Raw genomic sequence first — 144,179 nt, forward strand, 5'->3', positions numbered from 1 at the left:
TTTCAGAAGTCTATAAGTGTGGTGGTGATGTGCTTAGATGCAATAGCCATAGCTATCAAACAAATGATCACTGTGATAAGGTTATATTGTCCCTGCTTAAAAAAAATACATACTGTGCACATTGAGATGTAAAAAGTTAAAGAACCCAAATTCACTGCTCAATAACAGAAACCTCATGACTCCAGTGACTGAGGGCAAAAGAGTGTGACACTGCCACAAAGGTGAGATGATAGGCACATACACACATATACAAGGCAAGATTAAACTTCTCCATGTGATGTTTGATTTTCATAATGTTTATGTGATGTACTGTACTGTATCTGCCTGCATGCATTATTTGCACTGACAAATCAAAGATGGCCATAGTCTAAAAATATAGACAATTAGGAATATATATTGCACATTTTTGTGGATTATTTTTATCCATCAAAGGAGTACATTTTTGTTGGTTTTGTGATGATGAACGCTAAGCCTTCTGAAGCATCTCTGCTCTCTGAACTCAGATTGATTGAATTTTGGACTTCCTTATTTAGTTGGACATTAAGACTTTTGGTTGGGATTGTATTTGTGATAATAACTTTTATTTTATTTGAAACTATGATTTTGTGACACTATGCTTATTTTGCTCACTTCATAACAGTTTGTCTGTTTTGTTTTTGTTGCGCTCTTATTAACAAAGTATTTCCTTGAACTTTAAATCTTTGTTAGTTTGAGATCCAAGCTGATTGTTACAAGAGGTAAGACTTGGGGAAAATATTCATCTGAGCCGGGGTTCGACTCCCCATATGAATTGAAAACCGTCAACTTTGAAATAGCTCATGAAGACATCAGTCCAAGTTCTTAAATAAATAGCACAAACACAATAACAAGATGGTTTTTGATTTTTAAAGCATCCTGCAAGCTTCAGGCTTAGCATAATCAGTTTAACTGACTGGCTGTCAGGCAGGAAAGACAGTGTGGGAAGCTAATCTGCTTTGATACGTTCTGTCTCTGTCTGGTAGGCTACTGGAACACTGAATGGGTGCGTGCATTGGCTGTCAGTCCAGGCAGTCTGTGCCAACTATCCCGTTTGTAATTCAATTAGTATGGTTGAGTCATGTCCTCGTTGATTCTCCAGCACATCTATGTACTGATCAAGACCTCACTGCGCAAATGGTCACATATGACTGCTACAATTAAACAGACACTGTTATGGTTCAAAGGTTTGGACACACCTACTCATTCCAGGGTTTTGCTTTATTTTTACTATATTCTACATTGTAGAATAATAGTGAAGACATCAAAACTATGAAATCACTCATATCTAATCATGTAGTAGCCAAAAAAGTGTTTAACAAATCAAAATCTATTTTATATTTGAGATTCGTCATTGCCACTCTTTGCCTTGATGACAGCTTTGCACACGCTTAGCATTCTCTCAACCATCTTCACCTGGAATGCTTTTCCAACAGTCTTGAAAGAGTTCCCACATATGCTGAGCACTTGTTGGCTGCTTTTCCTTCACTCTGCGGTCCAACTCATCCCAAACCATCTCAATTGTGTTGAGGTCAGATGATTGTGGAGGCCAGGTCATCTGATGCAGCACTCCATTACTCTCCTTTTTGGTCAAATAGCGCTTACACAGCCTGGAGGTGTGTTGGGTCACATTGCCCTGTTGAAAAACAAATGATAGTCCCACTAAGCGCAAACCAGATGGGATGGCAGATAGCTGCAGAATGCTGTGGTAGCCATGCTTGCTAAGTGTGCCTTGAATTCCAAATAAATCATCGACAGTGTCACCAGCAAAGCACTCCCACACCATCACACCTCCTCCTCCATGCTTCACGGTCGGGACCACACATGCGGAGATCATCCGTTCACCTCCCCTGCCCTCACAAAGACATGGTGGTTGGAACCAAAAATCTCAAATTTAGACTCATAAGACCAAAGGACAGATTTCCAGCAGTCTAATGTCTATTGCTCGTGTTTCTTGGCCCAAGCAAATCTCTTCCTATTATTGGTGTCCTTTAGTAGTGGTTTCTTTGCAGCCATTCAACCATGGCCTGATTCACACAGTCTCCTCTGAACAGTTGATTTTGAGATGTGTCTGTTACTTGAACTCTGTGAAGCATTTATTTGGGCTGCAATTTCTGAGGCTGGTAACTCTAATGAAGTTATCCTCTGCAACAGAGGTAACTCTGGGTCTTCCTTTCCTGTGGCAGTCCTCATGAGAGCCAGTTTCATCATGGCGCTTGATGGTTTATGCGAATACACTTGAAGAAACTTTCAAAGTTCTTGAAATTCGGTATTTTACCAATTAGGGCTATCTTCTGCATACCACCCTACCTTGTCACAACACAACTGATTGTCGTAAGCGCATTAAGAAGGAAAGAAATTCCACAAATGAACTTTTAATAAGACAGACCTGTTAATTGAAATGCATTCCAAGTCACTATCTCATGAAGCTGGTTGAGAGAATGACAAGAGTGTGCAAAGCTGTCATCAAGGAAAAGGGTGGCAACTTTGAAGAATCTCAAATATAAAATATATTTTGATTTGTTTAACGCTTTTTTGGTTACTACAGTACATAATTCCTTATGTGTTGTTTCATAGTGTTGATGTCTTCACTATTATTCTACAACATAGAAAATAGTAAAAAATAACGACCCTTGAATGAGTAGGTGTGTCCAAACTTTGACTGGGACTGTATATATTTAAAGTCACATGACAAACCAATTGAAAGTGAAAATGTTTAATGTTACATACTATTAACATATTGGAGTCATTTAGGTATTTGGAGTCATCTATTCAGTCACTTAAGAATATTATTGGAACGTTAGTAAACTACAGTATGTGTGATATTTTCGCTGCATATTGCCTTTTATCAATAGGTGGAATATAATTGTACCTTCTTGCTGCTTGATGATTTAATTAAGACACTAGATGGAGGTACATACCTATATGTAAACTCTACCTCATAAGAAGACGCATGATACTCTCTGTATATTAATAAATTTCCAAATTGCAATCTTGTTTTTCATTTTTACATTAGGAGTAACAAGATGCATTGGGTAACATATTTTTTTAAAATGTGTGACTATATGATAAATGCAATTGGTAGACTTCCTATTGAGTTTAAACTAGATACTTTTCTAATCAACCTGGCTAACTATGTGGTTTAGGTAGAACAGTGCATTCCATATTGTAACCTAATAAGCTGCATTTGTTACAAACTAACGGTGCAGTCATTACCTGTCTCTCATACCATAAAGATCTTTCTTTAATTTGATTGACGTTGTCCTCCACAAGCCACGAAAAGGGCTCCGGTTTACAATAGAAAGGAAAGGCAAGGAGGGCGAGCAGGAGCAGTTATCCAATGGGATCACAGGTGGGAGGGAGTTTGTCTAACTCGAGTTTTGTTCTAAGTTAGTAGGGACCTAAACGTGTATGATGTCTGAAACTTCTGCACCGTTATTCCACGGGACATTGTATTGGTACCACTGAGAGTATTTGTGCCTGGCTTTCCGTATTCTATATTCCGTATTCTATATTCTATTATTTAACCACTTTTAAGTTTTGGATACACTTTTGACAACGGAGAGGAATTAATATTGGCATGTATTTTTCACTTTTGTAGTTCCTATTCATCAGTAACTGTATTGCGCATATAAACCATAATGCATTGCCGCTCTCATACGATGCGTTTTGCTACAGGGGAGTAGTGGCGAAACTTAATTGACAAGCAAGGGACGTCTTAGCACCACGGATTCATTGCATCCCAAGGATTCAATTACTACATCTAGATACTGGAGAAAATACTTCAGGGTACTCAAACAGTGGAAATATCCGTATAATTTCTGGAATTGCCACGGTGAGTCGCGCACTTTTGGAATACAATGCTTTAGTGTTGGCCAAACTCGAATAAAGTTGATGCATCTTCGGCATGGACTTTTTCTAATAAAAGTGGACTTGGATTTTGACCATGGCGCTCACAGGTAGGGACTTAGGCCGGTTCCATTTGATTTTATTGATGCTATGGACTCTGTCGCAATATTCTTCATCCAGCCAAGTCCGTCAAGAGTTTCAGGTATTGGAGGAGCAACCGATTGGTACCTATGTGGGGACGATAGAGACGAGACCCAGCTTCACTTATCGCTTCAGTGAAAACCACAAACTTTTTGCAATTAATGGCACCACTGGAGCCATTTACACCTCCTCTGTGATTGACAGGGAGATTTTGCAAAGTAATGTCATCAATGTGGTGGTCCTCTCCAGCCAACCTACCTATCCTACCGAAGTTAGGATTGTTGTACTGGATATAAATGATAATTCGCCAGTGTTTCCCGACGCATCAATTGTAGTTTCGTTTAAAGAAGACGCCAGCAGTGGCAGACAAGTGATTCTGGACACCGCTACAGATTCTGACATTGGGAGTAATGGAGTGGATCACACCACCTACAGAATAGTGAATGGCAACGAGCAAAGGAAATTCCGTTTGGATATTACAGTCAATCCTAGTGGAGAGGGGGCATTCTTGCACCTCGTTTCAACTGGAGGCTTGGACAGGGAAATAACTCCCTTCTACCAACTCTTGATTGAAGTGGAGGACAAAGGAGACCCTAAAAAGTTTGGGTACCTGCAAGTAAATGTAACTATTCAAGATATCAATGACAACCCCCCTATGTTTGATCATGACCAATATCAAACTAATGTTTTTGAAGATGCAGCAGTGGGTTCTAGTGTTCTGCAAATAACAGCATCAGACCAAGACGAGGGAGCTAATGCAGACATCAGGTACTTTTTAGATGAGGGAACACCTTTTCAAATCGATCCTAAAGCAGGTACCATCATTATAAAAGAACGTTTGGATTATGAGAGTAAGAAAGAATACTCTATGACTATTCATGCTATGGACAACGGGGTACCTTCTCTGTCAGGTAGGTCAGAGGCCACTATCAAACTACTGGATGTAAATGATAATGACCCAGTTGTGAAGTTTAGATATTTCCCCACCACATCTAAGTTTGCCTCTGTTGATGAAAATGCTCAGATTGGTACAGTGGTAGCCTTATTGACAGTCTCCGATTCAGACTCACCCACAGCTAATGGTAATATATCTGTCTCAATATTGGGGGGCAATGAGCAGAGACACTTTGAAGTGCACACTTCCCCAGTTCCCAACCTAAGCTTGATCAAAGTGGCTAGTGTTCTAGATAGAGAGCGCATTTCCTCCTACAACCTGACTGTGTCGGTATCAGACAATGGCAAACCCATGGCCAGGTCCTCTTTTGCCAGCCTGGTTATTTTCGTGAATGATATCAATGACCACCCACCCATATTCCAGGAAGCCATGTACAGAGTAGATATCAGTGAAGACATTCCAAAAGGCAGCTACATTAAAGGGGTCTCTGCAACAGATGGCGACTCCGGGCAAAATGCCAACCTTCGCTACTCCCTGGTGTCTGGAAACGGTTTGGGCTGGTTTGCCATCAGTGAAAACAGTGGTCTGGTTACCAGCGCTGCTTTGTTGGATAGGGAGGTAGCATCTGAAATAGTGCTCAACATCAGTGCCAAAGACCAGGGGTTGCAACCCAAAATCTCCTACACTAAATTGATAGTCAACATAACTGACGTGAATGACCAAGTGCCCACATTTACACAGAGCATGTATCATGTGTCCCTGGTGGAGCACTCTCCGGCTGGTAGTGAGCTCCTAGTGCTGTCAGCCTCAGATGATGACCTTGGGGCCAATGGAACTATCCGGTTCTCTTTTGACCCGGAGACCCCGTCTAGTGTACAAGAGTTGTTCCGCCTGGAAGTTGTATCAGGCAGGTTAAGCACAGCCACAGAACTGGACAGGGAGGACCGAGGGAGTTATTTACTGTACATCCAGGCTACAGACTCCGGCTGCCCCCCTCTCCACTCCATTGGTAAAGTAAACGTAACTCTGAGTGATATCAATGACAATAGGCCAGTCTTCTACCCAGTCCAGTACTTTGCCAATGTCAAAGAGAATGAACCTTCTGGCTCGTTCATAACCACTGCATTGGCCACGGACCCTGACCTGGGGAGAAATGGCACAGTGAAGTATATCATAACTGCTGGAGACACATCTAAATTTCACATTAATAGTAACTCGGGCAAAATCACCACCCTGGTGCCACTGGATAGAGAGGAGAAGACCGCCTACCAGCTGCAGGTGACAGCAGCAGATGGTAGTGGGCTCCGTTCACACACCCAGGCCATCGTCACCATTAATGTCATAGACACACAGGACAACCCCCCTACCTTTAGTCAGAACGCCTACAGTTTTGTCATGTTTGAAAATGTGGGCATTGGCACAGTTATTGGTACTGTATCTGCCACCACTGTTGATTTGAATACAAATATCACATATTTAATCACCTCAGGGGACCAAAGGGGGCTATTTACTGTCAGTAGTGCAACAGGTCAAATCAAAGCATCCAGTCAGATAGACAGAGAGGAGCAGTCTTTCTATCAACTCAAAGTCATAGCCAGAGGTGGTGAGGTAACAGGCGAGGCCCTCGTCAACATCACAGTGAAGGATTTAAATGATAACGCGCCCCATTTTATTCACTCCACCGAGCATGTCAGTGCAGTGGAGAACTGGCGCACAGGGCATCTGATATTCCAAGCTAAAGCTGCCGACCCTGACGAGGGCACCAATGGCATGGTGGTCTATAGCCTCAAGCAGAACCCCAAAGGCCTGTTCCACATCCATGAGAAACATGGGCTTATCACGCTGACCGGGCCACTGGAGCTCACCACCAGCTCCTACCAGGTGGAGGTCCTGGCCTCTGATATGGGGGTCCCCCTGCTCACATCCACTCTAATGTTAACAGTCAGCGTGTACGACGTCAATGACAACTCTCCCATGTTTGATCAGCTCTCATACGAGGTCATTATTTTAGAGTCTGAACCTGTCAACAGTCGCTTTTTTAAGGTGGAAGCCATCGACAAAGACTCAGGCCTGAATGGGGAGGTTATGTATGACATAGTTGACGGGAACACAGCCGACGTATTTGGGATCTTTCCAGACGGGCAGTTGTATATTAAGGCTGAGCTAGACAGAGAAGTCCAGGACAGATATAACTTAGTGCTGGTGGCCACAGACAGGGCAGTGGAGCCACTAAGTGCCAGTGTCAATGTCAGTGTAATTCTGGACGACGTGAACGACAATCGCCCCCTCTTTAACAGCACTAATTATGTGTTCCACTTTGAGGAAGAGCAGAAGAGAGGGTCGCTGGTAGGGCGAGTGTTTGCAGTGGATAAGGACTTTGGCCCCAATAGTGAGGTCAGGTACGCGTTTGAGACTCAGCAGCCCAACTTTGAGCTGAACGCCATCACGGGGGAGTTGACCAGTACTCTGCAGTTGGACCGTGAGTCACTAATGAGACAGAGAGGCGCCGCGGTGTTCAGCTTTACAGTAGTTTCCTCAGACCAGGGGCTCCCCAAGCCTCTAAGAGACCAGGCTAAAGTGCAGGTATACATCCAAGACATCAATGACAACCCGCCCAAGTTCACCAAAGACATTTACCAGGCCTCCATCTCCGAGTCGGCCCAGAACATGACGCAGCTGCTGAGGGTGTCTGCCGTCGATGTGGATGAGAGCAAAAACGGACTGGTCCGCTATCACATAAAGGAGGGCAATGAGGAGAGCCAGTTCACCATCGACGGCAGCTCTGGACAGGTCACACTAGTGGGAAAGCTAGACTATGAGGCGACATCCTCCTACTCGTTAAAAATGATTGCTGTTGATTCTGGAACCGTGCCCCTCTCCTCCTCCTGTATGCTCAGCATTAGCATCCAGGATGAGAATGATAACTCTCCCTCCTTCCCCAAATCTGCCATATCTGTGGATGTTCTGGAGAACATGAGGATTGGAGAGCTGGTGGCCTCAGTGACAGCCACAGACTCCGATTCGGGTCATAACACAGACATAACATACAGCATCACAGCCACAAACAACCACGGGACATTTAGCATTAGCCCCAACACAGGTAGCATCTTCCTAGTAAAAAAGCTGGATTTTGAAACTCAGTCTTTTTACAAACTGAATATCACTGCAAAGGACAATGGGAGACCACCAAGGTCCTCAACAATTCCTGTGGTCATTCATGTCAGAGATTTCAATGACAATCCTCCTATATTTACCCCTGGTGACATTTTTAAATCCATTCCTGAAAATATGCCCCTCTCTGCATCAGTAATGACAATCACTGCTCATGACACAGATGCAGACATCAACGGACAGCTGGAATACTCCATAGTTCAACAGACACCCAGGGGAGGTCACTTCAGCATTGACTCCAGCAGTGGGCTCATATTCACAAACAAGGAGATTGACAGAGAGTTCTCCAATCTCTTTGAGTTGACAGTTAAAGCCACTGACCAGGCAGTTCCAGTGGAATTCCGGCGCTTTGCCTTGAAAAATGTCACAATATGGGTGACGGATCTGAATGACAATGTCCCCACGTTTGTTTCCCAGAATGCTCTGGTCGCAGAGTCCACCATAGTCATTGGCTCCATCCTCACGACGGTGGTGGCGTTCGATCCCGACGAGGGCTCCAACGGCGAGGTGGAGTACGAGTTGGTGAAGGGGGACTCGGACACGTTCATCATGGACCGCTACAGCGGGGATATCCGCTTGGCCTCACAGCTGGTGCCGTCTCGCCTCATCTACAGCCTGACCGTGTCGGCCACCGACCATGGCTCGGACAGGAAGACCTCCAGGACCGAGCTCGCCATAATCCTCCAGGGCGCCGATGGGCCTGTCTTCTCCCAGCCCAAATACATCACCATCCTGAAGGAGGGCCAACCACCGGGCACCAACGTCATCTCCCTGGATGCCTCCAGCCCCAGAGGCTCAGCCACCAAGGTGGAATTTTTCATCGTGTCAGTCCGCAGCGGCAGCAAGGCCATGGGACGCCTGTTCACCATAGGCCGCCATACTGGAGTGATCCAGACCGCAGCCGAGCTGGACCGGGAACAGGGCTCTGACCTCTACCTGGTGGATGTGTACGCCATCGAGACGGACGCCAGTCATCCCAGGACACAGAGAGCTGAGGTTAGTAGTGCGTTTATTTCTCTTCTCTTTTTGGAGGGCAATGGCTTCTTCACATTGTGGTCGATGGCTTCCAGACAGCATAATTGGAACCCGTACAGCCGTTGAAGTCGTTTAGTGGGATTAAATGAAATGAGATCAAGGTTTCGACTGGAAAACCTGGGAGTGAAAGGAAAATATCCAAGTCGCACATAAAACAGGTATACCTAGTGCATTCGTATGCACATTAATTACATTCCTTTTTTAAAATATATTGCTAAAAGTTCTGTGTTACATAAAATCTAAATTGCCTTGGACATGAGTAAGTAGGCCTTGGTTTTTGGCAAGATAATTGTATTGTTCCAGTTCCCAAAAAGGACTGGCCATAACAATCCTTCTAGCATTTGTCTGTGTTTTCTGGGAAGGGGAAATGAGTGCCTCGTATCCTGTGTTTCTGCTGTGCTCATGCTGTTATGAACTTGGATATTCTTATCAGTGAATAAGAACTACACAAATCAAAACTTAGCACTTTTTCTCTTTGCAGGCATTAATCATCATGGGTTGCTTCATATGATAAAGATCCATGATGAATTGTTCTAGGTTTCTATAGGTAGTAATGGAACACACAATGAAAATATCATGATGAGTTAGTGCAGGTAGACTATATCAGGCCAATATCACAGAGTTTTAAGCCTGAGGCTGTTTTGGTTTAAGGGTATTCCTGTGGTACTCTCCTCCACCACTGGGCCGGGCTCTGCAGGCAATATGTGACCATTAAAATTGCATGACCTCCTAAGACTGTGAAAAGATTTTTGGGGAGAGGAGAAGGGGAAGAAATCTCGGAAGACTGAAACCTAAGCTCTCTATTCAGTTTGCATTATGTGATGCACCTCTTCCCTTGGGGGTGGAGTTAAATCCTCTGAAGTTGAGTGCTGAAACTGTAAACCCAGCTTTGGGTGGTTAAGCCCTAGCCACTCCTCAAATTTGAAACATGTGATTCTATATGCTATATATGTGTTTTGGAAATTTCAACTGGAACCTAGAATTTCATGTTATTACAGGCTTGATGATACGCATTTATAAATTGGAGTTTTCTGAGCGCAACCAGAAAAGATTTTACTGCTGCTTCCTTCAAGAAAATGTGTTTTTTATTATTGGAAGTTGCTTGCAAAGGGCCTATCCTGAAACGCTCTAACAGTATGACAGTAATCGGATGCTTTGACAGTTTTTGTGGATAACACTTCAACCATTACAAATATTGAAATTGAAATCCAATACAATAATCGGTTATTTGGAGGCAAACTCAAATATGATTAAAATCACAGATTTGGCAAAATGGCGTTAAGTCATTTAACTTAATGTTAGTATGGTCAAATAGGGATATCAAATGCTCTCCCGTTTTGCCTGCACCACCACAGATACTAATCTCTTCGTTTGAAAACTCTGCAGTCGATCAGAGAAATAATGCTTAACATATTTCTTAGGTTTTCCATGTACAAACCCTGTTCTCAAAGTCCAGTGACGTTTTATACTTTTTCTGTCCTCTGAGAGATGACTTAAACATACCCCGTGAATGTATAGACACTCTCTTTATTGTTAGTTCTGAAGTGTAATAGCTCTTTGATGGTTTTAAACGACCTTTCCTGTGGGTGATAATGGCCTTTTAGATATGCCCTACTTTACAGTAGTCTCAGGTACTGTACTGCTCAGCGGTGGGACATGCGACAGGCTAAGGTTTTGGGCTTAGACTGATACATTTCAAATAAAAACGTCACTTTTAAGGTCCCTAAAGAGGGAAACGGTTTCACTTTCTCAGCTTAAATCCATTAGCCTTTTATAAGTAGTCATATTGATTATTGAAAAAACTTTGACAGCTGCTTTTCTTGTGCTTTGCACTGTGCACAATGTTTTGGATAGACTAGAAGAAAGAATTCAGTTGAGTATGCCGTATCAATGATTGGTATCATAAACAACCTGACATAGCGCTGAGCTTGCTATGAAACAGAAGTTGCTGCTGACTTGTTTTGAAAATGCCTCTTGGTATCAGATTAAGTGAGTATAATTGCCATTGATTGTTGATTAGTTTTTTTTCCCGTCTTTTGGCATTCAGAGTTTGCTTTGATAGCAGAACATGTTGTAACAACCTGCTTAAGAACATGTTGTAACAACCTGCTTAAGAACATGTTGTAACAACCTGCTTAAGAACATGTTGTAACAACCTGCTTTAGAACATGTTGTAACAACCTGCTTAAGAACATGTTGTAACAACCTGCTTTAGAACATGTTGTAACAACCTGCTTAAGAACATGTTGTAACAACCTGCTTAAGAACATGTTGTAACAACCTGCTTAAGAACATGTTGTAACAACCTGCTTTAGAACATGTTGTAACAACCTGCTTAAGAACATGTTGTAACAACCTGCTTAAGAACATGTTGTAACAACCTGCTTTAGAACATGTTGTAACAACCTGCTTTAGAACATGTTGTAACAACCTGCTTTAGAACATGTTGTAACAACCTGCTTTAGAACATGCTGTAACAACCTGCTTTAGAACATGCTGTAACAACCTGCTTTAGAACATGTTGTAACAACCTGCTTAAGAACATGTTGTAACAACCTGCTTTAGAACATGTTGTAACAACCTGCTTTAGAACATGTTGTAACAACCTGCTTTAGAACATGTTGTAACAACCTGCTTTAGAACATGTTGTAACAACCTGCTTTAGAACATGTTGTAACAACCTGCTTAAGAACATGTTGTAACAACCTGCTTTAGAACATGCTGTAACAACCTGCTTTAGAACATGTTGTAACAACCTGCTTTAGAACATGTTGTAACAACCTGCTTTAGAACATGTTGTAACAACCTGCTTTAGAACATGTTGTAACAACCTGCTTTAGAACATGTTGTAACAACCTGCTTTAGAACATGTTGTCACAACCTGCTTTAGAACATGTTGTAACAACCTGCTTTAGAACATGCTGTAACAACCTGCTTTAGAACATGTTGTAACAACCTGCTTTAGAACATGTTGTAACAAACTGCTTAAGAACATGTTGTAACAACCTGCTTAAGAACATGTTGTATAACCTGCTTTAGAACATGCTGTAACAACCTGCATTAGAACATGCTGTAACAACCTGCTTTAGAACATGCTGTAACAACCTGCTTTAGAACATGCTGTAACAACCTGCTTTAGAACATGCTGTAACAACCTGCTTAAGAACATGTTGTAACAACCTGCTTAAGAACATGCTGTAACAATCTGCTTTAGAACATGCTGTCACAACCTGCTTTAGAACATGTTGTCACAACCTGCTTTAGAACATGTTGTAACAACCTGCTTTAGAACATGCTGTAACAACCTGCTTTAGAACATGCTGTAACAACCTGCTTTAGAACATGCTGTAACAATCTGCTTTAGAACATGTTGTAACAACCTGCTTTAGAACATGTTGTAACAACCTGCTTTAGAACATGTTGTAACAACCTGCTTTAGAACATGTTGTAACAACCTGCTTTAGAACATGTTGTAACAACCTGCTTTAGAACATGTTGTAACAACCTGCTTTAGAACATGTTGTAACAACCTGCTTTAGAACATGTTGTAACAACCTGCTTTATAGAACATGTTGTAACAACCTTGCTTTAGAACATGTTGTAACAACCTTGCTTTAGAACATGTTGTAACAACCTGCTTTAGAACATGTTGTAACAATCTGTTTCAGAACACGTTGTAACAACCTGGTTTATCGCTTGACCTTTCAGTCAATATTGGTCAGGGTGTCTGGCCGTCTCTCTGTCTCTCTGTCTCTCTCTGTCTCTCTCTGTCTCTCTGTCTCTCTGTCTGTCTCTGTCTCTGTCTTTCTGTTATTTTCATTCTCTGCCCTTCTCGCTCTCTCTCCACTCTCACACTCTCAAGCCCACTCCCTTCAGCTCCAGCCTTAATTGTTTTCTTTTGCTCATTGTGAAAATGAATAAAGGATCTTTTAGGAGAGAGCTTGAAGTGCTACATCACTTCTTGCCCCGCCGAAAGCATTGTTCCTTCTGGAAATAAACACTGCCGACCGCAACAGTCCTTCCTTTGTTTTGCCTTCACAGATATAGTGTTGCTCCGCTCTGGCACTGGTTCAGTGGGCTTTGTTATTTTTTGTCTGTGCCAGCGTCATTCACTGACAGATTTAGGGTTGTGTATGGGACCCCCTCCTCCCTGACGGAGGAATAGGGAAGTGGGAGTTGGAGTGGAGAAAAAAAAGACTTGGGATACGTTTCGGATCATCTCACAAACTGTGGAGGGGGGCATCAGCATTCTGCCTGGTGGCCTGGTGCTCCGGTGGCCTGGTGTTCCGGTGGCCTGGTGCTCCGGTGGCCTGGTGTTCCGGTGGCCTGGTGCTCCGGTGGCCTGGTGCTCCGGTGGCCTGGTGCTCCGGTGGCCTGGTGCTCCGGTGGCCTGGTGCTCCGGTGGCCTGGTGCTCCGGTGGCCTGGTGCTCCGGTGGCCTGGTGTTCTGGACATCGCAACAGGGGAATGCAGATGGCTAGGCTAGATAGACAGCTCTTATTAGTGTTTATTTTACTCAGGACAGTGGAGTTGACCCCCTTTCTTCATTATCTCTCTCCCATCTTTCTCTTCCTCACACATTCTTTTTCTTTATTCCCCCTCTCCTCTGCAAGGAACATTTTGTCCAGACAATAACCCTCTACCGTCTTGTATACTTCGAAACAGTTGGAAAAACAGACTGTTTATTAATGTAACCCCGCAGTTAGAAGCATGCTTACTGGACATGAATAGACTGCGAATCAACCTTGAATGTCTTGACATGCATGGTGTCAGTGCAGCACACTTAAACCAGACCTGGGTTCTAATAGTCTTTATTTCATTTGAAATACTGTAGCTGTGCTTGATGAAATGCTCGAAGTATTTGAAAGAAAACAACTACTGTTTGAACCCAGGTCCGATAAACTCCTCAGACTTGAACCGTGAGGAAATGTGATTAGGGCATTAGTAGCGGGTGGAGTGCTTAATGTAGTGTAGATAGAAAAGCACTATGAAACGTAAAACCTCTACAGGCAGGTCAACAAGGTAGAGCAAAGGGCTGCGCTGCCCTGGTACCATATGATATGATATAGAGCAAGGGCTGCGCTGCCCTGGTACCATATGATATGATATAGAGCAAGGGCTGCGCTGCCCTGGTACCATATGATATGATATAGAGCAAGGGCTGCGCTGCCCTGGTACCATATGATATGATATAGAGCAAGGGCTGCGCTGCCCTGGTACCATATGATATGATATAGAGTAAGGGCTGCGCTGCCCTGGTACCATATGATATGATATAGAGCAAGGGCTGCGCTGCCCTGGTACCATATGATATGATATAGAGCAAGGGCTGCGCTGCCCTGGTACCATATGATATGATATAGAGTAAGGGCTGCGCTGCCCTGGTACCATATGATATGGTTGTTGGTATGGGGGATGAAGCGTTTCTGAGGCAAGCGAGACAGTAAATTCACCGGGTAAATTGGCTGGATATGTGTTTTGTTACGGTCATCGCCAGGGTTGTCACAGCCTTCATGGAGTTGATGCGTATGCTGGTCCTCCCATGTAGGTGGTCCTCTCTGAGGTCAAAGTTGAGACAAACAGGAGGCTGTCTCTAAGTGCCTGTCTTTTACGAGACACAAACTATAAACCCCTCCTCACAGGCATGCAGGGAGAAACACACACACACACACACACACACACACACACACACACACACACACACACACACACACACACACACACACACACACACACACACACACACACACACACACACACACATATATACACACACACACACAGCTGCCCTATTCTTTTGTTTTCAGTGTTTTATTTAATAGGTGGATTACAGGGCTAGAGGTCAAGTAGCGTGTTCAAGTTCATACATATTATCTTCCATGCCAAGAAATCAACACTCCAGTTGTCATGCTACCACTTTAAAGCATTCCCCCTGGAAGAATTACTGTAACTATTCCAATAGCAATGCTGTTCCAGTGATAGCATTGTGGGGCATGTCCCCACAACACAGAAGCCACACTAAGCCGTCTCTGTTTACTTGTTAAACTTTCTCTTTATCTCCCCTGGTTTCAAAGCTAGGGGCAATCGTCCCTCACAATGAGCGTTTGTTTAGCAACGATGATACACTCAGGGCTCATGTTGAAAACAAGGCTGTAGGTCCTTATCCAGGCCATGTGTTGCTAAGTCTCTCTCTCCCCCCCGTACTGTATATACACCATAAAATGTGCTGACAAAATAGCAGATGAAACGTATATTTAGCACACATCAATTCAGTAGTTTTATTCATAGAATAGAAATGTCACTGAACATACATGCTATAAGCACTACATTAGGGCAACTAATGTCAACAAAGGGTCAACCTCAGACCACAGACTGACCATATGTTTTAAAACGGTCTTTAAACTCTCTGTCTGCTGCCTCATTCTCCTCCTCCGTTTGACTCGGTCGTCTTCCAAAGAGAGCACAGGTTTTCAGTTAGAATAATAAATGAATGTGGCGAGAGATGTGCACGCTCCAAAGAGCTTGCATGGACTTTATTTTGACTTCTGTGAATTTGGTTGTTTCGCCTCATTTGCAGGTCATTCCTCGTCTTTTCAGCACACATGGTCCGAGCACAGAGGCTGATCTAGTATCAGGTCCACTGGGAATGTCCTGCTGTGTTGGTCTATGGAACAAATGATCAAACAACAACAGGGCCATAGGCTTACTGGGTAACTTTGAATAGGATTGTCTTGATTGTCTAACTGGTGTAGGTGTAAGCTGTTGTTAGCATCCAGCCGATATAGAAACTGGTTCAAGCTGATAAACTGTGTCTTCAGGTGTTGTTTACGTTCTGTTATTAACATTACACTCACATTATTATTGTGTAGTAACAGGATAGTAATGTAGTCACCTACAATGTGGTTATTGTAATAGCTATGCTGCTCAAGTCCACTAAGCTTGACTGGTCTGTAAAGGAACTGTTACTGTAAATCTTGTCCAATTCCAGCAAAAAAGATTCCACTACTTGGACTAGTAAAAATTTAGTAGTCCGAGAAAGAGAGTGTGCAAGGGAGATTGGGGAGAGGTGGTGGGGCGGTGGGAGGGGTGGATTTTGGCTAATTTTCAATGCAGTAATAATTGATCCCAGCTACGGAATGATTTGTTCTACACGTGACTGACACTGCAACACACACACACACACACACACACACACACACACACACACACACACACACACACACACACACACACACACACACACACACACACACACACACACACACACACACCTCCCCCTAGGCCTCCATTGTTTTCTCTGGACAAAACTACACTGCATCTCCATTTCATATTGAAAGAAAAACGCTCCTGTACTTTTAGAGATCTCGATTCCCAGACCCAGTATCATCAGCACCTTCCAGGTGCCATTAAGTCACGCCACCACCCCTGTGACATCAAACGAGTTGGGGGAAAGAGGATGTGAGTTTTTTTCAAAGTCTAAACCCCCTCCTCTTTTCTTTCAGCCTGCAGTTGATAGCCTTCCTGTCCCAGGAAGGCTATCTCCCGCAGGCAGACAGATAATTTAGGAGCGGAGAGAGAGATGGAAAGGAGGGAGGTAGAGAGGAGGGGGGGGGATTGAGGTTTGAGCTGTGGGAGAGGGCCAGAGTGAGCTTCAGCAGCGTCAGGCCTGGAGACAAGGAGAGAGAGACTGGTTCCAGAGAAGAAAGTTCATGTTATTGTTGTCTTCCCTCTTATTTTAGGAGTTTTCCATCAAGAGGGGAAAAAGGTGCAGAGCAGTCTACTGTATCCTGGCTGTGTCAGAAGGTTTTGACGGTGAAGGGTGATTTAAGCTTTACCTGTTTTTACAGTGTTGGCAGGTGTTTATTTAAAAATTATGTATGGAGTAGTGTGTGTGTGTGTGTGGGGGGGTGCATGTGTGCTTTGAAGCATCTCTCTAAATTCACTTTTTATTACCTTTCATTATACATGCACACCAGCGTGTAACTGAATAGTTATGGCATGTTTGGCAATTGATAAAAGAGGAACTACTCTTGAAAATATGTTGGCCTTTTCATATGACAGAAGTAATGCTCACTAAAGATAGAACATATTATGCTATATTAAAAGTGAGCTGAATCAAGCAGACAACTTTGGCTCATGAGATATTTTTCAAAAGCTATTCTCCCAAAACAAGTTTGTAGTCTCCCAAGAGTTTCTAAAGAAGATTTTAGAGGATGGCCAAATGATTTACATTGAAAAATGGAGTTAAGACTATTTAAGACTCAAAACAAATGGATTGAATTCGCACGGCAACAAATAAACCTTGCCTTAATAACAAAACAACACTTTTGTTTACACAATTCTAACTGACATCTCCAGTTTGAGTGAGAAACAGAGCTCTCCTCTCGGCCATTTTGGTGAGTGCAGCCTTTTTCTCCCCCCTCTGGTAAGGCTGCCTAATTGAAAACATCTGGGTGAAGCACTTTTTTCGGGGCAGCAATGTTGGGGCCAGCCAACGTGACTCAGGCTCTCATTCCTGATTGGGTACCTAAGCAGCTCTCTCTGAGCTTTGTTGTCAGGCAAAAGTTATGCTTTTATTAAACCAGACGATATCACAAGGAGCAAAGGGAAACTTTTTACTGTTTGTGCTCCGTATGTTAGGACACAGAAACAGTTCCTCTGTTTTCGATTACACACGTTGACATTGTGCTATTTCTTTTTCCTCTTCAACTTTTCCTATTGCTGGAGTGGCCTAGTTAGACCAGCTGTATTGTATCTGATTCCTGTGCGTGTGTGCGTGTGTGTGTGCGAAAGCGTGCGAATGCAGGTATGTTTATCACACTTAACAGAGGTTGTTAACTCAAGAATGCCTTATTTTTTGGCCAAAGGAGCATGCAATGTCCAACAGACGAAATATGCTGGCTGAAGCATTGTGTTCTGATATCGCCCCTGTTGATATGAACTTCCTAATGAAGTTTGCTCTTAATGGAATTAGTTTCCCTGGACATCATGCACTGTAATCATACATTGGGAGTAGTTTCCCTGGACATTATGCACTGTAATCATACATTGGGAGTAGTTTCCCTGGACATTATGCACTGTAATCATACATTGGGAGAAGTTTCCCTGGACATTATGCTCTGTAATCATACATTGGGAGAAGTTTCCCTGAATATCACTGTAATCATACATTGGGAGTAGTTTCCCTGGACATCATGCACTGTAATCATACATTGGGAGTAGTTTCCCTGGACATTATGCACTGTAATCATACATTGGGAGTAGTTTCCCTGGACATTATGCTCTGTAATCATACATTGGGAGAAGTTTCCCTGAATATCACTGTAATCATACATTGGGAGTAGTTTCCCTGGACATCATGCACTGTAATCATACATTGGGAGTAGTTTCCCTGGACATTATGCACTGTAATCATACATTGGGAGTAGTTTCCCTGGACATTATGCTCTGTAATCATACATTGGGAGTAGTTTCCCTGAATATCACTGTAATCATACATTGGGAGTAGTTTCCCTGGACATTATGCACTGTAATCATACATTGGGAGTAGTTTCCCTGGACATTATGCTCTGTAATCATACATTGGGAGTAGTTTCCCTGAATATCACTGTAATCATACATTGGGAGTAGTTTCCCTGGACATCATGCACTGTAATCATACATTAGGAGTAGTTTCCTTGGACATTACTGTAATCATACATTTGGAGTAGTTTCCCTGGACATCATGCACTGTAATCATACATTGAAAGTGACCACATACTACTTATATATCTCTATCTAGGGGTCTGTGCTGTTGGTCCTAACTTTCTGGACTTGCTCTGTGGTAGAACACACAGCAGAAACCTACAAGTGGGGGATACAAGTCCCAGTGCATTCAGTCTGTGTTATCATTCTGTTGCTGCCCCTCCATTGGAGCCAGGTGGTTGATGAAATCAGGCAGAACTCCTTTCTAAAGGATGGGATGTCCTTTACTTTATAAACAGACACATACTCCCATTGCAGTCTAGTTTCCATTCTGAGTATTGGCATGAAATGGATTACATAATTTTAAAAAATGAATATGATTCTAGCAACACATAAATGAGATAAAGGCCTTTGTCGCCTCACTCTTGGCTTGATAACGAGTTAAATCCCGTGAGGGAAGGTGATGAACATTCACACTGCAAAGGGTCAGGTTGCCAGTGAATGTAGCAACATTTGGCTTGCCTTGGCAGAGCCTGCAGCATTAGCGGAAGCAATGTTCCTTGGCAGCTGAACCACTGTGCCAGCTGTGTGTGTGTGACAGGGCCCTACAGTGCTGGAGACTGGCAGACCAGAGCCTGATCTCCCCATGGCATCTTTATGCGTCTGACGTGTGACAAGGCTGACACGCTGTTAATAATGATGTGGTTATTACTTCCCATCATGCCTCACTGCAGGCCAGCCCATAAAACAGCTCTGTGTGCTCCTTTTGTTTCTGATTGGTTGCCCATAGAGCAAGTAATATTGTCATACGTACATCACATTATGGTTCTACTCAGGCCCAGGTGCTGGGTTCAACATTATTTATTTTAAGTTCCATTTTGATTTCGTAAAGTTACAGGCAATGCACCTTTATAAACTCAGCAAAAAAAGAAACGTCCCTTTTTCAGGACCCTGTCTTTGAAAGATAATTCATAAGATCAAAATAACTTCACAGATCTTCATTGTAAAGGGTTTAAATACTGTTTCCCATGCTTGTTCAATGAACCATAAACAATTAATGAACATGCACCTGTGGAACGGTCGTTTAGACACTAACAGCTTACAGACGGTAGTTATGAAAACCTAGGACACTAAAGAGCCTTTCTACTGACTCTGAAAAACACCAAAAGAAAGATGTCCAGGGTCCCTGCTCATCTGCGTGAACGTGCCTTAGGCATGCTGCAAGGAGGCATGAGGACTGCAGATGTGGCCAGGGCAATAAATTGCAATGTCCGTACTGTGAGACGCCTAAGACAGCGCTACAGGGAGACAGGACGGACAGCTGATCGTCCTCGCAGTGGCAGACCACATGTAACAGCACCAGCACAGGAGCGGTACATCCAAACATCACACCTGCGGGACAGGTACAGGATGGCAACAACAACTGCCCGAGTTACACCAGGAATGCACAATCCTTCCATCAGTGCTCAGACTGTCCGCAATAGGCTGAGAGAGGCTGGACTGAGGGCTTGTAGGCCTGTTGTAAGGCAGGTCCTCACCAGACATCCCCGGCAACAACGTTGTCTATGGGCACAAACCCACCGTCGCTGGACCAGACAGGACTGGCAAAAAGTGCTCTTTACTGACGAGTCGCGGTTTTGTCTCACCAGGGGTGATGGTCGGATTCGCATTTATCGTCGAAGGAATGAGCGTTGCACCGTGGCCTGTACTCTGGAGCGGGATCGATTTGGAGGTGGAGGGTCCGTCATGGTCTGGGGTGGTGTGTCACAGCATCATCGGACTGAGCTTGTTGTCATTGCAGGCAATCACAACGCTGTGTGTTACAGGGAAGACATCCTCCTCCCTCATGTGGTACACTTCCTTCAGGCTCATCCTGACATGACCCTCCAGCATGACAATGCCACCAGCCATACTGCTCGTTCTGTGCGTGATTTCCTGCAAGACAGGAATGTCAGTGTTCTGCCATGGCCAGCGAAGAGCCCAGATCTCAATCCCATTGAGCACGTCTGGGACCTGTTGGATCGGAGGGTGGCGGCTAGGGCCATTCCCCCCAGAAATGTCCGGGAACTTGCAGCTACCTTGGTGGAAGAGTGGGGTAACATCTCACAGCAAGAACTGGCAAATTCGGTGCAGTCCATGAGGAGGAGATGCACTAAAATACTTAATGCAGCTGGTGGCCACACCAGATACTGACTGTTACATTTGATTTTGACCCCCCTTTGTTTAGGGACACATTATTTAATTTCTGTTCCACATGTCTGTGGAACCTGTTCAGTTTATGTCTCAGTTGTTGAATCTTGTTATGTTCATACAAATATTTACACATGAAAATAAATGCAGTTGACAGTGAGAGGACATTTCTTTTTTTGCTGAGTTTAAGTCTTCACACCTATAACAATCATATTCTGAAAATCCGACAACTTAAAGTATTACAATTATTTGTACATTCTGTAGATTAAAGGTGCAATATGCAGAAATCGCTCCGCCATTTCCTGGTTGCAAAATCTCTAATAGTTCGCCTAATTTCAGTTTATGTGACAAAACAAGCAAGTATTGTGTAGAGAATCATTGTACTATCAAAACCGCTGTGAAATATACACTGCTCAAAAAATAAAGGGAACACTTAAACAACACAATGTAACTCCAAGTCAATCACACTTCTCTGAAATCAAACTGTCCACGTAGGAAGCAACACTGATTGACAATAAATTTCACATGCTGTTGTGCAAATGGAATCGACAACAGGTGGAAATTATAGGCAATAAGCAAGACACCCCCAATAAAGGAGTGGCTGATGTTTTGGTCACTTTTGAATGCTGGCGGTGCTTTCACTCTAGTGGTAGCATGAGACGGAGTCTACAACCCACACAAGTGGCTCAGGTAGTGCAGCTCATCCAGGATGGCACATCAATGCGAGCTGTGGCAAGAAGGTTTGCTGTGTCTGTCAGCGTAGTGTCCAGAGCATGGAGGCGCTACCAGGAGACAGGCCAGTACATCAGGAGACGTGGAGGAGGCCGTAGGAGGGCAACAACCCAGCAGCAGGACCGCTACCTCCGCCTTTGTGCAAGGAAGAGCAGGAGAAGCACTGCCAGAGCCCTGCAAAATGACCTTCAGCAAGCCACAAATGTGCATGTGTCTGCTCAAACGGTCAGAAACAGACTCCATGAGGGTGGTATGAGGGCCCGACGTCCACAGGTGGGGGTTGTGCTTACAGCCCAACACCGTGCAGGACGTTCGGCATTTGCCAGAGAACACCAAGATTGGCAGATTCGCCACTGGCGCCCTGTGCTCTTCACAGATGAAAGCAGGTTCACACTGAGCACATGTGACAGACGTGACAGAGTCTGGAGATGCCGTGGAGAACGTTCTGCTGCCTGCAACATCCTCCAGCATGACCGGTTTGGCGGTGGGTCAGTCATGGTGTGGGGTGGCCTTTCTTTGGGGGGCCGCACAGCCCTCCATGTGCTCGCCAGAGGTAGCCTGACTGCCATTAGGTACCGAGATGAGATCCTCAGACCCCTTGTGAGACCATATGCTGGTGCGGTTGGCCCTGGGTTCCTCCTAATGCAAGACAATGCTAGACCTCATGTGGCTGGAGTGTGTCAGCAGTTCCTGCAAGAGGAAGCATTGATGCTATGGACTGGCCCGCCCGTTCCCCAGACCTGAATCCAATTGAGCACATCTGGGACATCATGTCTCGCTCCATCCACCAACGCCACGTTGCACCACAGACTGTCCAGGAGTTGGCGGATGCTTTAGTCCAGGTCTGGGAGGAGATCCCTCAGGAGACCATCCGCCACCTCATCAGGAGCATTCCCAGGCGTTGTAGGGAGGTCATACAGGCACGTGGAGGCCACACACACTACTGAGCCTCATTTTGACTTGTTTTAAGGACATTACATCAAAGTTGGATCAGCCTGTAGTGTGGTTTTCCACTTTAATTTTGAGTGTGACTCCAAATCCAGACCTCCATGGGTTGATAAATTGGATTTCCATTGATTATTTTTGCGTGAAAAAAGTATTTAATAAGATTATTTCTTTCATTCAGATCTAGGATGTGTTGTTTAAGTGTTCCCTTTATTTTTTTGAGCAGTGTATTTTTCATAACCAAAGATATTGTATTTTCAGCTGTTTGAAGCTGGTGAACAAAGCCAAAAGTATAAGACGAAAAAAATTCTACTTAAGAACGGAAAGCATAGAAATAACATGCACAGAACAGATCTACCACTTCTTAGACCTCCTTTCAAAAAGCATGACAGATCTATAACTCACATTTCTATGTGAATTTGGTTGGGTCGCCCAAAAAGTTACATAATGCTTCTTTAATAATAGGAAAATGTGTGTTAGTGCTAGGTCAAATAGCACAGACGTGGTGAAAGGCAAGTTATCCAAAAAATAGCCCCAGACCTTCCTCGGTGCAGAGATCACACTGTTCCATATATCATTCATATTCATTGGCTGTCTTCATTGGCTGAGTATGAGGCCTGGCCATAATAGTAAACAGATTCAGATTTGTCTTTGAAACCTAATCTCTATTCACCAAGATCATATACCATCCTACTGTCAAGATACTAGTAAGTAAACCAAAAAGTGGTTGCCCTTGCTTGATGTCTTGACATTATTGGTCATATGGAGTCAATCAGAGAAGGCCATTTCTTTCTTCTGACAGTCAAATGCCCTGTCTGACCACTGCATTAGGTTTCATAGCAGCTTTGCAGACACTGTACTGTTTGGCATTAGGGACATGGTGACTCTGGTGCTTCTTAAAATCTGGATTTGTAGAAACTTGTTTGCCTCTAACATTTGCAAAATTAAGAAGGAAATGTTTATTAGTCTTAATCTTGGACATATGGTTTTGACTATGCTGTTGTCTTGATCTTTTCCCCCAATTCACTTACGCTACTGAATATAACATTGAAAGGAATTATGACATGGAAAGCATTCTGTTCGCAACTCTGTTGTGATGTAGGCTACTACAATGCTTGGCTAAGTATAAATTATGCACAAATTATGTAAAGAACAAGCAGTGGATAGAACCCTTCCACCCCATTTAAGATCCTCTAGTCTTCAAAAAGCCCTATTTTCCCTGCTCATTAAGCGTGCCAGTCATCTGATGTCCCATTCATATCATTATGACATAAATTAGCCTCTCTGATCATTATCCCGTCGTTGTTGTTGTTTTTCCACTCTGCATACATCAATTCGAGTACCACTTTAATTAATTTCTTACCTAAATCAGCGCTAATAAAAATACTCCCAGGATGATTCATTTAGGGTGGTATGATTAGCACAAGCAGTGAAGATCAGAAGCTCTTGTTGATCCTTCGCACCAACTTGGATTCATCCTCCCCCTCAACCCCCGCCCTCTCTCTCCATATCTTCATAATAGTCTATTCCGCAGTCTGGTTTCATTCTTTGCGATTACTAGACCTCCATCAGAGTTGGATGGAAATGAGGCTGGCTCTCCGTCGCTGGGGATTTGCTGGTCGGATGGATGGATGGAAAGATGGAAGGATAGAGCCTCGTCTGGAGGTCTCCTCTCCGGGTCTGTGGCTCGTTGGCCATTGAGAGGAGATTACATAACCCCGCCGGTGGTTGTAAAATGCCGGCCGTCCTGGCAGACACCAAACGGGACTCACAGGAGTCCTTTCAAACATCACTATTGTTAGCCAGGGATTATGCTTTGAGTTTTATCCCATTAAACACTGTAATGGTAGACATTTTCTGCTTAGGATCCAGAGATTTCTTTGGGCAAAGAATGCCAGAATGTTTTAGAATCAGTTATCGACAATCTGTAAATTAGTAGCAGGATTAGGTATTGATATGTCATTCATTTTTTTCTTCCAGTTATAGAAATCAGTATTCCTGCTTGTTTTCCACCAAATTCAATGACGTGTTTTATTTACAATATGTGATAATATCGACCGGAAAGAAAACATTGTTGTAGAATTAGCTTTAAGCCTCTCTAAAGTTGTTAGGAAATGACAGAAGTAATTTAGTATTGAATGAAGAAGTAATTTAGTATTGTTCTTAAAGCAGTGGGAAAGGATGATTTTCTTAACTCCAGACTGAAAATTTAATTTTACATTTAGGTCAAATTCTTCACATTTTCAGGAAATACATTTTTTCTTAAAGTGAGCAAAAGGAGTCTCTTTTTTTTTATTTTTTATTAAACTCTGCCGTTGACATGGCTTTTCAAAGTAATGCTCTTAGCAGGTCATTAAGCTTTTTCAGAGTTTTTCTGTAAGTTTGCCCAAACACTAAAACCCTGTGTCTTTCACTTCTGATTAGTTACACTTTATTAAAGTTGTTTAAAGTTTAGTGGACTGAATTTTCCATCTTTTCTAATGTTTCTATGGTCACAGTGAAATAACCTGCATTCAGGCCTCTAGGCCATCTTTTAAATGCAAATCCTTTAAAAGTAACTGTGTAATTCTGTGTATTGGGACTCTCCCGACTTGGCTGCGAGAGATAGTGTTTATTATATAAGGCAACCGCGGCTGTTTTTCTTTCTGTCTTCTTGATCTGACAGCAATTGACTAAACCAGCCCTTAAAGCGTGACAAAAACTTGGCAAAATCTTTACATTTATTTTCCTTTTTTCTTTCACTGTTGCACTTTCCTTGGATGGGCATAGGTAGACAAAAGCTGTCTCTTCCACTTGATTGGGTCATAAGGCTGAAGTTAATGTGTGGTTGAAAATTGTCTTAACATTCCCTGCATTTTGTTTTCCTCTTCTGGGGAAGCCAGGAAAACTATGTCGAATCAGCCACAATCAAATAATTTACGGTGAACTCACAGAGAAGGAATTAATGCATTTTATATTGGGCTGCAGGGCTGGGCGAACTGCCCCCAAACACGTGAGAGAACCCCTCAGTCACCCACTTCACAAGGGGAGTGGGGAAGCAGGTCATTGACTTGATTTTCATGGGAAGGCTGGTTCGGCCATTCAGATCCTGATAGGTCCAGTATTGACAGCCTAGGAGAGGGGAGTGGAGCATGCCACCTTCATTGTACCATGGTTTGCTGAGGAAAAACAAGAGAGGCCCAGAGACAAAGCACTCAATGGGAACAGTAGACCCTGTGTCCCCGCTTCTGACTGCTGCTGGGGCTTGTGTCTCCCATTCGGCTGAAGTGCTACTCTCCTCCTCCTCCCTTCCACTCCCCTAACCTTCTCCCCCCTTTTCACTCTGTCAAGTGTCTGCAAAGGTGTTGCAGTCTCTCTCCCTGACACCGAATGCAGAGGTTGTTTGCCGCCCACATTTATAGGGGACTTCTTTAATGAACCTGTATGGTTCTCAGGCTGGTCATGCAGTATGTGTAGCTGTACTCCTTTCTCTCAAATATCAGCAGTAGTTTCCAGTGACTTACTGTTACAGAGAAACAGTTGGGCCCCCCACTCACCATCGCTGTAGTTCAGTAGTCTGGGTGAGGGATATCAGTTCAGGCTTATCAGTCTTTGAAGTTAAGTGTTAGCTCTGTTTTCCCTGGATGAAAACGTTGGTTGGCTATGGGATGTGGGCCAGGACTTCTGAGGGATGGAATATTATCTAGTTGATGTTTTGATGTTTTCAAAACACCATTGAATTATGAAGTATCTTTATCTGATAAAAAATACAAGAGTTAGATATATTCTATAATATACACTCAGTTGCCGGTTTATTAGGTACACCCATTTAGTTCCGGGTCGGACCCTCCTTTGCCTCCAGAACAGCCTGAATTCTGAGATGATGGGATTCTACAAGGTGTGGCATTCAAACGTTGCTCAATTGGGATCAAGGGACCTAACGTGTGCCAGGAAAACATTCCCCACAACATTACACCACCGCCACCAGCCTGTACCGATGACACCAGGCAGGATGGAGCCATGGACTCATGCTGCTTCCGCCAAATCCTGACTCTGCCATCAGCATGACCCAACAGGAACCGGGATTCGTCGGACCAGGCGATGTTTTTAGCTGGTAGGAGTGTAACCTAGTGTGATCGTCTGCTGCAATAGCCCATCCGTGACAAGGAAAAGGAAAGGAAAGGAGGATATCTAGTCAGTTGTACAACTGAATGCATTCAATTGAAGTGTGTCTTCCGCATTTAACCCAACCCCTCTGTAAGGATAAGTTGTGTGTTCCGAGATGCTGTTCTGCAAACCACTGTTGTACAGTGCTGCTATTTGTCGTTTTCTGGCCCATCTTGTTAGCTTGCACGATTTTTGCCGTTCTCCTTCGACCTCCTTCGACCTCTCACATCAAGAAGCTGTTTTAACCCACAGGACTGCCACTGACTGGATGTTTTTGTTTGTCGCACCATTCGGTAAACCCTAGACACTGTCGTGCGTGAAAAGCCCAGGAGGCCGGCCGTTTCTGAGATACTGGAACTGGTGCGCCTTGCACCGGCGATCATACCGTGCTCAAAGTCGCTCAGGTCACTCGTTTTGCCCATTCTCTAATGTTCAATCGAACGATAACTTAATGCCTCGATTCTTGTCTGCCTGCTTTATATAGCAAGCCACGGCCACGTGACTCACAGTCTGTAGGATCAAACCATTTTCGTGAACCAGGTGGTGTACCTAATAAACTGGCCAACACCAGAAATACTTTGTTATTGAAAAATAGCTTTATAATGGTGTAGAAACTCGATACAATTGTAAGAAGTTGCTCAGTAACTTAATAGTTTTGTACTCAATAACGACATTATCCTGTGATGTGTTTGGCTTCTAATCTCACATGCTGCGTATGTGTTCTGGTCAAACAAGGATTAGAAGAATGGCGGGACAGTAAACAAACAGGGAGAGTTATGAGATTATAAGAGATGATAAGGGATGAGGAGAAATCACATGATAACATTTATTTGGAGGTGGGGTTTTCTTAGGGTGGGGGGAAAGAACCACCACAGTGTGGGTTGAACTCTGACCCATCCTGACTGGGCTTCCGACCTCTCGGTACACCCTTTGACCTTTTTTAGTGCACGGGCCAACCCAGGAAACTGCTCTTCCCCCTGACAACTAATCAACACAGACCCTATTCCCTTGCATTCCTTTCACTCATTTGGTTAAAGTTATTACGAGCCAACTGATAGTAATTAGAGGCCATTGAAAAAGTCAAATGTTTAAAGAGCAATAATGTTTGGAGAGAACACACCACATGCTATTTCAACATCTTGGGTCCCCGTAGTCACGCACACACACATCACCCCCCTACTTCCACCCCTCACTCCCACTCTGTCTAAGACAGGGGTTCTTTTGAAGTGTGGATTTTCTGGAGAAGTTTTTTGCACCCCCCCATTGATGTATCAGTCCTGGCTTTCATATGGGGATATAGTTCTCTTTATTTGGTCGTGAGCTCTTTATCCTAATATACTGTATCAGGGAGTGCTTCCCTCTGCTATGTAAGGATTGAGAGGGCTGGTCATGTGCTGGGCTGATTAAGAAGTTGGTGGTGACCTAAGGTTAAACCCTCCAAGGAGGGGGGGACAAAAGCAGAATGAATCAAGCAGTCTGAGGGAGACGCTAAAAATGGGTCAGACCCAAACTTCCATGGAAGAAGTGAAACTTTCCAGGACACGAGGGAGTCATCTTACCTGCCACCTTTGTTCTGCTCACTCTGTCCATTACTTGGAAAAAATAAACTCTCTTTTGGATAATACCATTAACGCTAAACCTCAAACCCCTTTTGAGTTATCATTGAGGCCAGTTTTGGTAAACATTCTTACTCTCTCCTTATCATATTCCATTAATCGAAGATCACCTTTCTTTCTCCCCATCCTCTCTGGGTATGAAGTCACTGCTGGGTTGTTTTTGTAGCTGTTTTATCTCCGTGGACAATTTGGACGTCCTGAATGGTGACAGGTTTGCCAGCCAGGCCGTGAGTCTGTGAGTCTAGCCTGCTTTTTTTTTCTCCTTTCCCAGTGTCTGATGGGAGTCAGACGAGCCGGAGCTGCTTGAGTAAGTACAGAGGCCAGCTCTGTGCTCAGACGCTGCCTGCACTAGTGGCATAGCCTGGGACGGCCCAGATGATGTGTTAGCAGGTATTTTCTTGGTAGCCTTCAAAGGGAAACTTGGCCATTCTTTTCCACTATTCATTATCATCATCATCATGAGTCAAACGGACAATGAGGCCAGAGAGAGAGAATTGAGTCATGGAAGTGCAACACATCTGTGTAACTGCAGTTGAAATTCGAATGATTTTTTTTCTAGATTTTTTTTACTGCCCATAGACAAGGGCTCAACTGTGTGTTGTGTTTTGCAGGATTTCCGCTTTCCTTTTTGACAATTACTGAGTGCTGCTGTCATTGCTGGCAAAGCATTGGCATTAAAAGTCATTGAACTATTTTGATGGTTAACTCGACCCAGCTGAGCGACGCTTGCGATCAGATGTAACGGTATGTTGCATTTCATTTGGAAAAACTGTGTTAAGGGCTCCTTTCTTTTCACTTAAATCATTGTCGTCAGGACTGGGTCATAAAAACTCCTCCCTGCCAATTTGTAGCTATAGTGTAATTTTTTTTTACTGCGTCTACAACATCATGTTTACAATACTTTAAGCTTATTGTGTAGCGAAGACGAAGATGTCTTAACACTGTCATCATGGGCCTCTTCTGTCATTCAATAAGCACTGAAAACCAGACAAAATTGAGCTAAGTGGAATTAATTAGCGACTTTTCTCTGGAGGCACCTCCCTAGCCTCTCTCTTTTTGTCTGTTAAAGTGAACGTTTTTCACCACGGCCCCTGTGCCCTGGCATGGGCTCGCCAAGATCTCTCGGGTCCAACAGGTAATTCCCAGGCATTTCCCCTTGTTTGGCTAAGGAAAAAATGCTCAGCTTCATCCCTGTGTGTTTAAATCATCAGCCGAAGGGGGAAAAAGGAGAAGGAGGCTGTGGTTGCTGTGCGGCAGTCTAACCTTAATGCTCATTACTTCATTCAGAAAGGATGTATCCATCCTGGGAAATGTTTCAAACTGAGACATGGCGAAGAAGAGAAGCCCAAGATCTAAATGGCGTAGACTTTTTGATGTATGTGACGGTGCACTTAGCTCTTGGGAATTGGGAGAAGGTTTACTCAGAGGGGAAAATGTATGTATTAATCTCCAGCGTTTCCATTTCAATTCTGTGTATATTTCAGAATAAACAGTACTTTTGATACACTCATCTCTAAAGGATGGAGATGGATGATCGCTCTTGAACGAAATTGCATCATTATTTCGACCAAAGACACATTAAAGTTTTGTTTACACTGTCCTTTGATGGTCCAGCCGTTTTCCGAGAACGCGTATGGCGATTTATCCTCTGGACTAAACATCCCCAACCCATCGCAGACACACTTTCACCACAAAGATAGAGGGACAGTGCTCTTCCTTCAGTCTCCTGATCATACAGATACTATAGGTACTTACACAACCACATTCTTGGACCCTCCCTCTGTGGCGGCCATTGTGTACTTTATGATAGTATACTGTACCAGTCAAAAGTTGTAGAATAGTAGTGAAGACATCAAAACTATGAAATAACACATATGGAATCATGTAGTAACCAAATAAGTGTTAAACAAATCAAAATATATTTTAGATTTTAGATTCTTTATAGTAACCACCCTTTTCCTTGACAGCTTTGCACACTCAACCAGCTTCACCTGTAATGCTTTTCCAACAGTCTTGAAGGACTTCCCACATATTCTTGTTGGCTGCTTTTCCTTCACTCTGCGATCCAAATCATCCCAAACCATCTCAATTGGGTTGAGGTTGGGTGATTGTTGAGGCCAAGTCATCTGATGCAGCACTTCATCACTCTCCTTCTTGGTCAAATAGCCCTTACACAGTGTGAAGGTGTGTTGGGTCATTTTTCTGTTGAAAACAAATGATCGTCCCACTAAGCGCAAACCAGATCGGATGGCGTATCGCTGCAGAATGCTGTGGTACACATGCTGGTTATGTGTTATTTCATAGTTTTGATGTAGTCACTATTATTTTACAATGTAGAAAATAGTTTTAAAAAATGATGAAAAACCCTTGAATGAGTAGGTGTGCCTGAACTTTTGACTCGTACTGTATGTGTGATGCGTATGTTTGTATGATGCAAGTGCATGCGAAACATGGATGTATGTGTATGTGTTTGTATGATGTGTGTAGGATGTGTGTGTGAATGATGTGTGTTTGTGTGTATGATGTGTGTGTGCGTGTGTAGGATGTGTGTGTGAATGATGTGTGTTTGTGTGTATGATGTGTGTGTGTATGGTGTGCTTGTAAGACGGGGGGTCCAATGGGGTATGGGTGGGATCCCCCCGGGGGCCCGCTGGTGCAAAGATGATAAAAACCCCTACTGACACTGAGCCACCGCCTTAGAGGATTTCCACGGCCTTGAAAGGCAACTGTGATAATGCAGGGATGATCCTGCCCCGGTGGTCCCCCATTGGCACCCCTTAATAACTATATTAGTAATTAAAGGACAGACCCCTCTGCTCCTCTCCTCTCGCCCCCGGGAGACGAATGGCATTTGAGTTAATGAGCTGTGAGAAGACTTTATTCATGTTCCTCTCACTCCTTTTCTCCCCATAACAGATAACCCAAGCACAATAGATTATGTCCATTCACTATGATAATAGATATATGCTCTGTTTCCTTTCAGTCACCTTAGTCATAGATTGTGGAGTGTTATGTATGAAGGGGGGTTGTGGAATAAGATATTGAAATCAAGTGTGAGGGTTCATATCTTAAACCCCCCCTTTTTCAACACTTGGAGTCACCATGAGCGATATGCTCTTAGGCCCTAGGGATATTTCCTGGAGTTGTGGGTAACATTCTTTCAAGATAGTAATTAGATTTGTAAAAATGTTAACTGAATGTGCAAGAGGATCAGTTGCAGGTGTAATGCATGCTCAGGGTATTTGTGTAAGTGTACGGCATTGAGCTCAAACCCCTGGTAAACCTGACGTACAACAGCCATGTGAAGTGTCCTTCTAACATTACGCTCATGGTGATCCCTTGATTCAGTCTCTGGGGAGTAACTCTCCGACCAGTCTTTCCCCCCATGTCTCTGTCTACGTTGGCTAAGCGTTTTCATTAAACCAGGGGTCTCCAACCTTTTGTAGCATGAGAACCGCTTTTTAAAATAGGAAACATGTCGCCAGCTGCTCTTTCCTTTCTATCTTTCAAATAGGTACATGCTTTTCTTCTCCTCTCCCCTGCAACTCTTCCCCAGGTCCTTAGTGCACTACTTTCTCTTGTAAACTATGTTTTCTGTCAATATACCTGTCAAAATAATGGTTCATACGCAACTCTAAGGGGGGCCCTATAAAATCTGCAATTTTCTTTGTTTTATTTTTCCTGGTTTAGATTTTGGGGGTTTTCTCTCTCAAAATGACAATTGTTCATAGAGAAACAATGAAATTGGATGTTCTGAGTTGATGTCAATGCTTAAATCACATCAAAAGACACATTTTTTATGGCTGGAAGAAAACTAACATATTAAGATTTTTGAGTGTAATTCTCCTTTAATTGTGCATATTGTGTGCCGTCTAATGTTCCGGTCTAGTGATGATTCTGTACTGCTGCTGCTCATTTCATGGCAAAGTTTGCAAATAACAAATAATAGATACAAATTATATACTTACTCATGGTATACTTCTGCCAGGTAAGCCTACTTTACAGTTAACATTTGATTGAGAAGGTTTTGTGGAAAGTATTTCTGTCAACCCACAAGACGGTTATCACATCAACTGGCTACTAGTGATGGGCATTTTGGGAGGCTTTTCTGTGAGCCAGATCATTTGTTCGCTTCACCTATAACAGCCTGTAAGTCCCAAACAGCTCTTAGGTCAGTAATGCTTAGAAATGGGACCTAAAACCTTAATTTAAAGAAAATAATAACATTAAATCCTAAAACGTTGCCTACCATTATGTCAGATTGTGAAATGTAAGTAAAAAAAACATTTCCTGACCAAATGTTTAGATGACCTCCCCCCAAAAATGAAGACTGAATGAGGCTCACTATATTGTTCCTGCACTGAGGAATTACCATCTTCAGAGAATGTTTTTATAATTTATCTGCAGATAATCATTGTCTGGAGCTCAAAAAGAAATAGTCAAAGTATGCAAATCAGGGAGCCAAATGAACGGCTTTTTCACATATGCGATTCGGTTCCTGACGGTCATCAAAAAGTGCTGTTAAAAAAAGCAGTTAGTTCACAAACGACCCATCTCTACTGGCTACACATGGAGTAATAGACAAACGCCCACACCACACAGACCGAAAGGGGCAATATTGCTGGAAATTAATTGGCAGATATTGTTAGGTTTGGCTTTTTAAGCCAATAGCGGCTAACCAGGGGTTGCTTAATGTCAATGTTGCGTGTATTAGCTGGGAGCTTTATGTTTATGACAGTTTTTGATGGATCACATGTAAATTGCATGTACTTTCAGAATTGTTTGGCGAGCTACTCATAGGTGTTCTGCGAGCTCCTGGTAGTTCCTGGTAGCTGGTGATTGACCTGTTGGAGACCCCTGACCTAAACACACGTTTGCAGTCGTTCATGTTTTGGTTGGTTGTCAGGAAAGGCTTAGAGGATGTGTGATACATTTTTGGTACATTTTCTGACAAAAAACAATGACTTTAAATGATATGTCTTTAGTGAAAGGGGGATATTGTCATTTTTCCTCTCTCTTGCTCTGACACTTCTCGTCTGCCTCCCAGACACTCCCATGCACTACGCCCATCCCTTCCCACCACCTCTCTCGTCAGCAAGAGTGTTAGAAGTTATGGATGAGCATACTGATTCTGCTGACAAGCACCCCTAATAGAAAACAGAGGATTCTATCCTCCTCCCCGGGGCCCGTGATTGGGTAGGGGAACAGGGATGACAAATAATGGCTGAACTCTTGAATGCAAAGGTTCTGCTTCCCGGGGCTGTGTTTGCAGCATGGACCCCAGAGGCCATAGCTACGCCGCCCAGGGGGTTGTCAGTTACTGATGGCACTGTTGTTGGTTCCAGTGTGAAGGGGGCCGAAGAAGCCCCCTCAATCCTGCTTGTTAAATAGCATGAATTAATGAAGTGGCGGATCTGGGAACTTCCTACCCCCGAGCAACAAAAAAGGGCCACTTCCTTAGGATTTCTATGGGCCCCCAACTTCTTTTCATCCTATCTGATTTTTTTTCCAACCCAAAACTGTTTTTTTTTTTTTAAAAGTCCTTTAATCCTCAGGATTTATGCTGGGTCGGGAACTGCAACTGATAAGCGGTTCTCAATAAGCAAAAATAAACGGGGGCGGAGTCAAATCTAAATGCTAATGCAAACAGTGGTCATGGCTAACGGCATGGTGAGCCAAGATGAAACAAGTCGCAGATGTGAGAATGTGTTTCTATTTTTCAGCCGTTCACAGCCCCCTTCACACAACTTATTTTGCAGTTCACCAAGTGTTCATGCTCAAACTTTGTTTTACGTTTCTAGATTGTTTTGTGTGTGTATGGTTTTGTGGTACACTGGACCACAATCCGAGCATCTTATGGTCCTAGTCAAAACAACTGCAAACCTTATGCCCATGACTCTCAATGATACATTTAAGATGCTGTTGCGAGGCTAGGAGACTGAAAACTAGCCAGGCCTTGTAGGAGATATTCCCATGGCACATTATTCTCTTTTTATGGCCATCTTGCTTTCTTCATTTACTTCATTTTTTGTTACTTATGAGCTGGAGTCCTAGACACCTGATTTACAGACGGGCAAAGACAGAGGGACACTTTTATAGAACTGTAAACGGGTCCAATGATGCTGATGGATTACACTAGCAGTGTAGAGTCTGCCACAGACCTGGATGATGTAGTGTGGCCATCAATACCCATACCTGGGATCCTATGTATCAAGGCCTTAATAGAGTATTTTATTAAACTATTAGAGGAGAAAAACTTGTTAGGAATACTGCCACAACTTGTTTATGTTATAGGTTCATATTTTGCTGATTTAATGCAGTCTGTGTCGAGCACACAAACTAAAAAGCATCAATGTGCTATTTGAAAGAACACATGGCTCAAAGCATTCTGCCACCCCATTTTTTTTATTTTGGTGAAATGTCATTTTTATGAAGATGGATTAGCCTGAGATTCTGAGAGTACGGCTGATGATGGCCTGCCTCAAGGCAAGGCATAACAGAACAGAAGTCCTGCAGTGAATCAGTCCAGTGTAGATCCAGGCGCTGGACTGATAACACAGATCCCTTTGAGGTAATCCTGGTTGGCCGCCAGAGCCTAATGGGAGCCTGTTTATACTTTGGGTTTATCTCCCGTTTTCGACTGTGACGGCCCTCCAACGTACAAAGGCTGGAATTCGCCTCGTAAAGCAGATACCGTGCAAGCAAAATAAATAAATAAATAATCACAAGGTTGAGGGAGGGAAAACAACGTTACAGCTGCCGCACGGGACGAAACGCTCGATTGGTATCTCGCTCTGGACCAGACACACGCATGTACAGTCCACTCTGCCATGGCGAGGTGTGGAAACATTGTTTGAGGCTCACAGCGGTTCAGCTCTAGTAAGGGAAAACACTTAGGCAAGTTTCAGACGCTGATCGCAAGCCGTGATAAGGTTTCAATTATGCTTCCTTTATGAGAGTGCCACGTATCGTGGCAGCGTCTCTTAGCAGGGTGAAGTAACCGATGTAGACGTGCGGCTGTCTAACTGCACCAATTTCTAAGGCGCACAAGCAATTATATATCGCAGAAGGATTGCCTTCCTGCTACACTGTACAGCCATGGTTTGTTAATCATGGGTTATTTCAAGAATATTAACTTTTACTTCCAGTACCCATATGGAAGGAATAGCTTGCTTGATCTGATACCAAGCAAAAATTCAGACTCTAATATAACTGGAAATGATACCAAGCAAAGGCTATGCACTCAAAAAAATACCAAAACAACTGTACTTTTCCATGCAGAGTCATATCTATCCATCCAACCCACTCCCTGGAGCCCACGGTGCCACCTCAGGCTGAAATGACATGTAAGGCAATGGGGTCTTGCCCCTGGACAAAGCACTGGAAGTGACCAGCTCAGACTCTTCCCCATCTGGCCTGTGAAACTAAACTCTGGCTATTATATCCTCTCTGTTTCTCTCCAGGCTCCCCCGTGGTCTCTGTCTGACTCCCCCCGCTCCGACAAAGACCCAAGGAACTGCAGGTTGCAATGCTTCCCCTTCCCTCAAAACCCTCGCCAAAGCAGGGCCTTTTTACAAAGAGAGTTTATGAAATTAGCCAATTAGGATCTGCATGGGGAAGATGGAGAGAGGGAGGGAGAGAGAGAGGGATAGAGAAAGGCCTCTCTCACTCTCCCAAAGTCCCAGCATGGATTAATCACCCTGTCTGGAGAATGAATGGCCGTTCACATCCCTGGGCCTGTTATTTACAATGAAGTAGTTAGACAATAAAACTCACGCCACAGAGTCTGCTCTGGCCCTGCCTGCTCTCTCTCTCTCTTTGTTCACTCTCACCCTCTGTCTCTCTCTCTCTCTCTCTCTCTCTCCCTCTCCCTCTGTTGATAAGTAACAGAACTTTTGGAACCAGATAATGGAGCAAGACATGTCCAGGGCTATTAAGTTTTGATGAAGGAGAGCAGATTTGTATATCTTTTTTTGTTGTTGTTAGATTTACTCCGAGCCCTGCATACCCCTGTACACATATTTCTACTACTACACTCCTCCCAGTAAAGCTCAAGGGAAGGTGACTGGTGTCAGACATGCAGGGTCAGTCTAATCCCCTGGAGGGAATCAGCATTTACTACAAAACAAATAACAGGAAACCTGGCCGCGCTGCAACATTTACAACAATCCCAGCCGTTGTATTTCCACCCCCGCTCCTCTGTCTCTGTGGTGACTCTTGTTTTAGGACTTCCATAGACTCATATCGTTGTCGTCAAATAATGCACGTATCTGAAGGCGTGGTCTGGGTGTTTTTGATAGGAGGCTGCATTGCACATTGTTGATTGTTTAATCCACTGTGATTACGTTTGATAGGTCCTAATTTGGCTATAAAATGGGGTCAAGTAGTTATATACTGTAGTGTCAATATAGTCATCATGGGTACCCCTGAAATAACAAAGACGTCAGAGAGAATGTATAGTGAAGCCCACAATCTCAGGCTGCAGTTGGTTACCACATGAACTAAATCAGACTTAACCCTGTTTATTCTCCAGATTTGGCTACAGCATTGCTTTAATTAGCATCAATAGTGGTTTAATTATTCCATTTGTTTTCATGTCAGAGGTTATGTGCGGTGTAGTGCGTAACGCGCATACCGAGTGTTACACTTGTGGACGTGTTTCAAATGTCCAATACATAGTAAATACCCTGTCATTTGGAATCCCCACACTCAGACAAATGGGTATACCCTCCTTGATTAACTGGCAGAAGCGAGTGAATTCTTCTCTCTGTATTTATCTTACTCTAAATTTAGTGAACAGCGAGCAGGCTCGCTCGTTTCGGCATTCTAATCATAATACGAAACCCAAAATGTTTTTGAGGGGCCTAATGTTTCATACTTAAACATGAAGCAACGTTGGACAATGTCATCAAGCTCGAAATAAACAGTCGCTGCTGGCAACGCGAAGGCGTAGAGGGTTTGGAAAACTGATTACAGGCCTTAGATTTGAGCCCACTCTTGACCAAAGAATCAACATATTCACTGTATAATGTTTCAGGAATAGACGGAGAGAAAAATACCAAATAAAAGAGGGAGAAAATGTTCAACAGAAAATAGCATCACTCTTTTCGATTGCCAGTCCAGCAGTGTTCACCGAGAATAACAACAAGGGGAGTGTGTAGTTTAAGAGAGAAAGAACTCTTCGCTGGAAAAACAAAATAATATTATGGCCTTTGTTAAACTCCAGCAAAAAAAGGACTCCTCCTCATCCTGTCGCGTTCTGAATCGCGATCGCTCCACTGTGGGAAATGTTCGTGGGAAAGCTCCCTGTTTATCTAACCTTTTTCAACTTACAGAGTCTAGAGTTACCTCTTTAGAACGTATCTACCACCTGCATGTTTCCGAGACAACGTTTTAGAATGTGTGTATATACTTTTGCCCTCGTTTTGACTTATATAAGAGGAATTGCACCTGTAAACAATGGGGAGTGGACCTGGGGGAGAGAGTCAGAGATAATGCAGACTTCTTCTAGACTGAGAACTCAGATTAGGTGGGAGAATCGTGTTGAGCGATCCAACTTCTGTGTTATCTTACAGAATGGTAATTTGGACAGTTGAGAAAACATTTCTAGACTACAAATGATTCTCATCATTCCCATCACTGCCTCAATGGTAAATTGATGTTGTTATTTGGATGTATAACACGTACAGCATTGGACAGAAGTTAAACAAGCCAAGCATAACTTTGAGGTATGAACATTTCTCATCATTGGCAAACATTCACAGCTGTGTTCTATTGCACTTTGGATAGAGACCACAATGGATAGTGATGGAATTTAGTCAAGCAAATGATTGATTGGCCAAAGACAAAGGTCATGAACTCTTCTTTCACAGTATTTACCATGGCCAAACTATAATGAAGATCTGCAAATGCAACACAGCTTAATATCATTTCCCAGCCCTTTCCACCCCATACAGTAGGTGACATCACCATAACCATTCTCCTTCCTTCCCTCACTCCATTGTGTCCCAATGACATGTCTCCGTTGGCAGTTACTAGACACAATTCATTAGTCTGCCAGAGTTTCTAGCAGTGTGGAGTCTATTCTAAACACAGAAGAAGGCGTGAATACTGAGTGCCGTCTTAATGCTCTTCCCAGCTGCTAATGCACTAATTGTAGAGGGAGGCCTCCGTTCAGACGGAGTATCTGTCTTGGATGGGAAAGTAATGGATGTCGGCGAGCAGTGCTGATGAGACAACGTGAGCTTGCTGGACCCTGGTTAGAGCGGAGAAGCGCCATATATCACTCCCGGTTTCAAAAAATGGTTTCCTTCTCCAAACACAGCTGGCTCACTACGTTGTTCCTTCCTCACGACCCTTCTACGAAAGCAAAGACCCAGTAGGATAAATGTTAGCATCCCAATTGAAAACTTTCAGCGGAGCGCAGAGAGGGAGTGGCGATCCAGTATGTGAAGTGTTATCATCCGTGTCCACCTGACTAACGCTTTTTGACCTCCTGATCTGTCAATTAACACACAGTAGTCTGGATTGGATGTGAAAAGCTCCACAATGACATTTCAACAGATACAGCTATTGTTTTAAGACCATCTTCCCCTAACTGTCCTCCATTGGTCTCTCTCTGCAGTTTGTAATAGGTTCAACGTACCTACAGTTGAAATCGGGAAGTTTACATACACTTAGGTTGGAGTCATTAAAACTTGTTTTTCAACCACTCCACACATTTCTTATTAACAAACTATAGTTTTGGCAAGTCGGTTAGGACATCTACTTTGTGCATGACACAAGTAATGTTTCCAACAATTGTTTACAGACAGATTATTTCACTTATAATTCACTGTATCACAATTCCAGTGGGTCAGAAGTTTACATACACTAAGTTGACTGTGCCTTTAAACAGCCTTGAAAATTCCAGAAAATTATGTCATGGCTTTAGAAGCTTCTGATAGGCTAATTGACATCATTTGAGTCAATTGAAGGTGTACCTGTGGATGTATTTCAAGGCCTACCTTCAAACTCAGTGCCTCTTTGCTTGACATCATGGGAAAATCAAAAGAAATCAGCCAAGACCTCAGAAAAGAAATTGCAGACCTCCACAAGTCTGGTTCATCCTTGGGAGCAATTTCCAAATGCCTGAATGTACCACGTTCATCTGTATAAACAATAGTACGCAAGTAAAAACACCATGGGACCTCACAGCCGTCATACCGCTCAGGAAGGAGACGCGTTCTGTCTCCAAGAGATGAATGTACTTTGGTGCGAAAAGTGCAAAGCAATCCCAGAACAACAGCAAAGGACCTTTTGAAGATGCTGGAGGAAACAAGTACAAAAGTATCTATGTCCACAGTAAAACGAGTCCTATATCGACATAACCTGAAAGGCCGCTCAGCAAGGAAGAAGCCACTGCTCCAAAACCGCCATAAAAAAGCCAGACTACGGTTTGCAACTGCACATGGGGACAAAGATCGTACTTTTTGGAGAAATATCCTCTGGTCTGATGAAACAAAAATAGAACTGTTGGACCATAATGACCATCATTATGTTAGGAGGAAAAAGGGGGATGCTTGCAAGCTGAAGAACACCATCCCAACCGTGAAGCATGGGGGTGGCAGAGTCATGTTGTGGGGGTGCTTTGCTGCAGGAGGGACTGGTGCACTTCACAAAATAGATGGCATCATGAGGCAGGAAAATTATGTGGATATATTGAAGCAACATCTCAAGACATCAGTCAGGAAGTTAAAGCTTGGTCGCAAATGGGTCTTCCAAATGGACAATGACCCCAAGCATACCTCCAAAGTTGTGGCAAAATGGCTTAAGGACAACAAAGTCAAGGTATTGGAGTGGCCATCACAAAGCCCTGACCTCAATCCTATAAGACATTTGTGGGCAGAACTGAAAAAGCGTGAGTGAGCAAGGAGGCCTACAAACCTGGAGGAATGGGCCAAAATTCACCCAACTTATTGCGGGAAGCTTGTGGAAGGCTACCCGAAACGTTTGACCCAAGTTATAAACAATTTAAAGGCAATGCTACCAAATACTAATTGAGTGTATGTAAACTTCTGACCCACTGGGAATGTGATGAAAGAAATAAAAGCTGAAATAAATCATTCTCTACTATTATTCTGACATTTCACATTCTTAATATTAAGTGGTGATCCTAACTGACCTAAGACAGGGAATTTTTACTAGGATTAAATGTCAGGAATTGTGAAAAACTGAGTTTAAATGTATTTGGCTAAGGTGTATGTAAACTTCCGACTTCAACTGTATTTGATGCATTTACCACATTTTAATCACACACGTCCAAAGAACATGGTGTAAGCTTCTCCTGATGTCCCATGTTCACGCTGCATCCAACGACAGAAATGACATAAACCCGTTATTTTCACTGAGACAGAGGTTTTTTATGTAAGGCAGCATTGTGTGTTTAAGGTCAGCATGTGTCTCTTAGTAAGGGTGTTTGTGTGTGAGTGCGTGTGTGTCCATTCATGTGCGTTTAAGAGAGAGTGACACAGCGGTCTTGGTCTATGAAACTGATACCGCAGTTTGGCAGTGTCGGTGACAACAGCTATCAATCCAACAATTTTCGTGTTGTATCACTAATAGATGTTCAGTCATGAAGGAACACAGTCAAATTTTACACACAGAACTTTTCACACACTATGCATTTATGCCCCAACAAACAATTGTTGAATGGGATTATGACAAACCTCAGTGCTCTCACACTGTGAAAAGACCATCCATGTTGTGGTGTCTATTTCCTACGAACTCGTTTGACCCTTTGCCAAAAGTATCCGATGTACGCAGCTTTCAAAGCGAGTGCTTTTGACAATTCCATTCCCTGTCTGTCTGACAGGGAATGGAATTGGATTAATCTGGATTAGTGATTTCATTCAGTGGATTACTGTAGTAACTTGCCATTTAATTGAACAGTATGCTGTTTAATGAGTTGGTATCAAGGTATTGCAAAGAGCCAACAGCTACAGAAGCTTTCAGAGAAAGACACATTTTAGGCATCAAATATGAAATGCAAAATGTCAAATAAGATTACTTTCAAGAGTCAATTTAGTATGAAAACCTTCGTAATAATATATTGTCGTTAAATTATGCTAAATTCTTGTCAACGGACATCATTAATCACCTTCAATGTTATTTTGATGCGTGGCCAGTTCTATTGTTAAACCAAGGTGTAAAGAACCAGGCCCAACATCACTGTCATAAAACTTGTGCTATGGATATCCCAAATGAAAGAAGATATCAACTACAGTGGAAAATAGTAGAGGGCTAAAGAAGGGAAAGGGGGAGAGGAAGAGTAAGAAGAAAGAGAGAACCCTTAAGGAGAGTGGGGGACAGCTGAGAGGAAATGACAAATAGAAGTAGAAAGTAGAAGAGAGGGTTTGAGGAGACAAAAGTAGAAAGGACAAGAAATAATTAGAGGGGAGAAGAGGAGAAGAGAAAGGAGGAGAGAAGAGAAGGGGGAAAGAGAAAGGGGGAGGGAAGAAGAGGGAAAGAGAAAGGAGGAGAGGAGCGTAGGGGAGAAGGAAAGAGAAATGAGGAGAGGAGTGGAGAAGGAAAGAGAAAGGAAGCTAGGAGACTAAAGAGGAGGAGGCCCAATTGAAATGTGTCTCTGGGCCTCTTTCAGCCTCTCTCCCCTCTCTCCCTCTCTCTCTCTCTGCCTCTGTCTGCCTCTCTCCCCTATCTCTCTCTCTCCCTCCCTTCCTCTCTGGCCAGTGCCAAGTGGTGGTTTCGGGCTTTGCGTGCCGCGGTCTGGGGGAGGTGGAAGTGGTGGCTGCTCCTGTCTTTGACTAGATCATATGTGACATTGTAAGCCCTTTTACCCCAGCGCAGCCCTTCTTAAATCCTCTGTCCTCCACTGATTGACATCGACCAGACGATCGGATTAAACCAAACATGTTTTTGTGTGCGTTTAGTTGAATGAATAAAGTGTGTTTGCAACTTAGTGTCCAGAACTTTGGGTTAAATAGATAGAATATAGTGTTATTTGTTGCAAAAGTATTCATTCTTTTTATGTCAGTACAGTCATGGTTGTAACGTGACATAAACAGAATGGCAGCCATCTCTGATTTAGAGTTTTCTCACGGCATCTCAAATACCTGATTGTTTCTTTGACATTAAATAATGTGGGGAATACCCCTGCCTTTTGCCAGCCTCTAAAGACAAATGCTTTATTTGACTCATCTTAAGACTGGAGAGAAAACATACAGTATCTCACAAAGGTTGGGGGTAGACATTAATTGGTAATTTTTTGTGTGTACTGTCACAAAGGTTGAGTAGATGTTGAATTAATAAGTAAATGACCACGGTCCATTTGGTAGTGAGTTTGTGGGCGTGTACCTATGCTTTCTGTGTATCTTGGATTGCATATCCCAAGGAGCATTGTCTGCCATTGTTATGTCAATGACTTTCAGTATTTGTTGCCAGACTAAACAGTTCCTTCATTAATAAACACAACTTTATTTATTGTGACGGACTTAATTTACAGTGCCGGATTAGCCCTCCCACTACAGTCACCAGAGAGACAGTTGGAATGTTGTTTGAGTATTTATGCTCAAATTCTCTGTAAACCACAAACTTTTTATTTTGTACAGTTTGTCAACTTGTGTAATAAAAGGGGGATGGTTTTGGTGAATAGCAATACAAATGAACAACAGAGCCAGTCCCCCCATTCTCCTTTCCTCCATCTTCTAGACAACTGGAGAATGGAGGAATGGACTTAAAATAGAGGTCAGGGTTTGCAGTAAAGGTCAACTAACAAATGACAGTGTTTTGCTAAACTGGGGTCCTGACCCCCAAGTATCCAGGAGCTCCCACAATGCCAATGCTCTTCTGACCCTGTGAAGTGACCCCAAAACCCCCAGAAAGCCCATAGGTGTTATGGATGATAGCAAAGACAGAGGGAGGAGAGCGGTAGCTAGCTAAAGCTCAGTAGGAACGTATGAGTGGCTTCCTACCCCAAAGCTCGTTCTGTGGGTTCATGAGTTCACAATTAATCGTCTATATACGTTTCTTGAATGGGAATTGAGACGGATTGTTTTGAAGCCATTCGGCTGCAGTCAAGCGCGCCACGAGAAAAAACAGGGTGGCTCTGAAGCTGGATCTTTTTGATCCATTTCCTTTTTGTTCCTCAGACAGGCCCGAAGGGAAGACCCTACTGCTCTAGTCACCAATTCAGCATGTGCCAAACTAAACGTGCTAACTAATACTAACTAAAATAATCCAACATTTATCTTTTTAAACAGCATTTTCTGGTTTGAAAATGATTGGAAACTGGTACCAACTGAGTCTAACATGTTTGTTCTTGCTGAAGAGACAGTAAATATAATGATCCATTTGAGAGGTTCCAACAGGACACCATGTACATCATTCATTTATGCTATTGGGACAGTGAGCCCTTCACGCTACAGACAGTAAATCAAGAGGAGAACGCTTCAAATTAAGGTTACTCAGAATAACTTACTTAGAAGGGATGGAAAGTGTCAGTATGTGGAAGATGTGCATCATGTCTTTATAAAAGAAACTTCATTTTTTTTAAATATTTTTTTTGAAGTAGCAAAGATTTACATTTTACATTGAAAATATATAATAAAAGTCCTTGATAGTAGTTAACATGCACTGGCAACATGGTGGAGCCATTTACGTTTTAATCCAGTAATGATCTCAGTGATTCGAGAGCTCATCTTTAGCCAGTCGATTGCTTCCCATGCTAGCATTGACGGTGGCTGAAGTGCATACAAATGACGAGTTATTTACGATGGATGGTATTCAGAGAGAGCCCGTCTTCATGAGTGAACATTAAACATGAAACTGCTTTTGAGGGTGGTTGAAAAGCAGGCTGCTCAGTGGAGACGACAGGCTAGCTCCAGCCACAGTCTGCTGCTATGAATGGCCTCTGTAGGGGGAAACTGTCTCTTATTGTCAAGTTATTTGGCAGAACTCTTTAAAAAAAAAAAAAAATTGTCTCATGTTAAATGCATCAACATTTCTCCGATTTTTTTTGTTCTTTTTTTTTTTGCCCCTCAAAATGTCTTCGGATCAGACCATCTTGCCAAACGGTTCCTGTCAGGTTCCTAAATGACCGACGCAGATGTATGGGACGCAAAATGAGAAATAGCTGCATGGTTACGAAGGAGAAAAAAACTTGCTTATTCTTTGGATCAGGAATTACCAAATGTAATTTTATGATTGAAGCAGTGTTTAACTCAAGCTAGCTCTTCAGTAGTAGTTGCAGTGGTAGACTAAGGGTCCTTAATAAAATCTAAAACGTCATTGCACATATGCTAGGCTAATATTTTCAACTCAAATGAATAACCGTCCTTCTAGTCTTATTACTACTGTACAATACTAGTGTAGTGTATGATAATACTGTCATAGATGAACGCTGTGTACTTCAGTTTCTTTACTAAAAAGCTAGCAGCAAGTCTCTCAGAACTACATTTCAACAAATGTTTCTACATTATCATTTGTTGTCTGGGACTGAAAAAAAGTGAACTCGTCAACCCGTTGGTGACTAGTAAACACATAAAAGTGTGATTGTGGTTTGCGATTTGCATGTTTGTGTCCTTGCGGCGATCCTGGAGCGACTGTTGGCCAGAGCATGTCTGCTCCTTCCGAGTTCCCTCTAAGGCTGTTAAACAGTCAGGGAGCTTGGAGAGTCACCGCCATGCACAACCATTCCTGATTAGGTACCGACCGCTGGGCTCTCTTTCTCTCTCCCCCTCTCTCTTTTTCCCCTCACTCCTCCCTCTCGCTGTCTTTCTCTGTTCACTCTTCCCATTGTTACTGTTTTCGGGGTTTTCACATAAACAGAGGCTGCATGGGGTGCCCAGAGCTGTTCTCACACAGAGTTTGTCCTGTTTTAGATTTAATCACTCCACACACACACACACGCATACATACATACATACATACATACATACATACATACATACATACATACATACATACATACATACATACATACATACATACATACATACATACATACATACATACATACATACATACATACATACATACAGTCACACAGTCACGCACGAGCCGGAGGGTACACACACAAACATGCGCGCACACACACACACACACACACACACACACACACACACACACACACACACACACACACACACACACACACACCACCCTCCATTCACCCTTGTAGAATAAAATGCACACAAGACTTCAGTATCCTTCCTCATACCCCAATCCCTCCTCCTTCCTCCTTCCCCCACCCAATCCCTCCTCATTTTTCACCTTCCCAATCATATTCTGTTAGTGGACTGGGGAGAAGTCATGTGGTCAGCTCTTGCCTCCCCTGATGCCCTCGAAGCCACATCAGGGCCCTCACTTTTTAATGACAATTTCTTAGCTTCCATAATAGTTTAACCGAGTGACGTACATCACTGAAAATAAATGAGCAGCCTCTGCAGATTTGACTGTCTTCCATGCATAGTTTGGACAACTCCAGACGAGCATATCACCAGTGCCTTTTCTGCTCCCTGCTTCTGAAAATCTTACGCATCAATCACTTGCGGACAGCGACTATTAAATGGATGCCGGAATAGTCTTTAAAGCCTTCTCCTTCCAGAAGTCTTGGAGCCTGACTTTGGCTTGAAAGAGACATGCCTTGTATCTGTATCCCTTAGATTTAGTAGTTGTCTTGTTGAAATCCCCTGGGTTGAACTTGAAACTGCATGCAGGGGCACTCAGTATTATTTTCCAGTATTTATGATGACTCTGAATCACTATCAGTTGGCAATGGGAAAGACAATTGTACTGTACTCTGTCATTTTTTCTTCAGCAGTTTTCGAGGGTTAACAGCAGGCAGTGGTAGGAAATGGGATGAGTTGAATTTTTTGTAAAGAATTTTTTAATGCGCAATTAGCATGGTGTTTTATTTCTTTCCTGCATGCTCAATGTGGTTTGAATGCGATAGTGGATGGTGATAGTGAATAAAGTGTAGTTCTAAGGCCATAGGCTCACGCAGGGCCCGTAGCTCCAAGATGGAGATGGAGTTGTTCTCCCATAAGTCAATTTCCATTTTGTCAGGAGCCTAAGAACGACTGCGAAAAATGTGTTTTTGTAAACTTCAAAGCAGAATTTTTGCAAATCCTGTTTTAGTTTTTTACCTTATCGTTCTCTCTTGGGGAGAAATAAGGTGCGCATGTTTTGATGTTCTTAAATTTCTCTAACCTTTTATCGTTGGGATATGTAGTTTGTAGGCTATGGTGGTTTTTTGAGGATAGCTTTGTAGTGGGCTGGGGCCTCAAGGAGAGGTAAACTTTGTCTCTCGTCTGTTTCGTTAGCTCTGATATAGTTCAACTACTAATTAAACTTTCCACTAAACTCTCCCTGGTACCAACAATATAGAAGAAATATGACTGTTTATGGAGAAAAATAGCAGCGCTGCATTCACATTCTGGATAATGCAAGACCTTGGACCATTAAAAACGACAATTCATCATGATTTGTTTCAAGTCTTTATGTGGGGACAACGAGCCCAGAAACTCTATGAAACAATACTCCGGTCCAAAAAGACTATGGGTTATTAGTTTAGGATTATATATACCTCCTAAACACATTGACGGAACCTTGCTTGGCAGAGGCTGCAGGGGGTTTGGAGGGCCGACTGTAGACAAACTATCTTTTAACAGTTGCTGAAGTGCTCCTCTGAGAGGACGGTGATCCTCTTTATTAAAGCCACTTGTCCGGCATTGTCTCTCCACCACTCGTTGGTTACATAAGAACGAGGTGCTTTGTGATCGTTTGCAGGCACTCTTGTTTTGTTTAGTTTTCTCTCCGTGGATTTTTTCCGGCTGGAGAAGATTTGGAAGCTCGGGGGATAGGACCGTATTCTGACTTCTCCCCAGCACTGTGTGTTGGGGTCTGGCGGCGTTCCAGCTTTGTCTAGCTTTTCCCGTGTACATTCCCAGTCCTGGCACAGTCCAATTCCCATCTCTGGAGCACACGCTGCCGGCTGCGGTCAGGAAGATTGATCGTGGCGGGGGCTTTTGTTTGACAAATCAAGCCAGTCGTGATTGCGTATGTGTAAAAAGCAGGAGGATAAGATAATTTATACCTGAGCCGTCACCTTTATTATTTGCTTATGTTTCCTTTTGCTCTTAAAAACGAAGCCTGGAATGGCACTTGGAGTTGTGCTTGACCCACGGAACTCGCCGGTCCCTAAGCCGCCATGGCCATAAATCTGGGGCCCAAAAATCGCTGACGTTATATCTAAACAGTTAAATGAGTAAAGGAGAAATGGAGGGAGAGAGAGATGGGGAGAGAGAGTGAAGATAAAGTGAAATAAAGATGGTCTTTGTCTGCAAGTCTCAGGAGCCACAGGAAATAAATAATGTTGAATGTGCCGTTGTATCACCCCAGTCTGCCTTTACATTCTCTGAGCTATAGCAGGGCATTCATCAGACGTGCATGGACCATGACATACGCTTTTCAGATTAAGCAATGCAAACACAGACACCGGGCCTGGGGTTTTCTAGAGGGTCGGCCATCCATTCCCAGAGTCAGGAAGATGACAGAGCCCTTCAAACAATACAGTGCCTCTTAAATACTACTGAATCTCATGGAAGGGTATGATCTCACTAACGCATAGGGTTGCTTAGAACCATGGAAGGTGTGTTCATTGTATGAAATGACTGTCTTTATTCCTTCAAGTTTAGTTTATTAGGATCCCCATTAGCTACTGCACATGCAGCAGCTACTCTTCCTGGGGTCCACATAAAACGTACAAATACATGACGAAGTACAGAACAGTTATAGACAAGAACAACATAACATATTAAATTGAAAATAAAAAATTAAATAAGAGTTATTGCATTACATTTAAAATTACATTACTTTGAAAATAATATATGCAGTTATATTAGGAAGACACCAAGAGACAACAAAAATACTATTTACACACTATTCATATATACATATTAATATTCTTACAGTACAGTTAAATTAGATCTCTAGAAAGAGGAGAGGTGCTATGATACAAGATGTTCATTTTTTATAAGTGTCTTGGCTGACCTTAGTAATGGGGAGTTAGAAGGTGGATTCAATCCATAGCGCCGAAATATTAGCATTACCTGCATTCACGGTAAATCGAAAATGCCCTTTACATTTCAACCACGCAAAAACTGTGATCTTCGTCGCGAGCGGATTGCATCCAGTCCTTAGTGCTTGGAAGTCAGAAGTGAATGTGAGATGCTCCAGTGATGGCTCCATTTCCTCTCTTTCCCAACATGCTCTCTGTCCATACTCCAGCTACCTCAAGGCCCTATTGAATTATTGGCCAAACATAACAGCAGATGAACGTAATTTCACCGAAAACAAATAGTGCATTCGGCCTCCGCCAACATTTTTTTCTAATATTTTTTTATAGAATCAACACGTTTTAAAGGTTTTAGTATCGAGTTCATTTTCTGGCGATACAAAACATTCTTTGTACCCTTTATTTTATTCAAAGCCAACGTCTGAGTAATTTCTTTTAACTGCTCATGATTTTGGCCTTGTGCTATGATGAAGTGTTACAGTGAAATAGCCCTGGTGATCCAGGTTTTCGGCACATTACTTCCAAGTACACTACTGCTACAAAATCATTTTTTGGTTATGAAGAATGGAATTATTCAATTTTCAAAAGGCCAAAAAAATAATGTGCTGGAAGTCGATACCTCCAAGAACTATCACCTCAAGCCGTCAACAATGTCTAATGAGACCTGTAATCATTTTGAAAGGATTATTCTCTACACGAGACGCACCCCTTTCCCCTGTCAGTTTTTATGATCAATTGAACCGGACTTGGCTTTCCAACATGTTGTATCAGAGGTTATAGTGTTAGAAAGAGAGACGTTACTTTGCTGATGTTTATTTTGCTCTTTTCGGGTGGAGTCTTTGCGATCACAGTAATGAGTAGGAGTAACTGATGGGTCACTTATTACTCATCTTTAATGCAGACCAGCATTGAGTTAATTAATTAGCAGCCTCCTCCACTGGTAGAAAACTGACTGACTCACTAACTCACAAAATATGTGTACTGACTATAGGGGGTAATATTCAAAAGACTGCATGTCTTTCCTCCATGACCCCTTTCCACCCCGTCACCCCATCTCTGTGCAGTCATCTTGGCACGGCTGCAAGTATGAGACATGGGGGGAAAGTGTGTGTGTGAATCACTCCCAGTGCTTCCACCTTTTACAATATGAGGATGGTAAGAAGGGAAATGTAGTGTGCTCTCTGGGATGCAGGCGATGCCTATACCATGGAAACCAGGTCCTATGTTTCTCCTCACCGTGCACCACACGGCTCAAGCGCACTACGATGGAGTGGCTGTTTCAGTACATTTTGTTACTGTTAGTGAGAGGGAGTGAAACCGTTGGAGTGTTCAGTGTCTGCAGTCTCCGCCTTTTTTTTTGCTTGAAGATATGGCTTGCTGAGACTGCAAATTGAGCTTATGAAGTGTTTAAATCCCGCAAGGTTCCTAGTAGCTCAATGGATGAAGTGTGTGCAATACTTCTCTTATAATTGGCAAAGGGCTGCAAGGTTTGGCCAGAAGGTTGAATGGAATGGTACATGGAGGATTTTATGAATCATCTAGAAGAATAGGAATCCTCCTTACTGTGTTAAGAAATATGTGCCCTTGATTTATCGATTTGACCGACTAGACTGTGTGAACAATTCCTGTTGGATAAGAAATCCTCTCTCCAAGTTGCAGGCTTAGACGGGCGTAGACCCTGGCAAATAGTCCTCGGCCACTTAAGGTATCATAATCGACAGCATTCAGGAGTGGCTCGGCCTGTGAAACATTCATGGCAGGCATAAATAATGGAGCATAGTAGCCAGTTAGCAGCTGCAACTCGAAATAGTAGTGGCCTGAAACACAATCTTTTCCCCTGTAAACTATGTGTTTCACCTGCACCACACCGGGGCATCTGTGCCTGAGTGACAGGTTTGAGCAGGGGAACGAAACAACTCCTTCCTCCCTCCAGACCTCGCTTCATCTTCCTCCGATGAATTTTTCACCAAAGCCTCTTTGATATCTCTCCCCCAGGGGAGCTTGGGTAATGTAAACTATAATTATTTCTCATAACCGCACTGCTTCTCTAATTAGTTCACTCCTCTGAACTGGACCTTGCATTTTTTACACATCAAGAGGACATGGGTCGGAAGATAAATATGCATTGTTTGTTGACTTTGCCGAGTCCCTCGGCTCTGCAAGTGATGTCGTCTCCCGTCTTGTTTTTACCTGGTAAATGGCGCCCCGGCCGGGATGGCCGGCGAGGCCCAGCGTTAAGTCCAATTATTTGGACCCAAGGTCAGATCCACCACATCCTCATCCCAGACAGAGACCACTGAACAGTCCAAACCTCTGATTCAGAATCAGATTAATAAGCGGTCAGCGTGGAGACACGTTGTAATCATAGTCTTTTCAAGACTGCTCTTGGTTTTGGACAGCGTTAGTAAACATTCAGACTTACAAATCCAATTTTCATCTGGCTTTGGAATGTGTGAATGAAAATAGTTATAGCAAAGCAATGATAGTGCTCAAGTCATCAATGAGAAGTCTCTCAATTCAATTGATGTATGTTAAGCCCATCTCTGTCCAGGCGTCTTAAAGCTTTTCAAACTGGGTCATCTGTAATGGGCTGCAGCTCTTGAAAAGGGTCTGGATGGTGGCGTTTGCTCATAGATCCTGCATGCGGCTTGTTTTAGAGTGGATTTGCAGGAGCACGTGAGGTCTGTTTTTCCTGTCAATGGCAGGCATGAATAGACTCCTGTATCTTCCCCCTCTTGGTGGTCCTGCGGCCTTGAAGCCAACTGTCTGCATAGTAAATGCCTGTGGGGGAAACTTCTGTTGGTGGACGTGATGCAAAGTTTATTGGTCGCGTACTAAGGCTGGCCCCATTTATTCGACTGGACGATTGTTTGGTCGATAGGCTGTTTGTTGGTCAACCAAGATTTTTTGGGGCAACCAGTGGCAAATATATATATAAAAAATGTATGGCACACAAGACACCTGTTTGACTCATGCCTGTCGGAGTGGACTAATCCATTGCGGAGGCCACGGGAATGGCACACCAGTATCACCAGTTATACATTTACGGTTAATCATTTATAATCCACAATGTTTGTTTGGTGACGATCATTTCTGTTAATGCATTCAATATATTATTATTACTGTCTTACCGTTGTTATTGTAGGAATGGACACATTGTTTGCAGAGCGCACAACCTAGGCTACACTTGTGAGGAAGAAGTTTTGGTTTATTTCATTCCATTTTCAATTTATTCATTGTCTTTTGTTTGGAGCGCTCCTGTCAATCTTGAGTAAGGACATGCACCTGATTACGTGTAGAACTAGGCCTACCTGGCCTTTGCACAAATGTAGGCTTTTAAATGTGTCCAGTTGGGGATCTGATACTATTTATGATTGTCTTAACTCACCGTCACTGTGGATCTTCTCAAAGAAATGTTTTCTTTGCCTCTAAAAACAAATAAACAAAGTCTGTTTTTACATCCATTGATAATGATAATAGTTCCTCAATGTAGCCTATTTGAAAAATCTTTCCAGCTCTCTCCCTTTCGATAACCACTCAGCATGAAAGGGGAAAAAATGTCATGCTCTGATCTGGTGGAAATGTCATAAGAAAAGGCCTGCCTGATTACTTCTTATCCCTTGTGCAAATAGCCTACAGCTGTGTGTGTCTGTCCAGAGCTCACTGGCACAGGAAACTCTGAGGACCCAGAATATTTTATACAATGTTGCAAGTTTGCTAGCATAAGCTTCAGGCCTGACCCAAGTTAATAGTTGATACAATGTTTCAAGTTCCTTGCAGACTGGCCATGCAGAGCCAATGTGATTTATAGGATATTTATTTGTATCATATTTTTTACCTGCACGCTGCAATGTTTTTATTTGTTGGCTTTATGTAGGCTATTTTTTACATATTGGCAATGGCAATAGAAGTTACTTTTAGATTTGTATAATTTTCATTTACATATAATTTTGATTAACCACATGACATTGATTTTGAAATATGTGACTCAAAATTTGAATTTCTGTTTTTTACATTGGATAAAAATAGAGACTCAGAGCTACAAAATGGTATATCTTAATGGCATTTTCGAGGAACAATGGGAAAGTAATTATGCTTTGAAAGTTGATACATTTGTAAACACACTTTTGAGAAAAGGGCCTTTGACTGTTTTGGTACCTACTGGAGACCTCTACTTTGTCTACACCCATTCAGCATTGTTCACACCCTCTTAAGCTTTAGCCCCACCTATCTCTTTAAGGATTCACATGAGGTCATGTGCTAAAGGCTAAAAGTGGTAGTAGCCTACAATAAGGAAAAATTCCAGGTAAACAGAAAGTGTCCAGATAAAAATAGATGACGCTTACCCAGATACACTTGTCTAAATTGATGGGTCATGTGAAAGAAATGGGATAACCCCCAGCCACATCCAGTGGTGGAAAAAGTACTACATTGTCATTCTTGACTACAAGTATAAATAATTTCAAGTTCCTTATATTAAACTGTATTTATAATTGTATATTAAAAAGTATAATAATTTGACGGATAGCCAGGGGCACAATGTACTTAAGTATCAAAAGTAAAAATATTAACCATTTCAACTTCCTTATATTAAGCAAACCAGACGGCACAATTGTATTATTTTTTATTGTCAGATAGCCAGGGTCACACTCCAACACTCAGACATAATTAACAAACAAAGCATTTGTATTTAGTGAGTCTGCCAGATCAGAGGTAGTATGGATGACCAGGGAAGTTCTCTTGATAAGTGTTTGAATTGGACAATTTTCCTGTCAAAATGTAACAAGTACTTTAGGGTGTCAAGGAAAACATATGGAGTAAAAAGTACATTATTTTCTTTACAAATGTAGTGAAGTAAAAGTTGCCAAAAATATATATTGTAAAGTAATGTACCACATAAAACAACTTAAGTAGTAGTACTTTAAAGTATTTTTACTTAAGTACTTTTCACCACTGCCCAAATGCCTTCACACCAGCACATTAGCAAACTTTATATACTGTTACACACGCACTTATCACATAGTATTCCATACATAAGTTAAGGCCATGCAACCTGAGTTGAAACCTGAGTGAGGTACACATCTGCAGTTGAAGTCGGAGGTTTACATACACCTTAGCCAAATACATTTAAACTCAGTTTTTCACAATTACTGACATTTAATCCTAGTAAAAATTCTCTGTCTTAGGTCAGTTAGGATCACCACTTTATTTTAAGAATGTGAAATGTCAGAATAATAGTAGAGAGAGTGATTTATTTCACCTTTTATTTCTTTCATCACATTCTCAGTGGGTCAGAAGTTTACATACACTCAATTAGTATTTGGTAGCATTGCCTTTAAATTGTTTAACTTCGGTCAAACGTTTCGGGTATTCTTCCACAAGCTTCCCACAATAAGTTGGGTGAATTTTGGCCCGTTCCTCCTGACAGAGCTGGTGTAACTGAGTCAGGTTTGTAGGCCTCCTTGCTCGCACACGCTTTTTCAGTTCTGCTCACAAATTTCCTAAAGGATTGAGGTCAGGGCTTTGTGATGACCACTTCAATACCTTGACTTTCTTGTCCTTAAGCCATTTTACCACAAGTTGGAAGTATGCTTGGGGTCATTGTCCATTTGGAAGACCCATTTGCGACCAAGCTTTAACTTCCTGACTCATGTCTTGAGATGTTGCTTCAATATATCCTAATAATTTTCCATCCTTATGATGCCATCTATTTTGTGAAGTGCACCAGTCCCTCCTGCAGCAAATCACCCCCACAACATGATGTTGCGGTTGGGATGGTGTTCTTCGGCTTGCAAGCCTCCCCCTTTTTCCTCCTAACATAACGATGGTCATTATGACCAAACAGTTCTATTTTTGTTTAATCAGACCAGAGGACATATCTCCAAAAAGTACAAGATTTGTCCCCATGTGCAGTTGCAAACCGTAGTCTGGCTTTTTTATGTCGGTTTTGGAGTAGTGGCTTCTTCCTTGCCGAGCGGTCTTTCAGGTTATGTCGATATAGGACTGGTTTTACTGTGGATATAGATACTTTTGTACCTGTTTCCTCCAACATCTTCACAAGGTCCTTTGCTGTTGTTCTGGGATCGATTTGCACTTTTCGCACCAAAGTACGTTCATCTCTAGGAGACAGAATGCGTCTCCTTCCTGAGCGGTATGACGGCTGGGTGGTCCTATGGTGTTTATACTTGCGTACTATTGTTTGTACAGATGAATGTGGTACATTCAGGCATTTGGAAGTTGTTCCCAAGGATGAACCAGACTTGGCTGATTTCTTTTGATTTTCCCATGATGTCAAGCAAAGAGGCACTGAGGTAGGCCTTGAAATACATCCACAGGTACACCTCCAATTGACTCAAATGATGTCAATTAGCCTATCAGAAGCTTCTAAATCCATCACATAATTTTCAGGAATTTTCAAGGCTGTTTAAAGGCACAGTCAAATTAGTGTATGTAAACTTCTGACCCACTGGAATTGTGATACAGTGAATTATAAGTGAAATAATCTGTCTGTAAACAATTGTTTGAAAAATGACTTGTGTCATGCACAAAGTAGATGTCCTAACCGACTTGCCAAGATTATAGTTTGTTTAACAAGACATTTGTGGAGTGGTTGAAAAACGAGTTTTAATGACTCCAACAAAAGTGTATGTAAACTTCCGACTTCAACTGTACATACAATCAGGGGTAAAGTGGCTGAGCAGCAGGATAACACAAAAAAATAGCAGCAACGTATGTGTTAGGAGAGAGTCATGTGAATAGAGGCACTGCAGATTGTGCTGATGACTGGACCGTCCAAACCAAGCATGAACAAAGGAATCTATATTCAGAGAGCCTGTTTCTGTCCTGCCCTTGACTTTGGTGCAGGGCGTGTGATGTCCATAGCCTCTTTGTCGCAAAACTCCCTGATCTTGTCAAAATGATGTTGTCTAGCTGTGTCCAGTCCAGATGGTGCTTTTACAGGCAAACCATCTATGGGAGGAAGGATGTCAGCATTGCGCAGCAGCTGAAACCTGGTCCTGACAGTCCGAACGCTCCTTGGAGACAACACCAGGCTCCAGAGCATCAAAGCTGTAAAACAGGGAATAACAAAAAACTCTGAAAACATTACAACCCTGCACAACATCAATTCACCTCCCAAGTTTAGATAAGAATAACCTCATACAAATAATAATAATAATTTTTACCTGAAGTGCTGGTACTGCTTGATCTGTGGCAGCGGCCTGAAGTACGGAGTCAGGTGTTGTTGTCAGCCATAGCTTTCCAGCAGCACCGTACCATCCTCCAGTCCAACCAGCTCTGGGATGTTGACCCCTGTCACAGTGCTGTTCTTCACAACACCAGCAATCTCAGACAGTGTTCACTCTGGTCTGTCTGAAGCACTGCTTGATGAGGCTGAAGCACAAGTCAGTGGCAAACTTGGTGTGGCCTGTGGAAGTGAAGGTCCAGATTGTGGTGGAGCTTGTGCATGGTCCACCAGGCACAATACCAGAGCACAAACTTGTTCTTGTTTTGGCCACTGCAGTTATCACAATTCAGGTCCACACGTGTTTTCCCAACTCCATAGTTGGTGAAGAAATGGTGCATGTTGTTAATGACTGCGCTGCTGCCTTTGCTTGCTAGGGCCAGCTCTCTTTTTGATGACTGTATGACTGGTGGATTAGTCAGGCGTGTTCTACTGATTAATGCTGAAAGACAAATTCCACACAAATATTTTAGATTTATTATACAATAGATGCGGAATGGCATTGAGAACATCACTACACACAGTTCATACAGGTATTGTTAGCTACTGTAGCTAGCCAGCCATCTAACGTCAGCTGGCTAGCTAATAGCAAGCTTTAACTAGCAATACAAAGCAATTGTCATAGCTAGCTGAAGTTAACCAATAAGTTCAATATTAGCCAGCTAACATTAGGCTATAACTAGCAATGCGAAATGGCATTCTGAGAAAACATCACTAACGTTACACACACTTCATACACATAAGTTAATGTTAGCTAGCAAGCCAGCCACCTAACCTCAGCTAACGTTAGCTAGCAAACAGCAAGCTTTAACTTGGGATCTTTTGTTTAGACATGTCACGTTAACGTTAGCTAGCTAGCTAAAAAATGAACTATAATCCCAATCCATAGAGTAACGTTACTAACAATACAAACCGATTGTCGTAGCAAACTAAAGTTAACCAAATAACGTTAGGTTCGTTGTTAGTTAGCAAGCCAGCCATCAAACTTCAGCTGGCTTGCTAACAGCATGCTTTAGTTTGCAATGAAACAACTTTCTGGCAAAATTAGAAACGCATAATATCTGAATCTGTAGCTAGATTCTTACCTGTATACATGGATGAAAGCTTCACGGCAGACTGCAACCGCTTTTATAAGACATCCTGTGTTGTTTCCGTTTAGTTTGCACAGCTTGTTTGGCCCGTTGTGTTTCACTGCTTTCAAAACATGTTATAAAATGAGAGAGTCAGCATTGCATGGCATGATCGTCATCCATAAAGTAGTCCATCACAACTTTTTCCCACTGACCTTTGTCGATAGCGCCTTATAAATTCAGGGAAGCAATGTTATTGAGAGCAGTAGCAACATATTTGCAATTGTCCATGGCTAACATAATATCTTTCGAGAAAACTGCAGTAGGAAGGATTATTTACGCATTACGAGCAGCTTATTTTATAGACACAAGATGCAACACCGCAGACCAATCCAAACTCATCTCTCGGCATGTCCAGCCCAATCATTATCGCAGCCAATCATGGCTAGCGGGAAGGTTGCTGACTTTTTCTTTGGCTAAACCAACTAGGCTCGTAATTTAACAATTTAATTTGTATTTACAGATGACATACACGTTTGATATTAACCCCTGTGCGGCATCCAGCGAAAAATCATATCGCCATTAGCATAACAAAATTTAATAATTAAAAAATAAAAAAATTCAAATTATATTGTTTTATAGATACACCTCTCCTGAATCCAACCACGTTGTCCGATTTCAAAAAGGCTTTACAGCAAAAGCAAAACATTAGATTATGTTAGAGGAGTATATCGTAAAAGTAGCCACATAGCCATTTTCCGACCAACCACATGCATCACAAATAACCAAAAAACAGCTAAATGCAGCACTAACCTTTGACAATCTTCATCAGATGACACACCTAGGACATCATGTTACACAATACATGCATTCTTTTGTTCGATAAAGTTCATATTTATATATAAAAACAGCATTTTACATCGGTGCGTAACGTTGACTAACTATTTTCCCTCAAATGCATCCGATGAAACAGAGCTACAATTTACTAAATTACTATTCGAAAACATTTTTAAAATGTAATATTGTCATTCTAAGATTTATAGATTAATATCTCTTGAAAGCACCTGTAATGCCAGATTTAAAATTAACTTTACTGGGTAATCATACTTTGCGATGAAAGGGGATGCGATACTCTGAAAAATAGGCTAACGTTACAGGTCATCGCCATCTTGGAACAATCGCATATCACATCTAGTCTTGTATACTATTGTCAATAATCCCTTACCTTTGGTTGTCTTCATCAGAAAGCACTTCCAGGAATCCCAGGTCCACAACAAATGTATTTTCGTTCGAAAAAGTTCATCCATTATGTTCCATTAGCTTGTTCTTGTTAGCGCGTCTGAAGGCTGATCCAAATCCTCCGTCGGCCACGGGACAGCCATTTCGACAAAAAGCATTTTTTCCCATTTAGGTTCGTTCAAACATGTCAAACGTTGTATAACATAAATCTTCAGGGCGTTTTTCAACAAGAGAGCCAATAAGATTCGAGGGGGACGATTGCATTGTGTTTCAAAACGTTTCGAAAGGGGAGGGTAACCAGGGGCGCCGGCGTCATAATGGTGATGGCCCTCTCCGTGTGACCACGTTCCACAGCGTCTCATTCATTCAGTTTTCACAGTAGGAGTCTCAAATCACTTTGTAAAGACTGGGGACATCTAGTGGAAGCAATAGGAAGTGCTCAATGAACCATAGCTCACGGTGTGATTAATAGGCAACGTGATGAAGTTGAGTTCGCAATTCAGAATTCCACTTCCTGTTTAGATCTGTCTCGGGGTTTTGACTGCCATATGAGTTCTGTTATACTCACAGACACCATTCAAACAGTTTTAGAAACTTTAGGGTGGTTTCTATCCACAAGTATTAATTATATGCATATTCTAGCTTCTGAGATTGAGTAGGAGGCCGTTTAAAATGGGCACAATTTTTTTTCAAAAATCGCTTTAGCGCCCCCTATCCTAGGGGAACGCCAAGAGGTTAAGGCACATGAAAGTTCACATGTTCGAGAAGGCATTTCTGCCAAAAAAACGCATTTTGATGAAAAATATATTTTTTACGTTCAAAAGGCGCTCCTGTGAAGTCGTGATTTGCGACATACGCCTAGTTTCCTGAATTGGGTCACATATGAAGACTATTCTAAATTATTTTCAGATATGAAGACATAAATTAAATGAAACTGTTCCACAAAAATATGCATATGAAAATCATAACTGGCTCGCAGATCAGTAGAAATGGTATGATAACTTGGCACTCCAAATGGAAAAGGTTGTCGACTGCTGGTGTAGCCTATTATCGGCAACGTCAGGAGTTTAATGGCAGAATCTATGAAGGCCAGCAGCAGCGGGCAGCGGGAGGAGGAGGGTTGGGAACAGATTTTTTTTATTCTGGCTAGACTATATTGATCTCTGGCTCCCTCTTTAGTAATTTGTCTTCATTTTTAATCGCAATGCTTAAAGCATCAGACAAGCTCAGTAGCCTACATATAGTTGCTTTTATTCAAACATAGGGTGTGTCTATATATGGAAAAATGCATGTTTTAAAATTTCGACCAATCGATTCGTCGAAAGAACACACGACTCTCGGTCGACCAAGATTATTTTTTGTTGGGACAGGCCTATCGCGTACACAGATTTGCAGATGTTATCGCAGGTGCAGCGATATTATAATGTTCCTAGCTCCAACATTGCAGTAATATCTAAATCCTTATGTCTCTAACTCCAACAGTGCTGTAATATCTCAATGATTATGTTTCTAGCTCCAACAGTGCTGTAATATCTCAATGATTATGTTTCTAGCTCCAACAGTGCTGTAATATCTCAATGATTATGTTTCTAGCTCCAACAGTGCTGTAATATCTCAATGATTATCTTTCTAGCTCCAACAGTGCTGTAATATCTAAATCCTTATGTGTATAACTCCAACAGTGCTGTAATATCTAAAGGATTATGTTTCTTGCTCCAGCAGTGCAGTAATATCTAAAGGATTATGTTTCTAGCTCCAAAAGTGCAGTTATATTTAAATCCTTATGTTTATAGCTCCAAAAGTGCAGTAATATCTAAATCCTTCTGATTCTAGCTCCAACAAAGCAGTAATATCTAGCAGCACAATATCAATATACACATGATCCAAAAGGTGTATATATATATTGTTTTTGGGGCCTATTGCGCCTCAGCAACACACATCAACCCGCTCAGTGCCAGATTCAACTGGAGGACTGAGTAAGACTGCATAGAGATGCAAATAATTACCATAATCACTGTCAACATTAATGGAGATGGCAACGCTGGAGAATTCAAACCCGACTTTTCCATATTTATAGAAGCAATAAACAAAGAATGCAAACGGAAATGTCTGTTATGATTCAAAGTGAACACTGTTTACTGGCATTGAAATGCATATTTGGGTTAGGGGATGAGATTGGATTGTGGAGTATGAGTGGAACTGTCCCAGTCTAATGCATTGATAACTACACTCTACATTTGGCATCAAACTACCATTGATCTCTACACTTGACATTAAAATAAGACTATTCAGAATGTGAATATGAAACACTTGACATTTCAGTAACTCTCCTCTCCCCAGCCCGCTGCAGTTTTATGAAGAGTGGAAGAATGATCACTTGTCCCTGCTGGGCGCATATCTGTCAGAAATGCGAGCAGGACGTTTCACAGTGAACCTAACGGCTATAGCAGGCATTGTTTGGCACTGTTTTCATGGAAATGGTGGTGTTTTTTCTTTCTCTCCAGGTGGAAATTACGCTCCAGGACGTCAACGACAACCCACCTGTTTTCCCGAACGATCTTCTTGACGTGACCATCGAAGAGAACATCAGTGATGGCTTCAAGATAATGCAGCTAACAGCCACAGATGCAGATGAGGTAAAGTCTCCCAGGATTGGCCTTTTCTATATTCTGTCTGTGCGGATGCCTATTTGAATGAAACTCTGGCAGATAACTCCCCCGTCCCCTATGCTAGAGGGAAGGATCAGCCAAAAGGCAGCCATTACAAAAAGCAAACGTTATCTCTGTGTTACCATCAAAATGTACATCTTGACTAGATTTGGTGCCGTACTTAAATCTAAAGTGCTCAACCTCCTAAATACATTCTATTGCTCTTATCTGGAAATGAGCAGATGTGAGCCTCTGTTAGGGGATTTCTTAAAGTGGCTGCAGGTAGAAACGTAGTTTCCAATATCCCAAAAATTAAATAAGAATTCCGTCCAATTAATGCGCTCTGAAATTATTTCACCAAGTATCCGACCACAGCCACTGGCGTAACGCAGTTTGATCAGTCACATTCCTGAAGCCCGAGAAACAAACACTTAGCGTCCTAGTACATATGGAAATGAAAAAGTTTTATGAATGACTTTTTGCAGGGTTACTGTCAAAATTATTTATTAAGTAAAAAAAAATTGACAATCGATGATGGGCCTCCAGTGCTCGTGCACCCTCAATCCTTGAGGGGGCTGCGGGGTTGTCTGGTACACCAGTGACCACAACTTGTAGTTGGAGAAATTACAGCACTTTTTCTTGCTCACGCACACAGACACACACGGTCCCCAGCGATCACGTGTTTTGATGTTACCTGAGATGGCTAGGAGCCACGGGTGTCACCGAGCCCTGAGGAGAGCAGCTAACGATTGGCTCCTCGCGCCGGGCAGATTGTCCCTCTGCGGGCCTCTGTAGTTCACATTACATCACTGGCTTCGCCCTTGATTAGAAAAAGGCTCCATCTTTCGCAGCTTAGGCAGGATGTGGACATAAAATCCAGCACTGAACGAAAATCAGGTCCTCCCAGGATCTCCAAGGCCTGCGGTTCCTTGGCCCTGCCAATGAGACAGGGGAGCTGAATGGAAAGAACTGGGGCCATTGTGAGGAGGGTTTAGTGTGTGAGAGAATATGCACTCATACTTAACGTTAACTTATGAGGCCACACATTTTTATTACACAGCTGTTACCTCACCAACCTCGCCAGTTAGAATGTGAGAAAAATCATGCACAGTCCATTTCTGGAATGGTCATTGTATTCGGAATAGAACATTGACTGTAAACCCTGGAGTCAGGTCAATATTTTGACTAATAGGGCGTTGTAAGGACATTTGAGTAACTTCTCTTGGACTCAAGTGAACTTGAACTCGGAGCTCTGATCTTGAAGGATTTTAAATGAAATGGACTTGGACGGTTTCCGTTATTTTCTTTATCACTTTTTCCTCATAGTCAAAATCAAAGGGAAGAAAGACTTGAGCTGTGTTCCAGTAGTATCGAATAGCTGCCTTCCCTTGCCTCCTCTCTTTCATGACCACTGATCCAAAAGTACCTGAAAGGGGAAAGCAATATGATGAAACCTATCCAGTCATTTTACCTAGTATGGGTCATGAAGGAAATTATAGTTGGAAAAGGCACTTGTTTAGAGTATTGGGACGCAGCCTCGGACAAAGTAGTTGCACTCAGATATGATCATTAAACTGAACTCCAGATAAAGTCGGCCAATTTCTGCCCACATCCTAACGCAGGAAGCGCAAGTTGCGCTGGCACTAAGTGTATGGAATGCATTCAGGCCCTGTTCAGAAATCCCCATGTGATCCACGGAGCCGTAACCAGGCGTGGCAAGCTGTTGGCCAGCTAACTGGCTGAATTCAGACATCATAATGATCCCATCCAATTGAACAGTGCTGCATGTGGGAGTCATGTGTGAGCATATTAAAATGCTGTTTCTATGCATCCGTTTTTCGCTACTCCCGAAACGAAGGGAACGGTTGCATTCAGTTTGGAAAAGAAAAAGAATAAAGCTTTGCTCTCTCCTGTAATGAAGGCCTCTTTTGGAGAAAATGGTTCTCACCTGATTATTTGAAAGAATATAAAAAAAGCTGCACTTTTTGTCTTTTTGGAGAGAACATTCTCGTTTTATTAGCATTCTGACACAGAGTGGAAAATATGCAGGTACCAAAAGCAAGCCTAACTAGGAAAAGTATCTTGAACAATGGGTGCTAAAGAAGCAAAACAACAACGTAACAGCCAAAAAGACTGCTGAAAATACAAATGAGCGTGACTGAAGTGAGTTCCTACAAGACAGTTACTAAAGCCTTGTATGATGTACCCCACATGTAAATACACAGTCAACAGTCCTAGAGGGGAAGATAACTTTCAAAGATCCTTCTTTTGGTACTGTGCATCACCTACAAATCTAGTTCTTAAATGACTGTATCAGTTTAGATTGATGGATTGTAAATAGAAGCATTAGACCACATCACCTCTCAACACGTTGCTGTGATTGGACTTTTAACACCTGTCTTGTGATTGGCTCACACGGCCTAGTTTTGTTTCAGGACAAGGCCGCTTCTCGACAGCTCTAGGAGTCTCTCTCCTCACCCCGAGCTGCTGCTGCAACTCATCTGCTAAATGAGTTTCCTTATGCCCAAGTCTGGCCCGGAATCCTGCTCTTTAATTGGTTGCTCCCCCCACCCCCCTCTTTCTTCCCTCTGTGCCTTGGAACGGCTGTAAACTAGTCAGTCTTTTTACAAGGGAAGGTCAGGGGAATGGTCAGTGTCAGGGGGAGACGTTGGACCCGCTACTCCTCTCCTCCTCTCTCCTTTTGGTCCCCCTACTCCTCTCCCCTCCACTCCCCCTCTTGTTCCCTCTCCTCCTCTCTCATTTTGAACCCTATCAGATAATTAATTAGCAGACGAAGGGTGTCTGGTTCCAGTTTACAGCCCAGGTGGCTGATGGGAATCCCAGATCAAGCATTCCGATTGATGACAGGGGCCTGTTAGATGAACACAGCCTCAATCTGACCTCTCACAAAGAAATGTACCACTCTGTAGGTCTGGGAATGAGAATGGGCTCTCTGGAATTGCAATGGGGGTAACTCACAATGATGAGGTTTTTGTCCTTGGTAAACTAGCAATAAACTATTACTACTTACTAAATGGGAGATACATCAACTTTATTTTATTGCGTCAACTCCATTTTATTGTATATTGTCAAGATCAAAAGTACCCTTGAAATCACCCTGAAATGAAAGATGTTTTTAGCTTTTGACAAGTCAAAACATAATTCCTCTGTTGAAAAGTGGTAGCTTTTGAAGTTGACTTTTTTCCCTCACTTAGCATCAGACATCAGGAGAGAGTCACCTGCTCTGGTATTGTGCTCAGCACAAACATAAATGTCAAGCTCTGTCGCCACTGTTATTCAGTTGTCATACCACGTTCAGTCCTCTACTCCAATTGCAAAGGACCACTATGGCTTTCACATGTGTACTGGGTTGTACTTGTCCAAGGTATCAAGGGATCTATTAGTTGCGTTTATAGAGGAACTCTATAGCCCCAGAGTTCAAAGACCAAGAGTAAGGCCCAAGAGAATACTGCCATTCAGCTCCTGTGAGTTTTTCTTTCCACCGATATGACCATTCTATTCTGTGAGGAGAATAGTGATGCGTTTGCGATATATTTCACTCATTGAGATTTCTAATATAATAATGTATAATCTATTAGCCCTAGAAGAAGGTATTTGATAGAAGTGTGAACGCGCGCAGTGGGTGGTTGTGAACATGAATTTCACTCTCACAAAGAAAGTAGTATGATGTCCCTCTCTCCCCCTTCAGGACTTTGACTAACCATAACCCTTAACCTATGTTAATCATCACGGTCTCATGTAAAAGGATCCGCCCCTTTTTTTCAATTTTCGTCTAAAACTGCCTGTAGCTCAGGACCTGAAGCAAGGATATGCATATTCTTGATACCATTTGAAAGGGAACATTTTCAAAGGGAAACAGTTTGTGGAAATGTTAAATTAATGTAGGAAAATATAACACATTAGATGTGGTAAAAGATAATACAAAGAAAAAATGATTTTTTAAAATGTATTTTGTACCATCATCTTTGAAATGCAAGATAATTATTCCAGCCCAGGCACAATTTAGATTTTTGCAACTAGATGGCAGCAGTGTATGTGCACAGTTTTAGACTGATCCAATGAACCTTTGCATTTCTGTTCAAAATTTTGCATCAAGACTACCCAAATGTGCCTAATTGGTTTATTAATACATTTTCAAGTTCATAACTGTGCACTCTCATCAAACAATAGCATGGTATTCTTTCACTGTAATAGCTATTGTAAATTGGACAGTGTAGTTAGAATAACAAGAATCTAAGCTTTCTGCCAATATCAGATATGTCTATGTCCTGGGAAATTTTCTTGTTACTTACAACCTCATGCTAATTACATTTACATTTTAGTCATTTAGCAGACGCTCTTATCCAGAGCGACTTACAGTAATGAATGCATACATTTCTTACATTTCATGCATTTTTTTTTTGTACTGGCCCCCCGTGGGAATCGAACCCACAACCCTGGCGTTGCACACACCATGCTCTACCAACTGAGCCACAGGGAATCACGTTAGCCTACGTTACCTCAACCGTCCCGCGGGGGACCCACCAATCCTATAGAGGTTATTAAAGCCTCATAATAAAAAATCTATACTGAATCTTTCTGCTGTTAGAAATAACCAATAATATTTGTATTTCTTCAGGGTCCTAATGCGCTGGTGACCTACACCATTATCAACGGTGCCGATGACAGTTTCCGGATCGACCCGGAATCGGGGGACCTGATCGCCACCAAGAGACTGGACCGGGAACGTCGCTCCAAGTACTCCCTGCTGGTCCGAGCCGACGATGGAAAGCAATCCTCAGATATGAGGCTGAACATCACTGTCAGTGACGTCAACGATCACACGCCTAAATTCTCCCGTGGAACGTACTCCTTCGACATTCCCGAGGATATGACACCAGGTAAAAGGCTTAATGTCACATGGCGTTGCTTGTAACTGCCAGGTTCTTTCATGCTTATTCAGTGTGAAAGTTCACAAATTAATTTCTGCTAAAGTTTATGCCATTCCACATGAATGTGGTCTATCTATATCTTAAAGGCTTTTAATGCAAACGTTTTGCTAGTTAGCTAGGTCAACAAAGATTGTAACACTTTATTTTAAGTGTTTATGAATCATTATTCCCATATTTGTAAATGTCAGATATTCACACATGTATATATAGTTCGTTAAACATCCTTTGTTGTGTGCTTGTTCTATTACCAGGTACTGCAGGAATGTCTACCAATGGCATGCCCATCTTTTTGTGAGAAATTACACTAGTCACTCAAAACATTTGAAGTATTTCTACATTATAAATGGCAATCACTTTAGATTAGGGACTGCAAAAATACTTTAATAATGATTAGTAAATGGTTTATTAATGTGGGAGTAATTATTAATAAATGGTGAACACACAATTTATATATTCCTTATAAATGGTTTATTACAAACCATTAAAATAAAGTGTTACCGGGACATTGAATCTGTTCATCAAACTGTGGCACTTGGAAATATGAAATATGTTGTATTTTTTTATATGGTAGTTGAAGGAGTTGGTAGGCAAACGTGAGGGAATCCCAATCCAACAATCCAAAAACCCTCTCAAATGCTCACTGTCTGACTGTCTGCTTCTTGACTTGTCAGGCTCCATCGTGGCGGCGATCCTGGCTAGTGACTCGGACTCGGGGGTGAACGGCGAGATCACGTACTCCCTGGAGGAGGAAGACGAAGACGAGACCTTCCTGCTCAACCCCATCACGGGGGTCTTCAACGTCACGCGGCCCCTGGACTATGAATCCCAGCAGTACTACATCCTGACCGGGAGGGCCCAGGACGGCGGTGGTCAGGCCAGTGCGGTCAGGGTCTACTTCAACGTCCTGGACGTCAATGACAACCCTCCCGTCTTCAACGCCACCTCTTACAGCACTTCGGTCACCGAGAGCCTCCCCCCTGGCTCCAGTATCATCACCGTAGGGGCCAGTGATGCAGATGACGGTATGTATGTCCCTTCTGTCAGTTGCTGATTTCCATAATAGGATCATCTGCCACACCGATGACGTAAAATGATGGTTCATGAAAAATGCAGGTGAACATGGTCAATATAGCATGGCCCATAACTATTTTTCTATGACGTAATACCTGTAATGATCATGCAGTGAAGGCAGTTAGCTAAACATAATATTAAGTCATATATTTATTTTCCATTTTTCATTCCTGTCACATTGGAATCATGGTGTGAAATACGGTCCACTAGGCTTGAGGAATTTATCCATTTCAGGTGGTTACGTTAGACTGCTTCATGCTATTATAACAGCCCTGCCGTCCCTTTCCGACTGCAATTACCACTCTGACCATACCAGGCCTAATGCGGTTACTGTGACCCACATTCCTGGGGCAGAAGCCTGTCTTGTGTCTCCCAACGTCAGGCTTCCTCTCCTCCACTGTCCACTTGCTCTCATTGACCCTCTCTGTCGATAGTCAGTCACCGTTCTCTCTCTGTGACCTCAACGTTTTCTCAATGTTCTCTCTGTGTTATCTCAAATTTCTCTCAACGTTCTCTCTCTGTGATCACAACGTTCTCTCAATGTTCTCTCTGTGCGATCTCGACATTCTCTCTCTCAACGTTCTCTCAACGTTCTCTCTGGGATCTCAACGATCCCTCTGTGTTATCTCAATGTTCTCTCAATGGTTTCTCTGTGTTATCCCAATGTTCTCTCAGCGTTCTCTCTGTGTTATCGCCCCCCCCCCACCCCCCACTAATCATTATTGTTAGCACTTACAGAAGTTCCTCAATCCTTGACCCCTGTAGATGTGGTTGTAACCTAAGGATAGAAGTAGACTTGGCCTTTTGATAAGGGATTACCTGTTCAGTAAACACGTCTGCAGTGTGGGAAGGTGCTGGGCCGCTTTCCACATGAATACCTCAATGACTTGAATTACAGATGCAAAATTTAAGCTCGTTTTCCACCGGCTCCAGGGGAGGAACAAGGATTAAGCTAGATTTCAAGGTCTAATAGTTTGCATTTGTGCGGTTTCTGTAGTTAGTTATTTCATTGAAATTAGTGTTTCGATTGTGAGGGAAATCCCAAAATTGTAGAATGCGGCCTACCAGTAAAGGAGGTGATTTTAAGTTGCTGTGCGGTTTCTCTTTGGAAAAGGATCAATTACCCTGCATAAAGGCATCCTCCGTTTGGAGGAAGAAATTGGAAGGCTGCTGAGACAGGTGTTTTTGTGAAGACATTAAGACAATATGTGGAAATGCATGTTGATAGCTAATATAACATTATAATTCAGACCATACAGTATGTAACAGTCATAAACAACCTGGCATCAACATATGTCAGTCCAAATTATCTACGCTTGATTTGTTTTAGGTACAGTGCAGTATATCACATGACATGTTCTCTGTGATATTTTAAGGTTATCTAATCCTACCCCTTTCAGATGAATACTTCTCGACTTGAAACAGAAAGAGCCATTATACTGTAACTACCCCCTACCATAACAAACAACTGAAGCAAGCACACAAAGCTTCCTCAGAACTTCACATTTTCTAGTACAAGTAACTAACGCAAGGTAACCAACTCCAAATCTATTGCTATGGCTTGTCTTCCAGGTCCGAATGCCCAGCTACTCTACTCCATCGCATCGGGAGATCCTCAGAGCCAGTTTGACATCACCAAAGCTGGGGTACTCCAGACCAGAAAGGCCTTGGACCGGGAGGCCCAGTCCTTCTACAACCTGGTGGTCATTGTCCACGACCTGGCCCTCGCCCCCATGACTCGCTACACCAGCACGGCCCAGGTGTCTATCATCCTGCTGGACGTCAACGACTGCCCGCCAACCTTCACCTCCCAGAAGAGGACCTATATCCAGGAGAATACTCCAGTGGACACGGTGGTCTTCACTGCCCAGGCCATTGATGCAGACAGCGGGCCCAACAGCTACGTGGAGTACTCCCTGAAAAGCCCCTTTGGGAACAAGTTCAGCATAGGAACTATCAGTGGAGACGTGAGGCTGGTGGGCGAACTGGACCGGGAGGAGATGTCCAATTATACATTGACTTTGGTGGCCAAGGATAAGGGCGAGCCGCCTCTGTCTTCAGCCATGGATGTGACGATGCTGGTGCTGGACGTCAACGATAATACGCCCAGTTTCTCGCAGAACATCTACGACATCGAGATTGAGGAGGACACGCTGACGGGCTCCGACGTCATCCAGGTGTTTGCAAGCGACGCTGATGAGGGAACCAACGGGCAGATCCGTTTCTCCATCGCTGGGGGCAACATCAACTCTGATTTCAGGATTGACTCGGTCACCGGATGGATCTCGGTGGCCAAGCAGCTGGACCGAGAGGTACGGTCGTCTTATTCGTTGGTGGTCCAGGCTGCCGACCGCGGAAGCAGCTCGAGGGTGGACCGCGCCACAGTCAACATTGTGCTGTTGGATGTGAACGATTGCCCGCCGGTGTACCAGCTCTCTCCTTACTCTGTGAACGTTCAGGAGAACGTGGGGAGTCTCCCCAGCAACATACTACAGGTCAGTGAGATCTTTCACTTTTAGTCATTCTAGACAATCATGATCAAACATTATTGACATTTCTGGACTGGGAATTTAAGTCTCATAAACAAAGCACTAATTCCTATTCCAGGCTTTAGACCTTCAACAAGCTAATGGCTTAACTTCATTTCTAGGAATATTAATCCATGAAGTATGTATGGTATCAGTTTACAAACTGAGCTGACAAGGTAAAAATCTGTCATTCTGCCCCTGAACAAGGCAGTTAACCCACTGTTCCTCGGAAGCAGAAGTCATTAAATATAAGAATTTGTTCTTAACGGACTTTCCTAGTTAAATAAATAAAAAAACATCAGGCACGGTGGTCTTGATTTTGTAAATAGGCAATAAAAAGATAAAGAATGATAGCAATGAGTGCTGCTAGTTTCACTCTTTTTTAGATTAAAAATTATTGCTTTAGAAAATTTCTTTGAGGTATTACAATCCAAAGTATCAAATTGAAGTGAATGAGAAAGGACGTCTCCACTGCAGAGCACACACACAAAGGACCTGTCTCCACTGCAGAGCAGACACACAAAGGACCTGTCTCCACTGCAGAGCAGACACACATAGAACCTGTCTCCACTGCAGAGCAGACACACAAAGGACCTGTCTCCACTGCAGAGCAGACACACATAGAACCTGTCTCCACTGCAGAGCAGACACACATAGAACCTGTCTCCACTGCAGAGCAGACACACAAAGGACCTGTCTCCACTGCAGAGCATACACACAAAGGACCTGTCTCCACTGTAGATCAGACACACAAAGGACCTGTCTCCACTGTAGATCTGTCATGTCTGCTCCCACTCTCCCTCCCTGGCGCTCAAGGGCGCCGGGCTGCCCTGCATTACGCACTCCTGTCACCATCATTACGTACACCTGCTTCCCTCGTCACGCACATCAGCGATTCATTGCACTCACCTGGACTCAATCTCCTGTGTTATTTCCTTCCCTATATCTGTCTGTTCCTCAGCTCTGTTCCCCGCTTCAGCATTGATTGTCGTATGTCTTTGTATTACCCGGTTCAGATGCTGTTCCTGTCCTGTTCCATGTCTGTGCTAAATTAAGTGTTCAACTCTCCATTCCTGCTTCTCATCTCCAGCGTCAGTTCTTACAAGATCAGACACACAAAGAACCTGTCTCCACTGCAGAGCAAGCACACAAAGGACCTATCTCCACTGTAGATCAGACATACAAATGACCTGTCTCCACAGTAGAGCAGACACACAAAGGACTTGTCTTCACTGCAGAGCAGACACACAAAGGACCTGTCTCCACTGTAGATCAGACACACAAAGGACCTGTCTCCACTGTAGATCAGACACACAAAGGACCTGTCTCCACTGCAGAGAAAACACACAAAGGACCTGTCTCCACTGTAGATTAGACACACAAAGTGTCTGTCTCCACAGCAGAGCAGACAAACAAAGGACATGTCTCTACTGCAGACACACAAAGGATCTGTCTCCACAGCAGAGCAGACAAACAAAGGACCTGTCTCTACTGCAGACACACAAAGGATCTGTCTCCACTGCAGAGCAGACACACAAAATACCTGTCTCCACTACAGCGAGCAGACACACAAAGGACCTGTCTCCAATGCAGACACACAAATGACCTGTCTCCACTGCAGAGCAGAATCACAAAAGACCTGTCTCCACTGCAGAGCAAACACGCAAAGGACCTGTCTCCACTGCAGACACATAAAGGACCTGTCTCCACTGCAGAGTAGACACACAAAGGACCTGTCTCCACTGCAGCGTGCAGACACACAAAGGACCTGTCTCCGCTGCAGATCAGACACACAAAGAACCTGTCTCACTGCAGTGTGGAGACACACAAAGGACCTGTCTCCACTGCAGCGAGCAGACACACACAGTGTAGCTTGTCTGTATACTGTTCCTACAAGGAAAGTATTTTGCAGATGTGTGGAAACGGCTCCAGCAGCGGTGGGTCGCCACACAAGAACATGTCCCAATGCCAACCTGATGTGGCCCTCTATCTGTGCCCCGGCGGGCATTAACGGCAGCGCCCATAATGCACTGTCACAAGCAGTGTAAAGTACTTAAGTAAAAATACTTTAAAGTACTACTTAAGTAGTTTTTTGGGGTATCTGTACTTTACTTTACTATTTATATTTTTGCCTACTTTTACTTCACTACATTCCTAAGAGAAAATAATGTACTTTTTACTACATACATTTTCCCTGACACCCAAATGTACTCATGACATTTTCACACGAAAATTGTCAAATTCACACACTTAACATCCCTGGTCATCCCTACTGCCTCTGATCTGGCGGAATCACTAAACACAAATGCTTCATCTGTGAATTATTTCTGAGTGCTGGAGTGTGACTCTGGTTATCCGTCAATAAAAAAATGTAATAGAAATTGTGTCGTATGGTTTGCTTAATTTAAGAAATGTTAAATGGTTAACACTTTACTTTTGATACTTAAGTACATTTTAGCAATTCCATGTACTTTTGATACTTAAGTATATTTAAAACCAAATACGTTTAGACTGTTACTCAAGTAGTATTTTACTAGGTGACTTTCACTTTTACTTTAGTCATTTTCTATTAAGGTATCTTTACTTTTACTCAAGTATAACAATTGAGGTTTTTTTCCACCACTGACTGGCACTCACAAATGAGTCCTTTTGGTCTGAAGATTTATGCCCAACCTTACGGCATAAGGAGAGGAGGTTGGAAAAGACCAATATCATATCTGACATTTTTTTGGCACATTTTCTGTAATGTCTATCCTCCCAGACAGATGTTACAGTCTTATATTTTTCTGATCTGAGAAAAATCTATTTTTACGGTGTCCATATTAGGATAGCCTCAGAGTCATAAGGAGTGCTTCACTCTGACTGATCCGTCTCATCTTTGCTCTCTAGGTTATGGCCAGGGATGATGATCTGGGTTCCAATGGCCAGCTGAGTTACATGCTGAGCGGTGGGAACGAAGAAGGAGCCTTCAGTCTGTCGTCCAATGGTCAGCTGATCCTCACCCAGACCGTGGACCGCGAGGCTCAGGGGAACTACACCCTCATCATCACGGCAACCGACTCCGGTAAGACCAGCTGAGAGCGGTCAACTTGTAATCTTGAAGTGCGTCTAGCGTTTTTGACATGACAGCATGAAGATGGACAGTGACTGTTTTATTATGTGTCGTCATCCGTTGGCGTTCGAAGTGCACTCCTGTGCTAAATGCATACCATATTCAACATGTTCAACTTAGTGTCTATCATCTCCTTGAAAAGAGAGCCGATATCTGGCGAAGGAAGAGCGATGCTTCGTAGGATGCATCTGTGTTCCATCACATGGACATAGACCCAAGAATCTTGACATAAAGCAAATATTTCAACAAATCATGGAGTTCATTCTTATTTCACACTGTAAGCTACGCATTGTTTTGTCATGCAAATGTCAATATAGGGATACTACGTTTGACGGTATATCGTGTCGTTTTGACAGCTAGTTGTCTGTACCTGCACCGAAACTCCAGTGTTTTTCTTTCATCGCTTGTTCTCCAGCTTCTTTTTAAATAGGGAGCCAATTTGTTTCCAGCACTTTGATTTTCATGAGTGATCAAAACTCATTTTCTCATGCTCTCTCTTGTCCATCTGCAGCAGACATATGGTGAGCAGTACATCTAATCGCAATAAATTGGAACATCGAATCGCAATAAAATTATTGTATCGAATCACAATACATATGGAATCACAATACATATCGTACTGGCACCTAAGTATCGTGATAATATGATATTGTGAGGTCCCGGGTAATTCCCAGCCCTAATTATTTCCGCTCAAGGCTTTTTAAGTATATCCCGGAAAACCTTGTTGCAGCATTTGATAGAATAGGGCCCTTCTCTGTTTGTTTGGATACAGTGGTGGAGCTTGTTTTATCCAGATAAAAGGTTAGGTTGTTATTCCATAGAGGTCAGTAAATGTGCAGTTAAGCGAGTACATGCGTATCCTCGTCCGAGCCAAATCACATGGTATGGAAGTTAAGTATATGTTTCTTTGGTCTACTCTGGCATGGCCATCATGGTGAAAGGGTGGTTCTGTTTCATTCCTGGACTGACCATGTGACCAGTAGTAATGATGGGTATTTTTGACTTGGCATTGACTTTGGTGAGAAATTTTACAGTAAAGAGATTCACTCTGTAGTGTGCGATAATGTTGGCTAGTGTGCATTAGGATAATGGATTATAGTAGGGGCTTCCCTCTTTGCAATGTCTCAAAGGTGTATTGTGTCAGACCCTGGGTGGCATCTTGCCCCAATCTTTGTTTCGGACATGTGCAAAGGATTTAAAGGCACAATCTATAACTTTAATATCCAGCCAAACGTACTGCCTCTGCACTTGCCTTTTAAAACTGTGGCAGTGACAAAGCCATGAAATGTGACACAACTATACTTATTTTGTTTGATTTGTTACTCACAATAGCCTCAAATTCAGATATTTTGAATATCATGATTAACTAGACAATTCTAAACCAATTATTACAATCATTGTGTTCCTTTTTATATCTGCTCCAAAACTATGCCATTGCTTAAAGCCCTGTCAACAAATGCAAAATATTTTGATAGAACATTTTGGAAGTTTTACCAAGGAAAATGCAAAAAGAGGGATTTGAGTAGAATATTGAAAAAGCCATAATCACAGTACAGTTGAAATGACCCTGTTGAGGCTGAGGCTGAGATAGGGAGGGAAATTGTTATCTCATTTACTATCTGGCAGGACATCTTTAAGGTAGATGTTGAATATGCTAATTTTAACTAATTGTTTACTGCAAGACCACTTCTTAAAAGGTTAGTTACAGTAGTTTTGGAAAGTGTTTTAACTGCACAATTCAGAACTAGCTGTCTTGTCAAATTGATGATGCCTTTGGGTGACTTAAAGTTGGCCTATGATTAGTTATGTGTAGTTAAAGTATGGTTGATGTGTGGATCATGGAATGAATTCCACTTCAGGGCTTGTTTTGCACCTCTGTCTTGTGGCTGCCACTCTTTCAGGGTCTGTCTGAGGGTTTCATCGAAGGTAAGCTCATTAACCGGTGGCTGAGTGGAATTTCAGGGCCAACTCTGTTGGGTGAAATCTGTCATGAAATGTATGGAAACAAAAGAGATCTCTGGTCCTGGTTCTCATAATGCTTCCTGGCTGGGGAGCAGGGAGTTTGGCACACTCCTGTCAATGTTTGGAACTCCGCGCTCCGGCCCGAATTGTGGCACAAATACAAGCTGCATAAAGGTGTTTTACAAGGAGGCTTGTTGAAAGGAAACTTGAAGATCAGATCCCCTTGCAGTGGAAAGTTGTTGGCATAATTTCTGAGGGAAAAGTGTGACCAAGAGAGAAAGATAACAGGACTGTGGAGTCCCAGGCAACTGTAATAGCTATATGGGGTTTAACATCAAACATCTGGCATCAACTGAAGGAAAATCAGATTTGTAGCCCACTGCCTAGCCACATACCAGTACAAGTTATCCCCCTCATAGAAAAATGTAGAACAATAAAAAATCTGAACACATACACACACATACAATAGACATTGGACACACACACACACGCTACAATATGTTGGCAATGACTGATACTGGAACTGTTTTTCTCAGCCACCACAGTTTCAAAAAACACATTCTCTGTATGACATGTTGGTAAGTTATGGTAGCAGCAAACCTTGAGAATGCATCGTTAACTTTCATAGAGTTGCTTCTCACAAAACAGGAATTTTAGAAGGCCATATGTTTACAGTGTAGCTCATGTATTAACGCAGATTGTTTTGTTTGTTTACATTTACAGTAACACTAGCAGAAGTTCTACAGTGGTGTGAAGAAGAGAAAACAAAACACTGATGTGGTTTACTGCTTAACCTTATGTTCTTTCCTTACGGGGGGTTGAAATGAAGGGGGAAGACGTGTTATAGTGTGGACACTTTATAAACAATTACATTGAATATGTATTGTACTTACCTGCAGTATAGTCGGATTGCTATTCATGTGTGCATGGTTGTTATTGGCATTGGCATTGACCGTGACCTTTGATGAGGTCATCACCCGGAGACAGATCTGTACAAGGCGACTCTATCACATGTTGAGTTGGCTGTATCGTTTGCTGTATTTGTACCGTTTGTACAATGGCTGTACACCTTTTATTTCTTAGGTTGAAAATAATGGAAAGTAATATAGAAATGCATGTGGACATTCCTTGTCAAGGTACTACACTGACTGTTGATGTAACCTGAGTGCATTATACACGCATTCATTTAGGCTGTCTTGGGAGCCGTTCTCCGTTGTGAATGCTTATAGCACACTTATAATGCACGATAGACTACTGCCTTTGTGTAATGCTAGATGACGTTGAACGTTAACAAGTTGTGCTCACTCTCATACTGTAGAATTTCTCCATTGTCTAGTGCCTGTGCGTGTGGTGAGAACGTCCCCTGAGGAATGTTGACATGCATCACGTTTGGTCTCATTTCTTAAAGAGGAGGACACAGTAAATCCCCCAGCCCATGCCTATGGCGGCGCTTACCATCGCATAGAAATCCCCTCTTTCACATCTCGCCATAGGGCCAAAGTGTGTGTACTTTCTCCCTTTCAGGTCTAAACGGCCGCTTAGCAGATAAAGGATTGTAATGAACGTCCCGTTTGAATGCAGGATCTTTTATGAATCTGGTCTGTAAATCTCCTAGGTTTCTTAAGTATTTCCTGCGTAGGATTCATCCCTGTTAGGAACGAATGGTCTGGTCATCTTAAAGATGATCTTTGTCTTGGATTATAATTATTGCTTTTTAAAGAGGTTTTTGAGAGATGTCTCACCTCGCCCCTACTGTGCTTTAGTACTTAGCTCAGTAGAATGATTTCAATGGAAAGTGAAGCTAACAAAGCTTGGAGAATTACTGATACATGTTGTAAAAGCATAGATGGGACCTTGCCAAATCATTGTCCAAAGCTGGCCACAATAAATATTTAATGGGGTCCATTTCTGAAGTCCTCTCCAAGGCAGACTAGTGGCAACACAAGACGAGGCCAAATAAAATATCAGGTTCCTCAAATGAACTTTAACAGACCTGTAACATTCTAGATCAACTCTTAAAAACCGGCGCAGTAACAATGTGGTCTTGCAGGACGTTTTTTTTCCTATGCCTCATTTTTCCACTCCTGGTTTCTGGTCCGCTTAACAATTGCGGGAACATAATGTTTGTGTAAATAGCTTTAGTGTCTAATAAGTGTTTTAAAGAGGTGGTGTGGGTTGGATGATTAGTGCTTTGCGGCAGCCAGGAGATCCACGTTTTAAAAACCGTGGCTCTCTGTGACCCTGAGGCAGTCTTCTCAACCATGATCACACCACTAACACACAACACAGTTCATCTCAAATAAGCGATTTGCCCGCCACAATAATTCCAATAATGTCTTCTAAGTGGTACTCCATAGGCATCGAAAACTAACGGCATAGACGGCTCTTCAGTTGTCACTCTTTTTCACTTTTGGATACAGCAGGAAAAACATGTCATTTAAAAGACCTGTGGGCCTACTGGACGACAACAATGTCAAAACCATTGAACAGTTCAGCAAATGAAAAGCGCCTTGGTAATAAAGCACAAAAGGCAAATCACTTCATAAACTCCCAGTACGTGCCCTGCAGTAGGAGAAAATGGCAGTTTGTCTATGAATGGACTTTTCCTGTCTGTCTGCAAACCGCCAACCCCTATTCATAACATAATGGGGGAAAAATATGTCTAACCATTCAGACACAGCACTCCATAAATAACTGAAAGCTCTATAACATTTTAGGTATAATTTGATGAATACTTCTGAGATTGCTGTATTATTAGAAATAGGGTTTTGAAACGGGGAGTGGTCTGTTGTGTATAGCTGGGAATGTCCTTTTATATTATCTCGCTCATTAAGTGTGAGAAAAATCCCTGTTTACTTTGTTACATTTGGCAAACGCAGCAGTGGGATAGCTCGCACCCTACAAACACAGCTTCACCATCCCCATTCAGGCGTGTTGTAGCGGGCGCATTAAAAGGAGCTTTGGTCGCAAAGCAACAGGTTCTCAGGAGGAGAAAAATGTCAATGTCAGGCGAGATGGCGGCCAATTCACTGTGAGTAATGATGTGTTTTATTTACGCCGTCCCAAAAGAACACAATCTAGCCGCTGTCCATAAAGCGTAATTAACAGTTTAGCCTTAACCTCCCAGCTACAGATGGCTGTCAGATAAATGTACACATCCATCCTTCTTCCTAAGTCAACCTGTCTGGAGCTTCCAACTTTAATGAACCCTAGATTTTGGACAACGATGCTATTGTTCTGATGAACCAGGGTGTTCAACGTGAGATCACTCAATGGTTTTGAAGGCAGAGATTATCCCCAGTGTCAGTAAGACACCCAAACCCAGCTCTTACCACTGCTCAGACTGGCCAATCCCTGGAGGACACAACAACCTTTCTCAGGGGGATGCAGCCATTTCCTTCAAGTCAACTCCCTGCACGGATCTCCGTGTGTGGCATATGCTCACCAACCAGCTTCAGATAGTTTAATTGTAATTATATGTCTTTTGTACCCCCTCCAGCTCTGAAAGGATGGCCCATGCCACCTTTTCCAGGGCTAATGTGATTTGTCCTCTGGTAATGTACACTAATAAGGTGCTTAGACTCTGCCATATGTTTATGCTAGACAATGCTTACTGGGGAGGGCTTATGGCCGGCTTACAGGGAAAGCTGTCAGTGTGTGTTTAAGCCAGAGCAGGCAAAGCAGATGGAACACAGCGCTCCCAGTGAGTCTTCAGGGCTTGTTATTTTGGACGCTGACACCTAAGGGTTATTTAGGGTTCTCCCATTCGCTCATTTGATCCCACCAATAACAAACATTTTAGGCGCACAGGCTTAAATGAAATAATTGCATATTAGGAAGGAATTGAACATTGTTCTTCTCACGACCACACCAGTCTCTTTGGTATAATTTAGAAATATCAAATACAGTTATGTTTTGGTCTCAGCTGGCCAAATTGTCATTGAGCGAGCCTAGGGGGAATGAATCATGCTTAAATTGGTATTGCTTTTCTGATTGAATTAAAGTGGTGAGGGATCTTCACACTGCGTTAGTGCTTAAAGTATTTATCTGAGGTGTTGTGTTTCTGCGTGTGAAATCGGCTATGATGACTCAATGTCTCTATCATTGTCTTATTTCTCCCGTACTGTAATGGCTGCCGATGGAATCTACAGGGTTATCTGAATACCATCAGCCTGTAGTCTTGGAAAATAAAAAGTTAACTGTGGAGACAGGCCTCTCGTCAGGACTTAGCTTGGGCTTAGAATGTAGCAACACTATTGCAGAGCTTGCTGACACCACTATGAGTCTCGGGGCAATCCTTGTCTTGGAGATAAAATATTTTCTGATTGAAAGAGCACATTTCTTGTGCCCAAACCCCATTTCTTCATGTTGTAATCTCCAAGACATATTTTTATTAAATATATACACTTTGAGCCAGTCGCCAAACAATGAGTGGTGTTTTATATACAAGTAATATATACAATGTGTATCCCAAAGATGTGAGCGGTGTTGTTGATATGTCCCGGTGTGAGGTAAATACTGATCTATAAAAGTGTAATCATCAGGACAGGATTGTCAGGTCAGAGCAGTTTTCCTACACTCTTCGAAAAAAGGGTTCCAAAAGGGTTCTTCGGCTGTCCCCATAGGAAAATCCTTTTTGGTTCCAGGTTGAACCCTTTTTTGGGCCCATGTAGAACCCTTCTGGGTTCCATGTAGAACCCTCTGTAGAAAGGATTCTGCATTGAACCCAAAAGGGTTCTACCTGGAACCAAAAAGGGTTATTCAATGGGTTCTCCTATTGGCTAAGCTGAAGAACCCTTCAAGATTCTAGATAGCACCTTTTTTTCTTAGATTAACCTCGGTGTAAGATGATGCTAATGAGGCTAACTCAAGTCCAATAGAGCAGAGGTGATATCAGACCTTTCCAGCTCCTCAAGTGTAGTAAACAAGGTTCAGAAGGTTGATTTCAGCCTAGTCTTTTTAGTTGAATCTTAAGTTAAGTAATTTTTTTTATCATGTAACTGTCCCTCGTGATGAATATGTAAGCCTTTTTTCCAGTGGATGTAATGAAGTTAGGGCCTACCCTGGAGTATCACCGGAGATGGCACGAAAAACATGATGCGGTTTCATACTAGCTCGTAAATAGTGTCAAATACACAGAACTGCTGGGGCAGCAGGAAGAAAGAGCTCTCTGGGAACACGTTTTGTCTATGGAAACAATACTTTTTAACCACAATGAATGGCACCACCACCGGTGCTGCAGACATCCCAGTATAACTTTCCACCAGCTCTCTTTCCATGGCACGATGATGTAATTTGTCATATATCTGCAGGCCAGACAAGGTTTGCTTGCAGCCAAACCTACTGTATGCCTAGTTCTGCCATATCTCCCCAGGCTCAAGCTATTGGTCACAAGTGGTGGAAACGTTCACCATTCAAGTCAGCTAAATTGTTGACCTTGATACTTTGGTTGCCAGATTCCAGTGCAGACCGTTTGGATGAGATGCTGGCATTTTCAACAGCAGTTTTTTTGGAGAGAGCATCCTATTGAAACAGCGTCACCTTCTCACTTTTTTATTACTCCATTCACAGTCACAATTTTGAACTTGTCTTGTTATCAATATGGGTGGGAACTTAGCATTATATTGGTGTGGGTGGTAGCTATGCTGTCTTCCTCCCGTATTCAATGTCACAGAAGCAGTCATGGAATGTTTTCTCCTAACCAAAACTATGCATCAGCACCATACTTTGCATACTTGTATTTGCACACAGTATTTTATTCCATGATGACTGGATCTGTGAGCCCACAGAATGTAGTAAGAGATCTTCAGAACTATGTACACATTATGTACACACAGCAGGTCAAAATGAAGAAACTATTGTTATGTGGTAGCAATGATCCCTGGGAGGTTAAGAAGTAGACTGTGGAGAGAGTAGGATGGTGTGAGACTGATCCACACAGAAAGATGTGGAAAATACCTGATTTGAACCATGGCTATCAACAAGGGTGAGTTCAATGCAGGTTTAGAGTCAGAGAGGAGGGTTTTGTGGGGTTTTAGGCCGGGGGGGGGGGGCTTTCTTCAGGCTTACCCGTGGATTAGCTAGGGTAACAGAGTCTGTCCCTAGCACCCAGCCCCTGATGCACTGGTGGTGGGGTGCTTGGCACCGGGTCAGGGGTCACACAAATGCAATGGCTGCTTCGGTTCTCCGGTGGCGGTGCGGCAGGCTGTCGAGCTGAGGCCGTCTTCTCTCCTGTTCGGGTAAACAAGTTGTGACTTCACATCCTCCCGAAAAGTGAAACGTCTGGACAGAGGCCAAAAGTATCCCATCTAAAAATACAAACAAGCCCATTCAAAAGGGAACAATTCTACGACACTACTATGGCTACACTCTGACTTTAAGGAGCCAATTCTATGTGCTGAAAAACATTAACTAAACATGTTTTTATTTGAATTACTTCTAGATAAGTTAAACAGATATCAATGCTCCACTGAGTTAATGACTGTCGCAGACAAAATCAATTGGTTTTAAAAGCCGCTAATCGGTCAAGGAGTTGCAGACCAGAACATCCTTAGCAGGCGACATTGCAGGGCTCTTACAAGTTGTTGTCTGCCAAACAGAGCTTGCCTGGAAACAGTGGCTCAGCGTTCCCTACCTTAAACTGATGCAGACACCTCCTGACATGGATTAAGAGGATCAGTTGTAGAGTGGCAGCCATTTAATCTGCTTCCATAACAACCCGTGAAACAATGACTCCATTTTGTCAATCCCGTCACGTTGCACGCTTGTATGGGTGATGACACTAAGCATAGAGACCGACATGTAAATCACATCGGACCACTACTAAGCAGTTTGCTGACTCATATGTTTTGATACTGGTGCCACTGGTTATGTCATTTAATGATGACAATCCAACTTAATGCTATTTATAGTATTCAGTGTTCCATGCATTTAATTTGGGGGGATCTTAAAAAATGTATTGCTTTTGTATGAGCAAACACATAAGTAAAGTCTGCCCTATTTTCTACTTTGAAATACCTTGCTTGAAATTATGTACTGCATGATGGTGAATTACCTTGTCATATGCACTTTTCAAAGTCTAACAAGGCCTAGAGTTGCTAACAAACATACAATTGTGAAAATTAGCAACTTTTCTTGAGGCAAAGCAGTGAATGGCCCATCCTTGTAATGACTCACCAGTATGAAGTTTGCGGTTTCTGTGCCTGGTATTTTGGGATAAAACTGTTGACTTTTTCGCTGTGTATGTTATCATTTATTTCGTACTGGAATGCATTTTTTGTTTGGGGTGTTTGTAACAATTTGAAGTGTGTTTGTGCTAACAACTGCTGTGCTGATCATAGCAGCTGAATGCATGAAGGACTTAGCTAAATCTGCAGGTATTAGATTAAGTTATTTCATTTAACATAAGTATTTGGGAAGGATTTCTTGCAGAAGTGCCATCACCCCACCGCTCATTCAATAAATATAAGGCTCTTCGCCGTACCATAATCCCTTTGTCATCCAAATGAGCAGATAAGCATTAGTTATGCGGCAAAGAGCTTATGAGCATGTGTTATTAATGAACATGATCTTTACACATCAAGAGAGTCCTCCTGTCTCTAAGGGATAGGCTCCATATTGTCCCCCTGCATTACATTCTGGAGTTTCTGTATGTTTTGATTATGCACAGGCTCCAGATCAAGAGAGATTATTCATGGCCTCTTTCCAAATGTTTATTTTATTATTGTATTATTAATCCGTACCTCTGCACAAGATTCAATTATTTGATGTTAACAGCTGAATATACAGCTGCATATTAGCCACAAGTTCATTGGTAACACTTTACATTAACGGGCCATCTAAAGAGAAGTTTGTGAAGTGGCAACTTGAGCCAGCAGATATTTGAACCTCTCTGCATTTCTGCTTTGCAGTTGGTTTTCATCTACTATTGATTTAAATCCATCCCTCAGGGCCCGGAGAGCCTTATTTCGTCACTCGCTTGGCGAAAGAACGGCTAGATTTTTGCTGAAAATAGACATGTTCTGTTCTCTCGATTTCCACAAAGTAACTCACTGAGTGCTGCTTGCCTCAAAATAGATACCGGTACCTCAGCAACCAGATTACATCTATGATGTCCAAGACCCAGGGAAGGACACGTTCTAAGGTTTCTGTTTCAGAGCTATTGATGTATTTTGACGTGTTGTGTGTTGATGTGGCAGCATTGCTCAGAAAGCAGGACTGGTGGTGACCGAAGACGTTTGCTGGATTAAATGCAGGGATCTTGTGGTGCAGTCCCTGCAAGGATATAAATTGCTTCAGCATGTAAACGATAAACCCGCACAATAACTCATCTTTCACACAAAATGATATTCTAACTGCGTTCATATGGAACTGCCTTAGGTATTTCAAATAGAGTTTTCTCTTGGTCCTTTGATATCCTCTCATTCCCTTTTTGTCTTTTTTCCTCCCCCTTTTATGACCAGGCTCTCCTCCCCTGAGTGGAACGGGTACGGTCACCGTCTTGGTAGATGACGTCAACGACAACGTCCCTGTGTTCACCTCGTCCACCTTCCACACCACCATTGCAGAGGACGCCCCCACCGGCACTGACGTGCTCCTGGTTAACAGTTCTGACGCAGACGTGGGCCTCAACGGTATCATAAGGTACATTCCAGAGCCAGACGCCCACCCCACTCTGTCCCTAGGGTCATAGGCGGGCTCCTGTATCGCAAGTCGGACATTTTACTCAGATCGCACCCCCGCCTGTTCACCCTCCCCTCGACCCGGTACCCCCAATGGGGATGCGCATGGGGGTAAGGCAACTTGCCCCACTTTCCTAAAACATTGTAATGAGGATGTTAATTGGCTATGACAGAAGTAGTATCGGGGGTTCCACAGGTTCTAGGCCTTACTGGAAATCAGAACCAGTTGCCATCAGTTATTAGTTTCCATTCTCACAGCCCATAAACTTGGGCCTTTTTACTTCTGCTTCTGGACTGTTTGGACCACTTCTGGTTATAGACAGTTTGGTTGTTTGTTGTCCGAATAAGTCTGTGTTCCGTCTGTGTTCACACTTTATTCCATAATTTGTCACCAGTTTCAGGGGAAATGCTTTTCTGGGAAGCTTTTTCAAAATATGTGCTCTTGTGTACATGTATATGTCAGTATACGTTTGTGTCTGCGACTTACTGGAAACTTCTGAAAAATGGAGTGAAACACTATCCTCTTTGGGAAACCAAAAAAGTATGGCTCTTTGGTCACAAAGAATTCCGGGGTGTCTCCAACCCTGAACTTCAGCAGAGAGCAGCTTGAATTAGAAGCCTCTGTGAGAATGAAAAAATACAGGAGAAAATGGAAGTACTAACATGGATAGAATATTAAGATGGATACCTTAAGAATTGGGTAATGCTTTGCGTGATAGATGGTGCTTTCTTCAAACCAAAGAAACAGTAAGGAAGTTATATTACATCTGTGTTTTTCTATTAAATGTACTCTCTGCCTCTTTAAAGCTGTGCCCTCCACATGTCCTCTTCTGTGTGTCCCTACAGTTACAGCTTGACTGGAGGCAACGGTCAGTTTTCCATTAACCCAGGTACAGGCCAGATCATCACCAGCTCCCTACTGGACCGGGAGGCCAGAGCCAACTACCAGCTCCTAGTTGTGGCCACAGACGGGGGGCAGCCCCTGGGCATGTCCAGCTCCGCCACTGTGTCAGTGGTGATAGCTGACATCAACGACAACCCTCCCCGCTTCCACCACCACCCCTACGTCACACACATCCCCGCCTTCACCACAGCAGGTGGGTTCAGATTTGATAAATTCATCTTCATTTCAAATATGAATGTTCTTCTATATCGAATTATATCAGGCTTACACAGTATAATATATGATTTTGTCTCATTTCATCCACTCATTCTCATTTTCAGGCAACTTGGTATTCGCTGTGACGGTGACAGATGAGGACGCTGGACTCAATGCTCAGCTCCACTACTCTCTAACTGGCCGCAACTCTGACAAGTTCAAGATTGACCCCGTAAGAGGAGCCATAACAGCCAATGAGAGGTTGACAGGCAGCTCGGAGGTTACCCTCACTGTCCGAGTGAAAGACGGAGGAACCAATCCCAAAACAGACTCGACCACTGTGACCGTCCGGTTTGTGACCGGGGGAGACTTCCCTGTCATCAAGCTGAAGGATACTACTTTCACATTCCCAGAGAGCCAACCCACAAACACGATCGTTACCATAGTGACCGGGGCCTCTACACGTGGTGGGGCCCTATCATACTACATCGCCAGTGGAAACCTGGATAATGCCTTTCACATTGACCAGTTGACTGGAGAGCTGTCAATCAAACATTCACTGGACTTTGAACACATTCAGAAATATGTGCTCTGGGTTGAGGCCAGGGACCAAGGATTCCCCCCCCATTCCTCCTATGAGAAAGTGGAGATCACAGTGCTGGATGTAAACGACAACCACCCTGTATTTGACAGGGAACCATTCCATGCCGATATACTGGAGAACCTGTCCCCTCAGCGGGTGCTCATGGTGTCTGCCATGGATCAGGACAGCGGCCCTAATGGTCAGCTGGAATATGCCATTATCGACGGCAACAAGGAGAACAGCTTCAGCGTCAACCGGGCCACTGGTGAAATCCGAACGACCAGGCCTCTTGACAGGGAAAAACTAGCTCAATATGCCCTCAAAGTGAAGGCCACCGACCGTGGCAATTCTCCCAAAAGCACAGCTGTGAAAGTCCTGATCAATGTATTAGATGTGAATGATAACGCTCCCAGGTTCTCTAAGATCTTTAGCGCCACAGTGCCCGAAAACGCCCCAGTGGGTTACACTGTCACCAGGGTTACAACCACAGACGAGGACGCAGGTGCTAATGCCATAAGCAAATATTCAATCACAGACGCAAGTATACCGTTCACTATCAATCCAAGTACTGGAGACATAACTATCAGTAGACCACTCAATAGGGAAGACACTGGCCATTACATTGCCAAAGTTTCTGCCCATGACTCTGGCTGGACAGTTAGCACGGATGTCACAATATTTGTAACGGATGTAAATGATAATGCCCCCCGATTCAGTCGACCATCTTACTACCTGGACTACCCTGAGCTTACAGAGGTGGGGTCACTCGTTACTCAGGTGTCTGCGACCGACCCCGACGAAGGTGTCAATGGCAAAATATTCTATTTCATCAGGTCCCAGTCAGAATATTTCAGGATCAATTCAAGCTCGGGAGAAATCTTTATCAAGCAGCATTTAAAATATCAAAACTCAACTGGCAGCAACATAAACATAAATCGGCACAGTTTCATCATTACTGCTTCAGACCGTGCGACCAAGCCATTGATGAGTGAAACTACAGTCATTGTAAACATAGTAGATAGTAATGACAATCCACCCAAGTTTGAATCCTCTAGCTACTTTACCCCTGTCACTAAAAGCGTCAAAGTTGGCACCAAACTTATCAGAGTCATAGCACTTGACCTTAAAGATTTTGGCCTCAACTCTGAGGTGGATTACATAATATCAGGAGGGAATAGCACTAGCAAGTTCAAGCTGGATAAACAAAGTGGATGGGTCGCTGTCGCCTCCTCACTCACCTCAGATATGAACAAGGTGTTCCTCATGGATGTTACAGCCAGAGACAAAGGGAACCCCCCTCTGAGTGCGAGAACCACTGTGAAAGTGGCAGTCACTGAGGAGAACCACCACACACCGGAGTTCTCCCAAAGCCAAGTCACAGCTACCATACCTGAGAGCCTTGCCGTGGGGACAGCCATCAGGACGCTCTCTGCCAGGGACAAGGACAAAGAGATGAACGGGCTTATCACATACAACATCACCACAGGTAATGACAAGGGCCTGTTTACCGTGAACAGTAAAACAGGAGTCCTATCTCTGGCCAATCATCTGGACTTTGAGGAAAAACAAAAGCATGAACTCAGAGTGACAGCCAACGACGGGGGATGGATCGCAAAGACCAGCTACGTCATGGTCACAATCTATGTGACCGATGTTAACGACAACCCACCTATATTTGAACCTGATGAGTATTTCCCTGTGGTACAGGAGAACGTTCCCAGTGGCACAACGGTGGTGAAAATGAATGCCACAGACAGAGATTCAGGGCCCAATGCCGTCATGGCTTACGTGATCCAGTCGTCAGACAGCGACCTCTTTGTAATTGATCCAAACACAGGCGTAATCACCACCCAGGGTTTCCTGGATTACGAGGCTAAGCAGGTCTACCACTTAACAGTGAAGGCCTTCAATGTCCCAGACGAGGAGCGCTGTAGTTTTGCCAATGTCAACATTCAGCTCAAGGGAGCCAATGAATACGTTCCCCGCTTTGTCTCGAAGCAGTATTACTTCGAAATCTCTGAAGCAGCTCCAACAGGCACAGTGGTGGGAGAGGTGTTTGCCAGTGACCGTGACCAAGGGGATGACGGAGTGGTTTACTACCTAATTTTCGGGAAGAGCAGAAGAAAGGGCTTCGGCATCAACAGGAAAACAGGACAGATCTACGTCACAGGCCCCCTCGATCGTGAGAAAGAGGAAAAGATCTCACTCAAAGTCCTGGCGAAGAACGCGGGAAGCATCGGTGGGGCTGATATTGACGAGGTCTTCGTGAACATCACAATCCTGGATGCCAATGATCCTCCTGTTTTCAGCCAGGAACTGTATGATGTTCAGATCAGTGAGGGTCTTTCCTCTGGCAGTCTGGTCACCTTCGTTAGTGCCCAGGACTCTGACTCTGTCCCAAGCTGGAGCAGATTCTCCTACTCCATAGCCTCAGATTTAGAGAAAAATGTCTTCACTATCAACCCCCAGACTGGCCAAGTGTCTGTAGCAGCTGAGCTGGACAGGGAAACCACTCCTGTGTTCAGCCTGACTCTGCTAGCTGTGGACTCTGGCTCACCCTCCGCAACTGGAAGTGCCACCCTGGTTGTGAATCTGGAGGACATTAATGATAACGGTCCTACTCTGAAGACGGTGAGTGCAGAAGTCATGGAGAACCAGCGAGCTGGGACAGATGTCGCAACTCTTACTTCAACCGACCCAGACCTGTCACCCAATCAAGGTCCATTCTCATACAGTCTGCTCAGCGCCGGCTCAGCCAGTAATTACTTCAGCCTCAGCCCCACTGGAGTGCTGACCACCAATCGAGAGATTGACAGGGAGCAGATCAGCGACTTTTACCTCTCTGTGGTGATTAAGGACTCCGGTGTCCCTCAGATGTCCTCAACTGGAACGGTCCACGTAAAAGTAAACGATCAGAATGATAACCCATCAGAGCCACGCTCCGTGGAGATCTTCATCCACTATTTCGGAAACATGTTCCCCGGAGGATCCCTTGGGGTTGTGAAGCCCCAAGACCCAGACATCCAGGACAGCTTTCACTGCTCCTTGACCCCTCCGTCATCCAGTCTGTTCACCATCCCAACAGGCACCTGTGACCTCAACTCAAAGGCCCGCTCAACAGACGGAACATTCGAATTAGCTGTCCGAAGTAGTGATGGTGTCCACGGCTCTGTCAGCAGTAACGTCCGGGTCTTCTTCATGGGGTTCACCAACGCCACTGTGGACAATAGTATCCTGATTCGCCTCCGTACCCAGGGGGTTACCACCTTCCTCACCAATCACTACCTCAGCTTTGTCCGTATCGCAAACTCACAGCTGGCAGGGCTTGGCACTGGAGTACAGCTGTATGGCGCCTTTGAACTCAACAACCAAACATTCCTGATGGCTGCCATAAAGCGAAGCCACGGACAGTATGTCAACCCCAGTGGAGTTGCCACCTTCTTTCAGAGCATCAAAGATGTTCTGCACAGGCAGAGCGGTGTGCACATAGACTCAGTGGATCACGACCCCTGCACACGTAACCCATGCCAAAATGGGGGCAGCTGCAAGAGGCGCCTTAGCGTGGGGCCAGATATGAAGACAGAGGATAGTGTCCCGGTGATCCTTGTCTCAAACCACCCCCATCAGCCCTACGCCTGCAGTTGCAGACCAGGGTACGCAGGGGCGCTGTGTGAGATGGATATAGACGAGTGCCTGCCATCTCCGTGCCACAACGGCGGGACCTGCCACAACCTAGTGGGGGGATTCTCCTGCACCTGCCCAGAGGGATTCACAGGCATGGCCTGCGAGAGGGACGTCAACGAATGCCTCTCCAACCCCTGCAAGAACGGAGCGCTGTGCCAGAATTACCCCGGTGGATTCAACTGCCTCTGCAAATCTGGCTTTGCAGGTACCGTACACCGCCTTAGGAGCCATTTAGATTTTATGAGCAACACAACCACAGATGTTCAGCTAGGCTCAAGTATACACACACTGCACATGACTCACGCTTTTTTGTCCAAGTACAATATTTGCCTCCAAACGAATGCAAGAGGTGTTGTAACCCTAGCATACAGGCTTGACTGCCAAAAACCCAAAACTGTTTGGTTTTACGATTACAAGTTGGGGGGTATCAGCTTTGATCCATATCAGCTTGTCATGTTTACTTTAATAAAAAGGATGATGCGAAATTGACCCCAGTAAGGGCCTTACTGTGGACTGCACACAGTTCACTAGTCTCATATAGTCTCATATTCCTCTGCATGCCTTTCTTTCTACAGTACTTAAGCATATTTTTAATATTTAGGGCTCTGCTCATCTTTCTTATGTTCAAACATTGAGAGGTTTAGTATGTATTAAAGATGGATCCTTCCAGATCCTTAAAGATACTTAAAAAAAAAAGTGAACTATAGATAATTAGCCACTCTATTTTTGTGTAAATCACTCCCTCCCTACTTGAATTTGATGCTGTGATAAATACAATAATATTACTCTTAATGAAGGGAGTGCACATGGAGAAGCATAAATGAGAACAATAGTTTGAATCATGTCTGTTTGATCAGCTGCTGGCTGTAGTGGCTGATAGACACTTCCAATGATCAACAGCAGACATTTTGCCTCAGCACCAGTCATTACTGTCTTTTTTGATTATGGCCATAACAAATGACGACACACGTTGTCGTTTCATCAAGACAAATGGCCCTCCTGAAGAACTGCACCTTTTGACTTACAGAAATTTGCATGCCCTCCCTTTGAACTCTACACTTCCCATTTTCCATGCCTGGTTGTGGTGAAATCATTTTTATAATGGTACAGGAGTCTTAAAAATGCTTAAAAATACATAAGCTGCAGGCCATTGTCAGTGTCGCCCCTTGCATACCTTGTTCTGTCTGTTATTGTACTGTCTTATGTTATTCATCATATTTTCATCATGCTTTAGTTCATTGACTTCAGAGATGAAGTCTACAGTTCTAAAATCTCTATATATTTTTCTACTTTTTCACACATGCAAGTTTCAAAGAAGCTCATAAGATTACAATAGCCTAGATCAAGGTTTCCCAAACTCGGTCCTGGGGCCCTCCCTGGGTGCACGTTTTGGTTTTTGCCCTAGCCCTACACAGCTGATTTAAATAGCCAACTCCTCATCAAGCTTTGATTATTTGAATCAGCTGCGCTAGGACAAAAACCAAAACGTGCACCAAGCGGGTGGCACCAGGACTGAGTGGGAAACCATGGCGTAGACACTCTGTGATTTTAAGCATCAGTGACAGGGTGCCATAGGAAGAAAAAAAACATGAACTGTGTTTGCCCCCACATCTTCCTGTGTTTGCCCCCACGTCTTCCCACCTCGTTCATTTTAATTTGTGTTGTTTTGTGAACCCAGGAAAAACATGTGATTCCATCATCAATCACTGTGAGTGTAACCCATGTTTTAATGGCGGCTCCTGCCAGAACAGAGTGGATGGGTATAACTGTCATTGTCCATTTGGTAAGTATTAACTTAGAGGAAACTGCTACATGATTGAAAACTATCTGGATTTGCAAAATGACTGGGGATAGCATGACACTGTGGATAGCATGTCTCCATGTCACATTTATTCACATACTGTATGTTGTGTAACTGTTTCTCTCTTCTATGCATGATACCCTTATGGTTAGCCTATGATAGCGGATGACAACAGATTCCCAGCTATGTGCTGATTTTGTAGATGCAGTATGGTGAATTATTCATGACATCCCTGTTTCATTTTTTTCATTCCTTTCCTCCTCAGGGGTCTTTGGAAAACACTGTGAACTCAACAGCTACGGCTTTGAGGAGCTGTCCTACATGGAGTTTCCGAGCCTGGATCCCAACAACAACTACATCTACATCAAGTTTGCCACACTAAAGAGCAACGCTCTCCTCATGTACAACCATGACAACCAGACCGGAGACAAGGCGGAATTCCTGGCTCTGGAGATCTTTGAGGGACGGATGCGCTTCTCGTTTAACTTGGGAAGCGGGACCTATAAACTAATCACCATGATAAAAGTTTCAGATGGACAGTTCCACACAGTCATCGCAAGGAGAGCTGGAATGGTGAGAGGCATTTTTGTTATATATGGCTTTATTACCAAGCTGTTTTTATTTGTTTTGCACCATAAACAGTTGGAAAATATATTTGGTTTGAAGTCAATGGTTTTATGGACCTATAATTGCACATATGTAGAGTAACATTCTAAAGCCCCCACATGTAGGCCTATATAGAAGACTAGTTTATGTTTCAATAGCAGTTATGACCTCCTGGGTTTTTATAGCTGAGAGCAGCGTCCAAATTTGGCCTCATATTCTTTTTTTTGCACCGTGAGATGATAATTAAACTGCCCACACACTGGTAGTCCTGCATATAGTTTTCATAGTTGTAATTATATTTGATTGCTTGTTGTGATTTACAATATGGCCTCCAAAATAGCCTCAGACTCTGAAATTCCTTCTATTTGCTCCGAATCTAGTTGTTTCTCTGCCAGTTGTTCAATGGTGGGGCTAAAAAAATTACCAGCCTGTCCAAAGTTGTATAAGTCTCCTGCTGGACTTCAGATTTGTCATTTCCCACCGTGCACTGGGATTTCATAGGAAACTGGCAAAATCATTAAATTGTCAGCTTTGAGAGAGTGACAGGATAGACAGGTGCACAACATGTAGTGAGAAATGCGATGCGCTGCAAATATTATGTGTAGGTTGAGGAATTACGATGTTGAGGTTCTTAACCGAGCTAGAAGAACGAAAACAGAGCGTATTATCTATTTCTCTCCGCTCTGCTGACGAGTATTTTTTCTCCAATATATCAGGGGGTGCTGCAGCACCCTCGGCACCCTTACTTCCCGCGGCTGTAACTGTGAAGGGCATTTTTCAGTTCCTCCACTTTTGGATTCTGAGCAGATGTGATAACCAGACACCAGTCATAGTCCTAGTAATGTAGGAGACACCGAGAGAGTCAAGGACACTGTTGTTTATATGTAAATAATATTCTAGTTCACCCAACTGAAAGCTGCACCCCAGCAAGCATAATTTCTATTATCTATACTCTGTATTATAACAGCAATAGTTATGAGTATGACCTCTAAGAACACTAATGCAGCTTACATTTGTAATACAGTCATTTGCAATTTAACTGCAAAATTTGTTGTAACGTTCTTCTCAAGGCTATTTTTGCCTTATTTCCTATTCCATCCCATTGTGAGGAATGAGATTGGTTTTAGGCCTCACATAAATAATTTACAACTAGTCACACCCTTTAGCATCCACATTCTGTTTTCATCCTCAACAAGTGTTGAACCTGACTTTTTCACATAAATAATAATGGCGAATGGAAGACAATAGCATGGATTTGTCATCCAGAAAGTTGGTCGTTGGAAAAAGTTGATCTCCAGTGACACTTTTCCGCCCTCTTATGTTGTGACATCGCTGATCTGCGGTGTTTACTCTGTTCCCTGAAAGTTAAGCAAACAGAAACAATGCTCCTGGTCTTTTGTCACATTTTATATCCATTTTCAGAGGGTGTTTCCTCGAGAAAACCCTTCGCCACTCGTGAGACACTTGACAGTGTGTGTACGCTGTGGTTAGGCTGCAGGGGCTTTGATCTGAGAGAAAGGCATTAATAAAAATGCCCATCTGGCGCCGAATGGTAGCCCTTGCCCTTCAGCGACAAAGCCCTGAGACAAATGAATCTTTTTTTCCCTTGTTGTTCTTTTGCCTCGTAAATTGTACGTTTCTGTGTTAGCGATTAGCGCAGGAAGGGAGGGTGGGGTCACGCTCTCTGGCATCTCTTGGATGATTTGTGCTCACGTTCCGAGCAGGCCGCTCCGTGTTTACCTAAGATCTTGGTATATGTGGAGCATGCTGTCATGGTTTTTCAACACGTTCACACACTTTTCATTTCTCCTGCCACCTCTTTTTTCACCTCAGTCAAGCTTCAGAGACCACAGAATTAAAGAGAAAGTAGAACAATTATTAGCCTTGGCTAACAGTAAAGGTCATATCTTAGGGAATTTTAGATTTCCATGTAGGTCTACTGCGTCTTCATAATGATGGTTTCAAATACAGTATGCTATCGAAAATAACATTAATTGTAACTTACAAAATCCGTCATGTAGTTGTATTTACTGTTGTCTGTCTGTCTTCCTGCAAACTGGAGTGCTCATCTGAGTAAGATATTACTGTCTGTGCTGGTACAACCATCAGGAAGGTGCAACTTGTGTGGTAATTTGTTTTGTGTTGTATGTGTGCTGTACAGTCAAAGCAGAATAACATGTGCGTGACCGTGTCTCTGCTCCTCTCGTCATTCAGGCTGCGTCCCTGACAGTCGATCTGTGTGGGGACGATCAGGAGCCAGGCTACTGTGCTGTGAGCAACGTGGCTGTCCATACTGACTGGTAAGAACACATAACATTACATAGAGCTTACCACACAGTCCATCCTGGCAACGTACACCCAGCTGTCAACTACATAGTGAAAGGCTCAGTTCGGTAGAAGATACTTTGGGTATAAGGGAAACATTTATTTCCAGATGCAAATAGCACTTTATTTCCATGATATACTGTAGTAAATAAACATAATTCCCTGAGAGAGAGAAACATAATGCCATTTGAAGCTGTTCACTGTCAGAGTAGCTCTTTCTGGCCACCTTCAATTTATACAAACATCCTCATCGGTCACTATTGGTTCTCATTCTGGGAAGTTGAAAATATCAACAGTACAACAATATCTCATGTCTCTGCAAAGAATGGAACGGTCTGTGGACCCATCCATCATGTCGACTGTTCTCAATGAACCCTTGCATATGCACGTTGGCTTGTGTAAACCATAGTGTCTGTAAACACATACATGGACATCACGTGTACCGTTTAGCATTGTGAGAGGCCCAGAGTGAAAAGCTGTCTGGATCCATAGGGGGAGGACTGTGTGTGAGACTGTCTGAGTGAGCGATCTGGCAGATGAGGAGGGTCTGCTGAAGTTTATTTGCGGAGGGCCCGGACCCCTGTAGGGCCATGTTGTTGTGAGAGGCGCTGACCCCCAGTGGCTTCTCCTTCTCCTCCTTGCAGGATCCTGGACGTTGGGCCCAACCGGCTCTCGGTGGGAGGCGTCAGGTCAATAGAGCCCGTCCTTCATCACCGTGGCCAGGTCGCCACACACGACTTTGTGGGCTGCATCATGGAGTTCGCCGTCAACGGCCGCCCACTGGAGCCCAGTCAGGCCCTGGCATCCCATGGCATCCTTGACAGGTTTAGCTCTCTCCCTACCTCTTTCTTTCCTACATCCTTCCATCCTACTCAACCCCCAAACTCTCCCAGCAGGATATCTGGTCATTCTCTGTAGCTCTCAACCCTCAAGAACCGCTGAAAAGCCATCTTTGATATAAATAGCAGACATACAGTTTTTTTGGAATAGTAGAATGGAGATTTTTTCTTTTAGTTTGTTGTGAATAGTGGCGAGGACAGATCTTTTAATATGCTAATTCCCTGGGTCTTTTATGTTTTTTGTATTGGAGGAGTTGCATCTGCCGGGTCCTATAGAGGGCCCGCTGTCCACCATGGGGGCTGACTTGTCTGTCTGTCCGTAGATGTCCCAGACTGGAGGGAGCCTGCACAGCCAACGCCTGCAGACATGGGGGCACCTGTATTGACTACTGGTCCTGGCAGCAGTGCAAATGCATGGAGGGCTTCACCGGCAAAAACTGCGAGAAATGTAAGAATCCCTTTGGAGGGGAATTTTGGCTGACTGTGCTTGCAGTCTGAGTCACACACTTCTTGTGAATTTGACCATCACTCAGATGCAGATTGTATCATTTCCTTTGATTTACCCTGCCCTGACTTGTGCTTTTTATTCTTTCATAGACATCACGGCCGACACGGCTCTCTCGCTGGACGGGACTGGTCGGCTTGACTACGCCATGCGCCAGAGCCCCAAACGGGACGTTCTGCTACGCCAGAGCCTCATGGGCTTGACCTCTGACCTCTCTGGGCCCAGCAGCCTTGAGGTCAAGTTCCGCACCCGCAGCAAGAGTGGCACCCTGCTCCATGTCCAGGAGAGCAGCAACTACACCACCATCAAGGTAAAGGGAGGCTCCACGGAGCGATGCCAGAGACATGCTAGAATGTGTCTGCTGTTCCCAAAGCATCCGGAGGCACAAGTGAGCGTACATACAGGCATGTTAGTATATTTGTCAGTTTCTCCATTTGCTACTCGGTCGTCATCCTGAGATCCACACGTAAACATGTCACACATACACACAGTCCTCCCTTAGCTCCCCATCCCTGAGTCAAAGCTATAAGGGGACCTGTCTTCATCACCTCCTCCCATTACCCATATATATATATATATGCTCCATATGCTCCTTCAATCTGCTGCTATACACTTCAAGGCTCTGAGTGATTCGGGGCAGCTGCCCAAGGGCCTGAGCTCGCATTCATCCTCTTCCATTTTCCCCCAGTCCACTTCCTTTCCTCCAGGACACACCGGGTCTCTCTGGTTGTGTTTTCCAGTGCAGAGCAGGCCCCCAGAATCCCCCCTACCACTACTACCATACAGCCCAAAGAGCAATATTGAATGTACTGTGTGACCCTAGAAAAGGAGAATAACTTGTACAGGAGTATAAATAATGTAAAAGAGATAAGTTTAATTGGTTCTCCAGATCTCTTTTCCTGTGTTTTTGGCTCGCGGGACTTTTCTTTTCCAGATTTTGTCGTGAACCTTTAAAATCAATTCCTCCTGAAATGTATGAGATTACCATACACAATGCCTGGCACACATTCATTTTCTAAGAGAAAGTCATATTGGTTCATTACTTTTATACAATGAACTCTTATTGCGTGTGGATATAGTTTATGTATATTGAAAGTAATACCATTTACTGGTCCTGCATACATATCATGATCATAATAATAATATCAGTCTGGTTTACTGGTATTTGGCACATGCAACATTTTCCTCTGCACTGCAACTAGGGTTGCAAAGTGACTGGTAATTTACCAAAGTTACCGGAATCTTCAGTAATTTTGGTAATTAACAGCAAATCAATGGAAATCTATCGTAATTTTGAATAACTTCAAAGAAATATGTATTTATATATAGTGTTCATTTATTATATCTGTGTTCATATTGTTTCTAGTAGATAGACCATATGGTTCCAGAGAAAATAGCTTATTTAATGAAAAAATCATCAAGTCAACAATGGCATTCATTTCCAACTATTGACTTGTTTCACAACTACCACCAGTTTGATGCGAAAACATTGCCAACAAATACATATTGACATAGTAAAATGAATAAAAGTTAGTAAAAAAAATGTATAAAGACATTTCATGCTAAAACCCTCATTCCAATGGTATTCACTAAGTTGATGGTTTATATTTAGGATAATGTTTTACAGCTGTGTCATTCTATTTTGTATTATTTAATCATTTCAGATATTTTACATGATAAGGCCACACAGAGGGACACAGATTATTGGGGACACCTGTGATAATCTGAAGTACCCAAAAGGGCCACTAGATGTCTTGTGATAGATTACGTAAAATCCTTGAAAGATACCACAATTCTGGTAGTTTACTGGTAAACTTCTAAAGTTTCCAGTAATACACCCTGCCTTTGCAAACCTAACTGCAACAGTCGTTATTGTAAAGGAAAATGTGTTTTCAATCAACTGTCCTACCTGTTACAGTAACGATACTGTAAATAGAATTCCAAAACAAGAACAACTCTCCGACTGAAATGAAACATCAACAACATCCCAGAGTTGAGCATTATCAGAGCCTGAGCATATAATCATATCATCATGCTTGTCCATTTCTCCAAGCTCTCCTTCCCAACAAACATATACAATACAGTATCTATGTCTGTCCGCCCATCTGCGTCCGCCCATCTGCGTCCGTCTGTCTGCGTCCGTCTGTCTGTGTCCGCCCGTCTGTGTCCGTCTGTCTGTGTCCGCCCCTCTGTGTCCGTCCATCTGTCTACATGTGCATCTATCCATCCATCAATCCATCCATCTAACTTCATCTCTGTCTCTTTCCCCCCAGCTAAAAAATGGCAATGTCCACTACATCTCTGACGCGGGTGTGGGGGGCAAGGTGGAGAGGACCCTGGGGGAGATGGTCCTATCAGATGGCCAGTGGCACGTCCTGCAGATTTTCAAAAACGGCTCAGCCACCTCCCTTCATGTGGACGGAGCCCTCCTCAAGCTCATCCAGCACCCCACCCAGGACTTTGGGGGTCTTAACGTCCTGACCATGTCCCTCGGTGGTGTCCCCTCTGGCCCCACCCAGCAGAAAATTGCATCAGGTGAGTTGGTGATATGTGAAGTTGCTGTTATTGTAATACACTGAGTGCACAAAACATTAAGGGACACCTTCCTAACATTGAGTTGGACCCCCCCCATTTGCCCTCAGAACAGCCTCAATGCATCGGGGCATGGACTGTACAAGGTGTTGAAAGAATTCCACAGGGATGCTGGCCCATGTTGACTCCAATGCTTTCCACAGTTGTGTCAAGTTGGCTGGATGTCTTTGGTGGTGGACCATTGTTGATACACACGGGAAACTGTTGAGTGTGAAAAACCCAGCAGGGTTGCAGTTCTTTACACACTCAAACTGGCACTTACTACCAGACCCCGTTCAAAGGCACTTAGATTTTTTGTCTTGCCCGTTATCCCTCTGAACGGCACACATACACAATCCATATCTCAATTGTCTCACGGCTTAAAAATCCTTCTTTAACCTGTCTCCTCCACTTCATCTACACTGATTGAAGTGGATTTAACAAGTGACATCAATAAGGATCATAGCCTTCACCTGGTCAGTCTGTCATGGAAAGACATGTTTTGTACACACAGTGTAGTATGTGAATGGTAGATACCTTTTTCACTGAATAAAAGGTATTATGTTGACCATATTAGGTGGTGTTCCAGTCCTGCTGTCTGGAGCTAGTGTAAATTGTGTTTTTGACGTTGGACACATATTTGCCTGTGAGATATTTACAGTAGAAGAGAGTTAATGTTGCTCTCTTTGACGGATCATTTCTAGACAATAACTAATGTGAAACTAGTTGAATTAGGTGGGGGAGCCCCGCCTTTGATGCTTTCATGTTTTCATCTCTTTTCTCTGGAACCTCGGCTTTGGTTAGGCCTAAATCACGTATCAAATGTCCTCAACTCTGACTTGAAAATAGTTTGGATAGGGTGAACGAGAGGGCTTCCAGAGGGAGGGATGCACCGCTGTAAATGTCTGACTTTTAGGGGAAAGAAAATGACTTAATACTATGGACTGGACTAATATGGTAAAAAAAATGAGCAATTTGAATGATTTGTTGGCCTCTTTCACACAGCAAGGTCCAGGATATATTTCAAAATAAACACGCTCTGAACACGCAGATCTATGGCAGGCTGCCTTGCCTAGCACACTGATAATCTGGTCACGGTTTCTTGGGGCCACGCCTGCACCAAATAAGAACTGACCCTCGCTCAATATGCGTATCGAAGCAGTTGTGTGCATTCAACTAGTAAGATTATAATGAATAGGACAAAATGGTTTTCATTTATATTGGGATAAATTCAATAAACATGTTTACATCTGTGAGGGACATTGTGAGGCAATATGAAAGCAAAGGTTTGAATTGGTCACCAAAAAATGTCTTCCACATGGATGTCTTGAAGCAATATGAGGTCTGAATTTAGATTGTCTGGCATCGACTTCCCATGTTTTAGTAAATAATCATATTGGTTTCTCTCAGAATTTACCCATTTGAGAATGTGATCTGTCGAGGTATTTTCCATGAAAAAATTTCATTGAGATTTTAATCGATGCTGAACCAATAGCCGACAAAATTCCCCCAGTTCTGATTATAGCTTTCAGTTCCTGTTAATTATAAGGAGGCGATCCCAGCCTCATTGCAAATTCTGAAAAGCAATCAAACTTGTCATTCGGAAACTATGATCTTCCAAGCCACTGTGTTGTCTTAATAACCATCCAGGACTACTTCCTGTTTACTGAACACCTCTTCCTATTCTTCCTGCAGGCTTTGACGGCTGCCTGGCCTATGTGAAATACAATGGGGAGAATCTACCATTCAGTGGAGATCACAGCGCCATCACCATCTCCAAGACCAGCTCAGCCGTTAAGATCGGCTGCAGAGGGCCCAACCTGTGTGAGAGCAGCCCTTGCTGGGACGGCCTGATGTGCGTCAACCAGTGGTACACCTACCAGTGCCTTCCACCCGGCGAATGTGCCTCCAGCCCTTGCCAGAACCGAGGGAGCTGCGTCCCTGGTCCCCGTTCTAGTTACACCTGCGTCTGCTCTGAGTTCTATACTGGCAAGACCTGCGAGACCCTGGTGGCGTGCCTGGGGGTTCAATGCCCTCAGGGCACTCTCTGCAAGACGGCCAACAATGGCGGCTTCATCTGCAGCCCGAGCCCCACGGCCAAGGAGCTTACCTTGCCCATCTGGGCAGTGCCGGCCATTGTGGGAAGCTGTGCCACAGCCCTGGCCCTGGTGGTGCTCAGTCTGATCCTCTGCAACCACTGCAAGGGCCGCAACAAGACCAAAGTGCCAAAGGAGGAGAAGCAGCCTAAGGAGAAGAAGAAGAAGAAGAAAAAAGGGAGCGAGAACGTGGCCTTTGACGACCCAGATAACATCCCGCCGTACGGTGATGACATGACGGTGAGGAAGCAGCCTGAGGGGAACCCCAAGCCTGACATCATCGAGAGGGAAAACCCCTACCTGATATATGACGAGACGGACATTCCCCACAACAATGAGACCATCCCCAGCGCCCCCTGTGCCCCCTGCCAGATGCCTGAGGCAGACATGGAGCACTATGACATAGACAACGCCAGCAGCATCGCCCCGTCCGACGCCGACATCATCCAGCATTACAAGCAGTTCCGCAGCCACACGCCCAAGTTCTCCATCCAGAGACACAGCCCTCTGGGCTTCGCCAGACAGTCTCCCCTGCCATTGGGGGCCACCAGCTACACCTACCAGCCCCAGTACAGCCAAGCCCTGAGGTCCACCCCTCATAGCCACTCAGCCTGCCCCACTCCCAACCCCCTCTCCAGGCACAGCCCGGCCCCGTTCACCAAGCCCTCGTCCTTCTACCGCAACACCCCCACCAGAGAGCTTAACCTGGCCCGCAGGGATGGCAGCCCTCTTGACTTGCACCACAATGAGATGGGCCAGCAGGGAGCCATGTTCAACTATGCCAACCGGCTGGGCCGACGCAGCAAGAGCCCCCAGACTATGGGGGGCCACAGCTCCAGGCCTGGCAGCCGGCTCAAGCAGCCCATCGAGCAGATCCCCCTGGAGACAGGGCCCCCCGTGGGGCTGTCCATTGAGGAGGTGGAGCGACTCAACACGCCGCGGCCCCGCAACCCCAGCATCTGCAGCGCCGACCACGGCCGCTCCTCGTCTGAAGAGGACTGCCGGAGGCCCCTGTCACGGGTGCGCAACCCAGCCGATGGCATCCCTGCCCCGGAGTCGTCATCTGAGAGCGACTCCCACGACTCCTTCACCTGCTCAGAGATGGAGTACGACCGGGAGAAGCCCGTGGCCTACAGCTCCAGGGTGCCCAAGCTGTCGCAGGTCAACGAGTCAGATGCCGACGATGAGGACTACGGCGGTCGGCTCAAGCAGAGGCGCTACTCCAGCCGGAGGACCGAGGGCGGGCCTGCTGCACAGGCACCGATGACAGACCACTACACTTTGCCCCATAAACTGGGCCAACAAGCCGGGGGCTTCAACTGGGACAACCTGTTGAACTGGGGCCCAGGCTTCGGCCATTACGTAGATGTGTTCAAGGACCTGGCCCTGCTGCCGGAGAACGCAGCCGCGAAAGAGATGAACATTGAGATGAACATTGAGATGAACAGTGGGGATGGGTCAGTGACCATTCTGAACGAAGGGGAGGCCGAGCAATATGTATGAGACTATTTATTACAATCCTGTACAGTATGGTATGTTCTCTAAAAGAGAAACTAAGCCGATGTAGATAAGAAGCAGAGAACATTGGGCTAGCCGTCTCCGTTAATTTCTTTGTGGAAATAAGACAAACTTCAATGCAGTAAAGCAGAAAATGACACCTGTAATATTACTTCTAATGGAGTTAGCCCCTTGGAAGAGTATACCAGTCCTTTCCAGACCACTAATTGTACAATCGTCTCTGCGGTCTCATTATGCGTTATACATTAACACTGAATGGTTGGAACAAAAATCCTGTGTCTGAATTCAATTTGATGACTGCAAAGCTAAAGTTGATCTTCATCAAATGTAGCTGGTCTGTATTACCAATAATGCCGCTCCTTTGCGAAACTTCTGTCACATTCACCAGTGAAAGATAAGAAGAGCGATAGCATTGAAACACTCACAAGAGAATTTCCAAAGGCCATAGCAATAGAAACCCCAGCCTGTGTCTTTTTTGTCCCATTTCTCATTTTTAAAAGGAAGCATATGTGTATGATCCTACTGCACCTCTAGGCATCAAGATACAGCCCTCGTGTAAAAATGAGCACACCACTTTGCTTGCACGGTAATCGAGGCCTGCCAATGTTATGACCCAAGCACGATAACCGCTCTCTGGCTGTATGTGTTCTCTCAGATGACTGGCTAAGCACTCCAAGAGCTAGGATTAATCAAGTCCCTGCCTTATAGACATTTGAGGATTTAAGGATGCTGAGGATACTATTGTTTCTGTTGGCGGGGTTGGGACGGGAAGGTTCTGTGATGAATAGTCTGGGTCACAATCCCCCGAGCCTGAGTGTTATTTGACCAGCCAAAAGGTTCGGCCGATGATAGCTGATCCATCCCGTCATGACGTGAACCCCACCCTACTAAGACTATGAACTTGTGTACATTTCTTTCTATTCATGGGAAATCATGGATGTCATCGTTGTCAGTGTTTTTGTGCATTATTTTTAAATGTATGGTTTCTACTTTTTGTACTGTTTATTAACTTAAATTACTTAAAATGGGTTTTTATGGATATTTTCACATTCTGAAGTGTGTTCTTACTTTCAGGGAAAGTAAGATTGAAGACTTATCTTTTACATTTGTTACATATGTAACGTCAGTATTTTCCACTTTTGATAAAACTATAACACACTTTATGCTTTGTACATGTAAAAAGCCAATAACAGAATAAAAAAGTATTTATTTAAAGGTCTCTTTCAATACAAAGTGAGCATGTCATGTGGTAAGCAATCTCACTGCAATCTTGTGGGGGGGGGCACCTTTTGTGCTCAGATTGCAGCTCAATAATGTGGGTGGTATGGTATTTTATACTCTAAGGACTCTAAGACTGTTGTGAGCAGAGTTTAAATAAAGCATGTGCTGAATTGAACAAAACATTTTAAAAGGCCATTGAGGACCTAAATGAAACTGAGCCACAGTGCTGGCAGCCAAGCACAACATCCCGCGGACTCGGCGACGCAGGGCCCTCTATTGCTTTCAACAATTATTTACATCTGGCTTATTGAGTAGAACTATTTTTTTGTAGCCTGGTGATCCGGTATGCAACATGCTTATCTTCTCCGTCATCGAGAGAGAGGGGCCACGAAGAGAGAGAGTGGGGAGCCATGAACCAAGCGAAAAGTGACAACCCAAATCTGGTAGATTACTGTGGACTCCTGGAGAGGTTCTGTCCTGCCGAGACCAATGTTGACGTAGACTGCTTGGGAATGCTGTACCATGCCGATGCTGAAATAATAACACTCACAAGGATAATGATAGTAAGTGAAAAAGGACCTCGTGTAAATACAAGAGATGAATTCAAATAAACCTCACAGCAGCTCTCTCACTCTACTGTGTGAGATTGGCATGGCAGGGTATCAAAATGAAACCGAGAGTCGAAGATTGCATAGCATGCACTCCTCTCTAACTACATGTGAATTAGAAAGGGAGACATACCCCCATAGGTGAGAGGGAGACAGGCAGGGGCGGATGGCAAAAATAAATACCAGCCCATCTGGCATTTGCCAGATGGGATGATATTTCTTTTCCTTAGTGGGCCTTTTTTTTTGGTGGGCAAAATGATCATTATCTTGCTAATAATGAGGGCCTCAAGGGAACAAAATGGCCGGTGTGGGGGCCTGAGGGAAAGAAATGGTCCGGTGTGTTAGATTTCTGGTCCCAGTCAACCCCTGGAGACAAGGCTGCTTCATAAAGGTAGCATTGTCCTACTATATAAAGTAGATATATTTGCCCAAGAAGGATTTGTTGTTGTAAAGTTGCAAAAATTGGGTTGCAGCATTGTCTTTTTGTAATAATTTACATTAGCTGGTTATGAAATGTAATTACTCCAGTGTATACTGTATATTTCTGAGGAACATACCATATATAACTGAGTAAATACAGTTAATGTTATTTCAATAGAGTAAAATGGACAATCACTCAGTCTAGAATGACTTCTCATGATTAACAATGTCAATTTAGCAGTGCAGTGTGACTACGTTATCAACATTCGCCACATGAAGTTACCAACGTGTAAAAAAAAATTCCCTCTTAGGTCAGTTAGGATCACCACTTTATTTAAAGAATGTGAAATGTCAGAATAATAGTAGAGAGAATGATTTATTTCAGCTTTTATTTCTTTCATCACATTCCCAGTGGGTCAGAAGTTTACATACACTCAATTAGTATTTGGTAGCATTGCCTTTAAATTGTTTAACTTGGGTCAAACGTTTTGGGTAGCCTTCCACAAGTTTCCCACAATAAGTTGGGTGAATTTTGGCCCATTCCTCCTGACAGAGCTGGTGTAACTGAGTCAGGTTTGCAGGCCTCCTTGCTCGCACATACTTTTTCAGTTCTGCCCACATGTTTTCTATAGGATTGAGGTCAGGGCTTTGTGATGGCCACTCCAATACCTTGACTTTGTTGTCCTTAAGCCATTTTGCCACAACTTTGGAAGTACACTTGGCGTCATTGTCCATTTGGAAGACCCATTTGCTACCAAGCTTTAACTTCCTGACTGATGTCTTGAGATGTTGCTTTAATATATCCACATCATTTTCCAGCCTCATGATGCCATCTATTTTGCGAAGTGCACCAGTCCCTCCTGCAGCAAAGCACCCCTACAACATGATGCTGCCACCCCCTGCTTCACGGTTGGGATGGTGTTCTTCGGCTTGCAAGCCTCCCCTTTTTCCTCCAAACGTGACGATGGTCATTATGGCCAAACAGTTCTATTTTTGTTGCATCAGACCAGAGGACATTTCTCCAAATAGTATGATCTTTGTCCCCATGTGCAGTTGCAAACCGTAGTCTGGCTTTTTTATGGCAGTTTTGGTGCAGTGGCTTCTTCCTTTCTGAGCGGCCTTTCAGGTTATGTCGATATAGGACTGGTTTTACTGTGGATATAGATACTTTTGAACCTGTTTCCTCCAGCATCTTCACAAGGTCCTTTGCTGTTGTTCTGGGATTGATTTGCACTTTTCGCACCAAAGTACGTTCATCTCTAGGAGACAGAACGCGTCTCCTTCCTGAGCAGTATGACGGCTGCGTGGTCCCATGGTGTTTATACTTGCGTACTATTGTTGTATAGATGAACATGGTACCTTCAGGCGTTTGGAAATTGCTCCCAAGGATAAACCAGACTTGTGGTCTACAATTTATTTCTTTGCCGATTTCTTTTAATTTTCCTATGATGTCAAGCAGAGGCACTGAGTTTGAAGGTAGGCCTTGAAATACATCCACAGGTACACCTCCAAATGACTCAAATGATGTCAGTTAGCTTATCAGAAGCTTCTAAAGCAATGACATCATTTTATGGAATTTTCCAAGCTGTTTAAAGGCAAATGTAAACTTCTGACCCACTGGAATTGTGATACAGTGAATTATAAGTGAAATAATCTGTCTGTAAACAATTGTTGGAAAAATTACTTGTGTCATGCACACAGTAGATGTCCTAACCGACTTGCCAAAACTATAGTTTGTTTAACAAGAAATTTGTGGAGTGGTTGAAAAACGAATTTTAATGACTCCAACCTATGTGTATGTAAACTTCCGACTTCAACTGTAGCTTAGTGCTGAGCGAAACTATTTTTAAATCCACAAGTGTCATAGAATAAAAGTCAAATTAAAATAGTTTTGATATCTTCTCTGTTTACTTTGACTTCTCCCACATGTTTATAAGAGGATGTGGTGTGGCGAAATTGCCTTTCTTAAATTATCCAGTTCCTTCAAAATCTGCCCAGAGTTTGTTTATAAAGATTGATTATTCCTAAGATTCCGGCGTCATGGTGTTTGATTAAACAATAACAGCTTAAATGATGTGGCTTTTAATTAAAAGCATCGTCATATGACCATGATCCTTATCCACTAACAAGAGTCAGAGTTGTTGGTCAATCCTAAAACCTATTCATGTCGTTAAAGCTGAAGATGATCATCTTCTAATTGAAACGTCATACAATGACTATCTTTTTGAAGCAGGTGTCCAGGTATCCTTACAGAATCATAAGGCCTTGATGGATGCATGGAAGACAAATCACTGGCTCATTCGTGAAATATGCGCACGTGAAATAACAGCAAAAGACACATCTACAAATTATTGCTTCATCTTAATAAGGAGTGTTCATGTTCACATCTGCATCAAAGCTGTGTCGTTGCCTTCTAAAGTGTTTGTCGGTGCTGTGCGTACTGCAGCCAAGTCGATGCCTTTCAACTGACATGAAAGCATCAATTAATTAAACTGTAAGGAAAGGGAAACATAAACATATTTTCTATATCTGCACATCTTTGGAATATAATAGATATTGTTTCTATGACTTGGCACATTTTCTAGTCCAAGGGGTAGTATTATGTAGGCTTATACGCTACCCTCTTGAAAACGTTAACAGAAGTGTCTGTTTAGTGCTAAGCAGCGAACATCAACTGGTACCAAACATCCCATTTCAATGCTACTACACAGTCAAACGATGTGACATTACTGGCTTAGCATTTTGTTTTGTTTTCTAATTCAGGGGGATGCTGACTTAAGTGCCACCTAGCTCTCCGTGCTTGGCAAAAGGTTGAGGTAGTGTCCCCTGGGAAAAAAGAACACACTGTACTGTATTTGCCATGGGGTTTTCTGTCATCTTTCCTTGGACTTGGAAAGATAGTCATATCTCTTTCTCTGGTTGACACTGATTTAGGATGAGATACAATCAGCTATGACTCCAGTAACTACAGTGGACAGAGTCTTCAACCCATCACAGAGAGAGAGAGGTCTCCTTCAAATCATCAATGATCTCAGCTTCAAGACAAAAACATAGAAAAAGAGATTGTCAACAAGCAATGGTCAACAAGCAATAACCAGTCAGACCGAACATAAGATAACACGTAGAAACGTGGGCCAAGTCCTTACACTGCCAAAATTCCTCTGTGGGTGGGTTGCCTATCTAAATGTTTACTCACTCACTCTGGTCACCACCTCATCATAAAACATTGAATGCATACTGATAATCCTTCCTCCATATGATGGAGCGTATGCTAAATCCCTTTTGGGGGAATTTCTGTAGAGCAAAGAGACAACTGAGACCAAGTCAATGCTGCTAAGACCTAGCTTGGCAAAGAACACAGAACATCGTAACTGGAGACACAACTCAATCGAACTTGTACCACAGTTTCCTAGGTACGTCAAGCAATCACTCTTTGCACTATACATCGGTTTAATAATCAAATCAAATTGTATTTGTCACATGTGCCGAATAGAACAATGAAATGCTTACTTACAAGCCCTTAACCAACAATGCAGTTTTAAGAAAATAACAAAAAAAAGTAAGAGATAAGAATAACAATTAATTAAAGAGCAGCAGTAAATAACTATAGTCGGGCTATATACAGCAGGTACTGGTACAGAGTCAATGTGCGGAGGCACCGGTGTTTAGGTAATTTAGGTAATATGTACTGTACATCTAGGTAGAGTTATTAATGTGACTATGCATAGATAATAACAGAGAGTAGCAGCAGCATGGGGGCGGGGGGGGACAATGCAAATAGTCTTGGTAGCCATTTGATTAGCTGTTCAGGAGTCTTATGGACTGGGGGTAGAAGCTGTTTAGAAGCCTCTTGGACCTAGACTTGGCGCTCTGCTACCGCTTGCCGTGCGGTAGCAGAGACAACAGTCTATGACTATGGTGGCTGGAGTCTTTGACACTTTTTTGGGCCTTCCTCTAACACCGCCTGCTGTAGAGGTCCTGGATGGCAGGAAGCTTAGCCCCGGTGATGTACCAGGCCGTATGCACTACCCTCTGTAGTGCATTGCGATCGGAGGCCGAGCAGTTGCCATACCAGGCAGTGACGCAATCCATTAGGATACTCCCGATGGTGCAGCTGCAAAAACTTTGCCAAATCTTTTCAGTCTCCTGAGGGGGAATATGTTTTGTCATGCGCTCTTCACGACTGTCTTGGTGTGCTTGATGTGGACACCAAGGAACTTGAAGCTCTCAACTTACTCCACTACACCCCCATAGATGAGAATGGGGGGGTGCTCGGTCCTCCTTTTCCTGTACCCCACAATCATTTCCTTTGTCTTACCTTGATCACGTTGAGAGAGAGGTTGTTGTCATTGCACCACACGGTCAGGTCTCTGACCTCCTCCCTATAGGCTGTCTCGTTGTTGTCGGTGATCAGGCCTACGACTGTTGTGTCATCAGCAAACTTTTTTATTTTATTTTTATTTCACCTTTATTTAACCAGGTAGGCTAGTTGAGAACAAGTTCTCATTTGCAACTGCGACCTGGCCAAGATAAAGCATAACAATTCGACGCATACAACAACACAAAGTTACACATGGAATAAACAAAACATACAGTCAATAATACAGTAGAAAAAAAATAAAACAAAAAGTCCTTATACAGTGAGTAAAAATGAGGTAAGATAAGGGAGTTAAGGCAATAAATAGGCCAGTAATTACAATATAGCAATTAAACACTGGAATGGTAGATGTGCAGAAGATGAATGTGCAAGTAGAGATACTGGGGTGCAAAGGAGCAAGATAAATAAATAAATACAGTATGGGGATGAGGTAGATAGCCCATCTGTAAACAGCCCATCTATGTACAGGTGCAGTGATCTGTGAGCTGCTCTGACAGCTGGTGCTTAAAGGTAGTGAGGGAGATATGAGTCTCCAGCTTCAGTGATTTTTGCAGTTCGTTCCAGTCATTGGCAGCAGAGAACTGGAAGGAAAGGCGACCAAAGGAGGAATTGGCTTTGGGGGTGACTAGTGAGATATACCTGCTGGAGCACGTGCTACGAGTGGGGGCTACTATGGTGACCAGTGAGCTGAGATAAGGCGGGGCTTTACCTAGCAGAGACTTGTAGATAACCTGTAGCCAGTGGGTTTGGCGACGAGTATGAAGCGAGGGCCAGCCAACGAGAGCGTACAGGTTGCAGTGGTGGGTAGTATATGGGGCTTTGGTAACAAAACAGATGGCACTGTGATAGACTACATCCAATTTATTGAGTTGGGTATTGGAGTCTATTTTGTAAATGACATCGCCGAAGTCGAGGATCGGTAGGATGGTCAGTTTTACGAGGATATGTTTGTCAGCATGAGTGAAGGATGCTTTGTTGCGATATAGGAAGCCGATTCTAGATTTAATTTTGGATTGGAGATGCTTAATGTGAGTCTGGAAGGAGAGTTTACAGTCTAACCAGACACCTAGGTATTTGTAGTTGTCCACGTATTCTAAGTCAGAGCCGTCCAGAGTAGTGATGCTGGACGGGCAGGCAGGTGCGGGCAGTGATCGATTGAATAGCATGCATTTAGTTTTACTAGCATTTAAGAGCAGTTGGAGGCTACGGAAGGAGAGTTGTATGGCATTGAAGCTTGTCTCGAGGTTTGTTAACACAGTGTCCATGGAGGGGCCAGAAGTATACGGAATGATGTCGTCTGCGTAGAGGTGGATCAGAGAATCACCAGCAGCAAGATCGACATCATTGATGTATACAGAGAAGAGAGTCGGCCCAAGAATTGAAACCTGTGGCACCCCCATAGAAACTGCCAGAGGTCCGAACAACAGGCCCTCCGATTTGACACACTGAACTCTATCAGTGATAGACTTAATGATGATGTTGGAGTCGTGCCTGGCTGTGCAGTCATGAGTGAACAGGGAGTACAGGAGGGGACTGAGCACGCACCCCTGAGGGGCCCCCGTGATGAGGATCAGCGTGGCGTATGTGTTGTTACCTACCCTTACCACCTGGGGGCAGCCCGTCAGGAAGTCCAGGATCCAGTTGCAAAGGGAGGTGTTAGTCCCAGGGTCCTTAGCTTAGTGATGAGCTTTGAGGGCACTATGGTGTTGAACGCTGAGCTGGTAATCCGTCTTGCCCTGCGGCCTTGTGAATGTTGACCTGTTTAAAGGTCTTACTCACATTGAATGATAAGAGAGTGTGATCACAAAGTCGTCTGGAACATCTGATGCTCTCACGCATGTTTCAGTGTTACTTGCCTCGAAGCGAGCATAGAAGTTATTTAGCTTGCCTGGTAGGCTGGTGTCACTGGGCAGCTCTCAGCTATGCTTCCCTTTGTAGTCTGTAATAGTTTGCATGCCCTGCCACATCCAACTAGCTTCAGAGCTGCTGTAGTACGATTCGATCTTAGTCCTGTATTGACGCTCTGCCTGTTTGATGGCTCGTCGTGGGGTCATAGGGATTTCTTATAAGCTTCCGCGTTAGAGTCCCGCTCCTTTAAAGCAGCAGCTCTACCCATTAGCTCAGTGCGGATGTTGCCTGTAATCCATGGCTTCTAGTTGCTGTATGTACAGTTGAAGTCGGAAGTGTACATACACTTAGTTTGGAGTCATTAAAACTTGTTTTTCAACCACTACACCAATTTCTTATTAACAAACTATAGTTTTGGCAAGTCGGTTAGGACATCTACTTTGTGCATGACACAAGTAATTTTTCCAACAACTGTTAACAGACAGATTATTTCACTTACAATTCACTGTATCACAATTCCAGTGGGTCAGAAGTTTACATTCACTAAGTTGACTGTGCCTTTAAACAGCGTGGAAAATTCCCAGAAAATGATGTCATGGCTTTAGAAGCTTCTGATAGGCTAATTGACATAATTTGAGTCAATTTGAGGTGTACCTGTGGATGTATTTCAAGGCCTACCTTCAAACTCAGTGCCTCTTTGCTTGACAACATGGGAAAATCAAAAGAAATCAACCAAGACCTCAGAAAAAAATTGTAGACCTCCACAAGTCTGGTTTATACTTGGGAGCAATTTCCAAACGCGTGAAGGTACCACGTTCATCTGTACAAACAATAGTACGCAAGTATAAACACCATGGGACCACGCAGCCGTCATACCGCTCAGGAAGGAGACGCGTTCTGTCTCCTAGAGATGAATGTACATTGGTGCGAAAAATGAAAATCAATCCCAGAACAACATCAAAGGACCTTGTGAAGATGCTGGAGGAAACAGGTACAAAAGTATCTATATCCACAGTAAAACGAGTCCTATATCGATATAACCTTAAAGGCCGCTCAGCAAGGAAGAGCCACTGCTCCAAAACCGCCATAAAAAAGCCAGACTACGGTTTGCAACTGCACATGGGGACAAAGATCGTACTTTTTGGAGAAATGTCCTCTGGTCTGATGAAACAAAAATAGAACTGCTTGGCCGTAATGCCCATCATTATGTTTGGAGGAAAAATGGGGAGGCTTGCAAGCCGAAGAACCGTGAAGCACGGGGGTGCCCATCCCAACCGTGAAGCACGGGGGTGGCAGCATCATGTTGTGGGGGTGCTTTGCTACAGGAGGGACTGATGCACTTCACAAAATAGATGGCATCATGAGGATGGAAAATGATGTGGATATATTGAAGCAACATCTCAAGACATCAGTCAGGAAGTTAAAAGCTTGGTCGCAAATGGGTCTTCCAAATGGACAATGACGCCAAGTGTACTTCCAAAGTTGTGGCAAAATGGCTTAAGGACAACAAAGTCAAGGTATTGGAGTGGTCATCACAAAGCCCTGACCTCAATCCTATAGAAAACATGTGGGCAGAACTGAAAAAGTATGTGCGAGCAAGGAGGCCTGCAAACCTGACTCAGTTACACCAGCTCTGTCAGGAGGAACGGGCCAAAATTCACCCAACTTATTGTGGGAAGCTTGTGGAAGAATACCCGAAACGTTTGACCGAAGTTAAACAATTTAAAGGCAATGCTACCAAATACTAATTGAGTGTGAACGCAGTGCCCTTGGATGAACGCAGTGCCCTTGTTTGGGTGTAGGGCCTGATCAGAGCCTGAAGGTACGGAGGTGCCGTTCCCCTCACAGCTCCGTAGGCAAGCACCATGGTCTTGTAGCGGATGCGAGCTTCAACAGGAAGCCAGTGGAGAGAGCGGAGGAGCGGGGTGACGTGAGAGAACTTGGGATGGTTGAACACCAGACGGGCTGCGGCGTTCTGGATGAGTTGTAGGGGTTTAATGGCACAGGCAGGGAGCCCAGCCAACAGCGAGTTGCAGTAATCCAGACGGGAGATGACAAGTGCCTGGATTAGGACCTGCGCCGCTTCCTGTGTGAGGCAGGGTCGTACTCTGCGAATGTTGTAGAGCATGAACCTACAGGATCGGGTCACCGCCTTGATGTTAGTAGAGAACGACAGGGTGTTGTACAGGGTCACGCCAAGGTTCTTAGCACTCTGTGAGGTGGACACAATGGAGTTGTCAACCGTGATGGCGAGATCATGGAACGGGCAGTCCTTCCCTGGAAGGAAGAGCAGCTCCGTCTTGCCGAGGTTCAGCTTGAGGTGGTGATCCGTCATCCACACTGATATGTCTGCCAGACATGCAAAGATGCGATTCGCCACCTGGTTATCAGAAGGGGGAAAGGAGAAGATTAATTGTGTGTCGTCTGCATAGCAATGATAGGAGAGACCATGTGAGGATATGACAGAGCCAAGTGACTTGGTGTATAGCGAGAATAGGAGAGGGCCTAGAACAGAGCCCTGGGGGACACCAGTGGTGAGAGCACGTGGTGCGGAGACAGATTCTCGCCACGCCACCTGGTAGGAGCGACCTGTCAGGTAGGACGCATCCAAGCGTGGGCCGCACCGGAGATGCCCAACTCGGAGAGGGTGGAGAGGAGGATCTGATGGTTCACCGTATCAAAGGCAGCAGATAGGTCTAGGAGGATGAGAGCAGAGGAGAGAGAGTTAGCTTTAGCAGTGCGGAGAGCCTCCGTGACACAGAGAAGAGCAGTCTCAGTTGAATGACCAGTCTTGAAACCTGACTGATTTGGATCAAGAAGGTCATTCTGAGAGAGATAGCAGGAGAGCTGGCCAAGGACGGCACGTTCAAGAGTTTTGGAGAGAAAAGAAAGGGATACTGGTCTGTAGTTGTTGTTGACTTCGAAGGGATCGAGTGTAGGTTTTTTCAGAAGGGGTGCAACTCTCGCTCTCTTAAAGACGGAAGGGACGTAGCCAGCGGTCAAGGATGAGTTGATGAGCGAGGTGAGGTAAGGGAGAAGGTCTCCGGAAATGGTCTGGAGAAGAGAGAAGGGGATAGGGTCAAGCGGGCAGGTTGTTGGGCGGCCGGCCGTCACAAGACGCGAGATTTCATCTGGAGAGAGAGGGGAGAAAGAGGTCAAAGCATAGGGTAGGGCAGTGTGAGCAGGACCAGCGGTGTCGTTTGACTTAGCAAACGAGGATCGGATGTCGTCAACCTTCTTTTCAAAATGGTTGACGAAGTCATCCGCAGAGAGGGAGGAGAGGGGGAGGGGGAGGAGGATTCAGGAGGGAGGAGAAGGTGGCAAAGAGCTTCCTAGGGTTAGAGGCAGATGCTTGGAATTTAGAGTGGTAGAAAGTGGCTTTAGCAGCAGAGACAGAAGAGGAAAATGTAGAGGAGGGAGTGAAAGGACGCCAGGTCCGCAGGGAGGCGAGTTTTCCTCCATTTCCGCTCGGCTGCCCGGAGCCCTGTTCTGTGAGCTCGCAATGAGTCGTCGAGCCACGGAGCAGGAGGGGAGGACCGAGCCGGCCTGGAGGATAGGGGACATAGAGAATCAAAGGATGCAGAAAGGGAGGAGAGGAGGGTTGAGGAGGCAGAATCAGGGGATAGGTTGGAGAAGGTTTGAGCAGAGGGAAGAGATGATAGGATGGAAGAGGAGAGAGTAGCGGGAGAGAGAGAGCGAAGGTTGGGACGGCGCAATACCATCCGAGTAGGGGCAGAGTGAGAAGTGTTGGATGAGAGCGAGAGGGAAAAGGATACAAGGTAGTGGTCGGAGACTTGGAGGGGAGTTGCAATGAGATTAGTGGACGAACAGCATCTAGTAAAGATGAGGTCAAGCGTATTGCCTGCCTTGTGAGTAGGGGGGGAAGGTGAGAGGGTGAGGTCAAAAGAGGAGAGAAGTGGAAAGAAGGAGGCAGAGAGGAATGAGTCAAAGGTAGACGTGGGGAGGTTAAAGTCACCCAGAACTGTGAGAGGTGAGCCATCCTCAGGAAAGGAACTTATCAAGACGTCAAGCTCATTGATGAACTCTCCAAGGGAACCTGGAGGGCGATAAATGATAAGGATGTTAAGCTTGAAAGGGCTGGTAACTGTGACAGCATGGAATTCAAATGAGGAGATAGACAGATGGGTCAGGGGAGAAAGAGAGAATGTCCACTTGGGAGAGATGAGGATTCCAGTGCCACCACCCCGCTGGCCAGATGCTCTCGGGGTATGCGAGAACACGTGGGCAGACAAGGAGAGAGCAGTAGGAGTAGCAGTGTTATCTGTGGTAATCCATGTTTCCGTCAGTGCCAAGAAGTCGAGGTGCTTGAGGGTAGCATAGGCTGAGATGAACTCTGCCTTGTTGGCCGCAGACCAGCAGTTCCAGAGGCTGCCGGAGACCTGGAACTCCACGTGGGTCGTGCGCGCTGGGACCACCAGGTTAGAGTGGCAGCGGCCACGCGGTGTGAAGCGTTTGTGTGGCCTGTGCAGAGGGGAGAGAACAGTACTTATCATGAGATACAGTACTCTACCTCAGGCGAGCAAAACCTCTTCCTTAGATATCGTGCAACAGCTGTTTACATATATGCATAGGCCCTCGCCCCATGTCTTACCAGAGGCTGCTGTTCTATCCTGCCGATAGAGTGTATAACCCGCCAGCTGTATGTTCTTAATGTCGTCATTCAGCCACGACTCGGCGAAACATAAGATATTACAGTTTTTAATGTCCCGTTGTTAGGATGTACGTACCTTCAGTTTGTCCCATTTATTTTCCAGTGATTGAATATTAGCTAGCAGGACGGAAGGAAAAGGCAGATTAGCCACTCGTCGCTTGATCCTCACAAGGCACCCTGATCTTTTTCTACGAAATCTCAGTTTCCTTCTCCAGCGAATGACGGGGATCTGGGCCTGGTCGGGTGTCTGTAGTATATCCCTCCCGTCTGACCCTTAGAACAAAAACTCTTTGTCTAATCTAAGGTGAGTCCTCTCAGTTCTGTTGTTCAGAAGCTCTTTTTGGTCATAAGAGACGGTAGCAGCAACATTGTCACGGGTGTCGTAGGGCGTAGATCAAACAGCAGCGGGAAAATGTATACTCATCTTCTTTTTATTAGTGAAGAAGGAAAACACAAACAACGTATACAAAAACAAACAAACTAGACAGTCTCGTCAGGCACACAGCTAAACAAGAAACAATCTCCCACAATTCCCAAAACAAACACACTACTAAATATAGGACCATCAATCAGAGGCAACGATAGACAGCTGCCTCCAATTAAAGGCCCCAATCCCCATTTCCAAAACATAGAAATACAAATGCCTAGACAGAACATAGAAATAAACTAACATAGAATGATAACCCAAAAACCCCAGAATACATAAATCAAATACAAATACTCCTCTACATACACAACCACCACGAACCATAGACACCAAATACCCCCTCTACATGAACACATACACAAACACACCCTGAACCACATAAAACAAATACCCTCTGCCACGTCCTGACCAAACTATAAGAACAAATAACCCCTTTACTGGTCAGGATGTGACAGTACCCCCCCTCCAAAGGTGCATACCCCGGATGCACCTGACAAAAAAAACTACAAAAATAAACCCCTTACAAAAGGGAGGGAAGGGAGGGTGGCTGCCGTCACCGACGGCTCCCGTGCTACACCCCCCCTCCCCAAACCTCCTACAGTGGAGGTGGCTCAGGCTCAGGCCTACCTGACCAATCCACCCCCACTAAATACCTTTGCCTGAGGCCATTCACTGCAGACCCTGGACTGTCCTCTGGGAGCTCCGGAATGTAGGGCGATTCTGGGAGCTCCGGACCGTAGGACGACTCTGGGAGCTCCGGACCGTAGGACGACTCTGGGAGCTCCGGACCGTAGGACGACTCTGGGAGCTCCGGACCGTAGGACGACTCTGGGAGCTCCGGACAGTGGGCCGTCTCTCTTGGTTCCGGACAGTGGGCCGTCTCTCTTGGTTCCGGACAGTCTGGACGAGGCACTGTTGCCGGACACTCTGGACGAGGCACTGTTGCCGGAAGTTCTGGACGAGGCACTGTTGCCGGAAGTTCTGGACGAGGCACTGTTGCCGGAAGTTCTGGACGAGGCACTGTTGCCGGAAGTTCTGGACAAGGCACTTTCGTCGGAAGCTCGGGACTGGGCTGACGCACTGGAAGCCTGATGCGTGGGGCTGGTAGTGGAGGTACCAGACTGGGGACACGCACCTCAGGGCTAGTGCGGGGAGCAGGAACAGGACTACTGGACTGGGCTGATGCACTGGAAGCCTAGTGCGTGGGGCTGGTACTGGAGGTATCAGACTAGGGACACGCACCCCAAGGCTAGTGCGAGGAGCGTCAACAGGACGTACTGGACTGGGCTGACGCACTGGAAGCCTAGTGCGTGGTGCTGGTACTGGAGGTATCAGACTGGAGACACGCACTTCAAGGCTAGTGCAAGGAGCAGGATACACTGGACCGTAGAGGCGCACTGGCGGTCTCGAGCGTAGGACTGGCACCGCCCGTACTGGCTGGGTGCCCAATTCCCCCTGGCAAATGTGGGGCGCTGTCACTGCGCTCACCGGCCTGAAGATACTTGGCCTCGCCACAGTACACATTAACCCGAAGCACGGGACCTGTCCAGTCAAAGGTTGCTTAACAAAAGCACGGGGATTTGGCTTGGGGCTTAATCCTCGCCCAGCCAAACTACCCGTGTGCCCCCCAAAAAACAATTATTGGGGCTGCCTCTCCGGTTTGAACGCCAACCGTGTTCCCCTGTAACATTCCCGGTTCTCTTTCGCCTTCCTCCATGGGCCCACTCCGGCCTTAATCTCCTCCCAGGTCCATGACTCCTGACAGTCCATCTGTTGCTGCTCCCTCCTCCGCTGCTTGGTCCGTGTTTGGTGGGAGATACTGTCACGATCGTCGTAATAGATGGACCAAGGCACAGCGGGTACGTGAATGCTCATTTTTATTAATCCAAAACAAACACGAAAACCGATAAACGGCCGACAAAACAGTCTTGTAGGCAACACACAGCAATACAAGAAACAATCTCCCACAAACCCCAAAACAAACATACTCCTAATTATAGGACCTTCAATCAGAGGCAACGATAGACAGCTGCCTCCAAACTGAAGGCCCCAACACCAATTAGCAAAACATAGAAATACAAACGCCTAGACAGAACATAGAAATAATCTAACATAGAACGATAACCCAAAAACCACGGAATACATAAATCAAATACCCCTCTACATTTTTTTTTATTATCACACTCACGGTTAGTCCTTTTCCCATTACTTTTCCCAAAGAAGACACCAGTTTTAAGTTGAGGTATACACAGTCTCATTGTAATGCATATCTTTATAATATTCCCTTTTTTCAGTGACTGTGAGGCCCAGACCGGACAGCTCTGAATTATGAGTTGCTGATTTGTTCTCTCAACTACAATAAGAAACGTAGAAACAGCTGCCTTCTATGTAATCACCACGTATTTCAGTACAGCATGGCTGTTATAATGTTTATGAAATCATTCTATAGGGTGATTTTACACACAATGACCTTCTGGGCAGCAATTCTGAGCAGTAACTCTTCCAGAGGACCTTTTCAATACTTCCTGTGGACTTGTATTTTATGGACTTGTAGTATTGTACTCTACATTGACTCTTAGAAGAATTGGATGAGGGTCATAATGTAAAATACCACCATTTAATAATTTATTTCCTTGTTAGAATTTGGCTGCACTGGTTGGCATCCCAAGTAGGACTTTGGATCCCAAGTAGGGCTATGGATCCCAAGTTGACCTAATTCTGTACCTGAGGGGATTTTGTACTTCAATAGTTTGCTTTCACCCTACTTCATCAGTCTTTTCCTCTTTAACAGGCTTGCATGTACATATAGAGGGGGTAAACAAAAGTCATGTCCAAATAAATGCTTCTCTTCAGTGTGAAGGAATGCACAGACACTTGGCAGCTGTTTCAGGCACATTAATTTTCACAATAACATTCATTGCCTAAATGTCCACCTTCACTCATTGGGTATACTTCAGCCGCTCTGTATCCCCTTTGGACTTTCCCATGCCCCCACTATCTTTTCTCAAGTCTTCATCTTTTCATGCTTTCAGGCGAGCTCTCGGCAGCCTCATTGCTTGTTCCAAGGTCTGGGCTTCATGCTAATTGTGTGTCAATGGCTGGGTTACCTCCCAGCTACATAATGCACCTTGTTTCCTCAGCTCAATCTGGACTGAACCATTTGTGGTCTCATTAAAATGCAGGAGGAGAAGAAAGGGACTGTATAAGGCAAGCCATGCTCCGAGCATTTGATGTAAACTACGATACAAGAAAAACGTGATTAGTGGTCTTGTTTTGGAGGGAAACGGATAGCACAATTTCGGATGGGGGTCAATCACTGTATTAAGTTCTTAAAGGATGAGATTGGACATACTTTACTTTAATCCATAAGGAGTTTGTTGTATTAAAATCATCTGAGCATATCTTATTAAAAGTTCTTCACTTGTATTGACCGAATCTGTCAGTTTGAATGGCAGTGCTATCATGCACTTGATTTTGAAATTATCCTTAATGACTGTACAAGGTAGCACAAGAGGTAAAGCCCCTTTCGTGGGTTAAGTGGAAGTTCCTAAGTGAATGGCACACATAAATTGTTCTAATTGTGTCCACATAAACCCCAACCACTCAGCATGACCATCTAGTCAAGTGGGCTTCCTTTGATCTTCTCATAAAGAGAGCAAGGGGAGAGCACAGGGGTAGAAAAAATGGAAGAGAAAAAACATCAACAACAATTAAAATGTGCCCAATTATTGGACCATAAATAAAAGCCTAATTAGCATAAATTGCTTCCACATTGTTGCTATTTTTATATTATTATAATTTATTTTTTTGGAACAGTCTCTAAAGTATTCAACATTAGTGTAATGTTTGCTTGAGTTATGATGGAGATGCTTCATTTCATAGTGAAATTGCTGCCTAATGAAAACTGGTGGGGAAATATTTACTTCTCCCATTGCAATATCCACATCTGTTTTCATTTTTTGGGACACAGCGAGCATTCACAACTCGTGTTGACTCAATTGCAAAAAACAGATGATTTTGTTTCTCTGATTGATGGTCCGAGTGTCATCAAGGGTGATTATCACAATATGGTATTGATTTTGATTCCTATCAGGGAAAACTCAATGACGCTTCAGTGACTATGATGTATTTCTTCTATGATGTCATGAGCACGGAGGCAATTATAGAATGTTATGAGAGAATCTGTGTTGACTCAATAAACGTTCCTGATTGTAGCTCCTACCAATTGATGAAGAGCAGAGGAGACTTGCTTAAATATAGATATGGAGTGATGTGAAAATACCACTCTCACCAATTAGACTAGAGGTAGGTGTGAAGTTAATGGTAGGCTGCTATTAAGATGAATATGTGTTCTGTTAAGCATGATGTTATGACCATTCTAGGAGAGGACATTTAGAGTACATTATGGGTTACTTGGTTGGGATGTGAAGACACCCGTTCTATTGATTACCAAATCACCATGGTAATGGAACTTTTTTTCAAATACAAAGGCCTGTCCAAACATAAATGTCCTCAGTAACCTCTTGTTTTCACGGACGTAACTATGCATCCAAAAATTGATAAAACAGCTTAGAAAACAACTGTTTCCTGATGATGAATTGTACTGGATATCATTAATGATAGGGCTATATAGTTGCCTCTTCTCAAAAAGCGTGGAGAATAGCATTACGTTCTATGAAGACTTCCTTTGACGCCATTTGGTTGAAACCTCAACCCAAAGAGATGGTCCAATGACTACTCCCAAACACTTAGATGGAGTGAGCTGAAGTTTCAGCCTTCGACTTCCAGTGTCTTTTGTTCTCTGTTGTGGGTTTGGTTGGTTTAGTTTTTATTACACGCCTTGATTCATGTAACTCCAATTTATAATCACCAGTTCCAGCATGGAAGGATACAATAATACGCCGTAATTCTTTTCTCAAGTTTGAATGTTTTCCTTGGTCGCTGTTGATGTCACCGGGCCATTAAAATGCCAAAAATGACTTAATTGTAATTTCCTTCCAACTTTGAGGGGAAAACCTTACTGTTGTCCCTATTATTACTCTTCTGGCATGATATTTCAGGTCGTTCCGGATTGTAAATTCTATAGGTGTATAAAAGTTGCCTTTCTCATTTTTCATAAATTGGGATGTGGCTAAATGTAGCACGAGGACATTGAGAATGCATATCCTATAGGAGCCTCATCCACCTCTTGACCTTGTGATTGTAAGATGACAATGAAAGTATGCTAAACAATGGCTTTTGGTTTGCGCCAGAAACAAGAGCCAAGAACATGAAATAGAATAGGGGACCTTGTGTACGGCATACTTGACATTGTACACAAGGGCACCTCCACATGTTTATCAATGAAGGCAAACTAAATTATTACTTAATTCTCTAGTATAAACGTTTAAAGTTCAACACGTCTCTTGTAGCTTCCACCGTGGCTGGCCTGAAGCTGAACTCAATTCTGTCCCATCACGATTGCCAATACAAGCAGATGCCGCTCAGGATACTGTATAGCTCTGCTATTTCAGAAGATGATGATAAATACATCTCCAATGTGATACTCTCCAATGCAATAATAACCCATGATGCTATAAAGAGCACTACTTTATTTTCTCTATGGATTTTTGTAGCCACCCAGAATTCACAACACTGCAGTTAAGCCTCGATTCAGGCCCACACAGTATGGAGCGATTCTTGGTCCTCAATCTGCTGGTCCTGGATCAGGTCTTCATGTCTCCAGCTGGGAACACTCAGTCGTCCAAACTGCTTATGCGGGCAGCTTTAGAGAAGATCCGTAAAACAGCATCTGAATGAAATCCTCTCTCCATGGTTCCATAACACAGGTTTTATGGCATGAAAAAAGCATAAATCTTTTGTTAGTGCTGCAAGGGGATACTCTTTTATCAAAAAAGTACCCTGAGCTATAAATCAAAGACAGTTTTAAAAAGCCCCAATTAGAAATGTAATTGTTGCGGAGTTATAAAGAACAAAACAGTGATACATGATACTGGGATGTATGCACGAATCGAAGTAAACAATGTGAAATGAAATCCTTGTTGAAGTGTTTATACACCCAAATTTCTACTCATTCAGTGTACTGTTGAAGTTTATTATCATGATGTCCTCTCTTGGCAAGGTAGAACAGCCTTCTCTAAGATATTATTTCAATTCATATTTTTCCTCAGAATCATAACAAATAAATAAAAAAATGGCTTATTCAAATGTTTTATTGAGTAGCCTACTTACGTCTAACTATTCCAAATTCATAGCATGTGTCATTAATGACAATGTATTTACATAGTAATTACATATAGAGAGATACAGTGTAACTACATTGCAGATAGACATTGTTTCTTGTAACTGAGAAACCTGTTTGCGGGTTGAATAACATTTACATGTGTACGTGCTCTGTGCTGTAATTATGTTCTACCTACTTAAGTAATTATTTAGTGACACAATGTAAAATGAGACCAAATGGGGTACTAAAACAAGGCTACCACATGTACAGTAAAAATACATATTTTTTTGTCAATGTTGGCTTTGGCTGTGGTATGATTCTGAAAGGCAGCGGTTCATACAGTAATTATCAAATAGCTCCGTAACGGCAATGAGCAAGTAAGAGGTTTGCCGGGGAGTGTGTTGAAGTTCAGCAGGTTAGTCAAGGAGGCTTAGCCTGAATATTTTCAGGCTATTAAATTCAATGGTGAGATTCTTGTGAAGAGCCTCCAAACTCCAAACCTGGTTCATATTCCACCTGGACAATCTGCTTTCTTTGGACACCACATCTTCCTCTTATTTGATTTCAGCTCTTTGAGATATAAAATACATGCTGATATTTAAAAGTGTCTTAGGGGACATCTCGAGGTAGAAAGCAGCGTTTTGAACCATTTGGAAAAGTAATTTATTATATGCCTTGGCTTCAGTGTGAATAATGCCAGAGTTAGAACTGTTCTGGATGAGACAGAAATGCACATAGTCTGTGTTACTACACAATTACTGGGATCCATTAATGCTTTTTTTGTACAAGTACATCTTGGAGTCCATTCAGGTATTTTTATAAACCAGATCAAAAGATTTATGGCACCATATTTTCCTCACACAGTTCTCGTCTTTGCGGAAGAGGGTCAGCGAAGTCATTATCTGGTCAGTTGTACATTAAGATGGAGAAATGTACAGATACTGTATCAATCGGTCACCGTTTAGATCCTCCATAATTTTTCTAGCATGTAATGGAAGTGTCTTTAAGGTTAACTGATTGCACTAAATGATGGTGCTTGATGTTGTTATCTTGAGTTAGGGGGCAAATACCACATTGAGTTTGGTTACGCTCCCTACTCTTGCTGGCTATGTGTTAGGGTATAACTACTATCATAATCAATGCATAGTGAACAACTAAATAAATGCCTGTATGTGTAAATTGTACCAATCTAATCAATACTGTGTGGTGGCATGGGAACTGCGGTGACCTGCTTGACTATACGTTCATTGGATTGTAAACTCTGTAGAAGATACTCAATGTAGACATCTGAGAAAATAGCTTAAAAAAATAGCCTTTATGGTTTACTTCTTAGAAAATATAGCTGTACATTGACCACAGTGATGCAAATGTGGTCCAATGTGGTCCAATAATTGGGGATACTCATAATTGGGGATACAGATATTATGTCCCATGAAGATTTAGCGGGCTCTGATGGTTTTCCCAAACACTCCTTCATTGGCTTCTGAGACTAAACTCTCAGTTTCTGAGAGAATCCAACTGAACACCCAGACCATGCAAGCCAGGCACAAGTCCTGAATCCAGCTGAATACCCAGACTGTGCAGGCCAGGCCCAAATCATGAATCCAGCTGAATGCCCAGACCATGCAGGCCAGGCCAAGTCCTGAATCCAGCTGGTACGCCCAAACCATGCAGGCCAGGCCAAAGTCCTGAGTCATCAGTCTGGCCACTCCATTGATGAGGTGCATCAATGAGATATTTCCTCATGAAGGCACTTTAAGGAAAGTGGACTGCTGTTGTCCTGAGTTGTTTTTCTTTTTAGCCATTGAACCTCCCCCACAACATAGCCTTTCCGTGACAGAAGAACACACTTGGTTAAGACTGTTCAAGAGATTGTTGTTTCTCTGGTAATGTAGTTGGTGGTACGAAGTACTCCACTTAGAATGTGTGAGGGGGGCTGCTCTCAAACGTCCTGTAAGAGGGGCAGGACGTTTGAGAGCAGCCAAGAGGCCTGCGTTTTCCTGGCACACAATGACAGGAAACCCTGCCACACTATGAATGGAAGCCAAAAAGTGGTAAAACTCAGTCAGCAGGGCCTCGTCCATTATTTAAGGAGGTTTTATTGCTTTCTGCCACTCTTACAACAGTTCCATTGTGATGATATAAAGAGATAAAGAGAGAAGCGAATACCATGAATATTATACATGCCGACCTGGTTAGTCGCTCTCAGTGACCATGTGTGAGTGCAGATCCTCACTTTGAATGTAATTTATTAGGGCCCTATGAATGTCATTATCAATCTCACCAAGTCTTATCATGTGCATTGGAGTAACTTACTGCCATGACCTTTGAATGACTCTGCCTTACTGTATACAGAAATCCCATTGAGTTTTGAGGCATCGCGTTTGCTTTGTTGAGCCTTGTCTCTGGCCGACGTCTCTGCTTTATAGTTTAAAGGTGTGTGGCATTCTCTCAGGAGTACATGAAAAACCTCACAGCCTCCCCAAATGTCAAGGACAAACATAGTGAGGGCGGCAGGCTAAGGGAGAGAGAATCTCCTCGGCCGAGTAGCACTGCTTGAAAAATACAAGGGCAAAGACAGAGGGTAACATGTCCATGATTCACAACAAAAATCAACAAACATACTTTTGTTGAGTTAGTAAGACTAAATCCAAATTGCACTGGAGCGATGCTCAGAGATGTTCATGTGACCAGTCAGAGGTCTCTGTAGGGAAAAAAGGTAAATCAATTGAAGTGCCTGATATTTATCTCATCCCTATCCCTGGGATTAACTTTTGACCTTCTATGAAATAGACAACAAAAGTAGGTGAATTTGAAGAGAGATCTTTGTCTTGGAATTTTGACATATTTTGACACAACATACAATATACCTCGCACATTCCACTGTGTCAGTTTGCCTCAACATTAGTACCATGGTAAATAATAGTTATTTTCATAATTTTATGCATTTCAGAATTCATTTTAATTCTCAGGACAGCTACTGTAAATTACACATTTGCTATCCAGTATAATATTATCTTACAATCCAAAACGTCAGTGTACTTGTGCTGTTGCATTCTTGTGTTAAAGCTAAGACTTTTGATAAATCACTGTACGACAACCGAATCCAGCAGTTTTTTTCCCTAAGCCGCACAATCAACTATAAAGTCAAATTCTTCTGCATCCACGGAGGAGACATAATATAAGACAATAAAAAAATACAGCAGCTTTAGAAAGTTGAATTAAGAGGTTGCCATAACAGATAAGGTGAAACATACACCAGGGAAAATGTGGCATTTCTTTACTCTCAATTACCTTAACATAGTGATGGAGACTTATCCAGGCCGTCTGTTTGGACAGCATCATTCTCTGGGTTCCTATCTGCAGACCAGAGAGTTGGTTTTCCACTTTGAAACTCAAGTGGCAAATCAAATGCTGGCAAGTAGCTGCCTGCAGCCAGTGCCAAGGGTAGGTCTAGGTCTGCGGGTCATCTTGCCATGCGGTGGCGCAGCGTGTCAACCAGATGTTCAATAGGAAACTAGTAACCAAGTACATTGAAGTGACCTGGAAACTGATAACATTCACTTAACACCCTTCAAAATGAACTAGACACCTTGCAAGATTTTACTTATTTACTACTGTTATCACACATTATCTGCAACACATCAGTGACCATGGAAAGAGACCAGTGATGCATGAAAACACAGCAGAAGGTTGGCCTTCTTATACTTATACCTTATACCTTATACCTTATCTCTTGAGGACAGAAATCCCCCCATCCCTCAAAGAAATCTTACACTCCTTTCACAAGTCATTTAAAAAACGGTCTGCACTGCTTCACTGTTTCCTCTCCATGAAGCTACCTTAGTGCCTCACTAAATGACTTCCTGTACTGGCAGGAAATGTAGGCCTATTAATCAAGGTTCCTATTGTACAGACAATGTTGAGGAATTGACCCCTCCCAAAAAGGACATGTTCAACAAATGTTCTACCACAAGTAAGATTGGCTGCAGAAACATTTATCTATTGTGTTATGCTTATATCTGTGAAATATTTGAACTTGATGCAAAGAGAACTGTATCATCAGCATACAAATGAACATGTGAATCTTCGTTAATTAGAGATAGTTGAACATAGAAAAAATAGGGGGGGCAAAACTGAGGTGCATCATAACGGTGTTGGGTATATCATTGTATATTGACTCAAAATTGCACCTGTCCTTACAGCTTCAGATTCATCTTGACAGTTTCCTCCTGACTGAATCTTGTGTGGATAGATTTACTTTATCTGAAAATGATTGAATTGAGGCCCAAGTTCACATTCCCAGCCCGAATAAACTGCACCTGAGATTGAACCAGTATTTTTTGGGGATCTTTTTATTTATTTTCAAAGGAACACAGACAATAACAACAAGCAGGTAGGTACTGTAGGTACTGTAGGTACTGTAGGTATATACAACTACAATAGACATAGGCTATACACATAATATTGTCCACCCGAGTTGCATCAAACCACCCCCAACCCCTCCTGGTGACCACCCCCACCCAACCTGATTTCTATGAAATTAAATACAAAATCCAACAATTGTGATAGAATCAGCTGGGTACACTTTTGCACGTGAGACAGAACATTTACAAATGAAGAATATGCTAATAAACAGGCAATCTGTTGGGAAATAAACACCCTACAGTACTTATTTGATGCTACAGTACTTATTTGATGGTTTCAGCTGCAGATAATCAAATGTCAATTGTTGCTTGGCTAGCCCTATGGATCCTAGCAGTGGATAGCTCAAAATAAATGATTTCTATAAAAGTGTGGATCCAATGGGGCATAGCCAAAGAATGTGGAGGTTGCCATCTTAGTGCCAACATCTTTGTAGCTGATGTCAAATCTGACAACATTATACATGTTTGCTGTCATGACATGATAAGTGATGAATTATAAAGTAATAACTGTTTGGTGATATCAAGTACATCAGATAAGATAACATATATCCACAGCTGGGCACTCTGAGTCCTAGCACACATGCATAAAGGAGTCTACGGCACCTTGGTTACATAGAGCACACAGAGGATGGGTTGTGATGTAGGTGTAAGGTATACCTTGTGAATCAGCTGATGACTCTCAGATGAACCCACTAAGTTCTTCCATATGGATATCGTCAGTAGATAGTTCTCTTATCCATTGATTCGTTACTGATTTGTAAGCTGCAACTAACAGAACCGTATACAGATCAGTAACCAAACCCTTTGTTACCATGTCTATCTAATATTCTTTGTAGTTTATGTTGTGGGAGGGATGAGCCCCAAGGGACAATGGTGGTGGTATGGTGATAAAATAATAAAGACGAACCAGGTAATTGAAATATTGCCCTAAGATCATTAAAGGCTTGCAGACCTTCATCTCTAAATATACTGAACAAAATTATAAACGCAACATGTACATTTTCCATCCACACAAAAAGCTTATTTTTCTCACATTTTATGTACACATGCACACATTTGTTTACATCCCTGTAGGTGAGCATTTCTCATTTGCCAAGATATCCATCCACCTGACAGGTATGTCATACCAAGAAGATGATTAAACGGCATGATCATTACACAGGTGGACCTTGTGCTGGGGACAATAAAAGGCCACTCTAAAATGTGCAGTTTTGTCACACAACACAATGCCACAGATGTCTTAAGTTTTGAGGGAGCGTGCAATTGGCATGCTGACTGCAGGACTGTCCAACAGAGCTGTTGCCAGAGAATGTACTGTTCATTTCTCGACCATAAGCCAATCCAAAACATGAACACCCCTATCCTCCCATTGAGTTAATGAAAAGGGGATACCCCCAGAAAGAAGGGATTGTGGAAAATTGGTGACTGAGAATGCCACTTCTGTATTGTGTTGGTTTACTTTTCTACTAAGCGTCATGTTGTGAGGAAGAAGGAAATGAATGGACCAAGATGTAATTTAGCGTGTTTTTATGCTCCTGCAGAATAGACTATATCCTGAAGTCTGGGTGGTAATGCCAAATTCTCTTCTATAGGTCTCCAGGAGACTAAAGCGTTCGGATCAAACCATGTTAAGAGCACAAAAGCTTTAGAGCCCAAAAGTCAAAATGAAAGTTAGTCAGAGAAAGCCCACCATCTTCCTTGTTACACTGCATAGTAGATAGTTTAATTTGAGGTCGCTTTCCTTTCCATACAAATGTAGAGACTAATGAGAGATATTGTCCCAGTATTTCTTAGGTGGAGCTAGTGGACTCATTGCATATAAAAAGTGAATTTGGGCAAGAATATTCATCTTAATGATGGATAGTCTAGCTTGTAGAGAGTTTGGAAGCTGTGACCATTATTAACTTACATATTCCTTGGAGAATCTTTAATGTCGTGTAGGAAAATGTCTCGATACCCAGATATTTAAAGAGACCAATGAGATGTGATTGGGTACCATTGATGGACTGAATCCTAAGCTTAATGACATTATAATTTTGTACACTGAGAGGGCGATAAAATCATCAAATGTAGAGAGTATGTGGTAATGAAGAGACAGTATTATCAGTGTACAGACGCGTGCCATCAACAAGGATATGTGATGGGAGGTATTATTTAAACTATATTGGTACGGTCTGATGTTCTGTGCTAGCGGTTCGATGGAAAGAGCGAAGAGCAAAGGCGAGTTTGGGCATCCTTGGCGACAGCCTCTGGTTATGGGGAATTGCGTAGAGCAATTGCCCCCTGTGGTCACCATGGCAGAAGGATTTGCATATAAAACGTTAATCATGCTGATAAACTCAGTTCCTTAATTAAAGTGCTCTAATACCGACCATAGAAAATCCCACCAACCTATCAAACGCCTTCTCAGCATCCAAGGAGAAAATGGCACATGAAGGTTTAATGTCATTAGCGGCATTAACAACATGTAATAAACAACACATTGTCTGAGGCATAATAAACCCAGTCTGGTCGTGATGCTTTAGTGTAGTCATATATGACTCTAAATGGGCTGAGAGAACTTTAGCATACAAGTTAACCTCAGAACACAACAATTACATAGACAAAGGTCTATAGTTACCAATTAGAGTGTGATCTTTATTGGGCTTCGAATGTACTGCAATCATTGCAGAGTTTACAGTACATCATTATGAAAATATCAATTTTCAACAGAAGTCATGTAAAAATGGTCCTCATCTTTGTTAGGGCTTCTTCAAGTTCGTCAAATGAAATGGGTTTCCAAGGGATTCTGATTCTTCGTTGGAAAGGTAAGGAAGATCAAGGTTCTGAAAAAATTCCGCCAAGGCATCTTTATCCAAAGTAATTTATAGAGCATAGCGTAAAAATAAACAGATAGCTCAAGCTTAAACTGACAGATTTGTATGTCATTTTGATGGTATTATGCTAATTAGATCTCAGCAGGGCGTGGACATCGACTCTAGGGGTTTAAACAGGTTAGCTGTAAATAAATCCACTGAAATGGTTCAGAAGAAATAAAGGTAAACGTAGAAAAATTTGGATGCAAGGGATAGTCTAATGCAGGTCACGTGACTCCCTGGGACTGAACCAGTCTAATGCAGGTCACGTGACTCCGGGGACTGAACCAGTCTAATGCTATTCCTCAGAGTTGCTCTTCCAACATCAAGAGAATATTGTTATGATTACTGTTGCTAATACTAATACTTTAAATAGAACCGAAGCATAAGGATTCTTGGACAGTGTGTGGAATTATAACACTATGAGGGTGGGCCCCCTCCCTTGGGTAAACATAAGCTTTGGTGAGATATTTTTAGTGAAGCACACCTGTGTCACTGCCTAATTCATAACGTTTTCATGTATTACTGAGCGATGTTAGGAACCGATTTGAAACTTAAACAAAACCAAATAGACTAATAGATTTGTTGATACGATTTCAGTAGATTTCTTTTGTACATTTTTACATCATCCTAAATAGACTCCATACCTCTCTGTAATTGGTCTCAGATCTGATCTGACCTATACATTTGCTTTGAAAACAGATTCACACAAGAACATGAAACAAAATCTGCATCGCTAATAATTAAATTTTCTTAACTGTACTTTTTTTGCAAAGCTTTTTCTGTAAGGCGCTGTGCATTGTAAACAACACATTCTATAGAAGGACAACCGCTGTGTTTCACAGGCTTCATAAACTGCTAGTTCTAATCAGCTTGTAAGGTGCTCAGAACATCAAACCCTAGCAGGGCTTCTCCACCATGTGTGAATACTTACACCTCGCTTGATGTACAGTAATGTATTGTGCCTGTACTTGAGGCTCTTAAAAAACTTGACTGGTTCTTAAACAGGGGAGCAGATCTTTTCTAGACACTATATGGTGTGAATCTATTTGTGTCAAGAATGTTTTCTATAATAAACCCCAAAAGTACAGTTTTTTTGCAGTACTGTAGTTCACTTGTTGTGTGTTTCTTCCACCTGCATGAAATGGTTTCGTGAAAAAAGTAAAAGGGGGAAACATACACACATGTGGTGATGCTAACTTGGAAATCCTGTCCTATAATGACTCTTAAACACCTTGAATCTCCCGACTCCTGAGCTCAGTCCCACATTAGGGCTATGCCTAAAGTTTAAGCACATTCCTAGACTAAAACAAACTCATTATTTTAATTTCCCATTGAGCCCCACTTTCTAAGAGACAGCCCAGCGTGGTCCATTATTTAAATATTTTGCTGCTTTAATTACACGTGGCTACGTGTTAATTACCGTGATAATACACTGGCACTTATTTTCACACATGACTAGGCTTGTCATGGCGATGGTTTTCACTTCATTTGGTCTCTTCAGTCCAATCTAAAGAGAAAACAATGCTCCATCCTCCTTCAATGACTTTGAACTCCCCTCAAAACACGTTTAAGATGCTGGTTCTCACACACGATGGCCTTGGAGGGGAGATTTGTGAACGGAGACTTAGATTGAGAGCCTCCGGAAGGGAGTTCTAATTAGCTCCGATGTCCAGGACACTACAGGGCTCCACACCGCCTCGGGATGCTGAGAGGAGAAGAAAGGCGGGGGTAGCATATGAATACTAATATCCTGCAGGACTAGCTGGTCAAAGTCCAAAACATACTAAAAACTGAATGGAAATGACAATGAAGTGATCTGTTGACATGGATCAGCAAGAAAGTTGGTGTAGATTAATTGACAGGTCACAACAGGATAACAGCATAAATTCACATGGGATGTTTTTAGACAGGGGAATTCCCGTGTTTGAACTGTATTAAGCAGTGGAGGCCTCAGGCCTCCCGAGTGGCACAGCGGTCTAATGCACTGCATCGCAGTGAGGCGTCACCACAGACCCGGGTTTGTTCCCAGGCTGTGTCACAACCGGCCGTGACCGTGAGTCCCATAGGGTGGTTCATGATGGCAAGAACCTGGAAAAAAGGGCTGAGATGTGTCATGTCATGTGGAAGTGATGTCTGGCTCTTGTGTTATGCGGTCAAGCAAAGTCAGGGGAATGATTTTTCACTTATAGGCCAGTATGCTCTCTCATTGACTTTGGTTCAGTGTAACATCCAATCAACTACATTCTCCCATTAGGAAGGTATCCTTTTTAATGTTCTTGGCTTCCCAGGCCATAGAAATTACATTTCTCAATTATACTGTCAGAAGGACAATATGGCATGATACGCACCATAAGTCGGGGTGCCTTGTAAGGATCTAACGGCGAGTGGATTATCTGCCTCTACCATCAGTCCTATTAGCCAATGTACAATCATTGGATAACAAAATATACGAACTACAATCACGAATATCCTACTAATGGGATATTAAAAACTGTAATAGCTTATGTTTCACCGAGTCGTGGCTAACATGCAGCTGATGGGGTTTACGCTGCATCGGCAAGATAGAAGAGCTGCCTCCGGTAAGACAAGTGGTGGCGGTCTGTGTATATTTGTAGACAGCGCCTGGTGCACGAAATCGAATCGTAAGGAAGTCTCAAGGTTTTGCTCGCCTGAGGTAGAGTATCTCATGATAAGCTGTAGACCACACTATTTACCGAGAGAGTTTTCGTAGCTGTCTATTTATCACCACAAACCGATGCTGGCACTAAGACCGCACTCATTGAGCTGTATACGGCCATAAGCAAACAGGAAAACGCTCATCCAGAGGCGGCGCTCCCAGTGGCCAGGGACTTTAATGCAGGGAAAATTAAATCTGTTTTACCTCATTTCTACCAGCATGTTAAATGCGCAACCAGAGGAAAAAAATTCTAGACCACCTTTACTCCACACACAGAGACGTGTACAAAGCTCACCCTCCATTTGGCAAATATGACCATAATTCTACCCTCCTGATTCCTGCTTACAAGCAAAATCTAAAGCAGGAAGCACCAGTGACAGTCAATGAAGAAGTGGTCAGATAAAGCAGATGCTAAACTACAGGACTGTTTTGCTACAGACTGGAATATGATCCGGGATTATCCAAAGGCATTGAGGAGGAGCGGGACTCCAACCCAGAAGCTTATAAGAAATCCCGCTATGCCCTCCGACGAACCATCAGACAGGAAAAGCGTCAATACAGGACTAAGATTGAATCGTACTACACCGGCTCCGAAGCTCATCGGATGTGGCAGGGCTTGCAAACTATTACAGACTACAAAGGGAAGCACAGCCACGAGCTGCCCAGTGACACGAGCATACCAGACGAACTGAATTATTTCTATGCTCGCTTCAAGGCAGTGTTTCTATTATCTATGTATAGTCACTTTAACTCTACCTACATGTACATATTACCTCAATTACCTCGACTAACCTGTGCCCCCACACTTTGACTGTGTACCGGTACCCCCAGTATAAAGCCTCGCTATTGTTATTTCACTGCTGCTATTTAATTATTTGTTATTATTATTTATATTTTTAACTTATCTATTCTCTATTTAACACTTATTTTTCTTAAAACTGCATTGTTGGGTAATAAGGGCTTGTAAGTAAGCATTTCACTGTAAGGTCTACACCTGTTGAATTTGGCGCATGTGACAAATAACATTTGATTTGATCCGTACATCACAGTTATTCTTAGGTTGTTGCTGCTGGTTGTTGCAAATCATCCGTCCAGCAAAATAATGCATTATTGTCATAGTATTGAAGAGAAGCTTTGTTCGACTCCATAATTTGGATTTGACACACATTCTTCCGGTTTGAGAATGGATGCTTGTGGATATCTTGTGGATAGTGCAACAACACTTAATGGGTCCTGCTGTTACTCAACATAGTTTAGTGGAAAACCAGCTGTCTGAGTGTGAAAACAAAACAAGAGCACATACGATGGTGGTGTTGAAGAGTTCAGAGTTTTGTCATGCTTATGTCCCTACAGGTTAAGACAATGAATGTGCTGCTTAGGCTCTGGGCAAGTCTGTTATACCAAGCCTACTGTGATAGCAGCCAAGGGGATTGGACCAGGTTGTATAACCAAAATAAAAATAAATGTTGTCATTTAGCTTCGCTACGGTGATCAATCAAAACAAGTCAAAATGTGAACGAGTGTTTCGCAGTCTGGCTTCGTCAGGTTTGGTCTCTTTTGCTCGTTTGCCACTCTCAAAAAGTACAATCTCTTAATACTACTATGATACCACAGCTATTTATGCTCTTCAAATTTGACAATATTTAAATATATTGCTTTTAGCATATTGTTTCATACCCATAAGCATAGCCAAGTTGAACAATAAACACAATAACTTTTATGCCTCTCAAAAATTCTAAATTGCTAATTCTTCATTCTCAATTATTAATTACCCCCTTGAACCTTTTGCTGTATTCAATTATATTTGGACGACAACAACAACATCTGAAAGTTTCTTAAGTAAAAAAATGAAAATAGCTAATAATGATTAGAATCTAAATTCATCTAGGTCATGTCCCTGTTGAATTTTCCCACAGAAAATGATATTACAACTGGGCTTTGATGGTAGTTACTCACATGCATAGGATTCTTTACTAGTACACTCGCCAGAGAATGGGTGCTGATATGATCTCAAGCAGGACAAACCTTTTTAGAAATGGACATGGGAGAAAGTTAAGAACTTCAAGGAGCATCACGTTTAAGTAAACTGAATGTTTTCCTGACGTAATGCTTTTACAATTATTTTCATACATTTTGTTACTGGTCAATTCATTGTTCATCTGAGGTACACAGTTGTGTCGTTCTCATTGGTCACAAAGTGTCAACTAACAATCACCGACACTGATTGAGCAAGTGTTCATCAGAATGTTCTGTACTGTTCTATATTAATGGAATTGGCACCAAAGCTAATCACTAATGGTCCTAGTAAAAGGACTGCATCAGAATGACCCAATGATGATTTACATAAACATGTGATCACACAGAAACACTCTCACACATCACAACCAATTCTTAGTGACTTAGACACCCAGCTGGACACAGTTCAACTCCCATGAATGTTTGATAAAATGGACACCGTACATGTTGGTATTGCATGGGTTGAAATGTTGTCAATGTTTCGGGGAGACTTTTTAATATTCCGCTCGTTCTTTCCCTTACGTTTCATATTATGTAAGATGATGTTTGCAGTGTGTTACAGTCAGCAAGAGTCTTAAGGTCAAACAAAAGGGCAAAACATAAAAGAACATCCTATAACCAAAAGCAGAATTTCTCAAAATCCTGAGGGTCATATTCACCGTCATCCTTCGGTTGATTAGCATAAAGCCATTATATTCCTACGGTTAATATGAATGCTGTAATCCTTGAGGTGCTTATTTAGCATTTCGTAATTTGGGTAGTACAATTAGAATCACCCTGAACCTAATCAGATTTAAAGTTACAGAGTTCCTTTTGAAGTTCATGAAAATATGGAATCCATTAAAGTGCACACCCATTCATTTGTGCGTTCCTGGAGTTGCTGTAAATATGTCAGTGTACACGGTCGCCCTGTTTCTAGCTCGTAGCCAACATTGCAGTATTTTGTTTTTCTTTGTGTTCTGTTGTTTACTCACTGTGTATGTGGGTCTTTCTATATATAATGGGGCCAATGTGGTTCAAAATGTAAAAAAAAAAAAGCATTGTCATGCAGTTCCACATGTCTACCAGAGGAATAAAAGTGAATATATGCAAATTGGCCCATAACTCGACCTACACAACAACATGAGCCTAGGAATATACACTGCTCAAAAAAATAAAGGGAACACTTAAACAACACAATGTAACTCCAAGTTAATCACACTTCTGTGAAATCAAATTGTCCACTTAGGAAGCAACACTGATTGACAATAAATTTCACATGTTGTTGTGCAAATGGAATAGACAACAGGTGGAAATTATAGGCAATTAGCAAGACACCCCCAATAAAGGAGTGGTTCTGCAGGTGGGGACAACATACCACTTCTCAGTTCCTATGCTTCCTGGCTGATGTTTTGGTCACTTTTGAATGCTGGCGGTGCTTTCACTCTAGTGGTAACATGAGACGGAGTCTACAACCCACACAAGTGGCTCAGGTAGTTCAGCTCATCCAGGATGGCACATCAATGCGATCTGTGGCAAGAAGGTTTGCTGTGTCTGTCAGCGTATTGTCCAGAGCATGGAGGCGCTACCAGGAGACAGGCCAGTACATCAGGAGACATGGAGGAGGCCGTAGGAGGGCAACAACCCAGCAGCAGGACCGCTACCTCCGCCTTTGTGCAAGGAAGAGCAGGAGAAGCACTGCCAGAGCCCTGCAAAATGACCTCCAGCAAGCCACAAATGTGCATGTGTCTGCTCAAACGGTCAGAAACAGACTCCATGAGGGTGGTATGAGGGCCCGACGTCCACAGGTGGGGGTTGTGCTTACAGCCCAACACCGTGCAGGACGTTTGGCATTTGCCAGAGAACACCAAGATTGGCAAATTCGCCACTGGCGCCCTGTGCTCTTCACAGATGAAAGCAGGTTCACACTGAGCACGTGACAGACGTGACAGAGTCTGGAGACGCCGTGGAGAACGTTCTGCTGCCTGCAACATCCTCCAGCATGACCGGTTTGGTGGTGGGTCAGTCATGGTGTGGGGTGGCATTTCTTTGGGGGGCCGCACAGCCTTCCATGTGCTCGCCAGAGGTAGCCTGACTGCCATTAGGTACCGAGATGAGATCCTCAGACCCCTTGTGAGACCATATGCTGGTGCGGTTGGCCCTGGGTTCCTCCTAATGCAAGACAATGCTAGACCTCATGTGGCTGGAGTGTGTCAGCAGTTCCTGCAAGAGGAAGGCATTGATGCTATGGACTGGCCCGCCCGTTCCCCAGACCTGAATCCAATTGAGCACATCTGGGACATCATGTCTCGCTCCATCCACCAATGCCACGTTGCACCACAGACTGTCCAGGAGTTGGCGGATGCTTTAGTCCAGGTCTGGGAGGAGATCCCTCAGGAGACCATCCGCCACCTCATCAGGAGCATGCCCAGGCGTTGTAGGGAGGTCATACAGGCACGTGGAGGCCACACACACTACTGAGCCTCATTTTGACTTGTTTTAAGGACATTACATCAAAGTTGGATCAGCCTGTAGTGTGGTTTTCCACTTTAATTTTGAGTGTGACTCCAAGTCCAGACCTCCATGGGTTGATAAATTGGATTTCCATTGATTATTTTTGTGTGATTTTGTTGTCAACACATTCAACTATGTAAAGAAAAAAGTATTTAATAAGATTATTTCTTTCATTCAGATCTAGGATGTGTTGTTTAAGTGTTCCCTTTATTTTTTTGAGCAGTATATATCCTTTAAGCAGGGTTCATAAAGACATTGGCAAGTCTAATTCAAGGACTTTCAGGGACTTTTCCAAGCACTTCATTGTACTTTTCAAGGAACTCAATGTTATAAAATTGTATAATTTAAATAAGCGTACATATTGGGCTTGAAATTGAACACCCTTCCCCCAAAAATTATGCAATTTCTTTTTTTAAGTAGGCTATTACCACTTTAAGAATAAAGACTTTTTTAGGCCTTGCCAATGCATTGATATTCAAGTGATTATTACATTCTGAAATATGTGACAATAATGTGGACATTGCCTGACATAGATTGGATTTATGGCAATGTTTCTGTAGCCTATGTGGCAGACGCAAGCACACATAATAAAGCCATGAATAGCTTACAATGCATTTCGGAGATTTCTATACAAATAGCTGTCCAACAGCTACATCCAGGATTCTTCCAGGGTTCAAGTTAAATATCTAATTTAACTGATTAATGCTTAATAGATGATTTAACGACAACTTACACTGCCATAAATGCAAGGACAGAAAAGTTATATTTGATGTATATTTTATGTCGTGAATTTTATTTAATATAGCTATGATCCCCCATTATATCCTAATATAGTGACATAAAAAAGACAATTATCAATGACTTATCAACATCTGTAACAAGTTGTCCGGTGTAGGAAATCCTCACTGGTACCCTAGTTTAACCCTCCTGTTGTGTTCGTTTCATGTTAATTAATTCTGTGTTGCCGGTCCAAAATGACCGCCCCGTTATAGCTGATTATAAATCCATAATAATACATATATTATCACCTAATGTTGGGCTAGATGTTTTTATCAACTTAAGTTCTTGTGAACATTACAAGTTTGGAACTTCATTGACCTGAGCTCATACAACTCGTTTTTAAGTAAAAAAAAAAAGCATAATGTATGGATTATTTTGACTATAACAGATACTCAGATGAAACATATTGTGCTATTTATCACAGACTACTTTGCGTCAAAGTTTAACAAGGACATTTGTTTTGAAACCATTTCACATTTTTAAATAGTGGCACAAAATAACATCTGTTGTGTTCCCGGTCAAAACTGACCGGTAGGATTTTATGAGTAAAGAAAGGACATAGGCCCAAAACTACACATGAAAACTTTACTATATTACAAAATTAATGTCTGAACACATTAAAGAACAACAGTAATAATATCAGCATTACTAAATGTTCACAATCCGTCAATAAATGGTGGTTACATTTTGTGTGTTCTCATGCACATGTTGGACAATATGTGGTGGTTGCTGCATGTGCCTTGCAAATATATGCACTGCATTTATGGCACATAATGCTCGTTTTGACATCTCTTGGTGCACACAGATTGCACCTCTTCCTTTTGTCTCTTCTGTCTCTGGCGGCCGGAGATCTTGCTTCTGGCCCTTGTATATCTCTCACCAATCCAGCAGAGGGTGGTGTTCGAGGAAGGTGTTGGCGCCTTTGAATGAGGGGTGTCACCATGGCTTTCCCCAACTCTTCTAGGAATAGTCTCCTCTTGAAGAATTTCTCCTGCTTCCAGCCTGGATTCACCACCATCCACACCACAAACGCGTTGTAGGCCGACACATCTAGGATGTTGAAGACCACCACCATGGGCGAACGTACAGTCATCCTCTTACAGGAGTATGTGCCAGTAACCTGCAAAAGCGCAACAATCAGTCAATAAAATAATGAGTGCATACAAGTGATACTTCATGTCTTGCATAGTAATGTGAAAAATTGCATCAAAGCGTTGTTTTAATTTATCACATCTAAAACATATTTACATATTCAATATTACATATTACACATAATTACATATTGTTCACAAATCCAATGAGCATTTCACCAAACAACAACATGTCTTATTTTTTATGGTGCAGATAAAACAATCTGGTAATAGAAAAGAGAAGTACATGAGACCTGAATGATAAAAAGTAACATACCTTGTGAAGGTTGTCAACTCCCCCTTTGTTCCTGTTGTAATCCAGGACAGCATTGGGCTTCTTGTCCTCCCTGGTACTCACAGCGGCATCCCTGTGCAGAGTTGTCATCAGGAGCACATTCTTCTTTTTCCTAGGGCAGTAGGACACAAGAGTGTGTGTATCAGTGAAGGCAAATTTCGAGGAAAAATTAACCCTGTCCTTGGTAGTGAGTAAGGCAGGAGGCAACTGAGGCTTGTTCCTTCTGACCGTCTGAGCAGCTCCTGACCAAGAGCATATGAGGTGAAGAAATTGTCACATGTTATGTTGTGCCCCTGGAGACCTGCAGTCATTTCCAGGACCACCTGCTCTCCCTGGTTCTTTTACGGGAACACCGTCAGCAGGTTTCCCGGTGTAAGCCTGCATGTTCCAGGCATAACTGGCTGCGCATATCTTTATTCCATATTTAGACAGTTTGCTTGGCATGTACTGTTTGAATGGGCAGCGTCCCCTAAAAGCAACCAGACGCTCATCCACTGTGATGTCTGGACTCGGGTTATAGATGAGTAGCAGACGCTCATCCACTGTGATGTCTGGACTCGGGTTCTAGATGAGTAGCAGACGCTCATCCACTGTGATGTCTGGACTCGGGTTCTAGACGAGTAGCAGGCGCTCCACCCACTGGTGCCAAACATCTCTGATCGCTGCCAGCTTGTCTCGTTGACGTCAACCTGGTCTTCTATCGTTGTTGTCGAAGCGAGTCAACCGTGACAACACATGAAATGTCTGGAGTGACATAGCATGAAAAATTGCCCAACCAGACTCTGCATCCCATAAACTGGTGGTATATTAGTTTCTGGATCTGTACACACCAGCCAAAATCAAGAGACCCGTGTCTGCGTGGACGTCTGTCCGGTCCACCTCCTTCCAGTTGTCTTTGTAAACGCGTCTCCCCTCCAAGTTGGTCATGTTTAGCGCTATAGTTTAGATTGACTGTCAGGAACAGTTTGAACCAGGATTTTATGACATCAACCCGGGATATGGCGTATCTCGATGGTCCTGGGATCATCCTGATAACATTTTCAACCGACAGCCGACCTCTCCTCTCAGGTGGGGATGAAGACCAGGACAAATTCCCATTCTTTGACCGGAATGTAACAACAACCTCAGCAGGGCCCTCTTCATCATCACTGGATTGTTCCACATCGTTTGTATCTTGGTCTGGATCATATTCTGTATTGTCTTCAACTTCTGATGCTTCCTCCTCTAATGCATCTTCACTGTCAGTTTCCTGGCCTCTCTCCTCCTCACCAGTGTCATGATCAAAGATATGATCAAGAGCCTAACATACAGTATACCGTTTGGTCATTGTGCTGCCACAGAATGAATTGTAAGCAAGGCCTGAAAAAAGCTTTATATATTATTGAAACAATGTTGCGATTGTTTGTGAGAATGCCAACAGGTGTGGTTCCCGTGGGGGAAAGATTCTATTGGGGAAAGGTTCCCATGGGGGTTGCCATGGAAGCCAAGAAGGGGAGTGAGGTATGTATGTGTGTGTGTGTGTATGTGTGTGTGTGTGTGTGTGTGTGTGTGTGTGTGTGTGTGTGTGTGTGTGTGTGTGTGTGTGCTCAAACACAAATGCATGTGGGGGTCTGTGAGAGGAAGTGTGTCCATCTGATGAATGGGCATGTGCATCATGGGCATCAATTTTATACACTAATTGTAGTCTCATCCATTCATTTCTAATGACCGGTCATTTTTTTCCCGGGAACACCACAGTCAGATTAAATGAACTACATTTTTCAGAGAGAGAACTTGTAAATCGGTCCAATTCAACTGGAATACAACAGGAGGGTTAAAGAAAGACCAATGTTTATACTGTATTCTCGACATTGCTCATCCTAAAATACCTGCTACTGTACAGTACATACAGTACCAGTCATTTTCTAATTATGTACTGTCTATACACACCACATATTTATATTCTGGATTCTGACACATGCTCACTCTAATATATCTACCTCTGGATGATTCATTGAACTCTCTGTCATTTCTTAATTTCTTGTTTAGATTTTTTATTATTTGTATTTGCAAGACATTCTACTGCACTGCCTGAGCTAGTAACATAAGCATTTCACTGCACCTGCTATAACACCTGCAAATTTGTGTACACGATAACAAACTTTGCTTTGATTTATACTCTGAGATTCATTCGCTTCGGTACAGACAGAGGCCGGCCTTCCAAAAACCCTTCCAGCTTGTTAGTACATCCTGCCGAGTCTACTTAATGTGCCCACCTGTTCGTTTGATAGCAAAAACACTTCCCTCTTTTTCATCTGTATCATGTTTACAGTGACTGGTAGGCTCCAATTTATGCTTGGTTTTCTTCACTTCCCATGCACTTTGGATTATGAAGTAATGACCTATTATTGCTACTTGATATTTCACAGGAGTGATATGGATATCTGTGAAATGGGATTTAATTTCTGGTCATTGACCCTCAATTTACATAGTGCTCAGTTCTCTGTCTTATGGAAATTATTTTAAGGGAGGAGACACTTGTCTGGTGATAGAACAGTTAGAAGTTGTGGTGTCGGAGGTCCAACAAACAGAGGAACTGAAACATCAACGGGTGGTGTCAATGTTTGGTGAAGCAAACCTATAATTGCCTAAGAAATGTAGTATGTTTTGGCTTGACTGTAGACTGCCAGCATGTCCCCCATCGAAAATGATGATGTTACCTGGATGAAAGGGTGTCCATCTTTGAAAGTGACAGAGATTAAAATGTGAAAGAGCATTGCCAGCACAATTCCACGTGTTTCCCCGTGCCATCTCAACTGTTTCAAATCAGTTCAAAGGTTTGGAACTGTTATGGTAGGAGGGCTCCTGCTGAGGTCTCGTCTGAACTGCACGCGGATCCCTAACTCAAACAGACATGTTAACTTGGGCAAAAGCAAAGATTTGACTACTGGCTCTATGAGCTATATATTGAAAGCTCTTTCTTCTCCTAATTGCACATTGTGAGTGATAGAGGAGGAGGCTTATGCCTCAAGAATTGTTCATGCACACAGACTTTGCAGTTTGGTTTGACACCCATGTAAACCACAACATAATTCAGGAGGAAGATATAGCCAAGTGTGGCGGGTTACTGAACCAGTTGTGGTATCTCTCTCTCACTCACTCACTCACTCACTCACTCACTCACTCACTCACTCACTCACTCACTCACTCACTCACTCTCTCACTCTCTCACTCTCTCATATATATGTACCAGTGAAAAGTTTGGACACACCTAATCATTCAAGGGTTTTTCTTTATTTTTACTATTTAGAAAAATAGTGAAGACATCAAAACTATGAAATAACACATATGGAATCATGTAGTAACCAAAAAGGTGTTAAACAAATCAAAATATATTTTATATTTGAGATTCTTCAAAGTAGACACCCTTTGCTGGTTGAGAGAATGCCAAGAGTGTGAAAAGCTGTCATCAAGGCAAAGGGTCGCTATTTGAAGAATATAAATATCAAATATATTTTGATTTGTTGAACACTTTTTTGGTTACTACATGATTCCATATGTGTTATTTCATAGTTTTGATGTCTTCACTATTACTCTACGAGAGAGAGAGAGAGCGAGAGAGAGAGCAAGTGTTGTTTTTTGGGGGGGGGGTCGAGGTAAGGAGGGGGATTATTTAAGATACTCTATGAAGAGGTAGCTTTTCACGTGTTTTCGGAAGATGGGCAGGGATTTCAGGGGTAAGCTGGTTTCACCATTGGGGTGCCAGGACAAAGCTTGGACTTGGCTGAGTGGGAGATGCCCTCCCGTAGGGGTGGGAGGGCCATGAGATCAGAAGTGGCAGAATGGAGCGCAGGGTTTGAGCATAGCCTGAAGGTAGTGAGGGGCAGTTCCTCTTTCTGCTCTGTAGGCAAGCATCATGGTCTTGTAGTGGATAAGAGCTTTGACTGGAAGTCAGTGGAGTGTGTGGAGGAGCGGTGTGAAAATCAGGCGGGCTGCAGCATACTGGATACGTTGCAGGGGTTTGATGGCACAAGCGGGGAGCCCAGCCAACAGCAAGTTTCAGTAGTCCAGACGGGAGATGACAAGTGCCTGGATTAGGACTTGTGCTTCTTCCTGTGTGAGGTAGGGTCGTACTCTATGGATATTGTAGAGCACGAACCTGCAAGAGCGAGGCAATAGTTTGATGTTTGCAAAGAACGACAGGGTGTTGTCCAGAGTCATGCCAAGGTTCTTTTCACTCTGAGAGGGTGACACTGTGGAGTTGTCAACCATGATGGAGAGGTCTTTGAGCGGGCAGGCCTTCCCAGGGAGGAAGAGCAGCTCCGTCTTGTGGAGGTTGAGCTTGAGGTGGTGGGCCGACATCCAAGCTGAGATATCTGCCAGGCATGCAGAGATGTCAGAAGGGGGGAAGGAGAAAAGTAGTTGAGTGTCATCTGCTTAGTAATGATAGGAGAGACCATGTGAGGATATGACAGAGCCGAGTGACTTGGTGTATAGAGAGAAAAGGAGAGGGCCTATAACCGAGCTCTGGGGGACACCAGTAGTGAGAGTATGTGGTGCAGACACAGATCCTCTCCACATCAACTGGTAGAAGCGGCCTGTCCAGTAGGATGCAATCCAAGAGTGTGCAAAGCCTGAGACACCCAGTGCTGAGAGGGTGGAGAGGAGGATCTGATGGTTCACAGTGTTGAAGTTAGCAGATAGATCTAGGAGGATGAGAACAGTGGAGCGAGAGAGTCAGCTTTGGCAGTGCGGAGAGCCTCCATGACACAGAGAAGAGCAGACTCGGTTGAGTGACCAGTCTTGAAGCCTGACTGGTCAGGGTCAAGAACATTGTTTTGAGAGTGATAATGAGAGAGTCAATCTGAGACAGCACGCTCAAGTGTTTTGGAAAGAAAAGGAAGATGGGATACAGGTCTATAGTTTTTGACGTCAGATGAGTCAAGTGTTGGTTTCTTGAGGAGGGGAGCGACTCGGGCCATTCTGAAGTCAGAGGGGACGCAGCCAGTGGTCAGGGATGAGTTGATAAAGGAAGTGAGGAATGGGAGAAGGTCTCCAGTGATACTCTGGAGAAGGGAGGTGGGGATGGGGTCGAGCGGGCAGGTTGTCGGTTGGCCAGACCTCACTAGTCGCAGGATTTCATCTGGAGAGGGGAGAAAGAGGTCAAGGAGTAGGGTAGTTACATGTGAGTGGGACCAGTGGACTCAATAGGCTGAGTGATTGAGGAGCGGAGGAGGGAGGGGGAGGGGGTGGAGAATTAAGGAGGGAGAAGAAGGTGGAAATGAGTTTCCTAGGGTTAGAGGCAGAAGCTTGACATTTAGAGTGATAGAAAGTGGCGTTAGCGGCATATACAGAGGAAGAGAAGGTAGAAAGGAGGGAATCATAGGTCCTCCGGAAGTTTAGTTTTCCTCCATTTCCGCTCAGCTGCCCGCAGCCCTGTTCTGTAAGCTCACAATGAGTCACTCAGCCAAGGAGCAGGAGGGAAGGGCATAACCGGCTGGGAGGAAAGGGGAAAGTGCAAGTCATAAGATGTGAAAAGGGAGGAGAGAAGGGTCGAAGAGGCAGAATCAAAAGACAGGAGGGAGAAGGATTTACCAGAAGGGGGAGATGATAGAGGGAGGAATGAGAGCGAAGATTGTGACGGCACATGACTAGGGTGACCGTATTACCGCCACATCGGCAGTCATGGCTGCAGTAAAATTCTATGTAACGGTTTGAGTCACTGTAATCTCCTTTTATACACTCTGGACATGCTTTGGTAGTAACCAACATGCTAACTATCATCAGGTCCAAATGGCCTGGTAGTCAGGGATCTATTGTCCCTCTGACCACTCTGACATCAATGGAAATGCATCGAAAATCACAACAAACACATCAAAACAATAGGCCTACCTTACTTTTAAAACTCACCTCACTGTGATGATCAATATGAAGAAAGAAGTTCAGCAGCAGGTTGAAAAAGTGTAAAATATGGTTGTTGTGGATGTTGTTTCAAAAGCCTAACACAACAAAATGGACAGCGCTTTCTAAGGGATTAATTCAAAACCCTCATACGCATATTAGAGTTTATACATAGCCCTGAAAAAAACAAAACATTTAAAATGATGATTGTGCCGTTATAAAATACGTAGTCTACCGCATATTATGCTTGGCAGAAAAACATAAAACAAAATTGATTTAAGATGTCTTTGGTACATAATTGGTCAAGCCTTTGACTGTGGACTGAATTATTATGCAGACTTGTTACCTTATAATTCCAAAAGGTCTATCCATGAGTCTGGGAGAGAACTTGTAGCCCTACAACTTGTGAATTTGTATTTGAATAGCCTAGTAATAGGGCATTTTTTATATTTTCATAATTAATTGTGTGACACATTACCTTTAGCTATACAACATAGCTCACCACTGTGCGTTTCCATCTCCTCTCTCCCCTTTATTCCTTTTTGGAGTACGCAGACGGGCTGTCAACAGTTTAGTGAAATATGTTTCCTTGTGAAAACATGTTACTATCGATGTTCCCAAACAGATTTCACTTGCTTTCCCAAATTAAGCACTGGGTAGCTGCAGGAACAAGGTTGGGGAGGCCATGGCATACAGAGTTTGGGCGGGAATATCACCTGTCGGGCAGCGAGAGCATGCTCCTCAAACAGTGGTTGATGGTGAAGTAAGTGTCCTTATATTTAATTATCAGCTACATGCTCCGCTATAAAACCAAAGTAGCCTACAAAACAGACCGGCGGAAAAGCGCATACAGTGCATACAGATGAAATGTCTTTTTTACCCTGACCATCAAATTAAATTGAGAATACTCTGATGGGTGAAAATATGATCACTTGATGAGAGAACAGCTGTGCAGCAAGGAACAGAGAAAAAGCTTTGTTTGCTACTTTCTCAAACCATCAATAACCTATTGTCGCACCATGCAGCCCATATACGTTTTGATTTCTAAAACATTCTAAAGTTTAGATTTTTCATAACTAATTTTGCCAAATAACTCTAAATCTAGCATATAGGACCTGTTTCAAATGATCACTTTTACACTCAACATAGCCACTTCATGTGCGCACACGCTCCTTAATGGGAGAAATATCCTTTCTATTTT

The 144,179-nt window shown here is 43.3% G+C and overlaps 1 protein-coding gene across 1 annotated transcript; it reads left to right on the plus strand.

The window, feature by feature from the left end:
- The first annotated feature begins 3,393 nt into the window (after nt 1–3,393).
- Nucleotides 3,394–101,840, plus strand: LOC106604622 (protocadherin Fat 4). The gene is made up of 17 exons (XM_014199440.2): nt 3,394–9,067; nt 60,549–60,680; nt 65,332–65,593; nt 66,316–66,666; nt 68,288–69,210; nt 72,133–72,307; nt 82,780–82,960; nt 83,845–84,095; nt 84,223–88,569; nt 90,043–90,147; nt 90,431–90,738; nt 92,986–93,071; nt 93,741–93,920; nt 94,259–94,383; nt 94,533–94,750; nt 96,714–96,975; nt 98,707–101,840. Exons 1-17 carry the CDS (start codon nt 3,962–3,964, stop codon nt 100,608–100,610), a joined length of 14,916 nt encoding a protein of 4,971 aa, XP_014054915.2. The 5' UTR covers nt 3,394–3,961; the 3' UTR covers nt 100,611–101,840.
- Nucleotides 101,841–144,179: the final 42,339 nt, after the last annotated feature.

This window comes from Salmo salar, chromosome ssa05 (genome assembly GCF_905237065.1).
Source record: "Salmo salar chromosome ssa05, Ssal_v3.1, whole genome shotgun sequence".
Classification (NCBI taxonomy): Eukaryota; Metazoa; Chordata; class Actinopteri; order Salmoniformes; family Salmonidae; genus Salmo; species Salmo salar.

What these genes read in the sequence shown, in the direction of transcription:
- LOC106604622 (XM_014199440.2), top strand. Translation starts at nt 3,962, where the DNA reads ATGGCGCTCACAGGTAGGGACTTAGGCCGGTTCCATTTGATTTTATTG. An exon ending in TCGCAAGGAGAGCTGGAATG is followed by an intron (nt 90,739 to 92,985) that starts GTGAGAGGCATT and finishes CTCGTCATTCAG; the next exon opens with GCTGCGTCCCTGACAGTCGA. An exon ending in GTGGCTGTCCATACTGACTG is followed by an intron (nt 93,072 to 93,740) that starts GTAAGAACACAT and finishes TCCTCCTTGCAG; the next exon opens with GATCCTGGACGTTGGGCCCA.